The 144179-nt window shown below is 37.4% G+C and overlaps 1 protein-coding gene across 5 annotated transcripts; it reads right to left on the bottom strand.

Annotated features, from left to right (window-relative positions):
* Nucleotides 1–1006: 1006 nt before the first annotated feature.
* On the bottom strand, nucleotides 1007–119139 carry LOC5574190 (protein TIS11). 5 transcript variants are annotated; one of them, XM_021851793.1, is made up of 4 exons: nucleotides 119029–119139; nucleotides 117914–118412; nucleotides 17745–18451; nucleotides 1007–7053 (listed from the first exon to the last, which is right to left on the bottom strand). In XM_021851793.1, exons 2-4 carry the CDS (start codon nucleotides 117971–117973, stop codon nucleotides 6240–6242), a joined length of 1581 nt encoding a protein of 526 aa, XP_021707485.1. In that variant the 5' UTR covers nucleotides 117974–118412; nucleotides 119029–119139; the 3' UTR covers nucleotides 1007–6239. The 5 variants fall into 5 exon arrangements, with proteins under 5 accessions (XP_021707485.1, XP_021707486.1, XP_021707484.1 ...); XM_021851794.1 differs by having other exon boundaries at nucleotides 118955–119113; XM_021851792.1 differs by having other exon boundaries at nucleotides 118701–119113.
* Nucleotides 119140–144179: the final 25040 nt, after the last annotated feature.

The raw sequence follows: 144179 nt of genomic DNA on the forward strand, positions 1-144179 counted from the left end.
ATCGAGTTAGGGAGGTATCGAGTTATAGAACACAAAACTAGTGCAAATGCGATCCAAAGAACTGAAATTGGGCTTCAACCATTTGATTTTTTTCCTAAGTGAAGACTTTTTTTATATTTCTCCAATATAAGGATGGAAAAGTGTTTATTTTTTCATTAAATTTAAAAAACGTTTTTTTTTATGTTTCTATACGCTTTATTGCGGGATGAGTAAAAATCGAGTTCTGCAACATTTTTGCAATTTTGTTTGGAGCCACTTCTTAGCATAAAAAAACATATCGAGATGCGTTCACAATTATTTTGCAATTTGCAAAAATAATAACGATCCATAACTCAAACCAGTTGCATAACAAAAAAAAGCGTTGGTCATAATTCAGTGCAGGAAAGTAGGCCGTTCCATGACAGATTGGCGAGATGAAAAACAGCCTATTACGATGAGAAATTGCAAAAAAAAAAGAGTTTTCCATGTGGCCTCATCGCCCCCATACAATAATTGTTTTGAAGACGCATGGTTTGCTATGACCCTGGCGAAATGCAATCAATCTTGAACAACTTATTTCCTTGCATTGCATATTACCTACCTAGTTGAATTCCTTTTCTACAATTCCATAACGATGATGAACGTCCTAGTGATTCTACCGATTCTACTCAATCCATACTCACCATTTCGAAATTCCCTCAAGGTGATCCTTCGGCTGGCTAGCTGGCCGGACAAACAGACGAAAGCGAAACCTCATCGATCGACAACAGCACGCATTTAGCAAAACGATGCGATAACAGCCTCTACAGATAGAGAGTGGTAGCATATTTCTGCGCTCGCGGGAGATCGAATATCGCTTTTTAAAAGCGATTTTACCGTTCCAAGGTCACCGTGAGGTTTACACAATTCATCGTCGGACGAAAATAAATAACATGATTCAACGACGTGGTTTGGACTTTGGAGATCGATCAGAAAAAGGCATGGCACGTTCGGATCCAAGTACACTGAAACAAACCGGTTTGATTGATTTTTTTGAAAATTTCTACACCGACGCGCACGTCGATGATGTTTTTATTTGTTTACTTTTAAGGTAGCTGACGTTTTACAATATGTATATATATACTCAGTGTTGGTTTCTGTGTTCGTATTCACCATTAATATCGCTCATTGTCTTTATTGGCGCCAAAATTGTATAGAAACAAAAAAAATCGATAGTTAGTTTTTGTCGTTTAAATAAGAAAACAAATATATAATATAGGTTGCTTTTGCTTGTTTTTTTATTAAATGTATATAAAATAATAATAATTATTATGCAAGTAAAGAAGATTTTTTATTTCCGTGTTGACCTACTCTGCCTCTCTCTCTCCCTCCCCGCGCGGCGGATTTCCGGCTCAATGTACAGAGTGTATGTGTGTTACACATAAGAACGCAAAAAAAGAGAGAATAGTAGTAGGCATTTCCTTTTTTCATTATTTCGTTACTACTGTTTTATAACTCAGGATTGCATAGTAGATGGCCCCTTCGATGATTTGCGTGCTAATATTTGCATTTAAGTTCACAATATAATAACTTACAGTTGATGATTGATAATAGCTAATCGGGACAGTGGAACGAAAGGAAAAGAATCACTTTTTTTCGTGTGTGTAAATATAAATAAGATAAGAGTGTGTGGGTGTGTTTAAACACTGTTCCGACAACGACACTGACAGAAAATATGGAAGATTGAAAGGCTTTTTTTTTGTTTAAATATCAGTTTTTTTTTGTTGGCGCATGGTCATAAATAATTAAATAGGGTTCTACACGATAAGACACAGAACATATAGGTATGTATATGCGTTGTATAAAAAATATATATTATATTAGCATAATTGGTTTCGGGGTTTTGCATGTGTGCGCCTATTGGGATACTAGGATTAATCGTCTTTTTTCGCATCAGTGTAATTGTTTCTACATCAGACTCTAGAGTTTTTTTTTTCCTATCATCAGTTATCAGTGTTTGCGCTGCTAAGGGGGATTCCATTTCGGATTGACTGATAGGGGAAAGAGGGAAATATGGAGGACGAAATCCCATTATTCAAATCGATTCATCGCATTCGGTAGGTTCTTGTTCTGCTCCGTTGCCATTCATGATTTTTTTTTTCTTTCTAAAGACTATCTACTTTGCATGGAAGACTTGTTGATTGATTGTTGTTTCTCCGCCAAAAATGGGAGGGAGGTGCAGTTCGCGTTTTACATATAGTTAACATAAAACGGTGCGCGGACAGGAAATCTAAACGAATGAGGGGGTCAAGGGCTTTCGTACGACACGGGCAAGTACGGAGTGGGAGGTAATTGATTAACTTAACGTTTACGTATAATTTATTAAATAAGTTACATACACACAAATAATGCAATAAATAAGTAGAAGAAACAGTTGAGAGATCTCGTTCTTAATCCTTGTTGGCGCATTGCGTGCCCCGAGAAACGGGGAGGGTGCGCGGAGATTGAAGCGCGGTAAAATCATGGGCAACGTGACAGGAGATGTGATCGGTCGGAAGGAATCCTGTTCAAAGATGCGTCGACGAAGAGAAGATGAAAATTGTTCTGATTGTTTTTGGGTGAATTTGTTTTAGTGTACTCGTTGAACGTGGAACCTCGGTAATCTGACGGGTTTTGATCCGAACTCTTTTCAACATGATGTAAACAATCGTAGCATGCCATGAAGAGGGCATTTTACAAGATTGAATTCGTATTCATAAATATACGAGATTTGCGCCTAAGTATTTGGCTGTAATTGACGAGAAACAAGTGGAATTATTCTACTAGTAGGGTGAGATGAAATAGCTGAAGACACCATAGTGAGGTGAAAAAATGCCACTCGAATGAGAACTCAATTGTCTCAAAGCGGAAACTAGAAAGATGTTCTTCTTCACTTGTCACCCAAATGGTCTTCCTAGGTTTATTCTTCGAATGGTTTAAGGCGAGATATTGATGTTTGAGATGAGTAATCTCGTGTCATATAACAAGTGAGAAGACTCAATTTACATGGCGACTCAACTCATTCGAGTCGATTTTTCTCATTTCGTTAAACGAGACCGCGATTTCTCACTTCATACTATCTATAGAAAAACCTTGGTCATCTCTATTGAAAACACTACCATTTGCTCTTTTCTAAACACATCTTACGAATGAAGTTAGATGACATAATGTCCTCACATAGGGGTAATTCTACGTGTGGCGTGAAGTGAGAATTGTCGGTCTCGTTTAGCGAGTTGACAATTCTCGATTCGAGCGAAGTGACTCTCTATTTGATTTACATAGCGAATCACTTCACTCGAGTAGAGAATTGTCACCTCGCTATACGAGACCGACATTTCTCATCTAATGTTTGAGACGAGTAATCTAGTTTTGTACAACAAGTGAGAAGATTCGATTTAGATGACGACTCAACTCATTCGAGTCGATTTTTGTTTCATCTTGTTAAACGGGTGTCAGTTACTTGTCAGAACTCTTCAAGATTACCAGCAACGCTGAAATGGTTGCCAATTCGTCCAAAATGTGCTATTCAACAATTTTCTTCTTAAATTCACTTCAAAGCATCTTTGGAACGGAAAACTTTTAGTATACGAGGACACTGTACAGAAAGTTGAGAACCTACCGTCAGCTGGCATCACTGCACTCTCAGCAGCCATGAGACCACTTCAACCAAGACAAACTCACCTGCTTCGATTTGAATAACGTTTTCAGATTTCTAGAGGTTATGGGGACAGTAAAAAATAATTACATATTGCGCAAACATATCGGCTATCATCACTCCCAAAAGCTACTATCATCTCTGTCTTCATTTGTTATTTTTTTCTTCGTAAATCAGTTTCTCTGTCTATCCTAACTCTAATGGAAGATTTGTGTTGAGTGTTTTCTCCTCTCTATACAAATATATTCTCTTTTCAGCTGATCGACTCTCTCCCTCTTCTGTTCGTCACTGTCTTACAATCTAACCTCACAAGGGAAATTAAAGCAAGTATCCAAGAACGCACCGCACCCCGACGGCCCCCTTTCTCCGTGTTCCGTTCCTCGCCGGCATCCAGCCGTTCTTCTTTGTCTTTTTTCGTCGTTCGCATCTTCTTCCTGATTCTTACATTTCCCCCACTCTCTTCTTCCCCTAGTAACACAGATGGCAGTAGGCTTATCAAAAACAAACACGTATTTAAAAAAGTCATTACATACTATGATCACAATGAGACTGAAAACTCGCGCAACACTGCTGCTGGGTGGATGGTTGCCAGATGTGGGGGCCAATCGGGATCATATTGCGGTGGCTCTCATTTCCAATATAGTTTTTTTTTCTTAAAGAACATTAAAAAATCCTTAATCCTGCTTGGAAGAATCGTTGGAAGAGTTTCGGGGGAGAACCCTTTTTTTCTAAGAAAATCGAAGGATAACTTACATGCTAGCTTGTAGTTCCATTCTGTGGGCGTGTCACATTTCTATCTTTGTATTCGCGCTTACTACAGTGTAATAGAAAAAAAGAAGATTGTTTCGTTCAATGTACAAACCTGATTTGATAAAGTATGTATTTCTTATAAGAAAAAGAAGAAAATTAGGACATCCTGTACATGACTTAATTGGCGCTTTCGGACAGTGTGCATTGCTGCACCGAACCGCCGTGCGCTGTGTAAATTACTAACATAGAGATAAGGCACTATCTGGTGGTGACCAAAGGCGACTGACTGACTGAGTTGCTATCAGTAAAATTGTACAAGGCGATAGGAAGCCGACAAAATAAAAAAAAAACGTTGCTGCACTGAACGAAATTCCCGTGCAAAAATCATAAGGGGAGTCTTTCCAATTCGTAGCAAAAAATCCGTTTCCGTTTCCATACAAAATCGTGCTTTCTTTTCGCAATTAAAATAAGAAAGTAAAGCATACAGGGGTTGGAAATAAATAAAATAAATTAAAAATAATAAAGATAGCATGATAATATAATAATTAAATTAAATTAATAATCAATCTGTGAAACACACGAGGGCAGAATTTACGTCGTTGTTCGAACCGAGTCGAAAAGAAAAAAAAAATATGTTCAGCTTACTTGTGTGAAATCGAAATTCGTCCTGTTTTTTTTGTTCCTATAATCCTCTCACTGGAAGCTCTCTTCGTAACTTTTTTCTCTTCTTACCGCTGATCTTTTGAACCTAGCCAAAATATACATATCAAAAAATAACGGCTAAACGAGGGCTGCTCTTATAGTAGTTTCTTTTTTGTGCTTTTCCTCTAATTAGGTAGATCGGTTGATGCCAACAACACACAGGTACACACAAACACACCTTAACCGAGAAAAAATACACGGATGTGAAGCAAAACTCAACTCAATCTCTACACTGAACTAAATCATCGACTATTTTCGTTCTCTACAGAATTTTTCGTCCAACTACTTGCGAGCATTGAAACAAATCCGAAAAAACGCGCCTGCTGCTGCGTTGTACGTTTGTGTGAGTGATCCGTGCATCTATGCGTGTGCGTGTGTGTTCGCTTCTTCTCTCATCTTTTTTTGTTGTTGCAATAGTTTTTTTTTAAATAAAATTTTATAATTATAAAAATAAATAATTAAATAAGTGTATCGGGTGTTACAAATCCGCGTTGCTCCTCCAGCTTGTTATATCTTCCCCTCAAAAAGTTGTGCCATTGCATTACACATGATAGTGTGTGTGCTTTTTTTTTGTGGAAATAAATATTCGTTCGTTTGTTTGAGTGTGTTTCGTGCCCGTTTGAATAAATAGTTTGAAACTTTCCCGCAGCAAAAATAATAATAATAACTCCAGAAAAGAGAACCACAGTTCCCTAGTGGACTGCGCTTTCTCTTTCTCTCCCTAACAGTATTGTTTAAAGGTATATGTAAAAAAGGGTGTTATACATGTAAATAATATGCATATTTGTCCAAGTGTGTGTGCGTGTGCTGCGCTTTTGCGTGACTTTGTTTTTACAGCAGATCCGATCAGCTCCGAAATTCTGTAAGAAAACGAGAGAGTGTGTGTGTGCGCGTGCGTACAGAAAATAGAATAATCACAAGCCAATCCTCCCACTCTCTCACACACAACGTGCCTGTCCGATCTTCCACCTTTCAATACAAACCGCATTTCACCGGATACTCAAGTGTATAAAGCAAAACTCAAAAAAATACATATATCACAACGCACAACGCATGGCACACGCACACCATCATAATCATCATCATGCGCTTCTCGCACTCTTTCTCTCCCTATCTCTCATTTAGGTGCTAGGATCTAGATCATCAGGTTGTTGAAGGCATCTACAGCGGAACTGAGGCGGTTGAACACCGGAAGTCGGGCTTCAACCGAATCGACTCCTTGGGCACCCTTGCTGGGACAGGCGGACATCACCAACGATGGGGAAGGTGGCGGAGGAGTGGTCATTGGCGAGTGGCCACCATCGATGGGACTAGCCGGTGGCGATGCCGGGAAATTGAAGGCACCCTGCCCAGCGGCACCGGAAGCGGACGACGACGTCGGCGGGAATGTTGGGCTGCCCTGTTCGGGGAAGAAGCTGGCCATCGAGGTCGTTGGCGATAACGAAAGCGATCCAATCGGGGAAGCACGGTCCGATCCGGTGGACATCGACAGGGCCGGACTGAGTGGGAGTTGATGCTGTTGTTGTTGGTGCTGCTGCTGTTGCTGATGTTGTTGTTGCTTGTGTTGCTGAAGCAAGGCTGCTGCAGTCTGCTGAAGTTGAGCTTGTTGTAAGGCAGCTGCAGCGGCCGCGGCTGCTGCATTTGAAGACTGCTGCTGACTTTGGCCGTTGGAGTTTGCTGCAGCGGCAGCAGCGGCCGCAGCCAATTGAGCATGATAGGCGGCCACCGAACGGTTATGGTTTCGGGCCTCTTCGGCATTGTGCACAAAGTGGCACCGGGGTCCATACGGACAGAAGCCCACACTGTGGAACGTACGGCACAGCTCGGTCTTGTACTTTGGATGACGCTGGAGATTGCGCAGTTCCTGCATGCCGTGCGCGAACTGGCACTTGTCACCGTACTTACACTCACCCGCTTCCTCGAACGGTCGGCACAGCTCGGTTTTGTATCTGCGGATAGAGGGAGAGAAACGTGTGATCGTTCAGATTTATGATAAATGTGCTGATTACAGAAGATTTGAGCATTTATGAGAAAATAGACTGACGAATGGTTCGAGTTGTCTGACCATAGATGGTGAGCTCGTTTCATACTATTATTTTGTACATGTTTAGGAAGTTATAAAAGGGCCACCTTAACCTAGTGGTAACGAGTGTGGCTTTAACCTTTCAGTCGTCGCGCGAATTTTTGTAACGCGAGTAGTCGCGCGTTGTACTTTGTACAACACTCTTGGTTTTGCCAATATCCCAGGAGTCTGACCATTTAGAAAGATGGCGTCTTCGCCAAATTTTTCAGTAGCTCAAATTATTTCTTTGTTCAATCTTTGAAGTTCGAGATTAGGCCCTGAGCTTCTGAACAACTTTGCCGAAGGTGCCTGTCCAAAAAGTCAGGATCTTACTGTATCCGCTAAACAAAAATTTCATGCTCACTAACGCCGCCTGATGGCAAAATATCCTATTTATTGGCTCTTATAATAATAGCCCATGAGCTACTGAACTACTTTGCCGAAGACGCTATCTTTCTAAGTGGTCTGGCTCCTGAGATATCTGCAAAACAAAAGTTTCATGCTCACTAGCGCTGCCTAGTGATAAAATTTGAATCAACTAACTCGAACAATGATATTTCATAACATACTAAACAACTTTGCCGAAGACGTCATCCTTCTAAATGGTCAGGATCCTGAAATATCTGCAAAACAAAAATAAAAGTTCCATGCCTACTAGTGCCACCTAGCGGTCAAATTCCGAATTAAATGTCGTACAAACAGATAGCCCTTTACCTCCAGAACAACTTTACTGAAAATCCCAAGTTTCTAAATTATCTGGATTTTGAGGTATACCGATTTCAAACTGTGGTTTATACGAATCGTATATAGTGCGTTCATTATTATGTGACTTCCATGCACATTTTTTTTATTTTACCGCATCATGAAGGGCCATAGTGTAAATAAAAACTGTCGAGTATTGTTCTTAAGAAGATTCATGAGGAATACATTTTGGTTTGGTGTCGATAGATATCTTTATTGCAAAATGATAGCATATAAATCACAACAGTTGTACAAAGTACAACAGCGCGACAGCCCGAAGGTTAAATCAAAGGTTTCCCGATTGACTCAGGATCCTTTTGTAATCCAAATTTCCTTGGCTTCCTTTGGCATACAGTATCATCGTGTTTGCCACACGATATACGAATGCAAAAATGGCGACCTTAGATAAAAAGCTCTCAGTGCTCTCAGAACACTTATCTGAGAAGCAGGCTCTGTTCCAATGGGGGCGTAATGCCAAAAAGAAAATAGTTTTCTTCATTTAAGGTGAAACATCTCGAAATCTAAAGATGGCCGTCACAATGGCCGGCTTGTGCCCCAACTCACGTTTTCAAAGGCACTAAACTGGAAAAATAGTAGACAAACATTCCTGATCTTCTTATTTTAAGCTTTCTGTTAATGCACAAAGTCAAAACGTAAAGTACATTGTGGTTAGATGCTTCCTTCGCGAGATTAGTGCCTTTGAAGTTTTAGTGCAATCTTGGAAGTTGAATGCAAAATTGTTTCATCTTAACCCTCTAATACCCAAATTTTTATTTTCGATTTAAGTATTATTTTTCGTTATCTAAAATCGTTCTAAACACGTTTTGGGCAATTATTTATTTTTATTTGCAAATTTTTAAATTTTGGTTTTTGATTTTTATAATTTTTATTTTTGAACATCCCTAGTTTTTTTATTTTTTCTTGAAGCCTTTTCTAGTTGTTGATTTTTGGCAATAATAAAAATTTAAATTTTTACGGCGCTTTTGAAAACATTAAATTTTTATTTTTTTTTCGGAGCGTATTTTATTTTCCGTGTAACTAACGGAAAAACAGGTTTGAAATTATATTAATACCACCAGGCTCTTCTTTTATGATAGGTTGATCGTAGAAAAATATAAAAGGTACGATTTTTTATATTACACGTTAAATGAATTCCAGGCATTTGTAGGTTATATAAGAATGCAATTTTTCAAACAATTTTTAAAAATACAAAAAAGTTTCAAAAGTCATAAAAAACTTTTCTTATATGCGTGTTATGAGTCAAGGTATAAGCCAAAGATAAAATAATTTTGATTTCCGAGCTGCGAAAAAATACACAAAATTCCAAAGTGTACCCCGTCTAAAGGCGGGGTTGGGTATTAGAGGGTTAACCATTATGTCCAAAATTGATTTTCGTAGACAATCAAGAGAACGGTACTTTCGATACATTCATACGTGTGAACTGTATCGCTCCTTGATAGCATATTTTCCTTATCCCTTATTATCCAACTTTATCAATGATTCAAGTACAATGATTCAATATACAAGCTGGCTCACCACATCAAATTTTTTTCTAGATCGTCAACAAGAATACTATCACATCCGAATTCTATGTCTCCAACATTGAAACTTTGAACACATAGGGTGGCTGATCCCCTGGTATTATGTGTTCAATACTAGTGGTAGTGCAGTTTATAACGTGTTGTACACACTTTTCATTTTTGTGTGTGTTTTTATAACATGGCCCTTGTCAAAATGGCTTTCAATCGTCTGTACTACATCGAAGTACAATTTAACTTACTACTCCCGGAATGTATCGATGTACAAAACACTTAATTTGCAGAATCGAGATTATAAAGAAGTCGTTAAAATTGCAAATCGCTAAACTACATCTACGTATTTTATTCACAGGCGTTTTTCTTATTTTAAATCCATAAATTTCTTAAATATCAACAACAAATTTGCATCTAATAAGTATAAATTAGTTAGAAAGGATCATTCAAATCATTTATTGTTGCTTCAAATGATTTAATGTTTTACAAATTTAAAAACGTGAAGAACAAGCCATTTTTAGGTTTATAAAACAAGTAAAAAGTGAAAATACGAGTCATCACAGATTATACCGATAGAAAAGAAAATGACACTGAGAGGTATTTAATAGTAAACCGTCACTGTCGTTAATTGTCTACCCTATCAGTAATGCTCATTAATTGTAAAGCACTTTAGACCATCTCTCCTTCATCATGCCCTATACTTCATTCTCCATAGTTCTCGTCCAACGAAAGGGCTAACAAAAGATCTTTTGAAACGACGCTTTGATGAAACCGTAATAATTTCACTTCGAATCTGTCAAAAATCTGGAAACACTAACGTTCTTTGAAAAAAATGCCTAATATTTTTACTGAACAATTTACAATTAATTTCGGCGAAAATATTGTCTGAAATCATCATAATACACCGTGTCCAGTATATTCTCATACAAATTCGAGATAACATTACTTTGCGCTTGTTTAACTGACATCATTGGTGATAATATTTTTTGAAAAAAACCACTCTCCAACCAATACTCATTTTACAGGAAATATTTTGGAAATATTTCAATTATAAACTTATTTTATCAACTTAAGAATTAACGAAAAATATTTCCAGCGGCACGCTCATAGGCAGACCCCAATTTCAATCTGCAGTTATCGCACATATATTTATCAATTTTTATCAATATTTATCTATTCAAAACGCAATATGATTAACTTAAAGTTTCTGAAACTTTTTTGTGAATGCTCTGATTTTCTTTTTGTTAACCAGACCAATATGAACAAAAAATCATTTTAAGTGCAAAACACGACTTCAATGGATATTTCATCACTTATCCTAGCAATTATTGTTTCTTATTCATAAAACAAGCTATTCTACGTTAATATAATACTACCAGACTCCAATGAAATACTACAACATTGGATTATCCTACATTCAGTAAAGTTATACCAAAGAAAAAGTGTATGAGAATATATTGGACACGGTGTATGTTACGGCCTTCCTTAGCCTTTCATATTTTCTGGTGATGCTACCTTAAACAACTTGATCCTAATCTATTGGATAATCGAACACCCCTTTAATTGCAAACATAGCACAAAAAATGGAAAATATTCGCTTCTTTTGCTTCATCAGAATGAGAATGTATCAGCGAATATTACAAGTATTGACACACAGTGATCGGCGCCAAGCAGTGGGTGGTGCGTGTCTGCCTTTTTTCTGTCGTGGCTCGTTACTCGTTACCTTCCACGAACGATAAATGTCCTGCGTCTTATGTGAATGCAGGCGGATAAATGGGATGAAATTATGGCTCGTGTGTCAATGATCGATAAACTTTCCAAAGCCTGCACGCACACCAAAGATAAAATATCTAACAATTCACTGAATTCTCGGCAGTAGTGCACCAATGATTATGCTGCACAACTGCTACCAATGATCTACTAAAGATAATAGTTCAATTACGCAACTGTTTTGAGTTGAGATATGAATCATTACACATTTTTTCAGAAATTGTAAAATAATGGTGAATGCATTCCGATATAATTTCTGATACCCAGTCTACTAGTAGTGGTCAACTGAATTATGCAGTCTTCTAATAATCATTACGCAACGCTTTATCATTACGCAGCAGTTTAGGGTTGCGTAATGAATCATAATACAATAATTTGCGGAAATTGCAAAATAATGGTGAATTCATCTCGATATGATTTCTGATAAAGAGAGGGAGAAGGTTCGGTAAAAAGTTACTCATTGTTACATAGGGAGGGGAGGGGGTCAAAAATCTTGATTTTTAGCGTTACGTATTTTGTGTACCATGCCTCGTAATTATCCAACTCGGCAAACCTCGTTGGATAAATGTACGACTCTTGTTGCATAAACTACTATTTTAGCTATTTGTCAAAGTTCTTTGAAGAAGATTGTTAATCCTTTCTTTGTTCGTCAATTTAACTGTCGAAATGGCTTTTCTAAAAATAAGTGCTAGAACAAAAGTTGTTGCAAATAAGCTAAATTATTCAAAATCACTATACAAAAATTTGATGGTTTTTAAATTTGTTTGATCCTTATGTAACTAATTTCGATGTTTAATGAGAGAACTGAGCGCATAAACTTATTGCAATCATTATTGTGCTAATCGTACCAATTCGGTTTACTTAGCGTTCACCAAAATCGGTGGATCACCTGTGCTACCATGGGAAAGAGTCTATTGGTCGTCTATTGATCGTGACCTTTCGCCCATTGGTTTTAAAAAATGTATTTGATCTTATTTATATACAAAATCTCAGAGTTGTCTGTGTGTCAGGTACGCTTTGAAAAGTTTCATTGAACTCTACGACATAAATTATAGAGCACTACAACAGATATTCAACTGAATATTCGAGATTTTTCGTTATCATTCTTCTCTCAAGTCGTAGAATATTCTGGAACTTCTGAAATGTTTCATCTCAGAAGAAACACTACAACAGCATTGAAGTCTACACTGAACGAAAACTCCAGTCTTCTATTGAATGATTTGCAATTCACTTGGCTTCAAATCTTCATATTCCTTCTTTTGAAGGAATATAGAAGAATATGATGCGTCCACCAGCTAATGGAGAAGAATCATCCAATTCTGAAATTATTTTCAGTTTACATCCGTATGACAGTTAGTTGGTAGTTGAGTTATAATAACACATATGAACAACATGAAAGTATTGACAGATTTTATTATCTGTCATGTTCCAAACATAAAATCATTCAATTATCGTCTAAAGTGTAATTTGGAAAGCGAATGATTCATAGTTCCAAATCATTCCTGATAATCTTCTCTTAGTATAAATATGGCGGCAGTGGCGTGGTTAGTTCTCCCAGAGATTAGGCATTTCTTTGTGGTGTTTTCCTTGGATTATACAGTACAGGTAATTGCATTTGTGATAAAACAACCCGTTTTTACTGGTAGCAGATGTTTATTGTTTTAAAGGTTCCATAACGAAGGATTTTGATGCGGGGCACAGCAGTCTGCGGATGTTTGCTCCAGGCAGGCCTATTGCAGACAAATTGACATTTCCTTGTTGTAATGCTTGACTACAATAAACTAAATAAATTGATGAGTGAAATCATCAATAAACTGCACTTATTTCACAAAATTTGATTTTTTTTAAATTATAAATAATATGCAAGAGGGATTGTTTATATTGGTGTATGAGAATCATTCAATTTTATACATCTTTTAGAAGGATAGAAATCATTTCAAGACTGAATGATTTTCATTTGGTGTGATTTGTAAACAGATGATTTCAGCGCAGATGAAAATCATCTTGAATTTGTCTGAAAATCGGTATGGGGCTCGGATGAGGCAAAAGTCATTCCATTCATGTCGGGAGATTTTGTTCAGTGTATATGAGTGTAGATCAACATCATTAGGCAACGTGCTCAATGGGGAATAAGATTGCTCAAATATTACGAAACGTACCAGAGAGACATGTGTCGAAGTCGTTTTTGAACCTGGGTTGGAACTGGCGCAACCCTATTCTGAATCATAGTTTCAACTCCAACTCGATTCAGGTTCGACCAAACTACAATTTGCTTGACGTTGGTATGTTTACGTGTTGATCACCGATCCAGTTCCTAAAAACGAAAACGACAATAGTGTTACGGTCCACCCAAAAAATGAAAATTTTCCAAATTACAGCTGTAACAGTGGGAGGGAGGTTGGGTTTGAAATTAAAATAAAAATGCGTTACGTAATGTTTGAACATAAATTTAGTGCCATGTGTATTAGACTGATGCAAATTTTGAAGTTTTTGCTCCCCTATGCTTAAACGGTGTCAATTGTGATGAAAATCATCCTCCCAAAATTTGAGGTGATTTAAAAGAAATTTGGTTGTGCACACGCCATTTGAAGTTTATATGGAAATTACTATGGGAAAGCCAAACCTTTTGTGTTCAATCCTCTATCTGCTCGTCATAATAATATATGAAAATGCGAATACACTCTTCCCATGTAAAATTTTCCCAGCTACAACTTTGCCGAAGACCACATTTTGTTTGGACGTAAGGATAAATTGTTATTCTTGATTTCAAAGTCTAAACCATGCTGAGATGATCATTCAATTACCTTCAGAGCAACACTGCTTTTTTGCTGTAGAACATAGTAGCCTGGATTACTTTGATCTATTCTTCCCGCCAGGAGCATCACTGTTGCCTGCCGAATAGTTGGTGAAGCTTACTGAAGGCAAACCCACTTTATGATCATGAATAACAATTTTTCCTGACGTGCAATCAAAATGTGGTCTTCGGCAAAGTTGTAGCTGGAAGAATTTGACATGAGAAGAGTGTGTTCACTTTTCCATAAAATATTATGAGGAAGAGATAGAGGGCTGAACACAAAAGGTTGGCGTTTTCCATAGTAATCTCCATATAAACTTCAAATGGCGTGTGCACAGTCAAATTTCTTCCAAATCATTGCATAATTTGGGAGGATTCTTTTTACCATAATTTAAATCGTTTAAGCATAGGGGAGCAAAAATTTTGAAATTTGCATCACTCTAATGTGTATGCCAATTGAGGCCTTCCTTAGCCGAGTGGTTAGAGTCCGCGGCTACAAAGCAAAGCCATGCTGAAGGTGTCTGGGTTCGATTCCCGATCGGTCCAGGATATTTTCGTAATGGAAATTTCCTTGAATTCCCTGGGCATAGAGTATAATCGTATCTGTCACACAATATACGAATGCGAAAATGGCAACTAAGGCAATGAAAGCTCTCAGTTGATAACAGTGGAAGTGTTCATTAGAACACTACGCTGAGTAGCCGGCTCTGTCCCAGTGGGGGCGTTAATGCCAAGAAGAAGAAGAAGAAGTGTATGCCAATGTCGGATAACGTTAAGATCATAACCATTATCCGCTACTTTTTGACATTAGAGATGGTCGGGTCTCGAGTTTTAAAACCCGAAACCCGACGAGTTCGGGTCGGGTTCGGGTTTGAAAATTTAAAATATTTCGGGTTCGGGTCGGGTTTGAAGGCTACAAAGTAAACGGGTACGGGTTGGGTTCGGGCTTGAAAAAAGGCGGGTTTAGTCGAGTTTGATGAGAATTGTGAACAGAGTAACAACCTGAAAGTTTTCATATGCATCAGAAACGATGAATTTATCATATTTTCAAACTCGGGTCTCATTCGGGTTTTTCTTAGAAAACTTTTTCGGGTTTCGGGTCAGGTACGGTTTTGAACAGCAGGTTTTTCGGGTCGGATCCGGGTTTGAAAAAATAAAATAAGTCAGGAACGGGTCGGGTTCGGGTTTGAAAAATGTGAAACCCGACCATCTCTAATAATCATCTAGACAGATTCAGCAGTTATGTGTTCTTTGCTTAAGTTACCATTTTGCATTCTATCATTATCGATTTTAGAAAGGTCATAAATAGGATAGGATAAGCTAGTTAAATATTGTTTACTTTTGATTCTTATTATAGAGATTCGTGGAAACTGATATTACTGGACAAACATTTGAAAAGAAACGTTGCTGTTGAACACTTCTAAGCCCACGCAAACTAACTCCGCTATCAGAAAGATTGGAAAGTGACACGCGTTATGTTTGTTTTAAACTTTTCTAGTGGAGTAATCCGCTTGAAATTATTTTGGTAAAAGTTGTTTTGCGTAAAGAAAAATTATGAAATATTTTACTTTTCAAATTTTTGTTAATGCAATATTAAGTTGTTTATTTTTTTTCCACTGTTTATTAGTTTTGAAATAATATAAACGATCCCTACTATTTACTATTTAATTTGACCGAGATATTCCATATAGCTCGACATGAGATAAATACATAGCACGAATACACACATGCAGTACAGTGAAGAACCCTGTTAGGATTTCTTCAAGGAATTCACAATGGATCTGCCAAGAATATTATTACGAATTCAACAAGGATCTTGTTAAATGCCAAAGCAGGAATCCGCAAAGTATCTTTAGGGCCCTCTATATTCCACGAGGACAACTTTGCCGTTGGTAGGGGGTATCATAAAATCCACGATAGCCCAAGGAGAGGGGAATGGGGGTAAATTAAATATTCACGTGGACATTATTTCTCAATCATAAACGAAAAATTTAAGTCAATGATTCAATCTTTAAGAAGTCATTCTAATTTTGATTTATGCTTATTTGACTTTTAAATAGCTCTTCTAGGTTGCTTTTCAGCTAAGTGTTCTTATGAGCTCTTCTGCCCCGACAAGTCTGTGCTTCTACAGTTAATAACTGAGACCGTTCTTTACCAAAGTTGCTAATTTTACATTAGTATATCATGTGGCAAGTACGACGATACTCTCTGCCCAGGGTAGGGAATTTCCATCGCGAAAAAAAAAAACTAGTCCGACCGGAAATTGAACTTAGACACCTTCAACGTGGATTTCATTTATAGCTGAGGATATTGCCACGAGGCTAAGGAAGGCCCTAAATTTAAAAGAGAAATATTTTGTGAAGTATTAAAAAAATTAATTGTCAAAACTTTTGAAGTTTGGCGAAACTTCACTAAATTACGAAATATTTGCTTTTTGATACACTGTGCCATTTGTGAAAAATAGTCATTGAGAAAATGGCCGTAAAAGTTTCCGGATACGTATTCCATACACATATTTGAATAAAATCAGTGGATTAGACAATATTTGAATCTGTACGAAACTTTCACAATTTTCTTTCACTCGGGTATTAGGGTATTTGAGTAAAATTTTAAAGTAACCAAAATGGCTTACTTTTTTACTGATTTACATGTTACGCGATGAGAAAATTTTTAGTGGGAAGAGATTTGCGGCTATTTTTTATCATTGGAAAGTTCGATTAGGTGGGTTTTCTAAAATTTACCATTCAAATCGTGCTGTATCGTACGCGGTAAAAAATAAGCACCATCAATAGTTCTGCACTTGGATTTACACTACTATTTAATCTTCGCAGTACCAAAGAAACATCCCTTGAATTATTCAATGTTGCATGTTTTGATTTGAAATAAAAAAAAGGCAAAATGAACGTTTCTGCCTGACTCAGACTTAGACTTGAGACTTCAATATTCGGGATCCAAGTCCTATATTTTACCTCGACACCAACTTGCATTTTTTTGAAGTGGTTGAATTAGTTGCAATCACTTTCTACAGCTGATTGCTCTCATACAAAAGACAAGATGTTCAAAATCAAAGACTTCTCACTTCAGTCTAGTGCTAGAGACAGTAGAGCCAATCCCAAAGTTAGAACTCTTCAAATCATGGTTATTGGTGCTTTCAATTGAGTCAAGAGATCGATCCATTAAATCAAACGTGCTGATTTCATACTGTGTAAGTGCAGATAAAATATCCTAGGACGAGCTGCTGAAACTTCTATTAACTCAATTTTGACTATGGGATGGGATGGGACTTAATAACGATTAACGGCAGTCCAATTCGGGTTGCCTGCAGTTGAACAGGAGTGTCTTTTTTGCATTAAGACATTTCGTATTAGCGATATTTAGCATAAAACAGTTTCATACAAAAAATAGGGCGAGATGTCCTAACTTATTCAGGAGGAAGGGTAAGGGGATTCACAATTTTTTTTTTATGTCCACGTAAAGTTTGAAACCTATGCACTAGGGCAAAAGGATGATAATCACATGGTTATCCATATTCAGCTGAGGTATTTTAATATTGTAAAATCCCATGCAATTTCTGTCGCACTCTGTGTAACACGACATGCATTAATTGGTAGGAGCTACCTAACAAAATGATCATCCGATCTGATCTATTCGATACTAATTTGAAACATCACGAAATGAGCCATTTCCACAAAAGGATTCCTTTAAACAACACTCTATTCATAAAACCCGCCATCCACTCACCTCGAGGTATTGACCTGCTGCGGTAGCGGCTCCGACTGCGTACGTTCCAACTTTCGGTGGCCTCCGCCACCACCACCACCAGCACCACTACTGGCCACTCCACCCCCCGATGACGAAGTCACCAGGGCGGCCACTGCTGCCGCCGCAACATTATTGTTACTTCCGGCAACGGCCCTAGCATTTCCGCCGTTCGATTGCACCAGCGCGGCATTGGCTGCCGTGGACATTCGCAGCAGTTCCATCAACGATTCCATCGTTGCGGCGGCCGTGGCCGACGAAGCAGTGGCCGAAGCTCCCACCGGATGTGACGTTGTCCGGGTGAGGGCATTGTGCAGCAGTAGCTGCCTTGCATTGGCCTGCTGTTGCTGTGGGTGCTGTTGCTGGTGCTGGTGACTGTGGTGCTGCTGGTGCGAATGCGGATGATGATGCTGACTATGGTGGTTCTGCTGATGCTGATTGTGCTGATGATGCTGGTGGTGTTGCTGATGATGGTGTTGCTGTTGCTGTTGCTGCTGTTGATGCGCTACAGCCACACTGATGTTCTGCTGAAGTAGAATTTGACTGCTGGCAGCGAGATGGCCATTGCTACCAATCAGTGGACTGCTACTGCTGCTGTTGCTGGTGCTGGAGGCGTTACTGCTAGAGTTTGTGCTGTTGTTGTTTGTCGATATTGTCATTTGCGCGGTGCTCCTGGAATTTGTTTGATTCTGTAAGGAGAATGGAGAGGTAAAGATATATTTTTAGTTATTGTTAATTGGTGGAGGTGTTTAAGTCTTAAAAAGTACAGTTGTCTGTTTTATTTGAAATGTTCTACATCTTGATAGGCATTTTAGACCTAGTGTCTTTATTCAGCTTTAAGTGAAGAATGTTTCAGCAGAGTTACAAAACGATTGGCGAGTTAAATAAAATATATAACTCATCAGTGGCGATTCCTTATCTACCTGTTCCACGATTAGAAATTCTTGAATTTCAGCAACAAATTTGCATGTAATAAGTAGAGATTTGTTGGAAAGGATGATTCCATTAATTCACTTTTAGATTTATAATCTAAATTTGCCGAAATAGTCATTTTTAGAGTCGTAGAACAGGTAGAAAGTGAGGTTACGAGTCGCCACTGCTCATTATACGATTTATGCCGTTTCTGAAGACTCTATCATGCCCTATATGTTTTAATCTTGTGAAACTAGCTGATAATCAGTTTAAATCCATTGAACATTCAAATTAATTCTAAACGGAATGAATCAGAAGTCCTTAATATCAAAATTCTATAAAAAGAAACAATAAACGGCAGAAGATAATAAATCTTTGAACTGTTTAGTAGAATACCTATAAGTAAACGAAAAACCAAATTTAGTACTATACCATTTAATTCCACTAGAGTATGTATCCTTTGACAGATACGCGTATTTCAACCTCAACTGTAAGGCCGTCTTCAGTGTCATGTACTAGCCGGCCTTACAGTTTAGGTCGAAATACGCGTATCTGTGACAGGAGATACTTTTACAATCTTAAATCTTAAACAATCACCATCATAAACTATTTGGTGTGTAATATTTACTCAGGACTGCATACAAATTAAAAATTCTGCCAGTTACACTATGATGGATCACATTTCACATTATGGATCAAATTATGACATATTATGGCTTTTTAGAAACTTTATACTTATAAAAAAAAACTTGCTTTGACCATTCATTTGACATTCATGACATAGGGGTTTTAAAAAGACACCGACACGTTAATGCTTCCAGTGGGCATTTTATCCTTTGAAGGAAGTACCACACTAGACAACGGACTAGCATGCATCGCCCAGTGGTCCTCAAGAAAAGTTTTCCGCCCGAGGCGGGAATCGAACCCACACTCCATAGTACGATGTGGCTAAATGCACACGGCTACGAAGCTGCTTTGATTTTATATTCTTTAGAGATTTTGTTGTTGATACTGAAATGTAGTAACTAAAACTAGACCTGTTATTGTTCTACATAAAGCTTTTCAATGATTTATCTTTGTTTAAAAGTGATACTTTCAACTCTTGATGCTGTAAGTGTTTCAACTGCTTTTGTTTGAAGAGTTCAAGTTCAATGTTGAACCTACTGTGTTTGGAAGTGATCCATAATTGTGGAAAACCAACACTTCATGTTCCATATTATGAATCACTTTCTGTAGCTGCTAATATTCAGAATTTAGAATCATGACTCAAGAAAATTGTTGTTACAAGATAAAATCATACTGAATTTATGTGAACGAGCCGTTTTCATTCCATAGAAGTTCAGTTTTACCATCTGACAAAGCTGTGAAAGCTTACGTAAAGGTATGCGTGGCAATACGACCTTACGGAGCAATATGAGTCACACTTGATTTGAGCTTGAAATACGGATTTTGACCCCGATAACCTTATTACGTAACGCTAAAATTGGAAATTATCCAAAATATGTAAAAAATTGTTTGTACTACGTAAATCATATAAGATTTTTGGTTTTAAAATAAACTTTGCATAATGTGTTGTCTAAGACACTTTATTACGAAAATAGGCAATCGATACATTCCATTTCGGCAGTTTGATTGCAATTGCACCGCGTATAATCCTGAGCAATACCAGAATGTTATTACAGTTCAAAGTTATTTGAATGTAAATGTTCAAAAAGTGAAGCTCTTAGAGCTATAATTGTTGCCATATTGAATTGTCAGCAAAATGTACAATTTAATTATTCAAACCAGACACTAATTCAGTTTTGGTACAAAACTCTGACATATATATTGCTTTCTTCTAAATTATGCCTTGTAAAGTTTTTCCTGGAAAAATCATTAGATTCAATATGGTGGCTTACATTGCCCCGTAGAAAAGGCCATTTTGCCCCGTGTAGTGTAAAACTACACACAAATAATGTTTATTGAAGAAATTTTTCCAAGAAATTCAAAGTAACATTTTTTACAAAATACAACTGAGATATGAAAAGAGACACTTCACACTACAAATCAACCCTATGAGACGAATAATTTACGATGTGTTTCTATGTTTTACGAAACCTCTTCCTTAGGTGGCTCATATAGCTCTATGGTCCCATGGCCCTATCGATCCTATGTGACGTTATCACTACTTTTCGTGATTGTTTGAAAGTCTCATTGTAGTAAATAGAAATAGTGCCTCCTTAAAGCGTCTTTGCAAACCAGGAGTAGACCAATAACTCATGAATTAAAAAAAAATGCAATAAATTTTAGTATAGACTATATCAAACTTTGTTCAAAAGTGAAAATAATTTTCATTTCAGCTATAAACATTTTTCCTATCATAATTTGTTTTTAATCGAGTTACATAGTATACTGGACGTCAAAGGATCACAACTAAATTATATCAGAATAAGCTAAAGATATCAAAATGTGTTATTTTTCTGTTGGAATCCTCCAGTCGGTAAGTTACTATATTATTTCAAATATTTGAGAAGTAGTTCACGATTTTTAAGAATTTTACAACCGTCATTGACATTAATTTTTCATCAGGGCTTACTTGCAATAATTGATTTATCATCATCGTTGCTCTCTTCGCATTATTACAAAAAAATGATTCTTTTTTCGTATTTTTTTTTATAATATATATTTTAAACAAAACAAAAAAATAACTATGCCAAATATGTCAATAATTTCGGACCGCAGGCAAAATGAACATTCTGTTCAAAATAAAGATAAGTTTTAAATTATAAAACAACATTTTTTTTGTAACACTATGGTTCTGTCTAAGCATTTCTTTTTTTTTATTTTTGTTGTATTTAAATTTGTGTTATTTAAAAAAACTATTTTTCATTTCTTTCTTACTTTTTATGACTGGTGGCTAAAGTAACAATGTCAAACATAAGGATAATAAATAATTTCATTTTTTTTAAGTAGGACATGGCCGCATTTACGAGGGCGATGGGGCATGGCTCTCGGGCCTCCACAAATCTTGGCAAACACATATATATATAGCAAAACTTTTACGAATAATTAAAATCAGACGGGATTGGTGGTCTGATGGCTACCGCTTCTGCTTCATAAGCAGAAGGTCATGGGTTCAATCCCAGGCTCGTCCCTTTCCTCGTACTTTGTAATTGTATATCTCTTAATTGCTTCTATCTTCCATTCTAAATCTATCAAACTATTCGTTCATAGCAAACGCTAGAACCAGAGACGGACAAGAAACCGTTTCCCTAACGCTTCCATTCTTCCACGCGCATGCCTTTCCTTACGCCTGATTCATAGGCAGTCTGCTAACCACAAAAGCAAACCTCTTTGCCAAGCCTTTCCCCCAATCCAAACACTCCCGCATGAACTGGCGTAGATGCAGTGGTATATACGGTCTACGTGGGAGCCAGTATTATGCATCATCGATTCCTCCCTCTTCCCCAAATTGGTTTGCATTCTGACGTGGCAGTAGGGGCGTTCCGATACTTTCGATATATCGGAATATCGATATTTTACTTTCGATATTCGATATTTTAGTATCGATATTCCCAATTAATATATCGGTGATATCGATATTTCCTTCCGATATATCGTACACTAATATAAGGAAACAATTGTAGGAATTTCTCCATATAAAATTTATTTTTAGTATTTCAAAAAGCAGTTACCGTTCAAATTGTACTGTCATGTCCCTTAACAGAAAATGCTTAACCCCTCTACCGGACACTTCATTTTTTAGCGCTAAAAAAATATTCAAATCACGATAACTTTTTTGTTTCTCAATATGTTTGCACCATTCTTTCACAAGTTCTTGAAAAACTCTCCTAGTTTCAGAATAAGTGTCGATATTGATAATAGGTCATCTGGATTCAGAAATATTCAAAAATTTCTTCGCGTGGCCACGACTCACGTAAATATCTCAGGCAACAGAATTTTTAGCGTATTCGGATATTCACTCCTCAGAATGATACATTAATGCGAGTGTGTTGTGAAAAAATGAAGCAATTTGGTGCAGCCGTCTCTGAGTAATGAGCATTTATGTTTCTTGTACCACGCAGGACAAATAAAGATCCTGAAAACTTCAAAAAACCTCATATCGTAATTTTCAGATTTCTCCAAGAATATGATGATATGATGATTTTTTTCAGGGTAGCTCCTTATTACCTGGTATTGTATAGTACACGATTTATTTTATTTTTTGATAAATTGATCAAAACCAAAATGGACGCCAAAGACATTTTATATGGAGAATGTCGGTCCCTCAAGGAACATCGGAATATCTTCAAAACAAGACCACCAATTATTAATATCGACACGGACTCTCAAATTAGAAGAGTTCTTAAAGATCTTGTGAAAAATTGAGCAAAAATATTAAGTAACAAAAAAGTTATCGTGATTTGGATACTTTTTTGGCGGTAAAAAATGAAGCTGCCGATAGAGGCGTTAAGTCCAAAACGGTTAAAATACCAATAATCTTGAATATTTGAAGATTTTTATTTGAATCTTTGGAAACTAAACAACAGGTCACTAAGCGATAAAGGAAATTTTGCTCCATTCAAATATATCATATGATATTCCGATATATCGATATTTTGAATCAATATATCGGTGGTATCGATACTTTGATAATCGTATCGAATCAAATATCGATACTTCGCAATATCGGAACGTCGCTACGTGGCAGGCACTATTGTCGTCTAAAAATAGAAGATCACCAGCACTTATACACTGAGGATGCCTGTTAGTCGCAAGCAGTCATTCGGTTGGTTCCTTGTGTAAGTGCAGCTGATCTGGCGATACTGGAGTAGCATCCACGGGCGGCCAATCAAGCTCAAACTTTTACGAATAATTAAAATCAATGAAATAGTACATACTTTTTGGAATCGTATCATATGTTTCAAAAAATTAATTCATGTATTTAACAAATCCGGAATCATTAGCGAATTTTATGCAAATAGATTCATATAAAATTACAAAAACAAAATATTAGATCATTCTGAACATGCTTAGAACAAAATTCCAATTGACTTTACGAGAAACAAGAAGCTAAAGCAAGATTCATAAACTATTTGGATAAACAAGTAAAGTGCTATCCTGTTGCTTAAATTTATAACGATTTTCTAACGTTACTTTTCCAACTGTAACGAAAGCTTTCTCAACAAAGTTTAAGTCAATTCGAGTGCAATTTATGTATTTGCAAATCAAGTAATAGGACTTAACCATTTAAATATTTATTTTTAAAACGACTCTATCGATCACACTGTAAGGCTGATAGAGTTTAAGTGCCCTGAAAATAGGAGCTTTAGAGACCTCTAGTTTGAAAAAAGAGATCAAAAATAAATCAAATAGAAAACGGAAAAACCATCGTAACGTAAAAGGAACCAGAAGATAAGAGTTTGATTCATCATAGAATCAGGCCAGACTTTTCTCTTTTTTTTTTGTAATTCCTAGTGGCATTACGACAGTATTACTGCTCGTATGTATTTCTTCGTGATTTTCTCTAGGAGTTTCGTGAGAAATGAGGTATTTTCCCAAATATTCAGAGATTATTCCCAAGATTTCTCCAGGAGTCCATTATGTGATTACTTCCCTTGGAATTACTCCTAGAATTTTCCTAAGGATTTTTTTCAAGAATGTTGTTTTAGATATCTTAATAATATAACCAACATTTTACCAAGGATAATCAAGAAATAACCTAAGAAATTCCATTAGAAATTTCTCCAAAGATTCTTTCAGATAATTTTCAAGGAATTCCCAAATCATCCAGGATTTAATCCGGTGTTTCTTCGATCTATTTATTCAAGATTTGCGTTTAGAACATCATCAAAAAAATCTTTGAAAGATCTACTAGAGTGACGATTGAAGAATTGAAGCAACTGAGGCTGGTTTCAATTCATGAGACAAGTTCTTTTCGAGTTTAAGTGCTTATCTTGCGATATCTAGGAGGTAAACGATTCTGATTCCGTGTTGCAAGGAATCTAAATGTCTAATGTGAGGGTCCTGGGTTCAAAATCCAGCCAAGCACGTGGATTTTTTTTCATTTTTTTAAATTTCTTTATTAGTATTATTCCAAACATTACATTCATTTCTTATATGTTCTGTGTTATTAGACAACACTATCATCCTAATTTGGTAAAACGAATTTAAGATTTTATTAACATTTTGTTAACAACATATTACATTTCATTGGCCGTAGCAGTTCAGATTTTTTACATGTGAGTTGATTTCACCTGCTTATGAGAGAAAAAAAACATGTTTTCAATTTACTTAACCTAACTTAAGCTAAACAGTGGATTTTTTTTCATAATTTCACCTATAATATATCCATCTTTACCACGCGTAAAGAGTCAATTAATTCAAAGTTGAAAATAGTTTGATTTCTGATAATGAAAACCTTACAAAGAACGTCAAAACTATCTAATCTTTTCTAAAGAATCAACATATTTTCTGGAAAAAGGGCCGTGAAGTAAAACCTAATCAAACAGCCCTAAAGTAGAACCTAATCAAACTCATTCTAAAGGTGCTCATCTTGCCGCGTCTACCCCTTTACCGCATTCTGGATTGCGTCTCGCCGAGTATTCCTCTCACTCCTACTGAATTCTATTCCCTTCAACTGACTCTTGATTATCTTGATTCGTTATCAAGTCAATAATAAGTTGAGATTGACTCTAGTGTGCTCTGGTGCTTAGTGAAAGCCAGATCAAGCCTTAATAGAGAGAGACAAGATAACCAAGAGTCAGTCGAAGGGCATAGAATTGTCTAACTGCTATAGATTTATTCTCGACAATTTTTTTATTCGCCCTTGACGCATTCGCGATTCCTAATAAAACACTACTCAATAGAAGCTGAACGTTCGAAATTCGTTCTGATTGAGAATCTTTCTGGATCGGAACAAACTCGACTTCAATGTTTATAATTCTTAGGTTCAGTATCATAAGGACGCAATATTAGATTTTATGTTTAGCTAATAACTTGACTGAGCGACTGATTCTGACTGCTATTTTTGATTCAATAGAAAGATCTCTTCGTACTTCGTCATGTTGCATCGAAGAATGTTACCAAAATCGATACACGATATACGAAAAGGCAATACCATTACTAGTACTCCTACAATTTGCTCACTTTGTGTAAAATTTTTTGAAGACGATAAAAAATTGTCTTATTTCGTATGTGTAAAGAAATTGTTTGAAGAATATTTAAAGAAATTTATTGGAGAAATTCATAATGAGCCTTATTTTTTGGATCAATTCTTTTAGACCGTTTTCAGATAGTTAACTCAAGTTTTTCCGAAAGTATTCCGGGAATTCTGGATAACTTTCGGTAGAACTCCGTGTGAGAATATGTGAAGAAATCCATCACGGAAAACCTAAAGAAATGTCCGGAGATTTTCGTAGAGGAATTCCAGAACACTTATTCGAAATACGCGCATCTGTCAAACGGTACAAACTCTAGAGGAATTAAATAGTATAATACTAAATTCGGGTTTTCGGTTTTTTAAGAAGAACTGCCGAATTGTCGCTCGGAAAAAAACATCTGTAGAAATGTTTGATATGGAAATACTTTTTAGAGAATGTTCTTAGCAATATATTGACAATCGTAGAATTTCAGATCAGTTCTTGAACAGCTATCTCTAGAGCCACGCAATTTCCGCTACAAAGGACACACAACAGGGTTCAAAACTGGCTGAAAATCACTCCTTTTGTGCTCGTTTTTGCGTGAACTGCATCATTGCAAGGCAGTGCTCTAGAGAAATTTGGGGATGAATTTTTAGAATAATTCCCTAATAGTCGTTGGAAGCGATTTTAGAGAAACTTGGAAGTAATTCATGGAGAAATTTATGTAAGAATTTTTGGAAGAACAAGTTTTGTAGGAAATGCTAGAGAAATTTCAAGTAAAATCTGGAGAATTTAGAATACCTTTTTACTCCTATTTGTAAAGATGACAAATAAGATAATCTAGTGTGACAAGGAAACTTTTTCCATAACCCGAAGTTTTCCAACCCACAAGCGAGCAATTTGTATGGATAACCTAGTAAGAATAATAGCGAAACGCCTACCATTTCGAAACCCGATTCCGGAACAGCGCATTAGAAATTCAAATCAACCCGGCAACACACGCCCATCCTCCGAACGAATTTATGCATTCGGGACGCACCAGAAAGGATTTAAATTTGAAAACCAACGAAAGGTAGGTACTCACCGTTCCGTGTCGAATATAAAACAATGACCGGTCCCGGTTTGAGGAGACTACTTTGTATGCCTATGCGTTATCTTATCTCTATGTAGGCCAGGCCAAACCACAGGGCTTCATAAACCCGTCCGGACGCGGCCTGTTGGCACGAGAAGTTGACACATGACTAGAGGCTTCCGTTATCAGAAGATTGTTCATGTAATAATAACTGATAGGGAATGCGGCCGCCGCACAGATGTTCGGTTTTGTTTCCAAACAGTTGAAGAACAAAGTCAGATAGACAAAGTGAAATAGATAAGAACACATACGGAAATTTTAATACTTAATTGGCCATTTTTGACGTTATGAAATTTTTGAATGAACTCATTTGAAATCACCTTCCAATTTTATTTAAATTTTTGAAGGACCAATCTGGTAATGGGACACCTAAAAGGGCCTCCAAATTCGAATCAAAATCAGACTAACCCTTATTTATCATTATTCTTTTTTTTTCAAATCTTATCAATTATATTGTGTGTTTCTCACAAAATTATTTGCATTTTGATCAAGAATAATTATTATACAAATCACTTTAATGAAATTAACAAATTGCAAAAAAGCCAAATGTTCAAAGGGCCAAATTGGAAGAGCCGAGCTGGTTTAAGGACTCGTAAAAAAGGCCTATCTGCCGATGATGTTTGAATACAACCGTTTTCAATAGTTTTTGTGTTATTTGAGATTTAAAACGTTATGGGTGACAAAATAGACAAATAATGCACGTTGAAACTAGTAAATTATAAAACTACAGTCAACAATGTGTTAGAAATGAGATTCATCAATATGATACTGAATCTTCAATCAAGAATATTTCAATGCCCACGATTTGCAGCTAAACCCTTTTCAAATGTTTTGCTAGAATTATTACGAATGTGTAATTTTTGCAACGTTTTTTCTCAAATCTGATCCACTGTGCGCCGCTACTATCACCGGTCTTCGCACGGAAGACGGATCGAGAATCCGGAGACGAACTGGCCCGGGGTCGTTTACTGATAACAAGTGAGCCGTCTTGATTGTAAAAGAACCCAATCAGAAAAGCACTCACCTTTGGAATTTCCATTGCGACGAGAGAAATTTTACGAACGGCGAGATTTAAACCACTACGGAAACGGAGGATTTGGAAAAAGACTATGAGATGCCAAACGGAAGCAGAACCAAACTGGACGTGACCGGCCGGCGGAACAACGAAACACGCACTGCACTACTTGTCCCGTTACATTACTACTGGCGCGGGCGCGGGCTACTTTGGTTGTTGACGGCGGCGGTCGGTGACGCAAAAGGCGGTTGATTGGACTAGAATCAAAACAAAGCGGAGACTGGAAAGTGCGTCGAACTCGCACTCATGGGTCATCCGCAAATAACGTACCATACTTCCAGTCGGATTGACTGCACATGCTAAAATTTTTGCAGTCAAAGTTAATTCAATAAACATTAATGAATTAAATATATCTCGCATAACTTCTGATCTCGCCCTAAAAGCCATTGGTAACCATGTGTGTAGCTCGTTGATTCTGAGCATTTGTAAGGATTTTCATGTTATTTAACAACGCTATGAGGAAGAATGGATCAATATCTACCTGCCCGTGATGTTGGTTTGGATGCTATTTCTTTCATTTGCTCAGAAACAACGAGCTACGCAAGTGGTTACCAATGGCTTTTAGGGCGTTATCTCAGAGTACGCGAGATATTTTGAATGAGGTACATGCATCGCCTAATTCGCTACTCATCACAAAGTAACGCACATGAGCTAGTGTCTATAGTAGAAGCATTAACCTTAGAATGCTAATGTCGCTACTGTTCTTGTTACCAACATCTAGTTTGCCACGCGCTGACAGCTTGAGTACCGGTCCTCAAAGTGTCAAATAAATTTTAAAATCATCCACTACAACATGGCATCGAGCAATCAATGAAAAGATAAAGTTAAAGGTGATAATAAACTAATTCAGTTTTGTGAGAACAGCGCCATTAGCGTTCTACTACTAATATATCTATTGTGTCTATGCACAAAAACCGCTGAAAGGTAACGCGGAAAATATTTGTATGACGAAATATGGTTATAAACTGTTGTCCAGCTACTAATGTTACTTGAGTAAAGCTTTCATTCGCAAGAATTTGAAAAATGGAGGAATAGATCTATTTTTAATGTATTCGAATTTCGAATCCTCTGAGCAGAATCTCAATAGAAAAACTAAAAGTAGATTGGAGTACCTGTCAAAGATAAACATTGAAGTTGGAATTAAAAGGTACAAGATACTTTAAGAGGAATAGATAATAATTTTAAGAACCCTGCTCAGGGTTCTGAATACATTCGAAAGTTCTGCTTATTCTGTATTAGAAATTGAAACTTCATAAGATTTTGGTCAGAAGATCTTTTTTTTCATGATGCCATCTAGTTTAATCTCCTTGATAGTTGAAGCTTTCTATCTAATAGCTTTTCGTCTGCCACCTACCGAAGGCTTTTAAGGTAGCGCACTCAATCTCCTTGCTATAACGAAATACAACTTATAAGATGTTCAAATGTTCATTGAGACTTAACAGACGAACCAGGTTATATGTAATTTCCAGATCGTTTTTCATGTACAAGTTATTTGCAAAACTATATAAATTTTTGCTATGTGGTTTCACGCATATATTTTATTTACAATAACAAGGATCGTTTATGCAGTGAGCTGTTCTATCGACATTCATGAAAGATGCAACGATTTTCTAAATAGGAACTTTATGTACCCTTTTAGCATAACTCCTCACTGTGTCATCTATAGGTGCGTGGAGTACGCACGGGCTTATCGATCTATAGGTTCTTGATTCCATTCCAGGTGACCGCCGAAACTTTTTGTGTTTTAAAATTTTAGTTTCTGAATTATATCTCAATTTATTATGCGAACTATCATAAGAGGTTTCTATTTATTTCAATAGTGATAGATTCGCATATTAATTTGTCGATACACATATAAAGAAGCATTACAAATTTTGTAATTAAGGATTCCGTCAAAATCTTGGTATGATCCAAGGTATGATTGACTTAATTTCTGTTGGAGATTATCTATTGTTCAGTGAATTTTAGTTAGATCAATTTAACTTTTCCGCAAAAACTTTTATGACAATCGTGATGGTTTTTTTTGCACTCCAAAAAAGCTAAGGATCAAGCTGATTCAAATTTCAGTATGTTTCATAAAAATTTTCAAAAAATAAAATTGAAAATTGTCGTCGAAATAGACGAAAAACAAACAGCAAGCGCGTTTCTAACTGTTAGTCCCTTTTTTAATTGGAATACCACAATAATATTATCAATTTACTCAACTCGTGATGAATCAGTTATCATATATATATAATCCCAGAGTTGTCTGTCTGTCATCAATTTCGTTGAGCACTACAAAAGCAATTTAGGAGCACTACAACGGTCAATTTTAATATTAGAACATTACAATTGCAAATTGTGGAGGACTACAATAGCTCTTTGATAGAATATTCTGGAGTTTCCTGGAACATTGATCATTCCAATTCGTAGAACCCGTCTGGTGAAGAATCAACTCCACGCAAATTGTAATTCGGTCGAACTTGAATCGGGTTAGAGTTGAAAATGTTAAACGGGTTTCTCCAGTTCCAACTCAGGTTCAAAAACGAGTTCGACATATGTAAAAGCAAGATAAACATGATAAGATGAATGTGCACCAAATATTCCAGTTTTATTAATTTACAGTGAATCTTCCATGAGTTGATGTTCAATGACTCAATATCGTCTCATGGATGCATATTTAGAACATTTTTTTTGCTTATCCCTTAAAACAGCTTTCCAAAACATTTGAATAAAATCAAATTTGTTTTATGTTTCATTATTGAAACACAAAGCCTAGAAAATAACTGCATACGCGGTAAGCGATCATTATCATATTCTGTTCAAGTTGTATTAAAAGGAAAAATACCATCATCATCTTACAAGTTTTCAAAACCAGTTTTTCTGTTCAAAATTGAAGTTATGTTCAAGAAAATCTATCATTGTATTGCAATTGCTAACTGGAATGTAGTGATAGATTTTATTGAGGTTTGCTTTAAATCTGAACATTTGATCTGGTTATTGAATTATGATGAAGGCCGATGATTGAATAATGGATTCTTGAGCCTTATATAACTGTTGCGTAATGAAATTGGTGCAACAGGAATAGGAGAGTGAATTGTCTTTGTAGCTGCGTGTTGATTGACAATTGATTCATAGATTTTGAATCATTCATTGAATCCAGTAAACTTTGAAAGATCTAAAATATTATGTTTTAAATTATGAACTGAAATATTAGCTACGAATCGTATCAGGAAAGTAGACTTGGTATGTTTCAATTCAAAAAAAAGATAGAGCAGTCCACGGGCCAGCCATATGAAATGTCTTAAAACTCTTTGCGGGCACGAAATGAAGCCGCGAGCTGGATGTGGCCCTAGGACCGTGTGTTGAACAGCCCTGATTTACACAGAAGGATGCACGGAAAAGGGCTAATAAAAATGTGATCTAAAACTCATTGTTTTTTTTTAATATGAATATTTTATATTTGAATATACGGGTCAATATGAGCCACCCATAATTTGAACTTAAACTATGTTTTAATGTTTAGTGACAATCAGGTCTTTTAGGGATAGCAACAATTAGCAACCACAATGAAAAAATGTCAAACAAATCAGTCGATTGCTGTAATTAGTAATTATCGTGGGATCTCGTCACTTTGTGCTATTTCAAAACTCTTTGAGTTAGTAGTAATGGAACCGCTAATAGCTCACTGTAAGCAGTTCATAAGTAATGAGCAACATGGTTTCATTCCTGGGAGATCTACTACCACCAATCTCTTGAGTCTTACATCCCACGTTTCTGATAGCTTCACTGAACGTGTCCAAACAGATGTTATTTATACGGATCTGACTGCTGCATTTGACAAGATCAACCATTCGATAACGATCGCAAAACTGGAAAGGCTCGGAATTTCCGGACTAATGCTACGTTGGTTTAAGTCCTACCTTACAGAGAGACAGCTGACGGTCGGACTGGAAGGACATTTTTCAGAAACATTCACGGCTACTTCTGGAATACCTCAAGGAAGTCATTTGGGTCCTGTGATCTTTTTATTGTACTTTAACGATGTGAACTACGTAATTAAAGGGCCACGATTAAGCTATGCCGACGATTTAAAAATGTATCTCCGTGTCCGTTCCATCTGTGATGCTATAACTTTACATAACGATTTGGATGCTTTTGCAGGATGGTGTAGTTTGAATCGCATGGTGGTGAATCCTGAAAAGTGTAATGTTATATCGTTCTCACGGAGAAAAGAGCCTGTCTATTTCAACTACCAGTTATTCGGAAAAATACTTCAACGAGTTGATCATGTGAAGGATTTAGTCATTCTGGATGCCCAACTAACGTTCAAGCACCATATGTCCTACGTCATCGCGAAAGCTTCTAGGACTTTAGGATTTATCTTCCGTATTGCTAAGGAATTCACCGACATATACTGCCTCAAGTCACTCTACTGTTCGCTTGAACGTGCGACTTTGGAATATTATTCGACGGTTTGGCACCTTCACTATCAGAACAGCGTTGAAAGGATTGAATCGGTTCAACGTCGTTTTATTCGTTTCGCACTCCGCCGACTTCCTTGGCGCGATCCACACCGATTACCAAGCTATCATAGTAGATGCCAATTGATCCATCTTGAGACGTTACAGTCACGCCGGGACATAAACAGAGCGATGATAGTTGCTGACCTGTTACAAGGGAGAATCGACTGCCCCGCTATTCTTGGACAGGTAGATATAAGTGCTCGCCACCGGAATTTGCGAGCTAATTCTATGTTACGACCACCTCTACGACGAACTAATTTTGGACAAAATGTAGCTATAAATGGGCTGCAACGCGTATTCAACAGAGTATCACCAGCGTTCGACTTTCATCTTCCAAGACATACAGTCCGCCGTAATTTTGCCGAAATACTTACTCGAAGAATTGTTTGATTTTTATTGTGTATTTGTTTTTATATATCTTGACCTATTTTGTCGTAAATTTAAGTAACCACACATCATTGGGACTAATTGTCTGTTGGTGTAAACAAATAAATAAATTTGTATGTATGACTCTGGTATTTTTTACGAATTCATTGGACTTCTGATATTTCTAAACAATCCATACGCAACGTTCAATTTGTTCGTTAACATATTTATAGGAAAACAGGTTGTTTTCCAAAAAATGTTGAGGTATTATCTTGCCTAATACCTTATCATATTTTTTCATCAGGGCCTACCTGATTCATGCATAAAAATAAAATATTCTCGACAATCTAAGCCGATGTCGCGTTTTTATTTTTTGTAATTTTCTCAGACATGAGCATACAAATTACGTGTTTGTCTGTTTACAGCGCATCTCAATCCTTTATCGATTCACATCGACAGACTTGAAAAAAGCTTTTTGGAAACGTTACTACATCGTTTCAAGCTTCTCATGTCAGTGTGACCATTGTCGGCAGTCTCGTTTTCTTCGGTAGTTTTCCCATAAGAACTGTAGGCAGATCTGTTCGGAAGCTCCAAATCAGCCGCATTTTAAGACGTATTAATTTGAATTGATGACATCTCTGGCGAAATTGTTTTTTTTTCAGTTTAAGAAATCTTGCCAGCTGACAGAACAAAGAATCATCTGAATGTTTTCATTGATGTTTTGTTCATTCAGGTCTGTATATTTATTAAAAACTATTTGACATTGGAAGTTACTTCGCTTATCAAATTTAATTATCCACCCTTCGACATCTTTTCGGTCTGGATCTGGATCATTGATGTGGTTTGATAGAAAAATACTGTAAATTTAATATTCTTATCTTGTGCCGATAATAGTCAAATGGTGCCGAAGCCGTAAATACTATGTTTTTACTTCAGTGCATAGTCATCTTGGTGTAGTATACAGTATATAAAATATTAGCACTTCTCTATATTGTTTTAAATAAAAACCGTTCGATATTCACCCCGGCTGATATTCACCCCCTCCTGTATACATTTCGACTCTTCCTCACATCGTTTTTGGTACTTCGCGTTTTGGTATCCACTTTCTGGTTGGTTTTCCCTAACTTGCTCCTGATTTTCGAGTATACGGCCCATGTGCTGCTAGTGCTAGTTTCTGGTAATTAAATATATTGCGTTGAATTGCCGTGTTTGATGACGCTTTTCCTCTTTTCAAAATTTTGTTGAATGTTTTACGTATCAGTGAGGTGTCCTTGATGTCTTCTATCCAAAAAATCATACGTTTTGTCAGTCCCAAAGAATCAAAACAAACACACTGGACGCCATGTTGAATAAATGTTGGGTAGCTTATTATTGGCTCATTGCACCCCTCTGCTGATATTGCCCATATGGTTGGTGAACACACGGAAAAACATGACATTGTTTAAAAACTTTGAAAAAGATATTAGCTATGAGAGACTCGCGAAGAGGAAAAATATCCACGTCATATGCAGCCCAGATTTCGCTGTCACGAAACGTCAAATGCAGCCCGCCGTTTTTGTGATTGATAAAGTGAAAAGACTGTTATTAAAAACCTCAGTTGGCGGAGCAGTTTTTTCCAAAGTTGCTGATAAATCTAAACACAAGATTAGTTATTTCTAATGTCCGCTACATTTGCGGGCATGAAATTTCACTCAAAAGGCTATTTATGATTCGGTGTGATGCAAACGCAATATTTTTTGCTGAGATGTTCATGTGAGAGTTTGAACGGCTTGCGCATGATTGGTATAAACACAAAGTGGAATAAGAAAAAATCTCAGCAATCACAGATAAAGAAGACCGCCTTCGCGAGTCTCGTCTCAGGATATTAGCATTAAATATCATAAGATGAAGGAAAACATTCTATAGTATATACAAGGCACTTGAATTTAAACGATAGTTTTTGCTGTTTTTCTATATGTACATTCCAGGACGTTTTCCTTTAGTGGTTCATATTGCCCCGATCACCCCTATATCTTATGGCCGCTAATCAAGCTCAAATCTTGAGTGAATAAGTTTTACTGTGAATCATTTGAATATCCTGGAAAGCACTCATGAGTGCAACACCCTCAGCATCAGGATGCACTGAACAAAAAAATCTTTCCAAAAACAATCATATCATGCGTGTGCTACAATAAGTGCGAATGCATTAAATAGTTGCTAATCTTTTTTGTATCTCTTCTTTCTTTTTTTAGTTGCAATCTTCATAAATTCGCATAATACACGATCTTTAAATATTTTGCGTTCTGAAATCTCTGCAACATAGCTTTTTACGATAGACTAGCACAATGTTTTGCTTCGCCTGGTACAAGCCCACGCTGCAGCGTGATTCAATCCAATCCATTCACGAACCAACCAGCCAACCACCCGGCAAACCATCATTATGCACTATGAAACCCCCTCAGTGATAAACTCTTTCATTCAGCTCACTTCCTCCACGTCGCCGCGTCGCATCGATTAACGAAGCGACGCGTATTTATTTATTTGCGAGCTGTGCTTTAATTGCACCGCCTGCTGCCGCGCCGCGATCGGTTTCGCGTATTTCTCGCGCTGCATCCCTCCCCCACCTCAAGGAACCTAAGTGAGTGCGATCGACATTTTTTTTTTTCGTTTAATTCATTCATTAAACGATGTCACGCGCTGCGGGGGTCGACTAGGAAACAATTATGTATCTCCCCCTTTTACACAGTTAATGTCAAAATAGTAAGACCATCTCGGTAAAAAAATAAATCGTCGATTTTTGGTTATCTTTCTAATGAACTCTGCTTTTTATTTGATAACACGAAAGTTGCGTTCTTGAAACTAGCCATCTTTTCCTCTCAAATAACAGCTGAAGCCCTGTTCCAATTTTAGTACCAAACGCCTAAGATTAAGCTAGAATACATGTTTACTCAATTATTTTCCATAAAAAATCAAAACATTTTTCCTCGGCTTTTGAGATTTTGTCACACCTCTTGGTTTGAGCTTAAATTTGGGTGTATTTTATTTTCCGTGTCCCCTTCGAAATGTCAGATAGGCCTATTCACAAGACGTTCCAAATAAGTTGAACGAGAAGCTCTTTGACAGTTTTTCTATGGAGATGACAGTCCCGTGTTAGCATCGATCCTCCACCTATGTAAACAAATACATGAACTAATCTACAATGACGTCACGCCGCAACTTCCAGCGGGAAGAAAACCTTTACTGCGGGCCGTGTTTACAAAAAATGAACAATTTCGCTGCGCATTCATCTTTTCAATGTTCATCCGGTGAACATTGATTCATCCGGATGCCATTTTATGTAAACACGGCCCGCATTTACTATGGAAAAGAATAAAAAAGTCAAAAATAAAAGAAGACCGTTGATAAGTCCATAGACGGACCTGTCACATAAAAAGACATATAGAACTAACCTCAGTGTTAAAAAATGAAACCCCCGTGGCGTTTTTGTCGACTGAGTGAAGGTCAAACGTTAATGCCTATTTATATATGATATAGCCCTTATTTGAGCTGGAAAACTTGCTAAAATAGTAGCAAGAACAAACTCTATCTTTTTATTCATTCAAAAGAACATTTTATCAAAAATTTTCAAAGTTTGTAATACTAAAATTGTCTAATACTAAAAATAACTAACAAAAATCAAGAAGTCAAAATTTTTTTGTTGAGATGGTTTTATTGCTTTGTCCGTAACTGTAGGCGTCCTCAGAAGTGTGCGGAAGGCGCGCCTACTTCGTCTGTCACGCTACTCGATCAGTGGCGAGGGTGGAGGGGCGTTGACGCCAAGGGGTAATTAAATGCTAAACAAGCGCTTAGTTAGTGCATTAAGCGACATTCATTGATCAGATGAAAAAACGAAACGATCATCCGTCGAACGGTTTCGATGTTTACTGTGTTGGGGGAGTTGTCTCGAAATCGGATGAACGGAGTGAAAGATGAGATTACCAAATGGGGATTTCGTTGACAACCCGGATTCAAAAACTGTTGGCAACGTGTTGGTAATGTCAACATTTTTATTTTTTCGGCAAAAAAATTGCGTGGTGCCGGCGAGCTCAACCGGAACTTCGAACGGAGATTACATCATTCTCTCGGTAAATTTAAATGCCACACTTTATGGAGTGTGGCAATTTGAAAGGTTACAACGTGACAGTCTCGATTGGTAATTGTTGCAGTTGACATTTTCGTAAGGTGTTTATGAATAATATGCACGAGATGACATCTTCGAATATATGAATATCAGCATCGTCGCTCTAAGTAAATTGGAATAGTTTCTGTCGTTCTGATTGTTTGATATTTACCGCTGACATCATCATGGGAAGCCGTGAGGAGAATTAAAAAAGTAATACACTTTATGCATTTGATAAAGTTGTAAGTGCAAAATAACCAATCTTATGTATTTGATATCCAATAGATTTAACAATTCTCTTTGACTATAATTTTCAGTTTTGTTTACAGAGATGTATTATATAGTATAGTATCAATAAAAGAAATAACTTTTTTTTCATACGTTTTTCATTATCATTATTATCATTATTCAGATGCAGTTTTACCTTCAAATGGTTGTATCACATAAAGCGGTCACTAACTTACAATCAGTCGAGGTAGTTTCAACACATTCATACTTTATTGTCAACAAATAGCTGTTCAACATAGGACATTTGTGTATAGACAACAACAAGTACATGTACCAACTTCTCTTTACTTGTTCCCTCAATCCTAAGGTCAATGTATGCTGTCGACCCTATCAAGTAAGTGACAAAGGTAGTTTCAGTGCATGGCTTCAGCGTTAAACTGAAGAGCATTCTGTCAGAGTCTCGGCATCTACTATACTAGTAGGGTCCTAAAACTTCTGTGAAACCTTTGAGTATAAATACAGCATTAAGTCAGAAAATTAATTTCTAGATATGTCTAATAAGCATCATTTTCAAGAAAGAGTTGTAACGTAAATTAGAACAGGACAACTTATAAATAAATATCACTTTGCGTACCGAAACGTTAAAAATGATTTAAGTGCAAATGATCTTCCTTTTTTTAAACAAAAACATAAAATATGGAGGAAGAACCGACGGGTACGATCGATTTCTGAATTTCTCCACGAATTTATCGTTGGGCAGACCTTCTGAAACTTTTCAAAATTAACACCAGCTACTAGAACAAGAATGGGTCAAGGTCATCAGAATTCCTTCAGGTAATCATTTAAGATTTTCTTCAAAATACAAGGATTATTTTTAAAGTTCCCCAAAAACAGTAATTTTTGCAAGAGTTCTTCTCAAGCATAACTAAAACGGTTGCACCATAAAATTTAACATGAACTTTTCGACAATTTCTCCAGGAATTTCTTTTAGAATTATTAAAAAAACTTCCAGAATTCATCCATAAATTGTCGTTTTCTTATATTTGTCCAAATTTTGTTCTAAGTTCTCTTGCAGTAATTTGAGAAATCCAAGAAATTGTAACATAGAAACATAGAGACTTGTTAGGGAAACCATAAAATCAATTGCTAAAAATTACATTTGTGATAAACAATTTTATTATTCCTGGAGAAAATCAATATATAGCCAGGACTAATTCCTTCAGATGAATTTCTGTTTGTATTCCATTTTCCGGAAGAACTGTTTAAATTGGTGAAATCTCTGTAAGAATTGCGAAAGAAAAAATTTCAATAGTTGTATATTATGTTAGTACAATGAAACACCTACCCTTAATAGTAAATAAGCCAGAGAAATGGGATTTCATCGCTCCCTTTTTGGGGTTCTCGTTCGCTTCTGTTATTTATCAAGCTTGTTAATACAACTTACGAAACATTGCCGATCATGCACACTTAAATTATTTTACCGATTCCTGTGAAATCTCAACAGCTGAACGGTTCGGTAAAATAAATTACCGGAGTACGGTAAATTTTCACAGTATTCGATAAAAAATACCGAAATCCGTAAAATTCCGACGAAATTACGGTGTTTTATTTCACCGAACTGTTCAGCTGTTGAGATTACGGTGAAATTCACCGTAAGAGCTTAGTGTGTGGACCGATACAAATGGGATGTATTTCTTCGCTTGCTTTGATCGTTCTTCGATATCAAATCAGAGCAAATTGTGACACTAGTGGCTTCGTGGACCCTCTGAGATATTTTTATGGGCTTAGGGGTCCACGAACCCTTATATATAATGGTTGACGCACTTTAAAATGGCTCTAATTTAAATTTTGAAAGTAAATGTAAGATGGAGAAGGTTTTTAATAGATGTTACTGAAAGCAAAACGAAACGATCAGCTCTAAAAATCAATATTGAATATCCATTAAACAAAGAGATTAAGCATGGTCTGGATACTGGAAATGTGTGGCCTTGTTAAGATAATCCATTTATTTCGTTACGCATATTTAATTTACAAACATGATTTGCTAATCACCAAACCAGTCCCAAAAATCTCCCACGTCCAAAAAGTCGATAAGCGAAACAACCGATCAAAACGAGATAATGCGTCAAGGTCTTCGTCCGCCGATGACCGCGAATGCCAGCCAGCCGAATTATTCAATTATACAATTTTCCACCTCAATAACTGGGTCACTAGTGGCAAATACCACCGCGCCACCAGAAAATCGAAAGAGTACGAAAAGAAAAAAAAAACGCGTCTTGATCGTAATCACGCCGTGTTCCACATTCCCCGAGAGCTCACTCACAAAACAAAAAATCGCACCACGTCTTGGAATCGATCATAACTGACCAGCGGCCAGCGACCGGACCCACTCTCACTTTCGTCGTTCGAGATCGTCGGAGATCGAGTGTGCCACTTTTTCAGGATTATGTCATATCTCGCGGGCCCCCGAAAACGTAAATACCCCCCTCGCGATCGCGCAGGGGGCCTCCTAGTTGCCTAGTGCCCGATCCGATGCTGCTGCATGGCCAACGGCCATTGGACCAACCTTGCTGAAGGACGCTCACGCTTGGTCTCGCGCAACGCACACTAGGGTGTGCCGGAAAAAAATCAATGTTCCGATAGGCATTGGGTGATCATGATCAACCCTAGAATGGAAGAAATCATCATAGCATTTTTGGAGAACGAATCTACTTTCTAAAGTATCATTTAGAGGTTGTACCAGATCGATTTGTTACTCTTATTTTTTCATGAGTATTTTTGGGCGTTTCTGTGATTCCACGAACAAAAACAAAACTGAACAGTGCTACTTTTCACCACTGTCTCATAACGAGGCTGAAAAGTAGTACTTTCCATAAATTGAACGATTTTTTAGAAAGTTTATTTTGGAAAAATGCTATAAACAAGCATATGTATCATTCTAGGGTTGAGTGCTAGGATTTTTTGAACTTTACTTATCTCTGGGACACCCTAACGTTCACACGCAACACACAAAGAGCCATCAAAAGCCCTGCGCGCAGCGAACGACGATCGAGTCGAGACGACTAGCAGCGAGTGAAAGTGTCCTAGATTCGCTCGGTACGATGAGTGCTCTCCGATCCGAAAATTGTATAATCGTGTCCCCCTTTTTCGGACCCTTGGACCAGGGGCTAACCGGTTCCCTCTGATCGCGAGAGAGAATGTCTCTTACTTGCAGTGGAAGCGTTTTCCGGTTCAGTGGACCACCGATCGGAGGGGTTTCGTCGTAGCAAAACGATCTGGTGACTGATCAACGGCATAGCACCCAATTGCATGGGCGTAGCCTTAAGAGGGCAGGAGGAGGGGGTCATCCTTCTCCACCTAGCCGATAGGAAATACTTTCAAAATAAACTAATTGTTACAAAAGCCGATATTAATATTTGAAAAAAAAAAAAGCAGAATTCTGCCAAATTGTCCTAACAGATCTATTAGTTTCCTTTAAACGGAATATCTATGATAACGCGGAGGTTTTGATAGTATGAGTCGCATACAAGATTGTAGTATCCGGAACTATTCAGGCACTCACTTTCGGCTGGTTCCGCCGTCGGCCGAACAAATGGATGCTGGGTACAAACCAGCACAACCGTTCGCCACAAAATCTTTCACTAAACTGACTCTCGACCACGCGATGAAGTTCAAATCAGTTTTCGCGCTCTTTCTCTTTCGAGCTGTCAATTGTGGAGAACACGTTCAAAAGATTCTTATCAGATGAAATATATTGTACACTGACAAACGAATCTTACACACTGAAATAAATGCATGACGTAATATAATCTTCACTGACATAAATTATTCAACATATAAACTATAGCTACCACAAAGATTTCATGAAAAAACTCACCTTTCATTCAAAAGTAAAAACGAATATGTACATTTGTAAATACTTTCAGCATTTCACTGAAGCAAACCACTGAATTAGTTACAGTAGAACATGAAATTAGCATTGGTTACTTAACATGTAGCAGTTTTACGCTCATCATTGAGATTGAGTGCAATTAGTTCCATATACCGTAATTTCGGGTGAAATTATCATTTCTCACGGTTTTTTTCTAAAGTGTTAACTATAATGTTTCCAATGTCAAACAACTAAATGCAAAAAAAAAAGTACGACGGTGGTCCTCATTGACTCATATACTAAAATTTTCTGACAAATGTGATCGTATTGTTAAAAATTGAAAATTCGGGAGATCCAATTTCAAGGTGAAATTGATCACTTGTCAATGCGATTACACAGCGCAACAAAAATGACATTTTTGCGTGTCTCAAGGACCAAATTATGTGTCTCTAGTAGATTTGGAGTTACTGAATCTGATTCCGTTCTCAGAAATTTTCCAGCACGTCACAATTTTTAGCTACAATGGTTTCATTGATGTTTACCTCAAATTTGAAGTATATTTTATCAAACTCTTTTGTGATCTTATCCACCAAACATGCAAAAGAGGACTTAAACTTTCATTTTAGATACATTTTGGTTGAAATTTTACGATTAAATTGAGATTAAACCGATTTTTTCAACATGCTTGCAGTCTCCATACAAAAATCCTTGCTTCTATTATATGGCAAAATACAATACTTTTCTAAACCATCGAAAAATAACTTTTCCGCATAAAAAGTATTATAAACTTTGATGATAAGTATTTTTATGCACATAAAGTTTGAATTCTGTGGCAAATTAATCCAATATAATAGCTTGTAAGGTAGCTGGAAAACTTGCATGCAAGTTGGCTGAAATAGTCAATTTTTGCATTTTCAACAACTAATATCTAGACGCGCTAGGATATTTCTGTAAACGGCAATGGATTCAGCAACCCTTAATTAAGTTAATAGAGGTATTTCGATGCTGGAGACAAAAACGTGTTCCGCAGTGTTATTGTTAGTTTTATAAACATTTCTATTTACTTATTGCGAGCTCCCTGAATGCGAATTTGCTTGCCAAATTCATAACAATACAATATTTATGGAAATATTATATACTTAAATTTAAAGAATACCGCGCATAACGCCTTAAGCAGGCAATTTTCAAAGGAATTTTAAACTACCTGACAGAAATTCAATTATTTTAATGAAATGAGCGAATTGGTACGAATTTTAATGATCAAATCTGTTTTGGGGATATATTTTCTCACAAACTTTCAGGCTGACACCATGTGTGCCGAAATTTCTTAATTTAATTTGCCATAATAATCGGTAAGTAATTATTTTTTCCGAATTTCGGCAAAGCACATCTGTCAATATCGAAAACAACGCTTCCACACAAGTTTAATGTGCAAATGAAGAGCTTCTGAGTTTGGAGGATGTCAACAAGTAAGTAATTTAGGGTAACGGTCGTATTTTGGACCCCCTAAGGAAGTGATTTTAGTTTTGTTGCCCAATTAATTAATTGCACAGCGTAACAAAGTCAAAGAACATGGCAAAATGTAGAGGAAAACTTCCTCTACGAGATAAAAATGCCCAAACGGTCATGTAGGATCCAAAAACGTCAAAAATAATTGAATTGTGAAGCACTGTTTTTCATTATTTTGGACACACCAATACATTTTGGACCCTCAAAGTATATATTTTGGACCCCCGGCATTTTTTTTATCATTTGGCGACAAAATCCATGACACTGGATGTATAATATACTTTCCCATAGTCTAATCAATCGATCGACAATGAAAAACCGAAGAAATTCTACGGTTTCTGTCCACAAATTTGAAAAAAGTTTTTGTTTACATTTGAAAAATTTCTGACGGCTTCAATTTCTGTGTGTAACGTGTTGTAACGGTTGCATGGATGCACCGATTAAATTAAATTAATTTCAGATAAAATAAACACATTTTCTTTGTACAAACGGTTGATGAAAGTGCGGAATAGTCATATCTTCCTAAATGGCATGCAAATTGAGTTGGTCTTTTGATTTAAACTGGGAAATTTGCAGGAAAATGGCCAATGGGGGTCCAAAATATATAGGGGTCCAAAATATATTGGTAACCCTACTTCTCATTTGATAATGAGCATAACCAATCGTGCGTATACATGATCTATTCAGTTTTTTACACATTCATGGCATTATTTTAGCTACAGGCAATATTTTGGAACATATCTTTAGGGAAGAATGACAACGATGACGACATGACAATTCCGTTGATTGATTGTTCCCTAAAACCTACACGGCAACGCAGATCTACTCACACCTAAGTGATTTCCACCCAAAACCGTAGTTGACCCCAATAACTCGAATTTGGCTAAATATCCAAGGCTTCCATTAGGTACTTTGCCTTTAAAGCCATTAGAAACATTTACTTAATTTTGGTTTGATTCAACGCAAAATTGAGCCCATTCAACCCAAGCTTGAGAATAAAGCATTTATTGCTGTGTGCGTTTGAAACGCAAATATCAAATGCGGGAACATCAAATGCGGTAAGAATTTCCACAAGTAATGCGCTGTCAAAGATAGCTGTTCTTTGCTAGGTTGGCGGTGATATTGATGATCGTTGCTAGATGTCATTTGATTGTTTTGTTTGGCCGCACTTGAAGCATAGTTAGTCAAGATTTGCACCTCAAACGCATACGTTGGGCAGTTGGCGATCAAATGTGAGGTTATGTTGCGAAAGTTTTGCAAATTCAAATGCACATTTACGCTTCCCTGTGCTTTAAATTGCCAGCTTCTTATCAGTTAAATGATTGTGGTGATTTTTCTTCCAAAGTTATCACAAGTCACTTAGACTACACACTTAAACGGTTTTGCGGGGAACCCAACAGCTGACATCTCGGTAATAATTTGACGATTCTCGGTAAAAGTTTTACCGAGATCTCGGTAAACGTTTACCGAATCTCGGTAACGTTCGCCGAGATCTCGGCAAAAAATTGGATTGCCGGACTCTCGGTAGAATAAGTACCGAGATTCGGCATTGAAAATTACCGAATTCTCAGCTGTTGGGTTCTCGGCGAAAAGTTTCACTGAGGTCGGTGAAATAATTTAAGTGTGTAGGATGCGCAAATCACCATTCTAGGACAGCGCCATTTTCACCAATACCCAAATTGGGCCATACCCCTTGGGTAGATGCAGCTCTCTCTCTATTTTTGACAACATTAGTGGGGAAGAAAGAGAGAATACCGAGGGATTTTAGGTTGAGAGAATAATCGATATACATAACTTTGGGTAAAATCGACTTAAAAAATAGGTAAAATGTTTTTTCTGTGTAGGGTAGGACGTGACTGCTCAACTTAGAATGTCCAGTTGTTTTTCAGTCGATAACCTTGACGATACATAAGCCAGTGCTACCAGTATTCTTTTTATGCAAATCTTATGAACAAACTCAAATATCATGGCTCATAATTTGAGTTTCCCTTGCACGCATCATTCATTTAGTGCAATGGAGGATGCTCTAATTTCTAAAAATCAGGTTTATATTAAAAACCGGCGATATTTGTAGAGATAATTGACACAATTTCCATAATATTGCTCTCAATTAAGCGTACTTGTTTTTTTTTAGTATTGTAATAATAATTTTATGGCTTTTTCACAAAATTTGAAATTTTCAATAATTTAAAAGTTTGAATTTCAAACGTTGTGATTTTTCAGTTCAGTAAACTTCATGTTATGTCTGGGCTACGATGAACATTTCAGAACTATTGGACCACAAGAAGCCAAGATCCAGATCTCCAAACCGTTTTATATGAAAAACTGTCAATACATACTTTATTCCGTCCAGTACTGTAGAAGTGGTACTGGCATTATCCGATGATTTTTCCACTCGAAATCCACAATCGTTACATTTAGTTTTACTTCTTTTTTTTGCATCGATAAAACATAAAATCCTTCGCTAAATTCCGGCAATCATTGTCGAGATTTTCGGCAACGGAATATTGATCTCTTCGTAAAATTTTGATAATTTAACTGGTCTTCTAATTATGCAGTAAAGCCGGCACTTCGAACTTTTACCAAACATTTTGACGATATCTCTGTTGGTTTCTCGGCAATTTATTTCGCCTAAATAGATATAACTTAAATTTTGTTGTGCAGGTTATACTTTTTGAACCTCAAACATGAATTTCTCTATTTTTCATATCTTGGTAAATATTCTGTTCTTTAAATCTGTGGAATGATATGAAGAGTTATACCACTGGCATTATCCGATGATGTACTGGCATTATCCGATGATTTTTCCACTCGAAATCCACAATCGTTACATTTAGTTTTACTTCTTTTTTTTGCATCGATAAAACATAAAATCCTTCGCTAAATTCCGGCAATCATTGTCGAGATTTTCGGCAACGGAATATTGATCTCTTCGTAAAATTTTGATAATTTAACTGGTCTTCTAATTATGCAGTAAAGCCGGCACTTCGAACTTTTACCAAACATTTTGACGATATCTCTGTTGGTTTCTCGGCAATTTATTTCGCCTAAATAGATATAACTTAAATTTTGTTGTGCAGGTTATACTTTTTGAACCTCAAACATGAATTTCTCTATTTTTCATATCTTGGTAAATATTCTGTTCTTTAAATCTGTGGAATGATATGAAGAGTTATACCATGAATAATGAATACTTTTTTTTATCTAGATTTAGTACGTCCTGCCGGAAGTCCTATATAGACTTTATATGAAAAATAATCACAGAGTTGCTTATTTTCTCCCCACGTCATATTTAAAGCACAAAATAGGCAATAAAATAATTATTTTCAGAATATCTCTCAGTATACAATGAGAATCATCAAAATTGTCAACACAGCTGTAATAAAATCGAATTTATTTTTCAGGTATTATTCAAAATATTTATTCTGAAATTACCGATCAAAATATTTATAAAGAAAAAAGTTTTCGAATTGCTGTACCGTATTGATTCATATTACGGACAGCTTCAAATTCCGGACACTCTCGTTTGTATGGGAAACATTTCACACGAAATGTTTCAATTTTCGCCGTCCTAAAGTTGTCATTTTCAAGGCTCGTTTTATTAGGTTTTTTCCATAAATATCATTGCAAATTTATAATGCCCAACTACCTTAGACGTCTCTTAAGTGGTTGAACGATTTCAATTGATGATTTGACTGTTCCATTAATGATTATCATGAGCTGGCCGTAATTCGAATCAAAGCGTCCGGAATATGAGGCAAAAGTGAGAGAGCGTCCGGAATAAGAATCATGAAAAGGCCACACGTTTTGATTTATTTAAAATTATTCAAGTTGCGGACGCGTATTCTTTACCCACCATTCGAAAGTTAAGGGCTTCCGATGCTCGAGAACGCTAAAAAATCATACAGAATGATTTATTTTGTATGGTCCAAGCTGGGTTATACTTCACTGAGGCCTTAAGTGTCCGTAATATGAATCAAAACGGTATATCGGTAAACATGCGTAAGTGTTTTGAAAAGTATGAGATTTTTCAATAAAAATGAGTCTAAAGACCATAAAATCATAGAGAGTAAAATTTATACTTTAGAATGTATTAAAAATAATAATATAATCCAATTTTAAACACGCTTTTTGCTTAACCTTAATTTTTAATAATGAATGGATAGATCACCAGAGTTACCCAGTTACAAAATGGTGGTTTTAAAGCTCTACATTCAATAGAATAGTAGAGGATACCATTATAAGATTTGTTTATAACTCCTCATTTTATTATGCGAAAAATAATGTTTAACTTTGCAGAACAGCTTTTATTAGGCGTTTGTGGGAAAACGATACAGTTCTTCAGCAGAAGCGTTTTGTTAGATCTTTTATGTTAATAACATCATTCTTGTGTATCTTTTCAAAAGGACCTTTCAAACATTGAGAGGCTTTCTTTGTTTACTCTCTTTTTAATCAGTAACTGAGCCATATTAGTCTCTTCTGTTGGTTTTTATATGAAACGCTAGCCAAGGACATTGTCTTTCGATCGATAGTGAAAAACTTCACAAAAGTTTTAGTACACTGTTGTAATCGAAAGAGAGTAGAAAATATCTCATTGTTACTTAGGTCCTTTTGAAAAGATATGCGAAATATAATAGTAGGCAAACGATGCACCGAAAACTGATTATGATTTTATTTATAAATAGAAAAGATATAGCATAAACAAGCAGTCCACTTTATAAAATGAACAGTCCTTATTGGGAAGTTTCTGAACGAATCATTATTTACGTGTATTATCCAAACTTTCGAAAACTCCTCGAAAAACCCTTGATGTATTTAATGGGATGATTCTATCGCTGAAAACATTGACGTCCTGTTAGGGACAATAGGGTCGTAAAGGCCTGTCCCAATTTCAATGCCAAACGCTTAAGTTTAGGTCAAAAACACATGTTTACTCAATTTTTTAATGTTTTTCTTTTGTTTAAGTTCAAAAAACATTTGTTTTTGATTTTGTCACACTCCTTGGCTTAAACTCAAATTTTGGGTGTATTTTGCTTTCCGTGTCCCTTCCGAAATGTCAGATAGAAACTAAAGAAACTATAAGCAAAGAAGCGAAATGTTCCGATTGGAATTCCAAGTTTACTGTCAATGTCATTCCAATCGAGCAGGAGACTTGTCAAGCACTTTTTCACACAAGCTGAAAATGGCTCACACAAAAATGTAACCGCCCACGAAAATTTTGCTTCTTCTGAAGTAGCATATTTTCTGAATACATGAGTGTCGGTTGCAATTTTCATGCTTTGCATAAAGAATGCTCTACTCATTACATTGGTTTTCCACACATTTAGTCAATTTTTCATTCGTTACCCTAACCTGTGAAAAAAAGTGTCAAGGTTCATTTATGGACCCAATTTTTAAATTAAAGTTTAAATATGATGCTCAAATAATGGCTTTGAGCGGAAAAAATGCTAAAATAGTTGCAATAACATGCGCTTTCGTGTCAAGATTTCATTAAACATTTTAGAACCTAATTATTCGTAAAACTTTATCTTAATACTTATAGTATTGCAACTTTTTCGGTTTTCCATACAAAATGACCAATTTTGGTGAGCTAGATCTCAGTTATTTATGGACCAATTCGAATGAAATTTTTACAGAAGATCAGACATTACATGAATTTTAACCAATTGAAAAATGAACAATTTTTCCAACCACTAGTTTAAATGTAATAACTAATGTATCATTTTCGATGAAAAATTCAAAACTATTTATCTCAAAATCTGATAGCCATACACAAAAACTGTTTTCAGCAAACTTGTTTATCTCGTCAAAATCTACAACTGAACTGAAGATACCCTGAAGCTATTCCTCCAATGTACTTAGTTAAGTGAATTATACAAAATCGTCAAAATATTGACTTTAGTCAAACCGTTACTACTTTTACTGTCAAAATCCAAGTTATGTCCGATGTTCTGTGAAAATTTCATTCAAATCGGGTCATAAATAACTGAGATCTAGCTCACCAAAGGTGATCATTTTGATTATGAATCGAAAACCCACCGTTTTTATGGCTGAAAAAGTGAAAAGTATTGTGTTCAAAGTAAACTGTTATTAAAAACCTCAATCGGTGGAGTAGTTTTTTCCAAAGTTGCTGATAAATCTAAGCAGAAGATTAATTATTTCTAATGTCTACTACGTTTGCTGGCATGAAATTTCACTCAAACGGCTATTTATGATTCGATGTGATGCAAACTCAATCATTTTTTGCTGAGAGCTTCATGTGAGGGTTTGAACGGCTTGCGCATAATTGGTATAAACACAAAGAGGAATAAGAAAAAAAACTCAGCAATCACAGAAAAAGAAGACCGTCTTCGCGAGTCTCGTCTCAGCTTTTAAAGCATAAGCGTCAGAAAGGTAGAAGGTCATCTTGAAGGGATGTACGCAACAATTCATCGAGAAATCTCTATAGGATTATCGAGTGGAAGTTTTGTAGAATTATCTGAAGAACTCATTGCAGCAGGTCGGCATTTGTTGGGTGAAATACCAGGAATTGATTTCTAACCGCTTCAGTCACTGATCAAACCTTCAGACTTCTACCGATCCGTCGAAAATTGGGTTGTATAGTGAGTTAGTTTTTCTAAGTATGACACAATTTTCTTACGTTTCGATGTTTTAATTTCGAAAATGATTTAAAAAATCAATGTATAGGCACAATAGCATCTGGATTTGCAAAATGACAGCTAATCCAATACTTAAACTGGGAAAGAAAAATTGGGTTGTTTAGGGGTACATTTTTACACATATTCTGAATGTACGTAGCAGCTCTGGAATTATTTTTAAAACGCGTTCAAAGTTAATATGGAAATCTCGCGTAACTTTTCAAAACGTCCTAAGTAACAAATGTAAACAAATCGAGATTATCATTGCAAATCATTTGCGTTGCACCACTTAGCAGCACACTAGAACACTCGTCATGATATATTAACAACAAATTAATCTATTCAAAGCTTAACAAAATGACCAATGTTCAAAACTGCATCGCTTTTAATCAATTGTTACATTGGACCTTTAATCAGAGAACCAACCACATGTCCTATGTAACATTTATGAATGAACACGATTCTAATGTTACATTGGACATTCCTGAATAAAGCTTTGGAATGGAGTTTAAAAGGTAGAATGATTTGTAGAAGCGTGTCTGAGACACTACTTAGATGTATAGAATGCCATAATAACTGCTTCACAATCATTTCAGTCGATATTTTCAGAGTCGCACTGCCTCGCAAAATTAAAAACGCTCAAGTGACAAAAATAGAATGAGTTACACAAAACTGTATTTTGGACTTTTTGCCAAACCATGTTCTACCGTTTCGCTGGATTGGATCAGCTGCAACATCTCTTTTCATATTATTAGCGCATTGCGTGCATATAGGGGAATGATATTGAGCACAAGATTGAGCATCATGATGTCATTGTATCAATCTGATTCAGATGCATGGTCGATCAAGCATATAAATATGCTTCCCGGCAGCAACACGAGCAACGTACATGCGCGACTTGCTCGCACATATTTGCTGAGTGATCAATCACCGAAGAGAGGAGAAGCTGTATGTATTTGTTAGACGTGGGCTCCTTTCTCGAGTTCCTACAACAAGATGGACGGCGTCGTTATCGTCATCATTCCCCACCGCAATTTCTTGTTTCAACCGACGGCTGGTGCTGATTGCAACACAGCCGTCACCACCACCACGTCATGCAGTGGGAAACTCTCACATGATCATGTGGGCGAAACCGTCATAGAAACGGGGGGAAAATTGAGGGAGAATCAGTGAGAGAGCAAAATGTCCTACATACAGCTCAACGTTTCCCCTCCTTCTGTTGTTACATAGGACACATAGACGGATGGGAAGAAGTGACGTCGTGGGATTGAATGAATCAAAACAAAGCACAGCTGGTGTCTCCGATTAGCACACCGCAACAAAATGTCGATTATCAGCGTATTGAGTGCATGTAGGGAAATGATATTCAGCATCATGATCTTATTGTATCAATCCGATTCAGATCCATGGTCGATGAAGCATATAAATATGCTTCACGGCAGCAACACGAGCAACGTGCATGCGCGACTTGCGCACAAATATTTGCAGAGCAATCATTCACCGAAGAGCGGAGAAGCTGTATGTATTTGTTTGGCATTGGTTTCCTACAACACAATCGACGGCGCCGTCATCGTCATCATTTCCCACCGCTATTTCTTGTTTGCGCCGACGGCTGGTGCCGAATGCAACACAGTCGTCACCACCCGTCGTGCAGTGGGTAACTCACACATGAACAAGTGTGGGCGAAACCAGCATTGAAACGGGGGGAATATTGAGAGAGAAACAGTGAGAAAGCAAAAAGTCCCAAATACAGCTCAACGTTTCCCCTCCTTCTGTTGTTACATAGGACACATAGACGGGGGGAAAAAGTGACGTCGTGACATTGAATGAATCAAAACAAAGTACAGCTGGTGCCTGCGATTATCACACCGCAACAAAATGAGCAGTTCAACTTGAATGTTGAAGCAGTTGACCGCACGTGGATACAAAATGAAATAAAACATGCTTGCTGTGTGCTCAAATCAAAATGTCCGATGTTACTATAACTGAAACAAAATGACCGAAGTGAATGTCCAATGTAACAATTGTTGAAACAGAACGACCTATGTGATTTATCCTATGTACATATTTTTGGTCAAAACGTCATATCTGATGTTTTTATGGATTTCAGTGTAATTTCCAAATAAATTGCCAAAATTTCATGTCTTACGTTGAACTCTATTACACTGCTTCCCTCTACAAGCAACACAGTGGGGAAAAATTGTTCCATTTTGATACAGTTTCAAAATATATTTTCACAACCTTCAAGCTCGATTTACTCGAAATGTGTGAATTGTTAGATAGGCCGTTTTGAAAAGTTACGCGAGAAATCATTGTTGCAAATTTTACTTTAGAATAAGCTGATATTAAGTGAATCGAATTGTTTTTGTGCCCATCGATTCATTTTTTTTAATCATTGATAATATGATACTTAATATATTGAAGCATAATAAAATAGTGTCAAAAATGAGTTCTTTCGAGAAAGCTACAAAACACAGTACAAAACTCTCAATTGGTGAATGATTTGAACCCCCAAATTAGAATTCCTGGCTACGCCCATGTCCAATCGGTGCACGGTAGCGCCTGAAGATGCCAGATGATGGACATGAGATAATCGCAGAGCAAAACGCTGCCGTTGCGCCGTTGGGAAAAACCAGTCAAGTGACAAACGGGCTCTCTCGAAGACCTTGGGAATGGTTATGCAAGGCCCGAGGATGAGGAGGCGCTCTACGCAAGACTTTACTCGCGGTGACAAGAGCTATTACAGCAGAAGAGTAGTAGTAGAAGAAGGGGCGTGACACTTTAACCCGTTTGGGCAATCGACCGATTGCCGAGGAGAGACAGGTTATGGGCCCAAGCAGCGTTGAGGCAATAGATGAAACACATGTGTGTGCGATGCGCGGTGAGGCGGTGTTTAAAGATCATGTAAACAATCCTGACATGCGAAGCTTACAAAGCCAAAGTGTTGTGGCAGTAAGGGAGTGTGGAAAAGTGGATGATATCATCAATCCGTGTGAAGAGATATGTACCTAGTACTCGATACACGATAGCGTGCATTGAGGCGACTAAACACAATGGATCCATACGGGGCGATGAGGGAGGCAGGCGTTGGGAAGAGCTCGGCTAGGAATTACGTAAATCCAGTGACTGAGTGCTGAAAGAAAGGTTCGACTACTGTATTTCGAGACTGCCGGTTAACACGTGAGGCGCGTAAGCTGCCTGACCCGGCAACAATGGCAGCTGTTGGGAAAAAAAAGTCTAGATAAGTAGCGTCATCATCGTCCACGGGTATGCACATGCATGCAATGGTTTGCATTACTCGCGATTTGGATGCATTCGGTTTCGCACAGTGATTGCTATCGGAGGGAATTGGATTTTTATTGCTCTCAATTAGAGCATTTTGCATGTGCGTGATGGTAACCAATACGATCGATAAACGATCCACTTAGGTTTGAAATTGAGAGTAAATGAAATTAGAGTTTGTATCTTTTGACAGATACGCGTATTTCGGCGTCAACTGTAAGGCCGTCTCCTGTATTATTAAACATGATTATCAACTTATCATTTTAATTTGAATTAAGTTCCAATTACGTTCAAGAAGATGACGAACTTATCAGTTATGAACCAATTATTAACTTCAATGATACAAGTTAATATGTTTGGTTATTTTACATGATACTTAAATTATAGTCTGATACGAATCAGTAATGCGTATAGTTTTGAAGTTCTTTGAATACTCATGATGTCACTATTAATTCCAGGCACCTATTAGGAATCTTTAAGATCCACTTAAGTATCCCTTGGAACCAGCAAGGTACCCAAAGGATTTCGCTTGATGACCCCAGGATCTCGCTGAGAATCGTGAGGACTGAGAAATGCTCAGAATATTGCAGAGAACTTCATGATTTGGCAGGAATCTGGATGAAAATGCTCAAAAGTTACTTAGAAATCTTCAGGATCCTGCTAGAAATCCTAAAATCCTCAGGATATCTTTAAGAACCAACACGTTTCCGCAAAGTATCCACTGAACTCGCCAAGAATCCACAAATCAACAGATTCTCATCAGAATTCTCAACAATCAATTTGCTGCTATTATTTTTCATCAAACATGTTATTGAGCATTTTGCACCTACTACTTACAGACTACTAGGCAAAAAAAAATGCACAGTGAACATTCTCACACCTCACACATCCACTTGCATAACATAACGTTTTTCGTCTCTGTTATGATTTTTCTTTGTGCGACCGATTATTATTGCATAAATAACACATTGGTTTTTGCAACAACTAGACTAGACAGAGTGCAATCATTAAAACTCCCATTTTTTGCATTAAATTCATGTTTATTTTATGTTTGATTTCGTTGGTAAAACTTTCCTTACATCTAATATGGTCGGCCAATTGCCTTTGGTTGTCTTTTGATAATTTTTTGATATTGAGATTAATATGATTTGCATTACTTTACAGTTTGACTCTTTGAAGCGCCGGTAATTAGGCTGAGGGGTCTATTTTATATTCCTACAGGTACTTGTGGTTCCAATGGTATGCCATTCCCAGCATTTACCAACCGCAATACTGAATACCTTCTTTAAGAAACAAAAAACATGCCGAAGTGAAAACGTGCGCGAAAATAAACAAGTCCCAATAACACCTATCTTACTGCTTTGACAAATTTTGAATCGTCTTTTGAAACATACGTCCAAGGGTGGAAATTCAATCTGTCAGATTTCTCATTCCGCAATTTTTATAAAAAGCAAATGATAGCTAGCGACTTTGTTTTGATTGAAGAGACCACACGATACTAAAAACAACGTCCCATAAGCATTCACTCTCTACTTCATGATTCACTTTTCAGTCAAATAGGGAACTGTTTTTTCATTTCATTTCACTAATTCATTTCAAGGATCACATATTTTAGATGCAGGGCATCGTAATGCATCAAAAGTGCATCTTCTATACTGATATGATGCGTATTTGAAGTTGAAGATGGAATCGCGACAAGAAAGCTCATATATGTGCGAGAAAATTTTCACTCAACTGCTGTTACTTGCAGTAAATAACCCCTGACTACCCCATAGAAACGGTAGATCGCAAAATAGTGTACACAAACCTGCCAGCTAGCCAGCTCGCCGGCTATCACTTCCATCTTCCCCGCAGCTGACGTCACAGACTACTTAGATTAGATTGATCAACCTCCCTTCAACAAATCTTGCATACGCCTACTGGTGTAAGTGAGTGTGCAAATTGTAGCTAGCAAATGAACAGTTTTACTAGAATCTAAATAAGCGTGCAAGGGTCGATACAACTTGCGATACATTGCCGATCATGGACCGCTACAGATATGATGTTTTCCTTCACTTGCTTTGATGGTGCTTCAAAATCAAATGAGGACGAATTCTACAATGCCTGGCCCTGACAGTCCAGAGTTTCGAGTTTCTGAGAATATCTCCAAGAATTCGTTCTGGAATTTACATGGAAATTCTTCCATACATATCTACGAATCTGTATTCACATCTTATAGGAATATTTTCTCAGATTCTACCAGGATTTTCATCGGAATTATTCTCGGAACTTTTCCGTAGGCTTTTTCAAGAAAAGGAATTTGACAATAGGTTCATTCAGGAATTGTTATCTTTTTTTTAGGAAAATTTCTACCGATATCTTCAGATATTCCTCCATGAATTGTTCCAAAGAGTAGCTCACGAAAATATCCAATAATTTTGACAGAAAAACCTTCATTATGCAATAAGCGAAACCTAATATGAATTTCTGCAAATTTTTGAAAATTACCACAGAGGTTTCCTTGAGGTAAGATTGGAATGTTTTTTAAGGTTTTGAAGAATTGTTGCAGAAATAATCATTTAATAAATTCATACTAAATCCCTGCAGAAATCTCTGTAGAATTCCTGGTGGAAGTCTTGCAGGAATATCCGTAAGAATGGTTCTGCAACCCGACCGTAAGTTTGATTCCAAAATTTTTGAATGTCCAAGGAAACATATCGACAATACGACCTATTGAGAACATTGGAACATCCCTATCGTTTTCTTTTCTCAGCTTTGATCGAATCTGCATCGACGACTGATTTGTTTATTGACAGATTATTGATCTATTAAATGCGTTGCAAAAACGGCTTAAATCAAGCCAAAGTATTAAATTATCATTAATTAGAGCAAGATGGTGCAGCGTATGAATAGATTTAAGGAGGTATCTGATGCTTGCTGGTGACGGATTCCATGTCAAATCGGTCAGTCACAAAACTCGACCATCTTCGATTTGGATTGAATTTTGCACATGTTTTTGGTATGGTAGAATAAGTGTTTTCCGTAGAAAAATTGATCATTTTGACTCAAGTGTAACTTTTGAAAATGGCCTATAAATTTTTGCATGCAACTTATTTGAAAAATTCTAACTCCGAAACTGTTGATTTTAGAGAAAAATGTTCTATGGAGAAGTTGTAGTGAACCGTTTCGACTATAAGAGAAAAATATACACTGAAAAAATATTTTATTTATTTTCATAAAAAATTCAAAAATAAAATTTGAATTTTAAATTACACAAAAACCTTATTTTTAATATTTTTTAAATTTTCACCATATAATCTTGATAGTAAAAAGAGGTTTGGGACAAAGTTTTATGATGGAGAAATTTTTAATAAAAAAGTTATTCAAAGAACAACTTTCGGTCGATTTCCAAAATTTTGATTTTTTGTCAAAATAAAAACGTTCTGATGATACAGTTAGCATCTTGAAATAATTCTAAGCCATAATGGTTATATGGATAATTTCTCTAGAAGTAGCCATTTTCGAATTATATAGAGTTTAATGCAAAAAATATTATTTTAATATTAAAATAGGCCATTTCCATAAGTTATTCGCGTTTCTCCATTAATAATAATACGTTTTCGAGAGTAAAGACCATATTTCTTTCCATTTACTTATTTTCCTTGGTGGAGAATCACGAATAACTTATGGAAATGGCCTATTTTAATATTAAAATAATATTTTTTGCATTAAACTCGATATAATTCAAAAATGGCTACTTCTAGAGACATTATTCATATAATCATTATGGCCTTGAATCATTTCAAGATGCTTACTGTATCATCAGAACGTATTTATTTTGACAAAAAATCAAAATTTTGAAAATCGACCGAAAGTTGTTCTTTGAAAAACTTTTTTATTAAAAATTTTTCCATCATGAAACTTTGTCCCAAACCTCTTTCTACTATCAAGATTATATGGTGAAAATTTAAAAAAAATATTTAAAATGGGGTTTTTGTGTAATTTAAAATTCAAATTTTATTTTTGATTTTTTTATGAAAATAAATAAAATATTTTTTCAGTGTATATTTTTTTCTTATAGTCCAAACGGTTCACTACAACTTCTTCATAGAAGATTTTTCTCTAAAATCAACAGTTTCGAAGTTAGAATTTTTCAAATAAGTTGCATGCAAAAATTCATAGGCCATTTTCAAAAGTTACACTTGAGTCAAAATGATAATTTTTTCTACGGAAAACACTTATTCTACCATACCAAAAATATGTGCAAAATGAAATCCAAATCGAAGACTATCGAGCACGATTTTTATTTTTTTCGACTCATTCTGGATGGAATTCGTCTGGTGTAAAAAGCTTATTTTGAGGTCTGTGTTTGATACGGATTCACTGAAAGCTATTAACATCTGTAATAATTCTCTGTTACAGTTGAAAATGAAGACACCATAGTACCTAGTACTATTAATGATATTATACTACCACTGGAGTGATTTTAAGCATTTCCAACCCGGCGAGTACCGTAAATGTTGTTTATTTCATTAAATTGTAAACTGGTTTTTTTTTACGCCAAGAGTGTACTTTGGACCACTTGGCCCTACCATCCATCTCATAGATGCGAGTTGATGTCGCGGCAAGATACAAGACATGCATACTCCTAAGATGAAGGTTCAAATCTGGGTCGGACGGGGAAAAGTTTATCTCGTTTTTAAATCAAAACGTATGTATAGATCTTTGTCCAACAATGGCGATCTGTTTATATTGTCAAGATTCAAAAGAAAACTATTGATATCAACATGTTGCTGTTCAACAGTTTGCTCATTTTTTGTGCACGTTTGTGAGAGAGTGACAATGCATGAAAATGTCAAACGTAAGATTCGTGAGTACCACCTCACGCAATTTGACTTTCACAGAAAATCTCAATGATTGAAATTTGAGAATAAATTTATACCAACACTTTTCATTATCCAATAGTTGTTTTTTAAAATTGCTTTTCGTTATGCATTGTGCATAAAATCCAACTGATAGAAATGGTCAATCATCTACTACAGTTCTGACCTACTAACGTCATTAAAGAATAGATCGAACAACAATCAGTATAATGTAATTGTATCATAACTTCTAACAATTTAAAACAATCAATAATAAAGCTTGTTGTTCAAAAGAATTATGAATTCATTAACAAACTTGTCAAAACGGTTTACTTACGTATAGAACATTTGGTCTACGGTCTGGATCATGAGTTTTATGGAAGAAACCCGATTATTAATATTGATCATACCTGTAAAGATAAGGAAAGAAAAAGGATTAGTATAAATCGCAGCGTATTAAATACTATAAGGAAAAAGGTTGATGGAATTAAAAAACAATTGAGGATTATTAAACTATTATAAGGTACGCATCATCAGACACGACAGCCACAGTTATTATCAAAAAAAATTCTCGCGTAACTTTCCAAAAGGACCTACGTAACAGGACCTATAAGCAAAGATAGTCTCTCAAAGTTAGATAGGTTCTTTTGCAAAGTTATGCGAGAATTGCTTGGGATATCTTTAGAGAAGTATATGGAAAATATTCTGGTGCAAAAAAAAAAAAAAATGCAAAAATGTATGCAGAATGATCTGTTTTTTTAGATATCTTAGTGCAATTCCACGAGAAACCCCTAAGGAAATTCATCTTAGTATTTTGGTACAATTTGTAAAGAAAACCTATAATAAAAACTTGAATCTATCTCTGAAGGACTTTTGGTGATGTGGAACTAATTTATTTGGATTCATTAGTGGAATTCTTAAATAAATACTTAGAGGAATGTTCGGAAAATTCATTGAAAAAATAGTGAACTAATATATTGTGTATGTAAGCAAAATCTTTCATTGAATACTTTGAGGAATTTTTGGATGAATTCCCAGAAGCGTATGAAAAAGCTTTTAGAATACCTGAAACATTTTTTGTAGAAATATCTGCAAAATCCCGAGATGGAGAAAGAAAACCTGTTGGATTCATTCGAGCGATAATTGCAGAATCGTAGAGAAATTTGCACTGTGCACTGTGACGTAGAGAAATTTTGTATTGGTTTCTCCCTCCTAGGTCCAAACCTGGGAGGGAGAAACCGATACGAAATTTATGTACGTCAAAGTGAGCCAAGATTCTGCTGTCACGAATTGTTACTGTGAGCCCAGATCTTAAATAATGGACAAACATGATAGAAGCGCGTAATTGATCAACTCATATTTTTGCATTTTATTAAAAGGAACAAAAAAACGGTTGAAAAGCTATTCATGCTTATTCAAAAGTAAATTGCTATCGTGACCTTTTACTCTGATGAAATATTAAGTATATTCAAATACGTATCATTTTACTTTTTCCAATAAAAACGAAAATTAAATGCATACAAAACTTTGACCCTTTTTCCATGCTTGTCCAGAACGAACGAAGGTACACAACAAAAGAAAACTAGCGATTTTCATCAAGTCTGCCTTGATTGTCGTTGGCAAGCTGGAGTTTTCTTGCAGTTTGAAATGACTTTGTGCCATATTTCGTTTGTAATATCTGTGCCTCCCTCCCAGGTCCAAACTATTTAGTGGACCTGTTACTCAGCTAAAAAATCGAACAAATATGTTTGTCCAATGTGAGTGAAAGTGGAGGGTTGATATTCCACGAAGAATTCTTAAATATATTTCTTTTAGTATTTTGGTAGATTTTGAATAAATCTTCTAATGAATTCTGTAGAAATTTTGGTAATCTGGAACCAATTCTTAGATTTTCAGGTATATTTGAAAAGGGATTGTGATCCTGAAAGAATTCTAGAAGAAATGTCTAGAAGATTTTTTTAGAAGCATTGAAAGAGGTATCTCTGGAAGAATTTTTGGAAAATCCATCGTTGCATTTCATTAAGCTAAACCAAAAACAATCTTTCGAGATTCATGCAGAAATTTTTGATTAATTTCAGTGAACTATTACAGAATTGTACAAGCATTAACAGGAGTAATATCTTAAGGATATCGCAAGAATTGAATTGGATAAATTTTGAGAGGAGCTCTTGAACAAAATCTTCGGAAAATCCCCAAAGGATATCCGGATGTAATTCATAGAAAAGTTCGATAGGAAATATATGAAGGAATTTGTTGAAAACGTTTGAACGAGTCTTGAGTGAAATTATTGAATGAATACTACGTGAAATGATTAGGAAAATAATTGCTGAAATTTTAGATAAAACTAGTGAAACAATATTTTGTGCGTTCAAGCAATATGAACATTTTAAGATTTTCTGGAAATTCCTAAAAGAGCATCAAGTACCTTTTGAAATATCTGAAAGAACTCCTGTAAACATATCTACAGAAAGCCCGAGCTGAATTTCTACAGGAAATCGCAACAAATTCATTGTAGCGAAATCTACAGTACTTTTAGAGTTATTTTTGGGACATAAGCTATAGGAATTTAATCTTGATAATTCTTGGAGCAATTGTGGGATATACTCATTTTATACAGCATTGATGATTTCAGGATTCTAAATGACAGGTTTTTCCAATTTGGAACGGTCCAAACCCTTGATTGGACCGATTACTCAGCCAAGAAAGTCTCTTTGTCTACTGTGAGTGAAAAGAGAGGATAGATGTTCTTCATGGCGTAACGTTTTATGAAAATATTTAGAATAATTATACAAAAAAGGGTCCCTAGAATGTTAAAAATAAATATTTTCACATGAAATTAGTGAATGAACTTTTAGAACCACGTAACATTTTAAACTTTATCATGATTATAAATTGAACTTCAAGACCACAATAAAACCAAAAATGTTAGTATGGACCCTCCCTGATACAACGCTTTGGGCAAAAATATACTTAGATGCTGAAAAATGACAAAATTGCAGTAAAAAATATCCAGCGCTACGTATGAAGCACGATCCAGTAGAGCTTGGGAAGGTCTTATGAAGGTTACAAAATCGTCGCTAAAACCACATCCAGAACTTCCCAGTATGTCTTCCATCGCGTTACCACTTTGGATCCAAGTCCAAGCAAAGGTTATCTACCTACCAAACAAACTGCCCCCTAAACCGGTGCGTCCAAACTCCAAAACAACCATCGGACGGATCATTACCTCCGAAGTTGACTCACAACACAACTCAAATGGGAACCACCAGGCAGAGCTGGCCGCGCACGCGTTGTAAATTTAAATTAATTCATTCGAATTATGACCAACTCCCGAAACGGGCACTACCTAGTTGTTGTATATAGCTAAATCAACGTGTCCATAATTAGCCTAGTCACGCAACAGTTGAGACACCTCGCTCATTGTTGCGGGTAATGGCTCTACTGTGGTTAGTGGATTGCCATTTCTAAGCTCTAAGTCCATCTATTTCGTTACTATTGTGGCCATGGAGAAAAAGCGTTATTGTCATTACCGCACGGCTGTACAGCGATGACAGTCGGCGGGCGGTGGTGGAATTGGCTAAGTGCCATTGTTGCGGTGTGTCTCCATCCAATTCAATCCCCGCAATGGTTTCTGTGAGCTCTGAGAGCCGCATATCGAAAACGAATTTTCCTCCTACGTTGAAAACTCTTTTTACGTAGATTTCTACCATGAAATTTTCGAAATTGCTGTCCAAAATTTGAAATGAAACCTGCTTAAATTCCTTCTTTTGCTTCTCAGCTCAGTATTCAATGAGCACTTCCTCAGTTATTAACTGAGAGCTTTCTTTGACAAAGTTGCCATTTTCACATTCGTATATCGTGTGGCAGGTACGGTGATACTCTATTACGAAAATATCCTGGACGACCGGGAATCGAACCCAGACACCTTCAGCATGGCTTTGCTTTGTAGCCGCGGACTCTATCCACTCGGTTAAGGAAGGTCCCCTAAATTCTTATACGAAGTTCATTACAGAGGCTACGCAATACAATCTAATATTCTGTGAGAATCCTGCCTAAATTTTTCAATAATGTATCCAGAATTCTTTTAGAATCCTGTCCAGGATTCTGTGAAAGTCTGCCATAAAGCTTTCATAGGATATGCAGGTAACCTAAAGCCGTGCAACAAAACACTTGTTGCACTAAAAACTTATCAGAATACAATCGAGAGAGTCCGTTTGGGTATCAAGATCGTTCATTATACTCCGAAAGGTATCTGATTACGCTTGTAAATCTTGCGTAAACGTAAAAGTTCTTGTATAACCTTTGAAATTCTGCTCACGTACTCGAAGGCACTTCGTAAATGGAGGTTTCAGTGTACCTACTGCTTCGCCTAAGAGTTCTTCTCAATTCTATGAAAAAAACGCCCTCTTTGATTTCGATTTAACCCGGTCGGTGGGGCGTACAAGATTCACACGTGCCAAGCGCAGAATTCCAAAGCTAGCCTACTGAGTGATTCACCAAGGATTCACTCGCTGAGATGCATCCATCTATGAAGGCTCCACCACGGCGGCTCTCTGTCGCAATTTTCGCGCATTTTTCCTCCATCAAGCGTAGGCCGAAAAATTTCCTCATGCATTTGCGCGGCCTTTGTTCCAATGTTCCAAATTCCACATGCCAAAATGCCGCACAATTATTGTATGGCTCTCCACTCGACCCGCAGCACAAGAAGCAGCTGAAAACTTGCGTTACGCCATTGCGCTGCGTCGTTGTCGTCGATTGATGGGTGGACGCGCCCGCCGTCAAGAAGGGGGTTTAAGAAGGGGGTCTAGTAATGAAGCGCTGGGGGGTTGGAGAGTTAGGGGGGCATGTGTGACCTTGAACAAAAAGCACCCCGCACGCTACAACGTTGTCGCACAGCGGTCGAAAATAGAATATAGTTTGGTCAAAACTAGGTTTATCACCGCAATCGAAAAAAGAAAAAAAAATCTCAGTATGACTTTTAATATTTTTTTTAAGTCAGAGTATTTATATTACATAACCACAAAACCGTACATTTAAGTACATCATTTCAATAGATATGCAGTCCAATTAGATTTTATATTATATTTCTCAATTTGTTGGCTTTTACCAATTTTCCGACGAAAAAGCCAAAGAAAGTCGTGTCTGAAGACCGCTTTACAGTTGAGGTTGGGTATCTGTCAAAGGATACAAAACCTAGTGGAATTAAATAGTATAGTACTAAATTCGGGTTTTCGTTTACTTAAATCAATTTTAGTACAATTTCAATTAAGATAGAAAAGGATGTGTTTAAAATAATGAAACAGTTTTGGCCGGCTATTTTTATATAATCCGACCCAGTGTGTGTCGGTCGTCTCGTATAAAAAAGTGTGTCTGTTTTTGCCATACGTATTTCTTCGTTTTCTTTACCCGAGGAGTGAAGTTTGTTTTGTACGGAGCTTGTTATTTCTTTTTGGGTAATAGCCCGCGTCTTTGGCGCGGGCTAAGGGAGGTGCGACGCGGCGGGCAATAGAGCGCAAAGAGCTCCACTCGCACTCGCCGCTTCGTTGGCCGTCGTTTGTTGGTTGAGCCAAAGTTAATTTCTTTGTTTCGCGAGGCGGATTGGCTGAGTGCGATTGACGAAGTGAACTATACCATGGGAAATGAGCATATTCAGGGGGCCCGGGTGGGGTCCTTTGATCCCCTCCTCCTCTAGCCGATTTAAAAAATTCAGCTGGTTTTCTACTAAGCTTAAAATTTCATTAGAATTTTCAAAGATTGTCTTCCATCATGATGAATAGGGTCCTAAAATGTTTAATGAAATCTTGCTTTTATTTAATAACACGAAAGAACATGTTACTGCAACTATTTTAGCAATTTTTCCCGCTCAAATAACGGATATATCATATTAAAACTTTAATTTAAAAATTGGATCCATAAATGAATCTTGACACTTGAGATCATGTTTGACGTTCGCTTAGTCGACAAAAATACCACAGGGGTTTTAGTTTTAACACTGGGGTTGTTCCTATCTGACATTTCGGAAGGGACACGGAAAACAAAATACACCCAAAATTTGAGTTTAAACCAAGGGGTGTGACAAAATCTATAGAAACATAAAAAAAATGTTTTTTTGTACTTAAACAAATGAAAAACATTAAAAAATTGAGAAACCATGTGTTTTTGGCCTAAACGTAAGCGTTTGGCACTAAAATAAGGACAGGGCTTTAGGACCTATTACTAGATAATTTTGGGAGTCCAACTAAAAATCAAACTTCTATTAAATATTTTATCAGAAATCATTGGAAGGTTTTATATACATTCCGCAATAGATCTTGCGAAGATTCTTCCAAAAATTTATTATGGAACTTAGAAGGTTTTTGCAAGCAATTCTTAAGTTATCTTATCATGAGTTCATCTGAATATTCTTCGAAGAACTCGTCAAGGAACCCAATAGGGAATAATTATTCCCTTCCTCTTTAATTTCTAGATTTTTTGGATCCTTCAAGGATTTTTTTTTTCAATAATCATTTTAGGTCTTTTGCGCATTCGAAACCTCTGAGAAGAATCTTTGTAATATTGCACTTTTTAATACCGCCCTAATAGGGTCATAAAATGTTTAATGAAATCTTGTTTTTATTTAATAACACAAAAGTGCATGTTACTGCAACTGCTTTAGCAATAACGGCTTTATCATATTCAATCTTTATTTTAAAAATTGGGTCCATAAATGAACCTTGACACTTTTGATCATGTTTGACGTTCGCTTAGTCGACAAAAACACCATAGAGGTTTTAGTTTTAACAATGGGGTTGTTCCTATCTGACATTTCGAAAGAGACACGGAAAACAAAATACACCCAAAATTTGAGTTTAAAACAAAGGTATGACAAAATCTTAAACAAAAGACAAAAAAAAATGTTTTTTGGACTTAAACAAACGTAAAACATTGAAAATTGAGTAAAGTGTGTTTTTACCCTAAACTGTAACATTTGACACTAAAATTGGGACAGGGCTTTAGGACCCCATTGCCCATTTTTTGACAGATACGTATATTTCGACTACCTGAAGATTGCTAGTGGTAGAAATGTTCGCAATCACGAAGCACCCCACAAGTGTAAATCAACGCAACACAAACATGACAGATTCGCATACAGGCTTGGTGTGAGTAAGTTAACAAACGGCCGACTCGGAAGGCCATACCAAAAGAAATAGCAGAAAGCTCGCGAACATTTACTCGAGAACAAGGCGTGTTTTTTATGGTTTTGACAGACAAATCAGTTGTATATGATGGATACTGATCGGCAGTAAACTACCAGTTTGTAAACTACCCGATTGAAAACCCTTGAAAACCAGAAATCTCGTAGGGGATATTGCATTTTCCCAAGAGCGCAGCAGACACTGAATAGCTCCGAACACGTTCACGAATCCCTTTGGTTTAGTTTACTCGCGAGCACAACAGATGCGAGTCATTTTGCTCGCGAGCATTTTGTTTTGTATTTGTTCCGGTTAAGCAGACATGTTCGTCACTTTCCATACTGGTGTGGAATGATCTAATCCAGGATATTTTTTTATACCTAATGGCTCTTGGGAGTCAATCGAATTTCTCGAATAAGTCTTCAGCAATATATTAAGACTCTCAAAATTTTTTTTCAGGAGTTCATATATGAATTCCATAGAAAATTTTAGTGAAATCTCTACCAAACATTCACAAAGAATTTCTCAAAAACACTACTAAGAATCAGTGCTGTTAAATATCAAAATTTTGGGAAAAATGAAATGCTAATATCATGTTTGCAAGTAAAATATGCCATCTGTTAATATGATCAATTGGTAGCAATTCAGAAATGATTACGGAAATAGCCATTTTTCCTATGACATTTTACACGGGGAACAGAGATATTAGCTATATTCAAATGTCAAAGTCACGTGATATTCATGACATTTAAAAGCTCTTCTATGAATTTATCTGTGGAATTCTCACAGAACTTTCTTTAAAACATAGGGAATCACCTATTAACCTGTTTAAGTAAGTGTAGCAACGCACATATTAGGAAATGTATATGGATACCTCCAAGAAGAGGAGAATTCTACATATATTTTTCGAAATTTCAACATTCTTTCAGGAGTTGATCCCGTTAACCCTCTTGAAATTCTTCCATGAAGCCCTTTGAAGATTCCTTCAAGAATCCATTGTCACTTTTCTGAATATCTTCAATGCAATGAAACCTGAGACTAATTTAAAAGTAACCTGTGAGAAATCCTCCACGAACTGCTCGAAGAATTCTTCTACACATTCCAATAATTTTTCTCCTGGAGTTTTTACCAGTTCCCAAACCAGGAATGTCATTGAGAGCACCTCGAAGCATTGCCTTTGGCAGAGAATCCCCAAGAAATTACTCCAGGAATTTTTGAGCAAATTCATCTCAGGTAGCTTATAGATATATTCCTAGAAGGTAGATATTTTCCTTGAAATTACTCCAGGAATGCCTATCAAGATTTTTTAAGTAAATTTTCTGAACACCTCTGATAATGGCAATTTGATTATAAAGTACAAGCATTGATTCTCAGACTATTTTAAGAATTACTGCAGCAATTACATGAAAAAAAGGTTCTATAACGATTCCTGCAAAAAATTATCCGGACAGATATCCCAGAAAAAGGTAAAATATACAGAAAAGTGGAAGAAGGGGGCGTTTCAGCTGCTCGGAGTGCGTTTAAAGACTAGATCAAAAATATCTCAAATATTCTCATATGTAAGAGGTTTAGGAAATTTCTGAGAGTCCAAAGAATTTGACTTCAAGCGTTGTATTATGATTCCCTCCATGAATATATCCTGCGATTCAGCTAGGAACCGCCAAATTCACCCCCAAATTTTTCAAAGTTATATTTATAAATTAATTCCGATTAGCTTATCCAACGAGGCTAGCAACGTATTAACAGAATTGTAAAACGTACCAATATACATGACCAATCAAGGGTTGATCATTCCCAATATGTTACTTAGATAAAGATTACTAAGAAGAAAAAAGTCCCGGTATCGTCCAGTAGGTGAGTTCCGGCGAACAATTTCTTCGAAGAGAAGAAATTTTCTTCCATTACTCACCAGCAAGAAAATTTTCTTTTCTTCGAAGAAAATACGCGCCGGAATTTGCCTACAGGACTTTTCATCCTCTTGATTTTCTTGACTTCCTTGAGCATACAGTATCATAGGGCAAAAGCCTATTCGTTACATATGCATTTACTACTCAGGCTTGACAGAAACTCCTCTACGATGCAAAAATGAGGCGACTTCGAGGTTTTTCTGAGGACTAAAAATTGAACTAAAAATTTACAATACTAATCCTCTAACGGTTCGAGTGAGAGTGCATTAAAATGCGAGAATTTTTTCTGGTACTTTTTCTGTTGCTTCTATGCTCATCCTTACTCACACTTTGAAAGAACTCTTGAGTGACCCGTTCGAACAAAACAGGGCTCGCGGAGTTGTGATGGCACTCTTTTCGATGTAATTTTCTTCCGTTGTGTTTTGTGTCGCATCTATTCGCCTTTTCTCAAGACGTTTCAAACCAGCTTATTTTGAAGCACTTTGGCAGTATTTCTATAAAGATGACAGTTCAGTATTAGCACCGATCCTCCACCGATGTAAACAAATGCAAAAAGCTCTTGCACCATTCTTTTTCAGCAACAATTCAATGGGATTTTTTGTTTGTTGTTTTCATACGGAAACGGTTTCCGTATGAAAACAATCCATACGCATTCTGCTTAAATGCTTCTGTAGTATATATCTTCAAAGCATTCTTTAAAACGTTGTACTGTTATACTGTTCCATAATTTTGACAGCTGTTGAAATGTTTCTACGTTTGAGAAATATTTCAGAGGACGACACATGAGAAGGGCGTATTCAAGATATTTACATAAAAGAGCTTGATCACATTTTTTGCAATTTTAAGCAGATAAATCAATTCTAACAACCACACTAATTCAAGACATAATAGATCATTGAAAATTGAAGATCTTCAAGGAATTTTTTCCTCGATTTCTCAATGCTTGTTTCGTCCCTTTGAAAAAAGTGCACAGATATATTATATTTTTTTAGTACTTCATCCAATGCTTTCTTTGTTTCTACTATAAATTAGTGACAAACTCACTAAGTCAAGGACTAAGAAGCACTATAATACAGGCGATAAAGCAAATATTGTTGATTTAATATAACTCATCTACAAACATCTTCAAGAATGCGGAAAAAGACATCTAAAGAATCCAAAGGAAATTTCTCAAAATCTTGTAAGTAGTTTTGGATATTAAAACAAAAATTCTGAACAAATCATTAGAGGAATTACTAAAAAGGTTTTCGAATTCATGGTAAGGAAATTCCAAAAAACACTCTTAGGTAAATTTTCAAGGAATTTTCGAGAAATTTGTAGGAATCCTCTTGATTGTGCTCAAAGAAATTCACAGAACAACACTCGAGAACATAATTGTTAGTCATTTAGAGGAGTTCCTCAAGAGATCTGCGGAAAAACTCATATCTGAATATCTGTAGTAATTTCCAAAGCAATCTATGAGTAATTCTCACTTTCTTGAACTAATTGTTAGCGTTAATTCTGAAAGAATCCTAGAAAGTATGCCAGGATGAATGTTTGGAGGAAATATCACAATAAATAACTCATGAACCCAAGCCGTGTGTATTTAAAGTGGTACATTTGATAGAAAAAATTGAGGAGTTTCTGAAAGGAAGTCCTGGCTACGCCCATGCCACCAGGCCGCATCGTAAAATAAACCACTCTGGGTTTGCTTTGTGTCGACGACGAAGGCTTGGTGACAACGGAGAGAGGACGGAAACCCGTCCTCGCGCGCGCCATTATGGCCCTTTCTTAGTGCTCCATAGCGCAATTGCAGTGATCTTTCTTCGGTCGAGTTCCGGGTGCCGCCGTTGACTTGGCTCGGCTGTAAATCAATCTCTTTCACGGGGAAAAACGGTGTGGTGCCCTAAGACCTCTACCATAGACCGTAGAGGTGCATACCACGCCAGCTTGAAGGACGTCCGCTTGTCAGAGTATGGGGAAAATACGCGTGGAAAAGCGCTTGAGTGACAGCCTTAGCAGACGGTGGAGGAACATTATGGGAACGGAGTAGGCGAGGTGCGCGACCGATCGCTTGTCTTCGTTCCGTTCGAACAGAGATCAATGCACTCTAGCAGTGATGCCAAATTTACGGGGTAAGGATTCCGTATATTATGGGGCCTTCCTAAGCCGAGTGGTTAGAGTCCGCGGCTACAAAGCAAAGTTATGTTGAAGGTGTCTGGGTTCGATGCCCTGCCGGTCCAGGATCTTTTCGTTATGGAAATTTCTCTGACTTCCTGTCACACGAGATACGAATGCGAAAATGACAACTTTGTCTAAGAAAGCTCTCAGTTAATAACTGTGGAAGTGCTCATTGAAGACGCACGCTATATCTGAACCAACATATTATGTAAATCGAATGTACCCCGGACTTTTTTCCGCTAGAGTTCAGTATAATCGGAAGGTTTTAAAATATTCCATCAGTGAAATATTGATTTTCACCACTTTTTAGCTATTTTTCCATATACAACCTATGAAAATCACATTTTCCTACACATTTCAGCCCATACAAAATTTGTGGGGAAAATTTCACCGATAGAATATTTTGAAACCTCCCGATTATGAAATTATAGACCAAATGCTGATATCTAGCGGGAAAGTACATTCGATCTTTATAATCTGCTGGTTTAGACATAGCGTAAGACGAAGCAGACTCTGTCCCAAAAGATCGAAAGGACAAAAGGTCAGTGAGCTTTTAAGACCTTTTGCCCTTTCGATCGCGACCCGTCGTCCCATGAGACCACTCCCCGTGATAGTCAATTTGACAAAAATCCATGATTTAGCTTTAATTCTTCAATTTATATCATTAAAACTAACAGACAAGGAGAAAAATCACCTTCTGTACTTTTGGAAGGAAACATCAAAGGAGTCAAGAAAAAATATATATGTTGGATACAGTGTTGCCTAAAACAAAACTTATTTTCAATTCTAAAACTTCAAATCAATTGTTTGACCAACAAGTAGTTTCATATTTTCAAAATTATGATTTCATCGTGTTTATAACATATTTTACAGTCGAAACACTAAACTCCCCGAAGTGTTTTGAGCCAATCTTGGCAAATTCAACAAAGGACACTTAGTATGGAATGGCCCATATTTTAGGGTAGTATTTTAATAAAAAATAGACCTTTTTTGGCATTATCTTTTCAATACGATCAAAATATGTATTTATTAATCGTTGTTTTTTTTCGAATCCATGTGTTCGAAAACTTTCACGAAAACATGCATCTCTAAATGCATCTCTACCGGATTTTCAACATTGTATCTCAGACATTTACACTTAGTGTGCCGGTAGTGGAATTTTGATACAACTGTAAAACACAAAAAAAAACTTATATTCAAAACCTGCTAATGCCTGTCATAATGCACAATTTTGATTGTGGATTTCGATAAGTATTCTGCAGTATAGATATCAAACTTCCGGGAAATCCAACTGCAAGTTGCATCTGGTTGGTATGGATTTATCTGATGTCCTGATCTCAGAGTAGCCATTTCAGATTGCCCGAGGGTCTATGATTGCCAAAAGCACTTTATCGGTACGACCTCAACAGAATTGGTTTCAAATTATCGAAGAAGTTTAGGTTTGGTCTATGAGAGGCACCACAAATGTTAAACGATTTCGGATCTGTGAGAAATTTTCAGACAAGTTGACCGACCCTAAAGTAATCATTCTGAAATTGTTTCTCATAGGACCATGAGGGCTAAAAGTTTGTTACAGAAATATTTGTGGGCTTACCAGACAAGTTGATTTTACTAGATATTTCTTAAAAACAAATTGCTAAAGGATATATCTTGGGAGTATTAAAAGTATTCCTAGTATCAGTATCAAGATATCTAAATATTTCACTACTAATCAGGATACTTACGGCAATTTTGATACCCGTTCGAACCTGCCGTGTAATGCTGCTTTTGAAGGAGTCGTTCTAGGAGCTGACGAAAGGAGGAAGTACCATCGAAAGAAGGAGCACCATCGTCAAATTTCTAGTTTGCACATTATATCCATGTTACCTAACTATCATGTTTGCTGAATAATTTCTCCAGATATTGTTTCTAGGAATATTCAACATATGCTTCCAGCCAATGCCTAATCATGGAATTCATAGGAAAAAATTCAAAAAAATTAGAGAATTTCTCGAAAAAAAATCTTCTTAGAAATTGGAGAAACATCAAAAGTTTTTGAAGAATCTTGAACAGAATTTCGAGAAGAAAGGCATTTTTATTGAATTTCAGTAGATTTTTTTTTATAGAGATTGTTGTAATACTTAGGAGGAAATCTTGACGAAATTCTCAGAGCAAACGCCATAAAATTAGTGGAAACAGAGGACAGTATTTGCGGAAATAGTAAAAGTTTGAAAGATCTTCCAAAAATCAAACTCCCTAGAGGAACTTGTGGGGCAATTTATATAAGAGTCTGTAAAAGAATTCCTGGGTGAATTCATAGAGGTATTGCTATATAAATCTGCGAAGAAAGGAGGAATCCTTCGATGTATCGCTGGAGGAATTCCTATAGCATTTCTCTTCTGATCTTTATTGAAAAGGAGCAAATTGTATCAATCTTATATATCTTGGATCAACACTGAAATGTTTTGAATGACTCATTTACGGAAACCAGATTTTTAGTTGGAAATGTTCAATTTTCGAGGAATAAACTAAATAGACAGAAATTAGAGTACGACAATTGATTATTGGCCACAATTGATACTGGCCATCTGAGAGACATGGACAATATTCTGGAGGCCAATATCACTGATCGTAGAATCACGAAGGAATCGATTCTTCAACAATCAGTAGCTGAAAATCAAGATATTTAAATTGTTGGTATTCCAGAGTGCAACGACATTGAAAATTTACAAGGAAAACCAATCCTTAAATTCATTCTACGAAATTAAAGACTCTTCCAGAAACATCGTTCGACTACCGAAATAATTGATTCCCTTTTCAAAATCGGTTGAATGAGAAGAACTATACATTTTTGGATTAATGCATAGAGAACTACGTAACTCAGTCATGGAAAAAATCTTTAAGAAATTCTCCGCGGTTTATAGAATTGAGAATATGTAAAACAGGTTGACGGTTAATGAATAATTCTTGGTAGTACCATTTCTTACTTGAACTGTTCGAATTCGTAGAAGAAATTCTTCAAATGATTTATAAATAAAGTTGTATATCTAACCGCATTATAGTAAGAAATTTTGAGATTATTTTTTAAAGATTTTCTGATGATTTCTCAAACTGTCACATTTTTGAAACAAATTGCTAAGATTATTAACAATTGTTTCGTTGTTTTTCTTCAAATGCTGGGTTAGAACATTTTCTTGACTTTTATTTTAAAGTTGCTTCGACATACTCTCACCTCAACAGATATTTATTTTTCACAAGTTTTACATGACATCGTTTTTGTTTTGAATTTATTCAGAATTTCCCCTATAAATTCTACAGATTTTAAGAAAACTAAGCCTGATATTAGATCGCGATACTCAAACTAAATTTCTACAATATTTATGCTTAAAATTTCACCCACTTTTTTTTATTCGTCTTTTGTCCCAGTGGTAATTTCAGGAAGAGGAAGAAATGACAAAATCACTTAAAAAATGCATATTATCTGTCCTGCCGAAATATTCTATAGAATTTATGTAATCTCAAGAGAATTCTCTGGAGAAATCTTTGTACGGAGAAAAATCTGGAATGGTATGTGCAGTAATTCCAGAAAGAAATCCTGGGCCAATTTAGTAGATATTGGGGAACTTTCTAAAACATCTTTGGAAACGTTCTTTAAAAAAATCTGGTGGAACTCTAATAAAAGTTCTACATGATTTTTGGATTTGAAAAATCTTTTCAACAATCTTTGAACTAATCAGAGTAAACATCTATTTTTCAAATCCTGAAACGCCATCTAGAGGGGTCTGAGAAAGTATTATTGAAGGAATCACTGAATTGTGGATTCCAGAGGTTTAGGTGATTCCATGCTTTTGGCGGTTAATTTTACTAGACATGAACTTTTCTTCCCAAAAATTGCCAACTTCATTACGACATCCTCAACTATTATGTATTGTACATATGCTGCATAGAAAAGTTAGGAGATTTTATCTAAAGAATCGTAGAAAGTCTCCAATCCCATAGATTTGGCACCGCTGGCGCGGCGGAGGCGTTCCGGCTTACTATGATGGTTTGCTCGCATGCCCAAGAGTGTCGTCTTGACGTTTGTTGCCATACGATGATGTATGATAATTATTCCGCACTCTTTGTGACGCTCTCGCTGCTCGCATATAGTTCTATAAATAGCCGCCCACACTCTCCGCGGTCAAACTGTGCGTCGTTTTTCTTTTTTTTTGCTTGGACGCTCACGCTTAGCGTTATTTACTGTGGTGACTGACCGCCACAAACGTCATCTGTCATTATTACAACGCGCAACGCTGCTGTAGCTGGACCATGTGGAGCTTGTCACTCGGCGTAATGTGCATGCGCATCGTAAATAAATGCATTTAAGCTTCATTTAGCGTGTGGCCGTTTCGACATACGAGCGTTGAACGCAACGTTCAGTGATGATAAGCAATCAATTTTCGCTTTGCTGTAAATTTCAATTTGCCCACACTGCTCTACGCCTACTGTGCTCGAAAAAGCTGAAAACGACCAGCAGCGTTATCATCGCCATTGTTCGGAAGCAGAGGCTGTCGGCCATTGTTGTCGCCGGTTGAGCTCTGGACGCTCCATTCTCTGTCCGTATCAGCCGATTTCCCGCCCATTCAACGGAGATTGTGTCACGTATGCACACAATACCTACCGTGAAGAACGAAGACTTTCTCTGGCTGATTGGAAGCGCGGCAATTACGTCACCTGTTTCTTCTACTCCGCACAATCGACACAACGAGATTCTATACTGAATACGGAAATGTCACGACGAAACCGAGACCAACAACCGGTAAACATCATGTCAAGCTCGGGTATAATTCCGCGTGACTCAGCAAATGATAACGTGCCCCGCCGGGAGCTGATAAGCTCCTCGATTCGTTCGGTGCAACGTTTTTTTTTGTTTTGCGAAGATCATAAAATCGTCAGCCGTTGTTACAAGTGCCCGCGAGGTTTTTGCGTCTTATTGCGAGCTGGGGCTTTATAGTCATTGCGGTGATTGATAGCAAGAGCATGCTGAAGGTGCTGGGTTCGAATCCCGCAGGTGGAGGCTCTTTTTGGGTTGGAGATTTCTCGACTTTCTAGGGTGAAAAGTACTTTCGCGCTTTTCTAATCGAAGCTACTTAACGGACTACAGACTAACCCTAATTAATTCGTCGAGTTTCATTTTCCGACAAATGATTGAAAATACGCCTTTGATGGATGGGCGTAACTTCAAGTTGCAAGTTTTCCCGCCCTTTTCACACGTTAGTCAAGAATTGACAAGATAAACTTTCAAATAACTAAGTAAAAGTGCTCAGAAAGGCACTTAACTGGGAAGCAGCCTTTCTCCCAGTAGGAACGGAACGCCAGAAAGAAGAAGATGTAACCGATGAGTCTAAGCGGCCAGCTCTCAGAAACAGAACGTGACGCAATGGGGCGGGATTCGATTTGGGGTCGGGATTGGTCATACCATGGTTGTAAATCAAGTGTAGGTACTTCCATGGAGTGGTTCCTCTAGAATGGGAGGCTACCGACACGTGAGCAACGAGTTCGCTGGAGATGAATCAGTGTCAATTCATTTCTTAGAACAGCAGTGAATCAATCTTGCTGGCGTAGTTTACATGAATCATTGCCGAAAAGACTATGGTTATCGAATTTCTTATCGTTTTGCATGAAAATCTGATTCAATTACTTGTTTCGCAGTGTTATACTACTAGAAAGTATTGATGTCGATTTCCTACAACAATTAACGATTTTTGCAAACTGTTTTCGATGCGTTAAGCCTTCTGCAATTTGAAAATACTAAACAATGTCAAGGGAATCAGAATAATTCTGCAGGAAGAATATCTGAAGAGAACGTCGAACGAATTCTTCGATCAATTAATGCAGTAATTTTTCGTGGTTTATAAAATTTACCACAAACAGTTACGATTCTCAAATATATCTGTTCATTTAATGGGACTTTTTACATTTCATAGCATCAGATTTAAGTAAAATTTAAAGTAACGAATCGATTCAAACGATGTTTTCAATTGTTTGCTCTTCGGTTTAAATCAGTGCTTCCCAAACTTGTTCAGACTTTCGCCCCCTTGTGACCTATGTTTTGTGGAATCGACCTCCTGGACAAAAAAATACCCTCATGTGTTGAATGCTACAATGTGCTGTGCTTCGACAAAAAATTTATGATTAGAAAATCTATAATAATAATTAGTTTACTGGTATACACATTTTATTTAGAATGCCAAATCTCGGTCAATTTTATTTGAACTTCGTCTTGCCATCAAGTAGGCTGTTGAAAAACGCAACGGATCGTCCCATACAAAATGACAGTTTCGTTCACGCTCGTTTTTCCAGCTTTCCCGGATAGTATCCTGGGATTTTTATACACACAAACACGTCGGAACCCTTGATAAACAAAATGAAGAAAGATTAATTCAAATCCGTGGACCCGTACTCAAGCCATTTCGTGACATACAAACACCACTCCATTTTTATTTATATATATATATATATAGATAGATTTGCGCAGCAGTGTTGTCGGGATATAAATTTGATGAGATCTCAGCAAATAAATGCCAATTATCTCCTCTATGTCGCCTTTTCTCCAGGAATTGATCCAGAGTTGATCTAGTAAATCTTATGGAATCCTCTGGAGTTCAACTAGGAATTTTGCAGGAGTTACTCCTGAAAATTCTATACATTTCCTCCGGGTAATCCGGCAGAGTTCTTTTGGAAATTTCTCGAGAGTTTCTCAGGAAATTCCTCTAGACGTCCTCAGGTGATTCCTCCAGAGTTCCTCGTGGAATTCCTCCGGAGTTCCCTCTGGATTATTTTGAGGTTCTTCCAGAAAATCTTGTGCATTTCATCCATCAATTCCTCGGAACTTCCTTCGGATTGCAACTGAAATTTTTTTCAGAAAATCCCTGGAGTTCTTACAGAAACTTCTCTGGAATTCTTCTAGCGATTCCTCTGGATTTCATCCGGTGATTCCGGGAAAATTTCTCTGGAGTTCCACCGGGAATTCTTTCGTATTTTGTCATTGTAATTTCTCCGGAGTTACTCTAGGAATAGCTTCAGAGTTTTTTTTAAGATTTTATCCAGAGTTCCTCCAGGTATTCCTCCGGAAATACCTTCAAAGCTCCTTTGATTCCTCCAAAGTTCCTCTGGAGCTCCACCGGGAATTTCTCAGCAGTTCTTCCGAAAAAGTCTCCGGAGCTCCACCTAGAATTCCTTCGGAGCTCCGGCGGGAATTATTTCGGAGTTCCGTCATGAAATCCTTCGGAATTCTTCCGGGAATTCCTTCGGGATTCATCCGGGTACTTCTTCGGAGTTCCTTCGGGAATTCCTTACGAATTTCAGCGGAAATTCATCAGGAGTTTTTTTTTCAGAATTCCTCCTGAATTTCTCCAGGAATTCTTACAAGAATCCCGCAGTTCCACCAGGAATCTCGCCAGGTGTTTCTGGAGAAATTCTCCCGGGAGATTCTTCAAAAATTCTGTCACAAACCCTTCAGGATTCCGTATAAACTGGATTCTGAGGACTCCGTCTAAAAACTTCCAATACACTGTAGTATTCTTCTGGTTCAATCCCCTATTTTTTTGGCTCCCATTGTTAAACAGTTCCTTTAGAAAAGTTCTGTGAGTATTTCGGCTCTCGAGAGCAAGTTTGATATGAAACTTTCCGGTCGAAACTATAGTGAGAAAGCTTTATAACGAAATAAAACAATATCTTTTCAAACATGTAGTAGATGGGACCTATCATTAGAATATGAGAAAAAGATTGTCTTGACTTTGTTTAGCGTGCCTAGCGTTGAATAAAATCATGCCATAAAAACGAGGATGCCGAAGTAGGCGCGCTAAACGATTATGATAGTGTTTTTCGGTTGAGATCGGTTCAAGATGATTTCGGGTTTGGAATTGTGTTCGGGTTGAAACGGATGGCATGATAAGTAGAGAGCGACAAGAGACTATCATGGGGCCTATATCTACTACAAAATATTTCACGTTTTTGATGACATGCCTTCAGAACCGTAGAGTTGTCGAACTTCCATTCCGATCCTTAGTCAAGTTTTGTTTCCATTAAATAAGTTTACGTTAATCATATCGAAAAAATCCAAAAAGTTAGTTTTTAATGGCGACTTGAATAAGAAGATGTCACCAAAATCTTCGCCAAAACATTTTTGAAAATAAGAATATATTGAATTATTGGTAAAACTACTGCAAAAAGCATAAATTTTAGGTTAGGTAAAACTGACTGATCATTATTGGACGTCATGAAAAGATGTTTCAAAAAACGCATCAAATTATAATTAAATTAATTAAAAAAGCTAGTTTCATCAATAAAACTTCCAATAATTAAAATTTTCTTGAAAAAAATCACTTAAATTCATCCATACTTGTAATCAAATTGACAGAAATGTAAATATACTTTATATTTACATGACAAATTTAATAAACAGTATTAATTAAAGGCATTTTTTATTGTTCTTTTGCTGAAATCGACGAACAATATTATGTACTATAAAATTTTCTGAGATTCCTGCTCATGATTCTGAAACAATCAATCATAATTCTGTGAGATTTTTATAAATCAGAAAAAAAACACCAAGGATGATGTAAAACCCCTGTCCAGAATTTACTGTGTTCCATACTTGAAGAGTCGCACTACGGTACTGCATGCCTTAAATCTCAATTTCAAGGATAACCCCTAATTTTAATAATTCCGATGCATTAACCCAAAATAAACGACTAAGAAACACTACCTAACATAATAGGCTCCTAAAATTTTCGATAAAAACTTGTTTTTATGTAATTACACGACAATGCGAGTTCTTGCTGCTAATTTAACAAATTTTTCCGCTTAGACGACGGCTACATCATACTTAAACTTTAATTTAAAAAAATGGTTCAAATTTGAACCTTGACACTTTTGATCATGTTTGACGTTCAGTTTTTCGACAAAAAACGTCACAGAGGCCCAACTTTTTAACCCTGGGGTTTTTCCTATTCTCCGTGGATTTCGTCCAGGATTTGCATCAGGAATTCGTCAGAGGATTTCGGAAAGCAATTTCTGCGGGGATTTGGTCCAGGATTTTCTCTGGGGATTTCGTCCATAAATTTATTAAGGAATTTCTCTGAGGATTTTCTTCCGCGGATTTTTCCAGAGAATTTTTTAGGTGATTTCCTCCCGGAATTCCTCCAGGGTTTCCTTCGAGGATTTCAAGGATTCTTCCAGCGATATCCCTTGGAACTCCTCCGGAAATTTTCAATAGCTTCCAGGGATTTTATCCAGAAATTCCTTCAAGGGGATTTCCTCCCGAAACTTCTCCTGGGATTATCTGTAGATTTCATCCAGAAGTACCTCCAAAGAGATTTTCTCCAGGAATTCCTTCAGAGATTTCATCCAGAAATTCACTGAGAAATTCCTTTGAGGATTTTTCAGAGAATTTCTCCTGAGATTTCTTCTTGGAACTCCTCCAGGAATTCTTCCGGGGATTTCATCCAGCAATCTATCCGGGGAATTCCTCCAAGGCGGTTCGCTTTGGAAAATCTTCCGGAGATTTTTTGATAAAAATTCCTCCTGGGATTTTCTTCAAGAACTTCTCCGGGGATTTTCTCCAGAAATTCCTCTAGGGATCTAAAATAGCAATTGCTCCGGAGATTTACTCCAGAAATATATCCCCGGACGACCTGAAGTTCCTCCAAAGCTCCATCGGGAAGTACTTTGGATTTCCCTCATATGTAGCTTCTTTGGAATTGTTGAGCAGTTCTTTCAGGAATTCCTCTAGGATTTTTTTTCCGGATTTCCTTATGAATTCCTTTTCGAGTCCTCCCGAAATTCTTCCGAAATTCCTTCAGCAATTCCTCCGGAATTCCTCCTGGAGCTTTGAAGGAACTTCGGAGGATATGCTGGATAAAATCGAAAAGAATTGCTGAAAGAACTCCGGAGTAATTAACGGTGAAGCTCCGAGGGAATTCCAGAAGAAACTTTGGAAAAAATCCTAGAGAATATCCAATGGAAATCCTAGAGCAAATACGAAGCAATTCCTGGAGGGACTCAGGAGGCGTTCCTGGAGAAACTCCAGATGTGTTTCTGGAGGGATTCCGGAGGCGTTCCTAGAGCAACTCCGGGGAAATTGCTTGACGAACTCCGGAAAAATTCCTGGAGAAACTAAGGGGGAAATTTGAAGCAATTCCCGCTATTGGGAAGGAACACTGGAGGAACCTTCCAGGAATTATGGAGGAACTTTCGAGGGATTGCTGGAGGAGCTCCAGAGGATTTTCTGGATGAAATCTAGAAGAATTGCCTGTGGAAATCCGGAGGGAGGTTCCGAGAAATTGCTGGACAAATGCCAGAGAAAAGCTTAAATAATTTCTTGAAGGACTTAAAAAAATTTGGAGGAACTCTTGATAACTTCCTTGAGGAAGTCTAAAGAAATTCCCGGAGAAATGAAATTTCTTGAGGTACTCTGGACAAACTCCCAGAGGGAATGTAGTGATTTTTCCGAAGCAACTTCAGAAGAACTCCTAGAGGAGCTCTGGAGCATTTCTGAGGAATCTTAATGAAACCCCCATGAGTCGATGTTCCATTATTCGATATCGACACATGAAACCATACAAAAACCCAGTTCCTTTCCCAGGTCCTTTCAGATATCGACTCAGGGAGGCTGTACTTGAGGAACTCTGAAGAACTCTTGGAGATATAAACAAAAAATCCAGGACGAACCATGGAGGAAATCCGAAGGAATTCCCGGCGAAGCTCCAAAAGAATTCCTGGAGGAATTGTAGGGAAAAATCTCCGGAGAAATTACTGATGGAAATCCCCGGAAAAAAATCTGAAGGAAATCTCCGGAAAATTTTCTGGGGGAATACTTGAAGTAAATCTCCAGAGGAATTGCTATTGAGAATTCCCTGAGAAATTCCCGGAATAACTGTTGGGGGATATCCTCGGAGTTATCCTTGAAATCCCCGGAGGAATCCCTGCAGCAAATCTCCAAAGAACTTCCTGGAGGAAATCTTTTGAAAAATTCTCCGGAAAAATCGCCGAAACAATTTCTGGAGAAAATCCACGGAATGAATCATCTAGTAATTCGTACCCAGAGGAAACCCTGGACGAAATCTCCGGAGAAATTCATGTTGCAAATTCTAAGAGATATTCCTGGAAGAAATCTTCGGATAAATTCTCTGAAAAAGTATCCGACGGAATTCCTATAGAAAATCCTGGCAGGAACATCTTAATGAATTTCTAGACGAAATCTCCAGAGGGCTTCCTGGTCGTTATCCACTGAGGAAATCCCCGGAGCAGTTCTTGGAAAAATCATCGGAGAAATTTCTGGAAAATATACCCGGAGGAATTATTGGAACAAATTTCCGGAAAAATCCCCAAGGGAACTAAAACTCCGGAAAAAATCCTGGTGCAAATCCCCAGAGAAATTTCTGAAGAAAATCCTTAAAAGGATTCCTGGAGAAAATCCCCGAAGGAATTCCTGCAATAAACTCCCGGATAAATGCCTGAAATAAATCCCTAGAGGAGTTCCTTTGGATATTCGGTTGGACAAATCGGAGGAATTTCAATAGAAATCCTGGAAGAGCTTTTGGGGATATCAGTAGGCGGACTTCGTTGTGGAACTTCCTAAAGAACTTCCTAGAGAAATACCCTGATGATTCCTTGAGGTGTCCTGTATGAGTTCCTGAAGGATTCTCCAATATTTGCAACGCCAGTGCAAGCTCCAATTTATAACATTGTTCAGAAATTTGGACCACCGGTGAAGCTGGCCTAGGATTACCCATTATTGAAGGAATTATGGAGGAATTTCAGGAGAAACCAGTAAAAAACAAATTTTCACAGATATATCAAAGATCTCTGGGATAATTTCAGAAGCAACAATTGTAGCAAACTCAGGAAAAAAAAAATATAAGAATCCGTTTACTTTTTTATGAATTCGTAAAAAAAAATACACGAGAAACACTGAAACAGATTTTAATAATCCTTGTAGGAATTCCTGAAAAACTTTGATGATTCTATGGAATACTACTTAAATTCATTAATAGAATGCCTTGATAAATCTCTGCAAGAGTTCCTACAAGAAACTCTGGAAGAATCAATGTCAGAATGGATCATTCAAGGTAGTTTTTGTCAATGCTCACCGTATCAAAACTATGGCGCCACTGTGTATGGAATTTAACATTGTGACAGCATTGCTGTTCTGATAAACACACAAGGCTAGGGGTGGTCCATTAATTACGTAAGGGTTTATGGGGGGAGAGGAGGTTCAAGATGTCTTACGCGTCATACAAATTATTTTTGATTTTCATAAAAAAAAATCTTACCAGGGGGGGAGGGGGGTGGGGTTGAAAAACCGCCAAAATTGTCTTACATAATTAATGGACAGCCCCCTACGGTGGCGCTCTCTATGCTTTCCAATGAGAATATATACCAAGGTGTAGAAGAAGAAGTAATGGTAATGGATTAGTAAGGAGAAAAAACGTAAACTAAAATAACTACGTCACTAATTTACACGGCTTCTTATGGGAGCTCGCTCGCTTGTAGTTGTGAACATTTGCACCGTACACAGATGTCACGCACACTAAATGTGTTTTCTACACCTCGGTATATATTCTCATTGTATGCTTTCCATAGCGGTCGTTTTGGTTATTTTAATGATCCATTCTCAGATCAATATCTCAAGTAATCCTTGAAGAATTTTCAACGGAATTCGGAGAGCGATCGCTACAGTATGATTTAGACGTGCAAAAATATTTTAGAAGGGTTTCTGTAATTTCCAACTCATATGTTTTTTTTTTCCAAATCTAGGAATTCTGAAAATGCCGATAATTTAAAATTGTCTTCCAAATGTCTTCATAAATTCTGAAAGTCTTCCAAAAATCTTCCGTCTTCCAACTGTCTTCCACACTACTCAAATGTCTTCCAATGGAAGACATGTCTTCCAACCAGGCATCCCTGGATATAAGCAAATGCAAACACGGCGCTGTCATATGAAAAGACCAATTCTTGGTTGCTTCGTCTTTCGTTATTCATAATCGACCTAGAAATAACACTACGAAATCTCAAAACGGCTGATATGATTTGCACCGCTTTTGAAGTTTTCAACCGTATAAATAGATATAAATGGAATCTTTAATGAAACATCTTTAGCAGGGACAAATATCTTTAGCCAGTGAGATTCGTGCTTCCCAAGTTTTTGAGCAGTATTGATTTTGATCTAGCTATTCATCTAAAAACTAAAAATAAAATAATAAATCTTCTAGCTGTTTAGTGATATACCTATAAATAAATGGAAAACCTAATTTAGTACTATACAATTTAACTCCGCTAGAGATTGTATCCTTTGACAGATACGCGTATTTCGACCTCAACTGTAAGGCCGTCTTCGGTGTCGTGTAGTAGATTTGACATGCGATAAAAATAAAAGCTTTTACGAACAAGTATCTACCTAAAATCCAGCTTCACTTTGCAAATTGACTTCATTTCCGCTGTTTCCAGAAATTACTCTCAGTTTTCTATCTCTGAATCACCCATTTTTTCGTCTCAGAAGGCCATTCCCTTCGAACCTGTACTTCCATCTAAATCAATCAATGACACCTGTGACAGGTTCGCCACATATCATGGTGTGTCTGTTCCGCCTAAAAGCGGTTGACCTAGATCCGGGTAAGCGCCGCGCACTTAGCGACGGATCAAAACAAAACCCAAACGCCGGGTCAGTGTGTAGATATAATTTCGGCTGCCAAGGGGCAACAACCAAATCGCAGCCCCGATCGAATCGATTGAAAAGCCAGTTTTGGCACACTAGATGGCGGCGCCCTGCAGCCACGCGTGCCCGTCCGCGTGCTGGTTGGGACCAGTTACGCGATCAATCTGTCCCAATACGGGCGGATGGAAAACTTCAGGGCGGTGATGGAAGTGAATCCATCAGACAAATTAAATGGACGAAATGCGAGAGAATTGCGCACTTTGTCCGTTAATTTGATGGATTGGCGCCCAATTGCATCTCGACATTGAAACTGAATTGTGACCCACTTTTTGAGACCCAGCAAGCGTTGATGAGATGCTTTATTTGTCACCCTGACGACGACCACCATAATCAATTGCAAAGAAACCGAAAGCTACTTTGGCACAGACACACAGACGTAACACTGATGAAACTTTCAAGTGTCACAATCAGAGGCACGCCTTCTGTAGCACAAAACAGTGTTTAGGGATGATGCTGTGAATTGAGCGATGGATTTCGATGAAATTTGCTTGAAGTGTTACGTCTGTTTGTCTGTCGCTTTGGCGTATAAGAATGAGCGATGTATGGTTGTCATAAATGGCTGCTTTTCATAACTCGTTTCGTGGAGTTGATGCTCTTTTTGCAGTCGTCGTCAAGACGACCTACCAATGGTTGCTGCGGCAAAGCCATCGTTTAACAGTGTCATTAGGTAATAGCCATAGCAGGCGTTGCGAGATGCGGCAAAATAGACAGGGACGAACGAAGGCATGGACAGACGAAGAGAAGACTGTCCAGGTCTCAACTGCACCGGGCATAACGAGCAGAATGACAGTCTTGTCAGCTCGATAAAGTGGCGAGGTGTGGTCGAGGAGTGTTCTTCGCAAACTACGACGTCCACCCTGATTTCGTCGGTGGAACTGCATCGTCAACGTGCGCTCGCCCCTTCGCTCCAAACGCCGGCGCAATTGCATAATCTGAACAGCACAGTTTTTTTTTTCGGCTGCCTTGTTTTTAAACAACGCGGATACGAAAGTCCGCGCCAATTCGAAACAAAACTCCTGACTCATCCACTACGAGACGACGACGTTTTTTTTTACATAACAAGAGTACCACTTTTCGCCGGTTTAATATCTCGAGCTGACAGCCAACCGCCTGCGCCTCTCTCGTAGCGCAGTTGACAGTCCCCCAGCTGTCAGAAGAAACTTAATTCACTTAAGTCTCCTTTGAATTGATTTTGTTTATTGATACTTTTGCCTTCCGCGGAGTGCAGCGAGCGATCCGAGCGTACGATTGCGCGTAAATTCGCCATATTTTATCGATGTTATTACTCTCCTGGTTTGGGCGCTTACGGTCCGTTTCGCCTTCCTACGCGCGCAGTTACGTCCCCCCGTTCCTCCTTCATTCGACCCTGTTCAGTAACGGAGCAACACTGACAAACAATAAAATAATAAAATATAATTTTGCACGCACATCCGCTTCTCATCCCTTCTCTCGATGCGTGGCTACTTGGATGTGGATTAATTAAAATTAATGCTCCTTTATTCCACTACACGGATTGTGGTACCTCTCGCTCGCGGAACTGGACGCCATGCCCATTTGGGGACCCCTTGTGCTTGCCATGTGTCTCACCCCTTACCGGATTCGATTTACAGGCGAATTTGAACTGTAGCATTTCATTGCTCCGGTTAATAAGGTCCTAAAGCCATATCACAATTTTAGCGTCAAATGCTTAAGTTTTGGTCAGAAACACATTTGTTTAAGCCCATAAAACATGCTTTTTCCTATTTTTGTGGTTCTGTCAGACTTTTAGATTTAAACTCAAATTGTGGGTGTATTCTATTTTCCGTGTTCGTTCCGACGTGTCAGATTAGAACAAACCCAGTGGTAACAAGTCAGATAGGAACAAGTAATATGGCGTTTTTTATCTGCTACGCAAACTTCAAACATAATCAAAAGTGGTTCGAATTTGGACCTATTTTTTAAATTAAAGTTTGAATGTAATATAATCGTTATTTGCGCGGGGAAATAATCCAAAGTAGTAGCAAGAACACATATAACAGTGTTATTAAAAAAACTCACGATTTTATCAAAAGTTTGAGGACCCTTTTATGATAAGTCTGTATATATTGAGATTTTAAAAGAGTCCTACAAGAATGGGGTACTGAAGCCTTATCTCAATTTCCGTACTAATAGGTCCAAAAAGCAAATTACATGGTAGTGTTTTCCGATTTGGTCACACCCCCCCATTTTAATCAAAAGATTTGTGTGAATTTCGAGTACCTTCAGAAATATCGGACAGGAATATTTTATGTCGAAAAGTGAAATGTTAAGTGTCAAGACTGAAATTTCGACTTATTTTTCTTGAATTGAAATTTAATTAAGCATTCGTTGTTATTTGAGCAGGAAAATTTGCCAAAGGAGTCATAAGAACACGCTTCATCATATTATTTAACAAAAAAAAAAGTTTGCATAAAATTTTAGGACCCTATTGCCTAGAAAAGACTCCAAAAGCATTATTTCCTATAGTAACTTCCGAGGTATCCCGAAAAGAGTCCCAAAGTATTCTTCTAAGGAATTCGACTGAAATTCCACAGAAGTTTATCCTGAAATTTCTGTAGAGGATTCTCCAGGAATGGATACTTTGTATTCATCAAGGAGCAGTTCAAGTAAAGCTACATAAAAGAAAAAAAGCTTTAAAGCTACTGGATTCGGCACTGTAGTTTTGGGAGGAATCAAAACAAAGTTTCTAGATTTTTCCTCACGTTCCTACTTAGAATCGAGTCTTCTTCTTCGAATAATTAGAATTCTCCCCGGAAGAAGACTCAATTCTGAGTCGAAACGTCAGGAAAAATCTAGAAGCATCGTTTCGATACATCCCAAGACTGCAGTGGCGAATCCAGTAGCTTTAAAGCAACGTAGAAGTTGTCAACAGATACATTCATATATTTCCACTTGAATTGCTTCAGAAATTATACTCTGGGAGCGTAAAAGTGTCTTTGAAACATTCAAGCTCTGTACCTGACAGAAGAGAACAAACAGGATAAAGAAAGGAAACAAACAGGATCCCAGAAAACAAAAGGTAATCAAGGATTTAAAAGTTTCCGTAAGGAAATATCAGAGAATCCGGCCATGCATTTCACCAAAGACAGTTATGCTCGTATAATTGTATGAATTTTCTCATGTATTTCTCAAGGAAATCAGTCAAGGTTCTATCCCATTAGGCTGAATGCCGTTATGCCAAAAAGGTCGTTAGGCCAAAAGGGCCATTAAGCCAAATATGGTTGATATGTAGTTCTTATGGCTCGTAAGGCGGCATGAATTATGTGGCTGAATGAAGCCAACAATATCCTCTGTGAAAAAGGGGAACTTGTATTTTCGGCAGTTTTGTTCTCTTCGTCATGGGCGGATTCTGTTGGTCAAATCATCCAATATGCGACAGTAAGTTCATGCAAATATAAAGTTCTATATATTTTAGATAACCCCTCCCCGACCAAGCATTCCTTATATTTCTTTGCCCATTTATGGCGATCGCCAATGATTCAAAATGAATCGATATCGATCGCTGTCGTAAATCACTGACTGGTTGAACGGGTTGAAGAACAAAAAGCCGCCGAAAATACAACTAGTCATTTTATATACAGACAGAACAGTGTTTTTTAAAAGAATAAAAAACACTGATTAATGTGCTAGCTGTTTACAGTAGCTTGTATTTTTCACCCTAAATAATCAAATGTTATTTCGGCCTAACAGCATTCGGCATAACAATATTCAGCCTAACAGAATGCTCCCCGCCATTAAAAAATATTTCAGGTTTTTGTCCAAAGTTTCCTTCAGAAATTGTTCTGAAGGAGTTTGTTCAGTGATTTTTCCAGGGATCTTGTTAAGAAATCCTCCAGGAATTTCGTTCAGAATACCTTCAAGAATTCAACCTGGAATTTTCCAAGGGTAACGCCAAAAATTAAACCACAAAGATTTCATTAGGAACTCATCCAAAGATTTTTTTCAAACATTTCTCAAAAAAAGTTTTTGTCACTCAGGAGTTTATCCAGGAATAATCGATTTCCCTACGTTTCATTCCAAGGTTTAGAATTTTTTGGTTTCGTGTGAGATTCCTTCAAGGATACTTCTAATAATCGTTTGAAAAATAATTGATCAGAGATGTCGCCACGGAACTGTCGAGAGAATTTAAAAAATCATTAGAGAAATTCCTTGAAAAGTCTGGAAGATATTTCTGGAGGAAATCCTTGAGAAAACTTTAATGAAACTTCTGCGGAGTGGCCTGATAAACTCTTTCAAAGATCTCTGACAGAACTTCTGGACTATTGAGAAGGTCTTGAAGAGTTTTCCAAATGCAGATTTTTGGAGAAAGAAGAAATTCATGAGTATCAGAAGGTCGGCTCCGGAGGTAAGTTCCCCGGCGATTGGGAGATTCGTGCCATGAATTTGTGAAGGAATCACTGGTTCTCCTTCTTCTACTTGGTATAACGTCAACATAGTTATCAACTGGGAGCTTTCTTTGCTATTTAGGTATTCTAGGCATGGATACTTGATAACCAGAGAAATCAAGAAAATTTATAATACGAAAAGATTCTGGACCGTTCGTGAATTGACACCTTCAGCATGACTTTGTTTTGTTGCTGCGGACGTTACCGTTACCTCTGAATAACACACTGAAAACTACCAAGTGAAATTTCTTAACGCATTTTATGAGGAACTCCTGATGAAATTTATTGAGGAATACTTGGAAGGTTTCTTAATAGATTTTATGAAATTATCCCTAGAGGAATTTTTGGAGCAATTCCTGATAGAAACTATGGATGAATTCAGAATAAAACTAATATAAAAATGGCTGGAAGAATCGGCGAAGGGAATTCTTGTATGGAAAAATCCTTGAACGAATTTCTTCAAAAATTGTGGAATAAACATTTGTGGATTTTCTTGCAACAACTCGGGAAGATTTCCTAGAGTAACAACTAGAAAAATCAATGGATGAGTTAGTGGAAAATATTTGGAGGCAACGCTAGAATAATTTCTGGTAAACATTGTAGAATAATTCCCGTGGAAATTACTGGAGGTAGAAGTGCTCAACGGATTACTGGAGCAAATTCTGAAGAAATTAGTCCAATAATCCCTTATAATCAATCATTGGCTTTCGTTTCTTCAACTTAAACATCAAGAACATCCCTTTTCAGGAGACGTGTGATGTATGTAGAACTTCAAAAGGGTCACAGCTTCAAAAAGGTTGGGAACTACTGACTTAGAGACCTTGCATTAAAAGTAGAAACTTTTAACAGACTTCTATCAAAACATTTTCTAAAAACAGACCTGTTACCAGCTTGACACTTTAAAAAAAAGGTCGATCGAGAAGCTCTTTGACAGTTCTTCTAAGGAAATGACAGCCTCGTATTTGCACCGGTCCTCCACCAATGTAAACAAAGGCATATACGGATCTGTCACTTGAAAAAGCCTATTCTTTTTTTCGACGCTTTGTCACTTTGACGTTTTATCACCCAACCTCGAAATGACAAAAGGTCCAAAGACAAAGATCGAAAGGACAAAAGCTCGAAAAAACAAAAGGTCGAAAGGATTAAAAATTAAAAAGCCTAAACTGTTTTCAAAGAAGGTAAAAATCCTATCAAGCGAAACATTTTCTCTACTGTGCTACAACATTCAAAATCAATCCAAGGGAAGCCCCTTGTTTCAACTTCAGCGTCCGCGGCGCCAAGCGTCAAACGCGGAAAAGCAAAACCCGGAGCCCCGGTAATTTTCCGCTTTAGTGCGAAAGCTGTAAGCCCGGAAAATGGTTACGGTTTTCGATTTCGATCGGTGTGCGAGCGCCTGCCTGCCTTTGTTTTGATCCGGTTTTCCCTTTCGATTTCCTTCGGCTCTCGAACTATTATAGGGGAACTAGTTGTGAAATGCGTTGTCGGGGTGAAGCGATCCAAGATGGGAGGTATTTTAGTCAAATTCGATAATAGGATTCACAATTTTTTGATGAAATCTTTTTATTATTACATCACGCGGTAGATCGTGCTCTTGCTACTACTTTGGCAAATTTTTCTGCTCAAATAACAGTTATATCATATATGAACTTTAATTTAAAAAATGGGTTCAAAATTGAACCTTGACACTTTTGATCTTGTTTGGCGTTCACTTAGTCGACAAAAACGCCACAGGGGTTCAATTTTTTAACACTGGCGTTGATGTTCCTATCTGACATTTTGGAAGGGACACGGAACAAAAAATACACCCAAAATTTGTGTTTGAACCAAAAGGTGTTACAAAATATTTTTTGTAGGTTTTTTGTTCTTGAACAAACGAAAAACATTAAAAAAATTGAGTGAACATGTGTCACAGTTAAAATTGCTTTTTTCCTTAGAAGATGCATGTTACCCCGTCATCCCTTACAAAGGTACATGGGTAGGAGGGCAGGTAGATAGGCCCCGTCCACACAGACAGCGAGACGGCAGCGACGGCGGATTGCGCTGATGCAACTTTGGAGCGTGGGATGGATTCCGTGTGAAAGTTTCCCACTTCAGGAGACAGTGAGTCGCGATCAATAAATGGGGAAAAACTGACATTTCCTCTTTTGGGAAAAGGGAGAGGGGGAGGGAGGTTGTTTTGGATCTTCCTTCATACTGTGCCGCCGCGCGCTGAGCTGGCAAGGCCTACTGATTGGCGGCGTTCGAGGGGTGTTCCAATTAAAGCGATTTTACGCTCTTTCGCTTCTTTGGGGATTGCGCGCGAGCGTCACGTTTGATGCGCGGCAGTTCCGTGTTATTGGTTTGGGAAAGGGGGGATGGGAGGGCCGGAGGAGATCGATTTACGATCAGTGATTGTTAAGTTTGTGTGTTTGTTTTGAATAAGCTGAAGATCCCTTCGATTTTACTTCTGACTCCAGCAATCCAATCATGGTAACACACTAGGAAGCTATTATCATTTGAAATAGATCTTTTTCTTCTTTTTGGCATTACCTACTCATTGGGCCACAGCCTGCTTCTTAGCTTCGTGTTCAATGAGCACTTTCACAGTTATTAACTGAGAGCATCGTGGGGCACTCGGCTAAGGAAGGCCTTTTGAAATGGATCTACAATTTATATTTTAATCAATTGTTTGAAGCATATTAACAATTTTGCTCAAGACCAGATAATGGCGTTCATGTGCCGCAATAGGGTTCCAAAATCTTATCTCAATTTGTATACCAAACTTTATTTGCCTTCTTTGATAGAAGATTTTCGACCTTTTGTCCCTTCTTGTTTTCTCTTCATCCTTTTGTCCTCTCGACCATTTGTATTTCGATCTTCTGTCCTTTTGGCGTTTTGTCTTTTGCCCTTTTCTCGTAGATTCTACAAAACAGGTACCCAATCCAAACTGATTCTTCATTTCATGGTTTCATTATAGGGAGTAAGTAAGCTCAATAAATTGACAGAAAAAGAAGCAAGTTGTTGAAAATTGAACAAATTTACACAAGATTACATGAGTATTGTTTTGGAATATAGGTACAGACGCAGCATATCATTACGTAATATTCTTAATCCCGTTTTTAGCAAGCAATAAAATGCATTTAAGCAAACGGTATACTTCATGAATATCATAGAAGAAATAATAATCGCATTCAGATTGCTTTAAGGAGCAAGAACAAGAAGACGAAAAGTATCACTATCGTTATCGTCGGCCACGTTTATCTTTATCGTAGCTTAGAATTGAAGTATGAAATTTCGATGCAGCACATTTTAGCACGACAAAAAATATTGTGCCCAAACTGGAGATTTTAGATCTAAGGAACCATTACTTTAAGCATAGCAAAACTTGAATGATGTCTATGAGAGAGAAACAATATTGGAAAACAAGTATGTATGACATATTAACCAAAAGAAAACTTCGACTTTCCTCTTTAATTTGATGCTGAAGGGTAAATGCTCTATCAGAGGATTTGCAACGATTTGTTTAAAAAAATCCAAGAAATATCCAATTTCTGAATATTTTTTACACAAAATTTGTAAGGCAAAACCGATAGATCATTTTCATTCAAGCACCAAATACGAAGTAGGGGTCAAAACTATCGGTGGGTGTTTCGCAAATATTTATTTATCTGTTCAATGTTTTCAATCTTTTGACATGTTTTAGGCGATTTGGATGATCAAGTTTAGGTCTGACTTATATACATCTCCTAGAACTCTAATAAGTATCCCGGAAAGTACGCATCAATGATATCATCAGGCATTTTAAAAAGATTCTGCATGGAACATATTCAGAAGTTTAGATAAAGTTTACCGAAAATAGAAAGGACCAAAACAGGGGTATATATCGCTTTATGTAAAAAAAAACTGTTATGGTTAGCTGAAGTAGTCTTCCAGGAATTTCGCCAGATGACAAACAGCAATGTTTCCCTGAATCCGCGAAGGAAATTCCAAAAAAACAGCTTACCAAAATTCAACAAAAATCAGGGTTCCGGGAACATTCCAATAAAAACAATTCACAATGATTCTTAAGAGAACTTCCCAAGAATACAATGAAGGTTTTTTATCGAGAAAAAATCGACAAAGTTCTGGCCTAGAGATGTCCTCTGATATCCACATATTGCCGAGAATGCAGCATTTGAATATTAGGAATCTTTTCAAGTACCGTAAAACGGGGTAACTTTGATAGTTTTTTCGAAGAAAACTTGAATATTTAGGCATGCTGTTTCAAACAATTGTAATTTATATTTTTAAAACAAGTACTGGTATCCTAACTATCGATTGCATTTGACAGATTGCCAAAATATTTATTCTGAATGGATATATAATATTTCATATAATCGAAAGTCGGTTTCCTGTTTTGGGGTAACTTTGATAATGGAGTATAAATCGAACAAAATTGAATCAATTACGGAACATTTATAGGGCGTTGCAAACCTCTAGGCGTTTAACGCTATATGGAAATTTCTGACTTAGATTGCAAAAATGGTCCCAGTTTGTAAAAATGGTTTTCGCTAAGAGATTTGAGACCGAAATCATGTTCTACTATAACTAGGCTGTGAAGGATAAGCGTCGAATTGGGTCCTAAAATTTTTAATAAAATCTTGTTTTTATTTAATAACACGAAAGACCATGTTACTCTAACTACTTTAGCAATTTTTTCCGCTCAAATAATGGCTATATCATGTTTTAACTTTAATTTAAAAATTTGGTCCATAAATGAACCTTGACACTTTTGATCATGTTTGACGTTCGCTTCGTCGACAAAAACACCACAGGGGTTTTAGTTCGACCACTGGGGTTGTTCCTATCTGAAATTTCGTAAGGTACACGGAAAACAAAATACACCCAAAATTTGAGTTTAAGCCAAAGGATGTGACAAAATCTAAAAAAAAATACTTTTTGGGCTTAAACCAACAGAAAACATTAGAAAATTGAGTAAACATGTATTTTGGCCAAAACTTAAGCGTTTGGCACTAAAATTGGGACAGGGCTTTAGGACCCTATTCATTATGACTCATTATCAAATCGAATTCATTATGACTTATTATCATATAGTGATCGTAGAACAGATTGTTTGTAAGTGTTTCAAAAATGCTAAAATCTTCAACTTTTTTAATATTTGCATATAAATCCTCAAATGTACTTAATTCTAATGAAAATCGCTTTTCACATGAAGTGTCATACTAATACTCTTTACTTTTGCATTCGTTTTGCTTAACTGATTAACAGAAACTTTGTTATTTCGTTAAGTATGTCGTTGGTCTCGTGCTATCAAAGTTACCCCGTTTCAGGGAAAATATCAATTTTTAAATTTCCTGATACGATGCTTGAGATCCGTCTAGAATCTTCTCAGACATTTTTTTTATCATAGATCAACACAACAGGTATCTTTTAGAAACTATCACCAAAATTTTTTCCAAAATGGGGGTTCCAAGGTTTTCGTCAAGAAAGTAGGTAAAATATTAGTGAAATTGTGCTAAAAATATACACCAAAAATTCCTGGACATCGCTAGGAACGGTTTCAGTCCAATTTACACTTTATTCAGCCAAAAGACGCATAAACTGAACATTTGATAACGGAAACTTGCAACAACCAATGGGCTAGTGAAGAGTTTTTCGTTCGGCAATCCTGAATTCCTGCATGGGCTATTGATTAATGAATTCCAATTTTTCGAAGCTTTTGCATCTCCATATGGGTCAGTAACTTACTTACTAAAGCACCCGTCTAGTATGCAAGAGTCATGGGTTTAAATCACACCTGAGTTCCTCCACAACTTTGTTACGAATCTATGACGAACAATTCCTAATATTTTATTATTTTTGTTCATTTAATCTCGCAAAATCTCATCTTCTTTTTCCTTTCAATGGAATTGTTGAGGAAGTGATTCCTGGAATATCTGTTTCTTGGAGATTCTGATGATAACTGATATAAAAAATATAATCATTATCTTCAGAACCTCGTTCAATGATTTTCCCAGAAAACTCCTAAAATCCAGGACTCAGATGCAATTTGGACGAAGTAGGATGGCCTGGCTTGAGTTGTCGTTGAATAACCATTTCTGATGGTAAACTATGCTATCTCAGTCTGGTAGTCGAAAAACGATGTTTTTTACGTTCCCGACGTTTCGGCCGATGGGTTTTGGCCTTTTTCAAGGAGCGTAAGGTCTTTCGTGTCCCGTTTTAAAAAGGTTGTCGTCTGTTTGACGTCGGAGAGCCTGCGTTTTAGTTTTTAGATTCAACAACGGATACTATAGAAAACTGCAACGACCACCATTTCGAAAAAGACGTACGCCCTTTGAAAAGGACAAACCCCATCGGCCGAAACGTCGGGAACGCAAAAAACATCGGTTTTCGACTACCAGACTGTAGTTGTAGGAGATATTGCAATCAGAAGTAGCATCCAAGATCCTGTTGAAATTGCCATTACTCAGTTTGGTTTCTCTTTAGGTTGAATGCCACAAGCAAGCTTTCAAGCAAGATTAGATGTGAAATGACACAAACCAAATGTCAGATTGTATGATTCCTAGCAGAAAACAAACATAGATGTGTCGTTCATTTGGTGATATAACGCATTTGGTGATCTTACGCTAAAATGCGTAGATGGCGCTTTTCTAGAATAGGGATTAGTGCATCTTAATCAAAGTTTCTAGTGATAACTTTGGAAGAAAAATCACCACAATCGTTTATACGACAAGGTTTTTGCAATTTAAGGCACAGGAAACCTTAAATCTAATTTCAATTTGAACAATTTTCGCAATCTAACCTCACTTTTGATCGCCATTAGCGTAAGTTAGGAAATTTCAAAAGGTCTTTTCACGCGACGTTTCAAATCAGCTGATTTGGAAGCACTTTGACAATTCTTCTAAGGAAATGACAGTTCCGTGTTTGCACCGGTCCTTCACCGATGTAAACAAATGCAAGCATAATGTCATACGGAAAGGCCTATTCACGAATCATCACTGCACCTAATAGAACGCTATTCAAATTCTGAAAACCTTTCATTCACATAACTCTGCGTGATTTCCAATGTTTCAGAACTACAAAAATCATTTCAATCGCTCTAGATTGTTCTTACCGATACGCCATTTACTCAACCGCATGTAAAACCGTAAAATTACCTGCAAATAGAGAAAGAGAACATAAAACACGAATTAGTAAATCAGAAGCGGGCGCAATCATACACGGAAAGCCTAAAGCCCCAAAATTTCCTAACCCTCCGACCGCTCGTGTGTTCAAAACGCGAACAACCTGTCTCGACATTATGGGCGCAATCCAGCACACATTTCATATTTCACCGGTCGGTTTCCATTCTGAAATGCATGCCCGCCCGCCCGCCATATCGCCCATAATAATGGAAGACCACTGTTTTTCCACTGTTGCAGCAGTGATGCTCAACGATGCGAGAACAAAAACAAAATTAAGTATACCGCGCTAGAAGTTGCGGGCACAGTGCGAGCGGCAAGCGGCGAGATTGCGTAGTTGCGTTATGGCACGTTGAGTGTAATATCTTGGACGGTTTTATGGTTTCTATTCAGGCTTCTTACGAGCTCAAGCGCTAGCCGCTACAAACAGGCTCACGATCTTACATTTCTATCGTGTGATAGGTTATCGATAAAATCGATCAGCTGTCAAACGACGTTAGTCAAATGTCATGTCGTTTGAAAACTAGGTTTCTTGTGGCACTTAAAAAGCAGTATTAGGGGCATAGTGTTCTGGTTTCTGGAATGAAACGACGATTTTATCGTTTAACTGTCAGATCCAATTTGAACAATTTACATCCGGATTCTGAGTGTTTTTCGAGACAGAGTGCATATTGTTTTCCTCTAAGGTTCACAACTACATCTACACTAGGGCACCCATACTATTGGACGTGATAACCACTATGCAACGACTTCCAGGCTTATCGTTTATCGCCCTCAGTGTGTTTGGCCCTTCATACAGCGCTCGAAGTGCCATGACTCGTCTCATGCGGTGCGGTGCTGAATGGGCTCCTGTGTTCCGAGAGAGGCTTGATTTATGTTCTATGGACGAGTTGCACGCAGCAAAAGCAAAAACAGACGAATAAGTAAAACCCAACCGAGCAACAAACAGACACACACACGCTGTGAACATTAACAACAACTAGCCGGCCGCCCCTCTTCAGAACATCACCAGCAGCAACAACAGGTTGATTGACAGTGGGGTGCGGCGAGGGGAGGGGGCAGAACAATTAATTTATGCAATTTCGACTTCCTCTCTCGAGTGGGTTCGTTACCGGCAAGCCCCAGAAGCTTGGTGGGGAAAGGAGACGGAGAAGACGTGCGAGAACAACAAGGGGGGCCGGAGGCGTAATTAAACTCTTACTTTTTATGGAAGATGAGCTGTTTTGGTGGGGCGAAACGGGGATGAGAAGGCAGACAGAACTTGACCACAACAGGCGAAACAGGCAGTCGACCATTAACGCAATAATTTCGCTTTTGGTCGAGTAATTTCTGACCGGGGATGGGTTACAGTGGAATTGGGCTAGTCCGACAGAGATTCTTGAACAAAAAGCTCAAAACATAACAATGGGATAGCTGATTGTTTAGTGGCCGGCAATAGAAGATTCTATGCTTTTTCACTGTAAAATAGAATTTTATGGGCGCAGATCTAGATTTGAAAGTTGATCGATCTTTTCGATCAACTGTCAAACGGCAATGATTGTGTTAAGAACATCGCAATCGCCTCGTTCTTCGTATCTCAGTGGGTTCTCATGCAAACAAGTGTCGGATTACCGCGAAAACACTGTCCCAGCACCATGCGGTGAAATGATTTCAAGACAGTAGGTCGTTGAGGCCGAGAGTGGCACAATTTTCGAGACTCCGACGTTAATAGCCCTCGCAAGAGTCTCTCGAGCTGGAGTTTGGAAATTGCATAATGGACGAGCGCGCGCGTATAAATACACATATTGGCGAAGGCTTGCCGAGTGAAAATAACAAATATGGCAGCCTGATCGACGGTCCGAGATGACGGAGCGCTTTTAAAGGAGGCGTTTTGATGGCGCAGGAGAGCGTGAAAAATGGCAGCAACAACAACAACAACAGAAGGTAAAAACATCGCAGACCGGCCGAATCTAGGTCTGTTATCTAATCGCGCGCGGAATCGAGGTGGTTCGATCGCAGTCAGTACGGCAAAGGCCACGCTGACGTATGCGTCACCCAGTGCCAATAGTGTGCTGTTGCCATAGTAGTGAAAGTTATGCAACCCATAAACATCATAGCATGCCGTTCGTCGTCGGTTTCGTCTACTTGAGTCGGTTATTATTTATTGCTCTGGTCAAGTTTCGGTGTTTTGGAATTGAGCGCTCTCCGCGCGCCTACTGAGTCGAAACGAGGGCGATCGCCGTTCGATGGTGGGGCGTAACTGACGGGGCGGACAATCAACTAATTGGTTCAACTAGGTCAACTGGGAGTTGGTTTTGCTGCGGCACCTGTTTGTGCCGCTCTGAGAAACCAATTTCCATAAATCACCGAAATTTGACACTTTCCGTACCAGAGCACATGTGACAAAATGCGAACGATGATTGTTATTATTCAACAACAACAACATCAGTGTTCGAACGACCGTGGGAACGAAACGCCCCTGCTTTTCGTGAACTGCTTTTCTCCCCTACTAGTTTTTCAACGCAGGGAAAATATGTTTTCACCAGATAGAGGCACCCGCATCGATGAATGGAAGATACACACACCCTAAACACCCGCATAATTTATCGCCCATTTCACGTCCTCCGTTCGGAAACAAGCCCAAATCGATCCACTTTTGGTGCAGGACTAGTGATTTCGAGCATGACATCAACTTGTCATATTTGACATGACATGACATAATTCTCAACTGAATTACACGTTTTCTGTGCTTAAAGAGTCATATTTCGAAGAAACGATCATATTTGATCGTTTAAATGTAAAACAAAAATGCGTGTTAATAATGATCGGATGGATTTGGTTTTGACCGTTTTTGATGTGTATTTATGTATCGAACAGTTAAACCAGTTTTCCTTACCATTAATCTGTCAAGCTCAAGCGCCATCGACAGCTTTACGAAGCCAAAATAGTTCCCACCAGCACTTAACCGCAACCTCTCACATTTTAGTTTCATTTTCTCCTACACTGAAATCAAATCTCCATTGTATTTTATGTGCGTAAAACAGATAAAACTGTTTCTGGACTTCATCGTCCGAATCTATGTGCACCATTTGAAATTTATTTTGTTTCCATTAAATTATATTGTAGTGCATTTGGTTTTTATGTGCACTGCAATACAATTGAAATGATAAATATTTGAAACTTATCAAAGTGGAATATAAATTTTAAATGTACCAACCCATAGTAAAGAATTATCAACTTCCGCACATAATTTTCAAGAGGTTACAAACATAGTAAAATATTAAAATGGCGGAGTAAACAAACAGAATTGTTTCGATTTGTATTCCCAATCTTGTAATCTTGAACGGCATCGAAAAGATATCGACAACGCTGAAGATCAATCCTTGCTGGTTATGCAAGAAAAAAAAACTGTAAGTAACATTCTCGGAGCTAATCTAATCATAATCAAATTTGTGCAACCAACTCATTGCTTTTGTTTAGGGAAATGTGGTTCTCCCGCGTTTGAACTAAATTCGAGATTCCACGGCAGATGACGACCTGGCTCATTTCATTCAACATCTGCATGCATGGGAGTAACCGAGGGAGTAACATAATCTTTCCAGGAAAAAGTCTTGTTCCACATGATCTGCATCATCCACAGGTGGAGATTAGGTAAATTTGCTCTAGGTCCGGATCGAACTATAAAAACTTAAAATGGCGACAAACCTGAAACCTTAAGTGAATTCATTCATCAAGTTTTCTTTCCAAATGATCATAATTTTAAATTCTTTTAAATAAACTTTTTGTAAACATGCAACGTCTTTAATTATTTATGCTCGCAAGTACAATGCATTAATAAGTCTAATAAAATACAGTTCGTAGGCATTTATTTTGTACGTGCGCTGCACATAAATTTCAAGAGGAACAACGTTCCCAAATTTATGTGCAAGACTAGTGAATTACAAGTGCGAAGCTTGATTGCAAAAATATATGTGCAATGCACATATATTCGACTATGAGATTAATCTCAGTGTATAGGCAAAGGGTGCAGGTCATTATCCCAGTTTTCTAATTGTATATCTGTTAAGCTCAAGCGTCATCGACAGCTTTACGAAGCCAAAATTGTTCCCACCGGAGCCTAACAGCAAGAAAGGTAAAAACCTCCCCCATTCCTGCGACATTTTCTCCCGTCAGCGGCGAAGGGTGAAGGTCGTTCCCGCTTTCGAATGCGGGTCGTCCCAGCCCAAGGGGGAAAATTCCTTGACTCCGGAGAAATTACGCCGGATCGCAAGGCGGTAAACCGTGCGGTGAGTCACTGCGCCGCGAGTTCACCACCTTGCGATTGCGGCTAACTACGGGGCACCTAACCCAGCTTAGCTAGCTTCCCATTTGCCTTTCGACTCGATGCTAAATAATGATAATGAGTAGTGAGTGTGTGTGCGCCCGATGTCAGCCGGGGCCAGTCAGTTAGTCAGTCAGTCAGCCGCGGCCGCACCGCGGTGGAATGTGTTCGGGGTTTTTATCGAGCAAACACACCGCCGCTCCAGCTGTGTGTCTGCGCCGCGGACAAACAGAACTTCCGCGTGCTTTTGCTGGTGACTGTTTTGTATTGTTATTTTATTTTATGTTTTTTTTTCGGTAGAAACTGGAAACGAGTTTCAAGGTTAGCGTCGTCGTTAGTTGGTTGGTTGGGGTCGAAAGGGCGCCCGAGCAGCGGGAAATTTAGGATTGGTCGAATTTGAAATGGGCCAGTGAAGTGGAACCGAACCGGTTGATTTGATTTGATGTGGAATCGAAAATTTTCGAAAAAATATCGTCAGGATTGACGAGATTAGAACTGCTTAGTAGGCTTGGTAGTCCAGAAAAGTTAGTTTGTTTACTTTTTCCAAGAATTTTTGACATATCGTTGACTGAACGTCAGTAAAAAATCGAGTAATGAATTACAAAGTCTATTCAGTGGTTCTAGTTTCTTCAGAAAGTTACCGAACTCTGTAATCCTAATTTATAAAATTATAAATTGGACCTTTTTGGAGGCCAAGAGCGCTCAAAAGCTAGATTTTGAGCGCTCTTGGCTACCACAAGCTAGCTTGCTTCGATCTGACATCTGACTTGTGTCATTTAACAGTTGATCTATCCAGCTTTTGACGAGCGCTAATGGCTGCTACGCATGAGCACACTTTCTGGTAGGGATCACATTATTTGACGCATGGCTTGGGTCGTTTAAGATCTGATCGATAAGTTTGATGATCGATTTTATCGGTTTACTATCCCCAAGTTAAACGTCAGAATGCTTGATCCCTACCAGAAAGCGAGCTTGCTTGTGGCGGTTATCAGCGCGTCAAAGGACATATACCAAACGTCCGATCGCATGATCCCTACCAGAAAGTGATCATACTTGTGGCGACTTCAGTGCTCGTCAACCGCTAGGACATCTGAATATTAAAACGTTTTTTTCCTTTTTCTGGTAGAGAGTAAATGATTTAACGTCTAGCTTGTATTTGAGTTGTGAACAGTCATCCTCATACGGTTCCTCTTTTAAAGCTACTAAAATGAGAGCAATATGTCCGTTGTGGAGTTCATTCCATACTATACTGTATTTATTATCTAAGTCGAACGAGTTATATGCTCTTTTCATTTGGAAGACGATTTGTAATGAGCACTCCTCGCGCCGATTAAAATCAAAGCTTCCTACTCTGTCTCGTCAAGAGTGACTCACTTGAACATCGTCTACTTTATATAGAATCATGTTCACACTGCTCCCACGTTTGAGCTACTCAATTGAGTACAATCTGTGCTTCATAGTTTGTCAGTTTAACGCTTTTTGCTTTCCAGAGTTACTGGAACATATAGTCTATAGTCTAAGCTGTCTTTTGCTTCGAAGCAACTCTCATGCGGTGATGAGCATTATCAGTTACTCAAATGAGTGGTACTATCTGTAATGTTCTTCTATCTAAATGTAATTCAAGAGAGCTCTGTAAGCAACGTCTAGGGTTAGATTTTCAGCGTCTCTGTGTAAAAAACAGTGTAATGGGCATCATCTGAGTTCTGCATAATATCCATAATAATTTTTCTACTGTTCTCTTTATGAAGCTATTCAAATGCTTTCACAGTGCCACCGTTGTTTGGATGCAGTGAGTGCTAAATGAGTTCCTTTTCCATGAACCATTCTTTTCATATCGCTCTTCTTTTGAAGCTACTCAAATGAGCACCAAACAATCTATATTCTATTAAGCATTAAAACCAATTACTTCAAATGGACACTACTCTCCTTTAATGGTTACTCAAATGAGTATATTTTCTTCCAATGAGAGCTGTCTGGGCCCATAACTCAATTCACGCGGTTCTCACCGAACAGCTAAGGCAGAACTTCGACAAGCACATAATAATTATGCAATTCGAAATAATCGAATCGTCATTGATCCATCAATTTAGTGAAAATCAATCCGCGGTCGGCCGATTGACGTCATCGCGAAGAGCTAGATCCATAATTAAGACAAAGAAGTGGCGCTTGTTATCTCCACAATGGTAGCAGCTTGAGCAAGTCATTGATGTTTTCCGACGATTGAATCGAATGATGGGACTCGATGTTCACTTTCGGCGATTGTCTGTTGTTTCTGAAGATGGACGAATTTGGAGTACAGTTCTGAATAGTCAAATATAGGCATCATTCAGGGGAATGACACCGCGATTTGGAGAAAAAATAAACAATCAAAACGGCCGTTATGAAAAGCATAGATAGCGCCACCGTAGTCTTGTGTGTTTGACAGAACAGCAATGCTGTCACAATGTTTAATGTCATATACGATGGCGATTTTGTTTTGATGCGGTGAGTGCCGAATGAATTACCTTCAATGATCCATTTCGTGGATATTTTAGATTTTCTAGCGATGGCGGTGATAAAAGTCAAACTAGTCTTCTGTAAACGATAAAGCGCCTGTCAAATAACACAACTTAGCTCGTTTGCTATTTCCAAAATGTAAGCGTGGTTATCCTGCAATCTAACGAGTACTAATGACGGCCACAAACAAGCTAGCTATCTATCGTTTCATTTGACAGTTAATCGATAAGTTCCATGATCCCTACTAGCGTTTGTCCCAACTAGAAAGCTAGTTTAACATTAGAGGCCAATTTTTTCTCACTTAATATATAAATTTTTATTAATTTCAAGACTTAAGCAGTCAGCTGACTGCATCCGTCACTTATTTTCGATAGTTCCACGAATATTTTTCCGAAAACAACCCAACGTAAATAATGCCATCACGTCAGGGGTCCGGCAATTTCCTGTCTCCCCGATATGATGGAAGACCAAACCCCCGAAAAATCGAAGAAACAGCAGACAATCCGCATGGGAAATGCGGAACCCCCTTGCCCTCCCCCTTCAGTAAACATTGTGATTTTGCTCCCACCTCAAGAAGGCACAACTGCAGAAGATCATCGCACGTCACAGAGTCTCAGCCGTCGAAATGTCATCCGTCGCCAGTTGACTGTTGTTGTTGTCATTGTCATTTCGGTGAAACCAAAAATAAACAACCGGTTACGCTGCACCGCGCTGTTACACGCGGACCAAAACCAAACATCACCGCCAAGCCAAGCGAGAGAGCGATATTTTGGGCGCAAAATTTGCATAATTTCTCCTGATGGTGGTTATTTAATTTTGTTTCCACCCCGAAAAAAAAATAGCAGGCCGGCTGTCCGGCAGATGACAACCGCAGCCAGCAAAGTGGATGAGCCTGATGCGACGATGACAGTGTATAACTTTCACTGCGGCTGAAAGTGCACGGCGGCGTTATGGACGATGCTTATGATGATGACAGCAGGCGGTGACAAGGACCGAAAGTATTGCTTAATCGGTCGTGCCGCTGTAAGATGTCCTTGAGAAAAGGGGGCCGGTTGGTAGGCATCCAAGAAGGCGAATAGACGTTTGCCGATGGGGTTTTGTAGATTTGAAGGCTTGGTTACACTCGATATTATTCCCATACTCTTGTTTTGACACATAAACGATCATCATTTCTCAACCGTCGAATCATAGCAAGCTTAATGACGACCAAATCATAGTTAAATTCACTTTCTGGTTGGGTTATTACAGTTTTGAACAGTAGGGAAGAAGCGCTACTAAAGATAGAACCTGATATAAAAAGCATTTGGTATCTACAGCATTAGGGATGGTACACAAATTATGTCACGGTAAATTTCAACTTTTTTTACCCCCTCCAACCTCCCCCCCTTTGTCACGTTTTTTGTATGAGTCCTCCGAAATTTTTGTAAGGCTTGTCACGCTTGGCTTGACCCCCTCCCCCCCCCCCTCGGAGCGTGACGTAATTTGTGCATGACCCCTTACAGGTGATGCTATGGAAGAAATAAACCGTGGCCTAATCACGGAATTTCCCTCTTATTACAGTTTGACATTTGAACAGCATCATTTTGAACATTAATCGATAAGATCTCGCATAACTTGTGACCTCGCCCTAAAAGCCATTGGTAACCGAGTGTGTAGCTCTTTGTTTCTAAGCAAATCAATAGACCTGGATGAAAGCTATTACCTTTGGGAGATAGAGGAGAATCATCTCTTCATCGTAGCATGGTTGAACAACGCGAAAATCCATTCGTTTGCTCGGTAGCTACAAGCTACACACTCGAAAACCAATGGTTTTTAGGGCGAGATCACAAGTTATGCGAGAGATAGATCAAATGTTTCGAACAGTAGGGAAGAAGCGCTACTGTAGAAACTGTCAGTTTGACAGATAAACGATCAAAATCAATCGGAAGCCACGAAAGAATTTCGTATCTACAACCTCACAGGCGATGCTACGGAACATCTAAACCGTAGAAACCGTGACCAAATCACGGAATTTCCCTCCCGATAGAAACCGACAGCATTACCCACTACCGCCACGCTGCGCCGGTACAACTTAATTACGATGGCTGTCACCTTCGCTTACCCAGCGCTTCCAACCGATTGACACCGGGGATGGTGTTGTAAGCGATTGACTAATAACAGGTTTTCTCTTTATCTCGAATGCTTCTGGTGATGCGGTTACACGATGTTGTTGTGGTTACTAGCGGCTCGACCACCCCATAACTCCCTTCCTGGCATGGCCTCTTCCAGTCGCATACCCACAAACCAGTCCCGGTGGGGTTTCGCATTACACACTTAGCATCTCCGTCATCCGATCCTCGTCCTCCGCTACGGCCAAGATTTGTGAGGACGGTTCGTCGTCGATTATGGACCGCTAAGACGATCTTTGTGACGGACGGAGTAGGCGGCGACGACTGTGGAGCTGTCAGAATTCCGCGGTATGCATCAAAAGGACGCTGTCAGTCTTTGTTAGTAATGTGAAGTCTTGTTCAAATTGTTCAATCATTTATGTGCCACAGAAATTATTGAGCATTTTCATATCCAAAATTTATGTTTATGGCTGGTACGCTGTTCATAAGGATAGGTCAAGAAACGATCAGGGAATGATTCCGTTACCAAAATTATTTGAGCTGTATGCTGCTGAGAAGTAGAGCTGATTTCATAACGTCAGTAAGGCCTGCCGTGCAAATCAAACGGAACTGTCACTTTTCCGTACGGAAAAATGTGCCGTTCAATTATTCCGCAAGTAAGAGTTACATTTCGCTCATACTGGATCAGCTGTCAAAATTACTTTGGTAAAAGGAGAAATTTTACTTGAGTGCTTTACTTTTCAAGTCCGTACTAGGCTTAATAGAATACTGCGCTAGTGGTGAGCGTTTCCAGTTCTATCTTTTTGCATAATAAAGCTCTCCATGTCCCTTGATTTTGTTCAAAATATTATGACACATAATGTGATAGAGTAAAATCTAGAATGCCGTGAAAAGTATACTGCGATCTGTCAAACTTGGGTACCTTTTGCAGTACCAAGGGACGAAATGCAGTACTAGAAGCGGTACCCAATCTGAACCCGAGTGGGACGCACCTGGTTCAGGATTTTTCTTCTTCTTCCTGGTCCTACGACTTCACTGGGAAAAGCCTGCTTTATAGCTTCGCATTCTTATGTCGTTTGGCAGCAAATCGATAAGATCGACAATCAAATTTATCGATCAGCTGTCAAACGACCAAAGCCAAATGTCAGATTAAATGATCCCTACTTGAATGCAAGCTTTCTTGTGGTGGCCATTAGTGCCTGTAAGAAGCTGGATAAACTAAAGGCTATGTGTTGCAAAACGTTCATATGTGACTAAAACATAAGTTTGAAATGGCTGCCGATATACAATAATGACTTTTGTTTCAAAGAGTTTAAATGAGTTGAAGACGAGACTCCACTGGGAAAAGCCTGCTATATAGCTTCGCATTCTTATGTCGTTTGGCAACAAATCGACAAAATCGATAACCAAACTTATCGATCAGCTGTCAAAAGACCCAAACCAATGTCAGATCGAATGATCCTCATCAGTAAGCAAGCTTTCTTAATGCGGCCTGTAGCGTCTGTAAGGAGCTGTATATACTAAATGGCTATCTGTTAACAATGCGTTAATATGTGACACTTAAACGATAAGTTTGAAATGATTGCCGCTATCCCTTTATGATTTATTTTCATAGAAATCAGATGAGTTGACCTATAAGCTAGATTGTCCTACTTAGTGTGTTGTTGGATTAACAATTGACCAAAACTCCCGTCTTACGAGCAATCCCCCAGTACCCTGTGACAAAACCACACGTGACGTCAATCCCTCCACGCTTGGGAGCCCGATTTCCGCGGAGCTCGGCGGAGAACTGCGCCACTGAACAACTGGCTGCAATTGAGCTTGATGAAGACAAGTGATGAAGAAAAAGCCCCTTTGGCCGGTTTTGATGTGCTCGTGAGATGCGGGGACCCAGTTCGAGAATTGAATTAAATGAGAAGAAATTGAGTCTTATTCAAAATCGCGCGCGCGCGTCCCTCTCCCTGTCGTCGTCGCAGTCAGTCATAAACGTCAACCATGTTTATAGTGTAAGTCAGTCGTTCGTTTGTTTCGTTTGCTGACTGAAAGAGAAGGGAGGCACCCGGAACTTGAAAATGCGCGCCCGCGCGCTAGTCACTCTCGCTCTGCGGTTGTGTGTGAAAATTTATTCAAAACAAGATCCTCAATAACTGCAGCTTTGATCGTCGCACGGAGGTCCGGTTTCTCATAATGCTGGCAAAAACACTGAAACCCAATAGCGATCCAAACTGTTTTGTTTTTCGAAATTACTGCCTGAATAGATCATGTGGTGGAGTTGCTCTCATTATTCATAGGCGTATAAAACATCATCTTTTTTCCTTTGAAACAAATGTTTTTGAAATTTTGGGTGTTCCTGTTGAATCACAGCTTGATAAATATATTTTCATAGCTACCTATTTGCCTTTTCAATGCACTGGGCAGCAAATTAATTTGCTTCAAAATGACTTGCGGATATTGCTCGCAATAAGTCAAAAAAATTTGTCATTGGTTACTTGAATGCCAAACATCGCTGATGGAACAATTCGCAAAGCAATTCCAACGACACAATTTTAGTTGATGAGTGCTCTTCAGGATTTTTCTCAATTCAATACTAGAAAGATTCGCGAATCAGGCGAAACTGACAAAATGTACACAATTTAAGAAAAGATAGCGTTGAAATTGTAGCTCGATTGTCTATTCACTGCACTTGGACATTGTCCCTATCGATAATTTAACTATTAAAAAAACGCAAATTTGTAGAAGACGAAACTTCACCTCATGCCAAACCACACACTTTATTGATTACGCCTGTGTTTTTGTTTATCAAAGTGATGGGCGCATCTGAAATCGAAATCAAAACACGGCGAGAGTAAACGGCAACACTGCAAACAAAAAATAAACAAGGCGTACATGGCGGGCTTAATTGAAACCAGAATGTAAACACGGCGCAAAAGTAAGTCGCCTATTACTGAAAATAATATCGATTACAGGCTCATAACATTGGGCGATACTGGCATCCTTGAGTGCGTTTAAGGCGAAACCTTATAATATTTTTTTAAGTACGAAATAGCTAGAGAAATTGTAGGAGATGTGTGTTGTATTGATGAGGATTTTAAAACTAGGTTTATGAAATGTGTATTAAAGTGGAAAGGTTAAAGTTTGAGTATATTTTCTTCAATTGGGATTAAAAATTGCACATGAGAATTTCATTGGTTATTTTCTCATTGTTATTGATTTGTCAGATAGGCCCTTATCGCGAATCCCTCTCGAATACCATGATAACCCTACTTATTTTTCCTCTTCTAGAAACCTACTACGAAAGATTTTAGTCACGCGACATTAGTCACCTTTGTAGCCATCTGGTTACTCAGGCTGATTTCGATTCTGATCATGTCCCTATTACAAGTCAAATACCAGGATTTTCCAAATCTGGACCACTATGCATCGTCTTCGTTGCTGCTGCTGCTGCTCATGGAATCATTGGGCGGACAAACCGCCAATGATGACGGTTTGCGCGCGCCCTCTCGAGTCCTCTCAGTCAATCGACCAGACCGACCGACAAAACAACCAATGATGTAGTTTTTATTATTAATTGCTTTTTATTCGAAAACGCTACAAATCACATTGAGCAACTGGCAATCGCGCAGCGCGCTGCTGGCGGCGACCGTTGGGCGCCATCGACTCCGGCTCGACGACACTTGCTCTCCGCAGCGGCGTTTATTTAAATTCGTACTCATTTATTACTTTAATGGCCATCAGCGCCCCTGCGGATGATTATTGCTCAAGTTTGTTGATGGGGGCAATTCTCGTCCCGTCCACCCTATTCGATGTTGCCAATTGGCGCCCCTCGACGAGACGTCGATGTTGCCCCTCCCAGGACAATTGGGGCTTATATAGTCAAGTGATACGGGTCCGGGATGAAAGTGAAATTGCGGTGACTTATTTGAGTGATCGTTAAGCCGAATGCGATACGGTTATGGGGAATCGCTGTGGAAACGTTAACGAAGATCTATTTTTTTAAAATGCTGAAATTTAGGGAAATGAAATTGGGTTCCTCAAGCCGAAGGTTAAACATTCACTCAGAAGCCTAGAAATCTGCAAGTTTTCAAAATGTTTGGCTCAGAAATCTCAACTCTCTCAATAATGCTCAAAAGTAAAAGATTGATTGTTTGCGTTTTGAAAACGTTTTTGTCGTTTCAACCCCAAAAGTTATAAGGGTCGTTCTAATAATTTGAACCCATTTGGATAAAGGAGATAATTAATTCAATCAGTTAAAGTGTTTTCGCGTGTATTAGAACTACGTTGATACTGTCAGATATATTCAACAGCACCAATCGTTTTAAAGTCGGTCGTCTCCGTAATTAGTAACCATGTCGAACAGTATCAACTTAGTACAAGGGCACAAGGAAAAACACTATAAGCCATCCGAATCGTAATCATCGAAACTTCAAAGCAGTTTTTCTATTTAAAACTAAACTTTATTCGACAAAAATGTGTTCACTGCGTTCTGGTTAGAGAATGAAACACAATGGACATGTTTTCATGTAAACTCTCTTCATTTTAGACAAAAAATAGCTTTTGAAAATGCTCAAATCAATGACGGATGCTGCCTCCTCATTTGAACAATCCTCATTCATTATGTTTTGTTTCTTGATGAGTATTTAAGTGACTGCGACTAGTTGTTCGTCACAATACTAAGCTGACCATGCGTACCGTATTAAATGGGACAGCGGTCCCTAGAAGACAAGGATATTGCCAATATTTTTATAGTCAATACTTTTTCTTAATATTTTCACCAAGTTTGTTTCGGGTTAGCCACGTGGGATGGCTCCGCACAAAACTCGTTTATTTTTTTATGCCAATTTAAACAAAACGCCCGATGAGCACAAAACATGCATCATTTCGGCTGCTATCGACTGCCGAGATCAAACTGAGAGGGGAAATATTGAAACGAAGATCAAACTATCCTGTTTGCACTTCAATGTATTGAGGAGTTACATCAATAAATCAATATACTGATGTCGTTTAGGGGCCGCTTAAGACCTTGATGGACTGTCCCGTCTTTTTAGAGAAAATTTTCAAATTGTCCCGTATTTTCGAAAATGATCGAATTTTAAATATTTCTACCGCTCGGAACGCTCGTTAAATGGCTAACTAGGGTGATCAAAGTAATTTGGACAGACCGTTACGCATATATTTGGCCATTTACAGCAAAATCAAATGGAGGTGACCAGATTATATACGCGTAACGCTCTGTTCAAAATACATAAAACACCCTAACTAACTTATTTAAGTTTTTCCTTTCAAAAATAAAAATTCATCTGTGAATAACTTGGCATATATACTTGGGATCGCTTACACACAGAAAAATGTTAATTATTGAATCCCAGGATCATTTCCTATATAAAATATTTAACCAACATTTAATTTTCACTGATACCTCTTAGATTGTTAAGAAGTGTTTGTAATTCTCCTAAAGATATCTACTAAATCTTCTTTCCCTACTCCTAGCTGTTTCAAGGAGTGATAAGGGTTTAAAGAATGCTTCAACTTTGTGTAAAAGCCTAAAATTAGTACCAAATATCTTTTTAGGTGACAGACAAGAGAAGTAATTTATATTCATGTTATAATACAATGCTCCTCAGCATTACTGATCATGAGGAACTTAGCTCGGGCTTCCATTCCTTACGTGGTTCCATTTGAACGGATCTAACATGATTGCTAATAATCCCTCTATGACGAATCTTCAAGAAATGAGTGTTTTGAGGCTTTAGAAACATTGGCACAAGAAAATTAATCATTTGTATTGTAATATTGTAATTAACAATTGTAATTATTTCGTCAAAATTTTATATACAAAAACAAACTTTCAATGTTTCAAAGCTAAACCAAAGTATTACTGAGAAAAAATATTGAGGTCTTTCCAAATCTTCTACTCAAACTGGACACCAATTCTTATAAAAAATAATCAAAGTGCTACTTCAACAGAGCTTAAACACTTTCAACTACTGATCTTTAAAATAGTCGAGCAGTGCAGAAATATTTAAGACATTGAGAAAATTTTGAAGCCATTATGCTTATCAAACATTCATTCTCGGATTCCAATAAACTTCAAGATTGGGTAACATCCTCGGCCAGATTCCAAAGCCAATCCCGGTCAACCAATCAGTGATTTTCGATAGCGATCGATACCGATGCGTTTTGAATCGTTGGCGATCGACATCGTTGGATAAAGATCTATAAAGAAATCGAAGGACTGGTTTGTCGGTATAGAACCCTGAAGCCCTATGTAAATTTTTGTGCCAAACACTTAACTGTTGTTCAGCATTGGTTCAATTAAAAAAAACATTGTTTTTTGTTCATGACATACCTTTTGATTTTAACTTCGATTTTGGATTAATTATGTTTTCAGCGTACCTTCCGAAATGTCAGATAGCTTAAACCCTAGTGGGTTTTTGTCGGTGACAAGATTTCATTGAAAATTTTAGATCCCTTCTCTCACATTTGACAATCGTTAAGCTGTTTAAATCTTTGGTTATAAAAATTTGGGAATATAAACTTTGTCATATTTAAATCACAACATCGGGCCACGTTACAATAATATTCAAAAATCATTTCGAGGGTCGCATGAAACCTTTTCTAGGGGCACATGAGGCCTATGAGCCGTCGATCACTGTTCTAGAAGAATCTGTAACACAATCCCAGTGTGTAGAGATTCTAATTATTTCAGAGAAAAAATATTATGGCTTTTCATAATACAGAAATACAGAACTATTAGAAAAAATACCTTATATTGGACTTTACAAAAATGTCCCGTTTTCGGACTTAATTTGCCGCGTTTTACGTTTAATACGTTATTGTCAGCCTGATTGTGACATGTGTCCTATTTTTATATAGCTTTGTCCAATTCACGTATCACTATTAGTATTGATAATCGTCGAGCTTTGACTATAAGCGTTATTCCAACACGGAAACAAGGTTCTGAAAAATTGTACCACTGTATTGGGGTTGGTTCTGCAGATTCCGAAGGGTTCTATCAGCCCTTTGTCAAAGAACCTTATTCTTTTAGTTATAATTGTCGTTACAATAAGTTCTTCATTCGAAGCTTTCCCATTAGCCCCAGATGATATTGACTCGGACAGAGGCCTGTGAGAAAACCAGTAAAATTACTTACACCTTTTTTGGACTTCATTCTGAGAGAACAATCAGATACACTACAAAATGGTTCTAGTCCAATGAATTGACGAGACGATCCAAGTTTTGCTAACATATCGGTTAGTTCGTTTCTTGGAACTCCTCAATGCCCTGGAGCCCAGAATGATTTTATTTGCTTTGGCAAGGCCAATTTTTGAAGTGGTTGAATGGATTGTAAACATGTTCAGAAGTGCATCTTGCTGATTCCAAATTGAACACTTGGAGCTGCTTGGATATCAGAAATTCTGCAAATATTTAATTGTCTGCACTTTCTGTGTAAGTAGATGTTAGAACATTCTAAAATAGCTTGAATTTTAGGTATTTTTCTGTTCGGATTGCGACCATTATTTAGATCTATTGCGACCATTATTTAGATCTATTGTGGCATTACCCGTATCCTCAGTGTATAGTGAATGTCGCATTACTATTCCATTTTCATTGATAGGTAATGAAGCATTGATTTCTGTATAGTTCTGTTTTAATTCCTCAGAGATTGATAGAAATCGAATGTGATGAAAAGGTCCTGCTATCTGCACCCCTCATTGAGACTTATATCTCCGCGAAGGCACGCCCCTCAGCAAAAATAATCGATTTAATTTCTGAAAAACCGAAACGGTACTACTTTGACCATGCCACGGAACTCTAGTCCTATCCTTGTTTCGCTTTTAGTTTAGTCCCAGAAAAATACTAGAAAATGAGGGGCTTTGCTCTAGCAACACTTGTTGAGGCAGTACTCATGATTGTTATCCTGGCTTTAAGTGTAGTCTCGGGACTGATCAACTCCGAGTCTTTAACCATCTGCTAGGTAAAATCTCGCGCAACGTTTCAATACGACCTATCGAACATTGAGAGACTCTCTTCGTTTACTTTCTCTTTCATCAATAACTGAGTCACATTAAACGCTTCTGTTGCGTTTTTTTTTGTATGAAACACTCGTCGAAGAAATTGTTTTTCGATCTATAGTGAAAAACTTCCCAAAAGCTCTAGTATTTAGTAGAGCGAGAGAGGAGAGAATCTCTCATATGAACATAGGTCCTTTAGTAATATTCAGTGAGAAATAGATTCAATTTCAGAAACTGTTGTTATTGGCAACAGTTTCTGAAATTGAATCTATTTCTCACTGAATATTACTAAAGGACCTATGTTCATATGAGAGATTCTCTCCTCTCTCGCTCTACTAAATACTAGAGCTTTTGGGAAGTTTTTCACTATAGATCGAAAAACTTTGTACCGCGAATTCTTGAATTACAAGAACATATTTCCCTAGCCCGACAACCAAGATGAGTCAAGGATTCAAGTTGGTAGATCTTACCCCGTAGCGCATCACGAAAAAGATGCTCTACCCGTTACGGGTGAAGAACGACATAAAAATATTCTTGTATTTAACATTGGTATCGAAACAAGATCTTCAACAACATTCCAGTATCTGCAAAACCAAAAATAACAATATAAAATCGTTAGTCTCTTAGCAACGAATCTTCTTAAAGCAGAAATTATTGATTCTGATGAAAAATTGCTTAAGTCCACTCCCTTCATCGATCCTCTCTTTCGCTAATAACTTCGCCAAAGTAAAGAAATTGCTTATATTTCTTGTTTGTGAAACAAGATGAATTGATTGTTTATCCTACATCATAAAAACTTGTACCGAAAAGCACCTGAATCAGTTTTCTGCTATAATGCAATAGAGAGCAACGATGAAGAGAAGTCGATCAATGCAGATAAGCCCTTACGAAAAATCAATGTCGAATTCAGAGTTGTAAGCAATCATGGAAGTCGACACGATTTCGCTGATATTCGGCAATGCTTCCCTTAACCCGTATAGGCCTGAGTGAAAGCAAAAATACTAAAACCTTTACCACTCAGCGAATACTTAACGGATTAAAATATTTATTTTTGTCAGTATACTGGCCCACATATCTAGTTTCTAGAAGTGGCCGGAGGAACTCCGAAATACTCCTGTAGCCGGAGTTATTGCGGTGGGTTACTGGGTCAAGTCGGGTAGAAAAAAGCGATTTTTTGGGACATGCCAAGTTATCTTTATTTATTTCCAATGGCAATCATTTTAATTTGCATAAACCATTAAGATCTGATATTCAACATTATAAATTAATAGTTTTTCACCATTTAGAGTGTACCAGATGCGGCAAATCGGACTTAATGTCCTTAAGAGCCGGCTCTAGATTTGTTAGATACTAAACCGTTTCAAATTTCAAAAATTAAAGATCGAACATAATAGTTCACTAAAATGCGTTCCCATAAGCTTGACACAGATGTAAAGATACAAATCGTGCATTTTATCATAAATGTTATCCCAGGGACCGGAAAATGGTCATTTGTATGATCAATCAAAAGCAGTTGACATAATTTTTCAATTTAATCGATTATCAGAAGGTTTACGCTGATGCGTTTTTCTTAAAACTCCTTGATATAGTGGCCACATTATAACCGACTCCGAAAATTATTTGTGACTTGAAATTCGCCTACCTCCAGGGGCACAGAAGCACAGAACCATTGTCATCCGACCTGACCCAGTGATCTACCGCAGTAACTCCGGCCACAGGAACATTCCCGCAATCCTTTGACCACTTTCAGAAACTAGATATGTGTACGAGTATACTGACAACAAATAATTGAAATCCCTCAAGTATTCGCTGAGCGGTGAGAGTTTTAGTAATTTTTCTTTCCCTCAGGCCTATACGGGTTAAACATGCACAACACGAGCGATCAAACGAATGTCGAAAAGAAAAATGTCAATTGAATGCCACTGACCACGATATTAGAAGAAGAAGAAGAATCATTACGGTTTTGTTTGTTTCTGTTCTGCTTTCACTGTATGTGTGTCACATTCAACATAACAGGCAAGATTAAACTATTCATGTTGTTGATGATCCGATGCATGGATTATATGCAAAACTTATGATTTATGCTAATGTCATCGTGTCACACGACATTAAATTTACATTTTTTTGTGTTTGTCGACGTTCATTCTACAGCTCGTGTCGTGATTGCTGACTATGGCATCGAAACGAATGTCACGCAAAGTGTCGAATGTTTACAGCACTGAGTCGAATTTTTCAAAATATATTGTTCGGAAATCACAACTCACTCAGTTTAAATTACGTGCAAAACTAAATGATAGATTGATTGATTGCGTTTAAGTTTTGTCGTAAGGATAGTTGTATGAGTAAACAAATTCTGAGGCTAAAACATTTTCATTCATTTTCAGTTGCCGTAAAATGGGGTATCATTGATCAGCGGGGTGATATTGATCGAAATGAACCTCCTAGTAACAAGCTCACATCAATTTTTTTTTTGATTAATTTGCAATGCATAAATGGTGCTTCTACTTAATATAACCATGAACTTATAAAAATTACTTAACTCCTGATGTTCAGTTAAAGTCTTGGTTTCTTTTGACTTATGGTAGTCGTCAGAATTGAACTTCCATAGTTTCGACGTTTCACCGAAAATGGGCATTCCCTAAGAAAAACGATACTTTCTCACATGAGAAGTCGTTGCGGCCCCCTAGGGGTTTTCTAAATATGCGTCTGTTCGTAATTTCAAACGAAACGGTACATTCAATTTTGTTCACGAAATTGCATAAAATAACGCGATTCTAAAGAACTCGAGCTCAACTGACAGCAATTGGCAGCTTTTTATGCATTAAATGAGATCGGATTAACTAATTTAAAGCCGTTTTAGAGCAGAGGGCATTATCGTTTTTTTCAGTCCAGATTTTTACGCTTACCATAAAAAATATGCTATAAAAATTTGACAAACGGTGACTACCACCACCGCACAGTGGTTTCAGCTACATAGGAGAGCGGTCTTAAATACGAAAGTCGGTAAATTGGTCATAAATTTATGCAATTTGATACGTATTCGTGTTCTACATGTAAATCATTTCTTCTGATAAAAGGGGCAGGTGCTATGGTTTTTACCCCCTTGAGTAATTTCAACATGATTTCAGCTTTATTACATGTACTACAAGAGTGAACGAATTCGCAGAAGCTGTACAATAAAGGTTATCTACGTGTATTGTAGAGCAGCCTACTATGATTTTAAAATTAAAACTCAAAATTAGGATATTTGACAGATATTATTTGTTGTTAATCAAGTTATGCTTTGGTAAACTGAACATACGATACAAAAACGATTACCAGTGATTATTAGTGAATGTTTCTAGAATTTCGAGTTTTTTTTTCAAATTTAGGCTGTATATCACCGATCTAGTTTGCAAACAAAATATGCAAACTTTATTTTTCATAGAGATCGGTTTAAACCTTATTGGGAACCCCAGTGCCACTGATAGCGTACTTGTAAAGTTTCGTTAAAATTTCTGACAACGTAATGAAAGTGTTAAAAATGTTTAGATTTCTATTCTTTATATCTCCACTTAACACATCTCACTTAAGAGAACCATATCAAAACGTAAATGCAAGAGTTCAGCTAAAACAATTATGGAACCTTGTTCTATAAGTATTTGACATGATATCATTGAAAACATATCACGATTTTATTGAAGTAAAATTTTTGGATTTATGACCTATGGGGGAACCACTGTGCACTGAACTGAAACATGGAAATATATCCTCAGCATGTTTTGACGAACCGTTAAATTTCATTTTTTCCTTTTTTCTGTCAATCAAATGAAAATTTTTGTTTGAATTTACGGGAATAATCTTAATTCGTTTTTGTTATATTTAATAATGAAGAACTCTTTATTTTATTGTAGGCATCAATCAGTTGGTTGACCGTACCTCCCAACAACTTGAAGGTTAAATTTCGCAAGACCAAGGCTTACAAATTTGCGAGAGAATTTCAAATGAATCTAACATATCCTCACTAAATCATAGATTGGAGTCTCACAGAATTATGTTAGAAGTTTTTTTAGATTTACCCAATCCTGCAAGAAATTTACGCAGTATGTCGTCGGGCCGTAATCCTCACAATGTTCAAAGCATGGTTTCCACATATTTCTGGGTGGGATTATGATGAAATTTTGGACACCCTTGCAGATTCTGTGGCAGGATTGTAAGTTAGAATTTTGGACGAGGTCCTGATGAAACTCTTAGCAAGGTTATTACAGATTCCACAAAATTCAGAACTTTATTTCAACAAGTTATTTGGCGAGACCCTAGGATTATTGCAAAATCGTGGACATCGTTCACACAGGTTTTATGGCAAGATTTTTTTTAGAATCTAGAGCTAAAGTTTGGCATGGTTTTAACTCTGTGTAATGTTATCACAAAATCCTGGGAGATGTTTTCACAAAATCTTGTACAAATTGCACAGTAGCAGAGATCTCAATTTTCACCAAAATATCATTCAATTTTCAAGACAACAATCCCTTGACTGATTTTCATAAATTTCCGGAAGGGTTGTACCGTACTATATGGTTTCAATAATTTGGCCTGCTGCTCAAAAAAGTATTGCGGTAAAGTTAAAGTAACCATGATTACACTATCTAAAATATTACCACACTTCTAAATACCGATGATTTTTTTGGAGAACATTCATTGTTTGGAATATATTTTCAGTTTTCAATAACAATCTCAACAAGACAAAGACAATTTAGGAAAATCCTTAATAGCAATGTTAATTTCACCCCGTCCAAATCAAGTATGCAACGAGCAAGCATTTACGAATCAAGATCTGGTTGTTGCTTTTACATTTTGAAAAAATAGCTAATCAGTTTGAGATTTTCTACTGGAATTGAGTATAACTGCTACCGCAACCTAAAAATGTTCTCTTTAATCCTAGATTTTCTAGTAGAATTTCTCCACTGTAATGTGAAATTTTGAAGCGTTTCGAAACTCTCATTAAACTTATATATTACCAGTGAGGGTTCAGAGTATCTATCGGAATTCTATAGATATTTGTATTTTTTTTTTGATGACACTAAGAATCTTACCTAGAATGGATTGATCATTGTGTAGAAAAACTAATTTTTCGAACCACCAGAGTGTTCATCTGAAATGATGTTAACATTTTGTGCTATGATCACTTCTGTAAATAAGCAATATTTGTTTTTTGCAGTGGCGACTCGTAACCTCACTTTCTACCTGTTCTACGACTCTAAAAATGACTATTTCGACAAATTTAGATTATAAATCAAAAAGTTTATGATTAAAATCGTGCTTTCTAACAAATCTCTACTGATTAGATACAAATTTGTTGCTGAAGTTCAAGAATTTCTAATCGTGGAACAGGTAGATTTGAGGTTAGGGAATCGCCACTGGTTTTTTGTAATACTATGGAACATAGTTTTTGACAACATGTTAAAAAAGAGCTCGAAAAATCTTGTCATTTTTACTAACAATCAATATTTTCATTTTCATGTTTTTCCACTTTCATTGTATATTCCAATTCTTAGTTGACTCTCATATAATAAGTTGACTAAAGTTCACTGAATAAGAAAGTTTTTGAATAGATATCGAGTTTTTAAAATAAATTCACCTTAAACGTGGCATCGACTAGAGTAAGCATCGAGTTATAGAACTAGCGACTTATGCAGAGCACAATGTATGAAAATTTGAACGGACCGAATAATCCATCGAGTTAGAATAATCCATAGAATAGAATATCGAGTCGTGAAGCCTCGACTGCATTTCGATAGTACATGTCCTGAAGCTGCACCTGATGTAGTTTCTGAAGATTTGTTTTAGATATTCGCCCCCTTTGCAAAGCTTAAGATATTCATAGTAAACAAAGGGGTTTCGCGAAGTAATTATGAATTTTCAGAAAAAAGCGCAAAAAAACCTTTCGTTGCGATGCTGTCATATCATCAGAAAAAAAGATAATCGGATCATAAACTAGCACACTGTCCATAGAAGCTCTCGATTAAAAATTGCAGAACATGATGTGACTTTCAGTTGTCCAACATCTTCTCATGGAGACATAAGTCTGTTCTTGAATGCATTCTGACCTACTTTCGAATATAAAGAACTTTCAATAGTGTTGTGCAAATTTAAAATAAATCAAAAGATAACAATATTTGATTATGTTGAAGCACATCAAATAGTCCCATTGTCTGATGACAGCTGTGCCCAGCTCCAGGTAGAACGACGCAATTCACCATCCAGAGAGTGTTATCTAACACGTTATTGTTTGCCAAAATGATTGACCCCCTCTAGCAAATTGCCGTCACCCGAAATGAGTAATAATTCCCCACACTGGCGCTGATAACACAACCGATGAGATTATTGCGTGTTTGCAAATAATTCTCCAACACCAACTCAATCTTCGAGTCTACATGGTCATTTGGTTGGTATCGAGCAAGTCCCACTCAAATCCAGTCAGTGCTGCTAATTCAATTCCTGGAAAGTCCACAAAAAGCCGGACACTTCACTGGCTTTGAGTGCCTTCAGGTTATCATCACCCACAAACGAGCGAACGAACGAAACGAACAATCTTTTGTTCGAATGATAGTCTAAAAATATCTCGCTTGTTGACTCGCTCTTGAGTCTTGAACATACTCATTCGTCATGAACGTCATCCAGAATTATTTCGATTACTGGTGGTCGGTGAAGTGTTTCGGGAAGGCGGAACGAGGAGGACGGGAAAACCAACTCGAGAGAATATCACTTGAAGGGCAACTGACAGGAATTTCAAGCCGGAGGATAATACCCAACTGCTACCTAGAGTCAGTGGATCACTCACTTCGGTAGAATCCCAACATCATCCCATCAGTACAGGCAGCGAGTGCCAATCTGATCGAAAGATTTCAACGGTTCTCGAAGGCAACAGGTTGCAGAAATTCTATCGCCGATCATGCGCAGTGTGCCGTGAGTTTCACGCCCTCGTAATCAAAATCGGATTTTGATTGGGCGATTTAAACGCTCGAATCACAGAAGGCGACGACACCCGATTCTACAGTCCTCACCTACTAGATTGACTTTCATTCGAAGTGAACTTACCTTCAATGTAAAATCACCAAAGTCGTAGAACGCCCCGGTGTGCATTATCGCGGTAGACATTCTCCGTGGATTTCTAGCTATCGTGGCGGCAGTTTCTATCTTCTGTTCAACGCCTGCTAGGATTCAGATGTTTATTTTTTTGCAAAGGGGGCGATATCACGAATGACGGTCGGTCAATTCTCGCTTCGTTTTGTTTTTCGAAACGTCGAAAAAAAGGACAGGAAGCACCGTTTCACTTGTCGTACGCAATTTCTTCTCCGTTTTTTTTTTTTATTTATTCACTGGTCGATCACTTCTTTTTCCAAACGCTTGCTTTGTATTGCTTTGTTATCTCGATGTTGAAAATGCACTATCTGTTGCCAAGCTGCAAAGAACGATTTTCGATTCACACTGCGTTGGTACTATTATAACACTGCTATTGCTCTAAATTTCTTCTTTCGATTTTATGCTTCGATCTTCTCTTCTATTTTCGCATACCAAAACCACTCTTCTTCTTTTTCTGCAAAGAAAAAAAGAAAGAAATCAGTAATCACTTTCAATTTCAATTCGATTCGATCACTCAGCGCACAAACAACAAAAATTTCACTTGGTCCTAATTCGCGACTTGAAAATTCTCTTGCCTTCACGTTCTTAGGCGGGGAAAGTTTGTTCTATCGGTGAACTCTTGAACCGACTCACTAAAATCCAGAACAAACTTTCGTTTTCAACGCTCACTCTAGGCAAACAACAAAACTCTACGTACGTTTTCAACGAATGTGGATGCTCGATGTGCGTTTCTGTGTGATACCTCTGGGGTTGGGGTTTCGAATCTCGCGGAGGCGGAACGGATTAGCCAGGTAAGCTCAACAAGCGAATCACGAACGTTACAAAAAACAAACTATCGCAATACTTCAACGCGCGAAATCAACGATTCTGTTTGTCAGTCTCTGAGATCCCAAAACGGTTCAGTCAGTTTCAGTGTTCTACCGCGAGAACTTTCGCGTTTCACAAAAAACAGACTGATTCCTTTTTTATTTGGTTGGGACTGGAAGAGCTTCTCACAACACTATTCTTGTTGGTTGGTTTCTGCTACAGTACAGTATATGACGACGGGGGGTGATTCAAAGTTAGGCTACCTCTACTCTGTACGCCGCTCGTTTCAAAACTGAATCGAGTCTGCCTGGAACGATGCGTCGATATGCCAAAGCAAGCGCTGACTTTGTTGAGCTCAGCGCGGACTTCGTTTGTCTACCCGAATGCGGACCGCCGCGAGAGTTTCGGGCATTGGCTCTCGCTCTCTTGTCGTTTTAGTTGGCTCTCTCTGACAAAATCGCTCAGGAGCGCGGGTCATCCGATCCGGACCGGAGTAGGGATGCCTAACTATTTTCCCCTCACACACGCTGTCAAAGTGCGAACGAATGGATTTTTGCCGTTTTTCCTGTTCAACTAGATTTTGCTGAAAGGCTTTAGATTCTCTAATTCTCTTATCATTGTAGGTACATATGGCGATCCAAATTCTGAGCTTCATTCGCCTTGATTTGAACATACATCAATTTCTATCAATATTAAGTTTAAAATGCATAAAAACCGTAACAAATTGATTTTTTCCTGAGTCTTAACTGTTCGAAGCACATTTGTAAATAACGAAAGTTTTGAAAAATGTTGATGATAACAAGTTAAAGTAAAATGGCACGCACGTGAAATGGTTTCGGCTCCGTAATGCCTCTTTGTGCCTAAGCCTTCCAATTAAACGCGATAAAATATATCAACTAGCGTGACAAAACTATTGTAATTTAAGTAAAATTGGTCACGGGAACAGATATTAACGATGACATTTTCATGCGGAAGAGTGATATTAGCGATATTCAAATGTCAAAGTATCGTGATATCCATGACATTTAACAGCACTGGTTATAACTTCGTCAAAATGATAGTAAAAATAAAATATATTCTCAAATAATCAAATTCTGACTGTTTGGTGGATTATCCCAAGCTTTTTTTTCTGCATAAAGTTCTGCCGCTTTGTGATCTGTTGATATGGAGTTTTATTTGGTGTTGATGTTTTTTTTTTCTGCTACTCGCCTCACATACCCATCATATGTGCGATTGCACTTGTGTGAGTGAGTTGATTGTTGTTTTTCCTACATTCTGAAGAATCTCTCGCTCTCTCACGACGGACGATCACGATCGCGATCGGCTCTCTCTCTGCGGGACTCGCTCGCGAAACGTTTTGTTGTGTTTTGATTGGGTGTGATTGTCGTTCTGTGGGGAAGATGCTGATTCTAGGTCTCTGGTCCTCTAGGTAGGGTAGGGTTTGCGATACGGTCGGGTTTCGATGGCGAAGCACGTGGTTGTGAGAAACAGGTATAGGAATTAAAATTTTGTTGACGTCAAATTATGCCAAATCACAATGATTTATGCTTCTGGATTTTAAGTTTCCTTGGGATTGATATAGGTTCACTATAATGGGCTTTTAAGATAAGATTATAAGTTTCGACTTAATACTTTTTTTGAAATTTTTCACCATTTCTTCTCTGCAATAATAAAAATCAAAGATTGATTGAAAACAATACATTTTTAGTTGCGAAACATGGGTTGTTACTCATCCTAGTTTTAAATGCATATTTGATTGGTAAAAACTCAAACTAAGCTTGATTTGCTCAACACTATTTCGTCGGAAAAAGTGTACAATTTTTTATCAGCTTGTGGAAATAACCTTCGGTTCTTACCGTTGATTTTGTAATAAAAATAACTTGAGGGTTAACGACTAATGAGCTTTATTGACTTCCTTATTGGCAGAGTTGCTTAATATCAATCATATCAGCTGATGGCTGATGGTCTAAAACTATCACTATCACTTGCGAGCTATCAATATCACTTTGATTTGACAACCAACAGCAGTGATGCGACATCGCACTCAAGATCATAATCACTGCGGAATGAGTGATCACGTAGTAATTATCCATGCTATTACTGTTTTTCGATGACCAACAAATAGTTTCAACCTATCTGCAACACTGTCAAAAATATCGTACTGATAAATTGCCACTTAAACTGCTTAATTTAAGGCTAAATTTAACCCATCACTGATATCCTTAGTCTATCGCCATAAATGCACTTGTGATGGAGTAGACAGCATGATATTGATATGAGTAGATTGATCCCAATAGTATCGCAGTCGGCCTGTAGAAATCAGCAAATTTTAAGCGTTGATAGTGACAGCGAGCAACTCTGCTTATTGGTTGAGAGTCAGAGAACGAATAATAAGAAAAAGTAGTTGTAAGGGTTGTGTCAGTTTTTCGCCGATTACTATGATTACCAACACCCCCTCTTAATCAGCCAATCCTAAACGGGACCTCAGAATCTTGAAGCGTCCAGCATCCAAACCTTTAGTGAAGATATCTGCTAATTGATCGGTGGTCCCAATAGGTTCAACCTTCAGTGTACCGTTGTTTATATGATCTCTAATAAAATGGTGCTTAATGTCTATATGCTTGACACGTTTGCACTCGGTATTCTTGGACATTGCTATACAACCTTGATTGTCTTCAAAAATAACAAACGAATCTTTTTCATCGATCTCCTTTAAATCTTCCAAAATTCCCTTCAGCCACAGGCCTTCAGATGTAGCAGCACTTAAAGCTATATACTCAGCTTCACTCGATGATGTTGCAACGGTCTGCTGCTTTTTGCTGCTCCAGGACACTACAGAACCGTATACTTCAAATACATAACCGCTTACAGATTTTCGATCTGTTTTATCCGACGCCCAATCAGCATCAGCGTAACCTGTTAATGGAACTTCATTGTTTCTTGGCTTGAATTTGAGTACTAGAGCTTTTGTTCCCTTCAAATAACGAACAATTCTTTTTAGCATCTGCCAATGTACGTCTTGTGGTTTCTGCTGGAATCTGCCCAGGTAACCAACTGCATAACAAATGTCAGGTCTTACGCAAAGCATCAAGTACATTAAACTTCCCAACAGTTCGCGATATGGATGACCAGGACAATCTCTTGATTCAGTTACCAGAGTAGTATCCTTCTCAATTGGATTCTTGACGGGATTGCAATCCTTCAGTCCAAATTTCTCCAGCACTCGATTGATTCCTGCTACTTGCGATAACTCCATAGTGCGGTCTTCTCTCTTGTAAGATATCTTGATTCCGAGAAAATGTTTGATTTCACCACAGTCCGACAATTCAAATTTCTGCGATAAAATTTTCTTGATTTCATCAAATTGCAAAAGATCGTTTCCTCCCGCATAGAAAAATACAACTTGGCTTTCAGTTCAAACAGTATGTATTCTGTAACTGATATAGTTAATATATCACAAACTGTTGTTTATATGTTGAACAATATCAAATCTGCAACTTAACACTATAAAAAATCGTTAAATTAATCTATCCCAAATAGTTACAATAACCTACAGTGTCCAGAAGTTGTTAAACTGTATCAGGTGAGAAACAGTGAAAACGTAAAATAACATTCTGTGTAACAGTTTTTGCAACACAACATACATATCTGCATTTCACTATATATTACTTGGAGAATTTTTATGCACGCTACAAAAAAATGTACTCTGTATCTATGTACATACGAACACAGAGCAAAAAACATTGTACCACGTTTTACACAACTCCACACAAATAATGGAAATAATACAATTTTTCTTCTCCAAAATGAAACATAAAATATGTGCGGTCAACATAAATTCTTTTTCTGTACGAAAAAGTGTCAAAGTCTTTGATAGTTTTTTTTAGCGTGTATACTTTGCCGACCTCTCTGATGGATCAAAACATTGTAGTGAAAAAAAGGAAAAAAAATCGCTTCATCACAAATGTTGGCGGTTTCATTGAAAATTTAAAAAAACACCAGGAAAATGACGGAGATTCTCGGTTTTCTTCAAAATTGTCAACATTCCACCGTGCAGTGCATTGAAGGTGAGTTATATTTTATCAAACCGACTTGTGGTGCGTGACCTAATAAAGGCTTTCTCCCAAAGGAAGTGTGATATGGAGATGGTCACCGACTTAGGCTGCCACAAAATTAAACGATCCCAGCGCCGCTGACTGACCTTTACTCGGGTTTTGGAAGAGAAAAGACCAGACAGCAGAGAAACGAGTGTCCCAACCGCAAGAGGAAAGTCATCTTCGAGGATAACATGGTGCTGCCTAATTGCTTCAGTCTTGGGCTTAGTTTTGGCTCGGGAATGGAAGCAACCAATTTCCTGATAATGAAAGATCCACCGGAGCAGGAGTGTCATGAAAATTGTTAGAAACAAAAATTGTGATTTTATTTGCTAAACAAGTTAAAGTGTAAAATTTTAATGTTCATTAAAAATTAAAAAAAAATCAAATCCATATAAGACGCAATGAAACAAAAAAATACGTGTAATTTTATAGCCCTTCAAATAGAAATTGTGCAGGTAGTTATTTAATTTAATTAACTATCATTAACTGACTAAGTTATACTTGTACATGTTTTCAATTGAAGCGCAATTTATGTGCACTTATTTTCTTGTATCATTGTTTTTTTCATTTTGTATGGTATTAGCATGAATGAACAATATAGTGTTGGGTAAAAATACCATATCGCACAATAAAACAATTATTACGTATTCATTCTTCAGTTTTATGGGTGAACTGTTTTGAAACAATTTCCCTAACAGTTAATTGGTCAAAAAATGGATGATAAAGCTACCAATTGGCAAACTGTCAACGAAAAATTTTGTTCGTGAAAATCGACGATTTTTTATGGTTACATAACTTAACCGCCTATTCCCCATATTGTTATTTGTCCAGTTACAATTCACCAAACTGTCAAAATCGCTTGTGGTACTGTTGATTTATTGTTAGTTTGGACGTTATACAAAATTCTTCAGATACTGTTGCAAGTGGTTGTGGATAATCTGGGGAATGGTGCTAATATGGTTTACATTTATGCGGGCTACCAACAACAAATCGTCAACATATATAATTACGTAAATTCTTCGATTGCTTGTGCTTCTAGTGTAGAGGCAATGGACCGATGCACGAGTTCCCTTGTTGACGTTTGAGCGGTGCCGTGTTATTTACGTGACCATGGAAACGAGTGAATTCGGCACCGCTCAAACATCAAATTAGTGAACTCATGCATCGGTCCATAGTCATGTCTTGATCGAGTGAACCCATTTTTGATTAGTATTTCATTCAGTTTTTCATTCCAGCATCTTGGGCTTTGTTTTAATCCATATAATGACTTCTCCAACTTGCAGACTACATTTGAATTGGCTAACACACCGTCAGGAACTGCTAGATATACGTCTTCTTTCAGGTCACCATATAGAAACGCTGTTTTTACATCAAGCTGGTGGATGTGCATTTTCCTATAAACTGCAACTGCCAACACTTGCACTGTACGGATGGTAGCCAATTTCGCGACTGGTGCATAAGTTTCTCCATAATCAACGCCAGCCTGCTGTAGAAATCCTTTTGCAACTAAGCGGGCTTTATAACGAACGGGTTTTCCATTTGCATCCTCTTTTACACGAAAGAGAAACTTCGACTTCAACGGAGTAACGTTACTGGGACATTTCACAAATTTCCAAACGTTGTTCGTACGGAGCGACATCAATTCTTCTTGAATCGCTTTCATCCATTGTTCCTCATCGGGGCGCCCAGATACATCTCGAAACGTCTCAGGTGGATCAGGCAACAAGTTATAATCTAAAGAATATTGCACGGCAGTAAAGATTCTCCCAACAAGATAGTCTTTCCACTTACCCGGAGGTCTGCGCTCCCGTTCGCTACGCCTCACGGATTCTTCATCATGATTGGAACCGTGTTCTAAATGCGAAGGGAGCTGTGATGCTGCTTTCAATTTCTAAAGGTATCTCATTTTCTTGAACAGGTTCGACGTCACTAGTTTGATCTTCCCCCTCTTGTTCGATACATTGGAGAACACGATTTTCTTTAGTTTCTGAATTGACTTCAAGATCGTAAGGTACTAAAACCAATGGAACTGCCGACTGGACATCTTGTACTTCAGCAAACGGAAAACAGTTTTCATTAAACTTGACATCTCTTGCGATAAATAGTTGCCTTGTCTCGATATCCCACAACCGGTAACCACTTGGTGCATATCCGATCATTATTGCCATTCTACTTTTGGAATCTAATTTCTTCCTCAGCTGAGACGGAATCCAGGCGAACGCTTTACTTCCAAATACTCGCAACTTCGATATATTGGGCTTCTGATTTGTCCATAACTCCACCGGAGTAACCTGGTCCTTTAAGGCACTGGTCGGGCTTCTATTCAATAAATATGTCGCGGACAGAACAGCTTCATTCCACAGGTATCTTGGTACATGAGACTCCGTCAACATGGCACGGACCTTCTCGATTATTGTTCTGTTGAATCTTTCCGAGACCCCGTTTTGTTGTGGAGTACAGGCTACCGTTGGTTCCACTTGAATTCCTTTGGACGCATAAAATTCTTCTTGAAGCTTTGAACAATACTCACGACCTTTGATATTTTCAACCCTGTTGCAGCTGTTGCCATTGCTTCATAGTTTCTGAATTTTTCGAAAACTTCAGATTTCTTTTTCAGCACGTATACTACAGCAAAATGCGAATAATCATCTATAAAAGAAACAAAATAGCGCGAACCATCCCATGCAGCCGGTGTTATTGGGCCGCAAACATCTGAATGGATGAGTTCCAACGGTCTTGCTGCTCGAACACGTGTACCTTTGAACGGCTCTCGGCATTGTTTGGCAAATATGCAAGGTTCACAGAAGGCTATATCTTCAGATTGTTTCGTCATCCCAATTACCATACCCGCCAGGGTCTTCAAATTTGCGCTTCCCAGATGCCCCAGTCTACGGTGCCAGAGATTTGTGTCTTCCACTTGACAAGCGTACACGGATGTTTGTTCATAGTAGACATCTAGCTCATAGAAATCGCCTCGTATTGGACAGACAGCAATCACTTCAGCTTCATATTCCAATTTCGCCGCTGTTCTTCCAAATGTTACCTTGATATCCGCTCTAGCTAGTTTCTTCACAGAAAGAAGGTTTGCTCTCAGATCTGGTACGTACAGCACATCATTGATGGTAACTTGAACTTCCAAGCTGTTGACTCCAGTGATGCTACCTTTATGCCGAGCTTGAATTGATTCATTTCCCAGACAACCAGAAGTCGCATACCAGTATACGACGAAAGTCATTTATTTGTACAAACTGCATCACTCCCGCACTAAATGGTGGGTGAAATCGTTTGATCGATGAGTTTCCTCGCATAAAACGCTATTTTATGAGCTCATATGTACATTTCGTTTCGTTCCGCATAGTTTTACAAAGTAAGTCGGATCAATCCGTAGCAGCTGTCAAATAAACTTTGTTATCATAAATAAAGTCGCATAAGAGTATAGACCAATTCGCAAGAAAATCTTCACTCTCGCATTGCATGCTATGTTTCATCATATAAAATATGTACGTAAATCGCCTCCACTTTTGTACGCATAAGGCCTTTTCGTGACATCTTATACGTGAAACTTTGCACATATAAGCATCGCATAAAACAAAAGGTGATTTGGTTATATGTACATTTTGGTTGTCTGGGTTTCCTTCGCAACGTTAATTACAATCGGCTGACCTAATTTCACGAGTTTCTTGAAGCAATTCTTTTCATTGACGAGGTGATCACTGGCTCCCGAATCAAGTTTGAACACAACTTTTCTTCGAACAGCTTCTGTTGAAACATTCCGACCGACCATGAAGGCCACAGCTTTACCTCCACTGGCTACATTGGCTTCAGCTTGAATCTTCACTCGACAATCTTTAGCCATGTGTCCTTTCTTGTGGCAACGGTTGCATTTACCAGTAAACCTTCGTATCTTCTGTTTATTACCAGAGAACGCTGCAGGTTTCTCCTTGTGAGTATCCATCATTCGATCGCTTTTCTTCAATTCCTCAGCCAAGAGACGTTCACGTACTAGGTCCAACGTTAACTTGCCATCACCGAAATTCTCCAATGCGTTTACTAGCGGATCATACGATTCAGGAAGTGTGACAAATAACTGGGAAACCAAGTCACACTCGTCTAGTTTCGCTCCGGCAGATTTCAACTGTCGGATCAAATCATCAAAGACCTTGCTCCCTAACAGACGTTCCTTCAGACATCTTCAGCTTCGCGAGCTGCTTCCTGACCAGTGTTTGGGACGATACTGACTTCTTGGCATATACGTTTTCGAGAGTGCTCCAAATATCTTTTGCTGTATCTTTCTCCCGGATTAGGTCCAGCATGTCGTCGTGAAGAAATGCGATGATTAGATTCGTTGCCTTGCAGTCCTGTTCATTGAACTTTGCCAATTCTGCTGCAGTTGTTGGGGCTTCCTTGCTGAGGACTTCCAACAGACCGACGGACTTCAAATACTTCTCAACCCGGAATTTCCAATTCTCATAGCCGGTGCCAGTAAACTGGGGAATTCCATAAACCGCTTCTTTACGTGTGTCGCCCATAACCTTTTGTAATAAAAATAACTTGAGGGTTAACGACTAATGAGCTTTATTGACTTCCTTATTGGTTGAGAGTCAGAGAACGAATAATAAGAAAAAGTAGTTGTAAGGGTTGTGTCAGTTTTTCGCCGATTACTATGATTACCCACAGTTGCCGTTCCGGTTCTGCTGCTTTCTTCGCAAATGTTCAACATGAGAAATTGTAAGTACGCACTCGAGAAAATACCTTTCAATCGAATGGATATTGTATTGCAGTAAACTACATCAACCAGTATCGACCTCACTCTCATAAGGAAATCAACCAAATTGGCGGTCATGTTCTGTTCAGTTTTACATTTTCAATGAGACATTGATCATATACCGGGTACCCCCGTTGGTTTGACCACATTTAATCTGAACACTTTTTAATCTATACCCCGCTAATTTGCACATCGTTCAGATTAAAAATGGTTCAAACGTCATTTAGCTCATGGAACGGAGTAAAGTGAAATGGAACGCTGTGGAACGGAGCGCATAGTCAAAACAAAACAGTGAAAGAGGTAACCAGAAACACGTTTCTAGAGTGACTAGATGTTCAAATTAAAAATGAACCCCGATGATGGTACCATTCAAATTAGCGGGGGTACACGGTATTCTGTTTTGCAATCTATTTCGCAGTTTAATTTCGGTCACAAATCAAATAAAAACAGTTCCTAATCAATTTGAGTTCAAGTAAACCAGCTTCAATAGAGTTTCGCTGAGTATTTATGTTATGTTTTATGTTTAGTTATACTAAAAGATGGTAGGGTGCCGGTACCAATGGTTGTAATGTACCAGTAGATTGGACTATGGAATAAAACGTACATTTTTCGATAAAAACGACATGTGCTATTTTTGGTGGATAGATCGCCTCTAGTTTAGTCGATTTGCCAAATTTCAGCTTTTTATTTCATCAAAAAGTCATATAAATAATTAAGTTTACGCAAAAAATTTGCTCCCTTGCACCAATAGTTGCCGTCGTGTTCCAGTAGTGGATCAACGGATGGAAGCAGATTTTAAAATGGATGTATAAAAATGAAGAAAAGTCCCAGAGATGTTCTTAATGCTTCATTCGAAAGATATTAGTTGCTGTTTGAATGGAAAAATGTTAAACCTGTGTAAAAATTTGCCTTTTTGTTTAAAATTCCTTGTATAATTCCCAAACGTCCACTACTGGAGCACTAGCGCAACTACTGGAACACGTGTACCAATAGTGGCTCAAGCGATTTTATGTTGAAAAATTAGTTTTATCACTCTTTTTATATTTTTCCCATATAGTAGAGGTTGAAATCTTTCTGTTGACGCCAAAAGATCTCTGCTAAGGCTTTTCGTTATTTTGTTATGATTTTTTATAGCTTAGGTAGTCCACTAATGGCACCAGCACCCTATATACACTAGAGTGGTTCAAAAAATCGTTTTTCGATCGCTCATTCGATTCTAGATCAAATTCTGAGCGTCCTCCCAAAATTTGAGCTCATTCAGATGAAAACTGAGACTGCACAAGCCCTTAAAAGTTTATATGGGAATTACTATAGGAAAAGCAAGCAACTCGTTTCATCGGTCATAGTGTTTGCCCATGTGATCTTGGGGGTTAGAACTACGTTGATACTGTGAGATACAATAGTCAGCTACAACTTTGCCGAATACCGTTTTTAAATCGGACGCCCCAGTAATTAGTTATTGATTTTTGAATGAGTTGTGAAACTTTGGCTATAATTATTGGGCTGTTCTTTAGGCATCACTGGATATATGCAGTAAAACATAGTAGCCATGATTTGTGCGTGCGATCTTTCGCGCCAGGTGCAACAATGTTGCCTGTTCAGAAGTTAAATGAGCACTGCTGAAGAATTTGTGACTGGATATAAATCAATAACTAATTACTGAGGCGTCCGATTTGAAAACGGTCTTCGGCAAAGTTGTAGCTGATGAATGTATCTCACATTATCAACGTAGCTCTAATCCCCAAGAGCACATGGGCAAACACTATGACCGATTAAATGAATTCGTTGCTTTTCTCATAGTAATTCCCATATAAACTTTAAAGGGCTTGTGCAGTCTCAGTTTTCATCCAAATGAACTCAAATTTTGGGAGGACACCCAGAATTTGATCTAGAATCGAATGAGTGGTGTGGAGCAAAAAAGATTTTTTGAACCACTCTAATATACACACAGTCTGAACTCATCCAGGTGAATTGTGATTTAGAACCGTCAAGCAGGACTTCTTTCGATACAACAGAAATCGCCAAACATGAATCAAGAAAACAAAACGAAACCTACCACGAACTAGGAGAAACAGTTCGATTTTTCATAGAATTAGACCAGACATTTCTCTAGGAATATTTATATGACCTTTTTAGAATTCCTCGCGACACATCCTAAGATTTCTGCAAGAATTTATTTTGTTATTCTTTCCTATTAAAATGCATCCAAGAATTTTCACAAGGAATTTCTTCAAACATTTCTCGCGAAACATTACCAAAGGACCTATGAACAAATGAGAAGCTCTCTTTGTTTACTTTCTCTTTGATCAATAACTGAGTCACATTAACCTCTTCTGTTGCGTTTTTTGTATGAAATGTATGTATGTCTGTATGTATATGTAAGCTCTCAGTTAATAACTGTGGAAGTGCTCATAAGAATACTAAGCTGAGAAGCAGGCTCTGTCCCAGTGGGGACGTAACGCCAGGAAGAAGAAGAAGACGAAGAAGTATGTATGTCTTTCGATCTGTAGTGAAAAACTTCCCAAAAGCTTTAGTATTCCACTGTTATAATCGAAAGAGAGCGAGAGAGGAGAGAATCTCTCATTTGTACATAGGTCCTTTAGTGATTTTTTGCGAGATTTTGTTTTGAATATTTTAAGAATATAATCTTAATTTTTCCAAGGATACCCCAGAGATTCCATCGGTAGTTCATTCAACGATTCTTTTAGATATTTTGCAAGAAAATTATAAGCCTTTCAGAATTTTCCCCGGTGATTATTCCATGGATTTTTCATGGAGACATCCTCCAAGACTCTCGTTTGTCCTTCAGGATTTTTCTTGAAGGTTTCAACCAGGAATTTCTCTAAGAATATCTTTAGGAATTAATTCAGAGATTTGTATAGCATTTTCTGGAAAAACTGCTGCAGTGTTAACTGATGTGGATCCTTAAATAAACGCTTAGGATTCAATGGGGATTTTCTCGAGGATTTCATTGATAGTTGTTTGGAAGAACTACAGTTACAGTTCTCGAATAAGATGCTGGAAAAGTTCGCTGAAAAAATCTAGAGGTACTCAATTATGAATCGGTCGAATTTATTGACGAGTTCTTCGAGCATTTTTTCGAGCAATTTCTTTGAGTAACCGTGGACGAAAAGGCGTAGGAGCTCTATCTTGGATGAAAACCACTGAATGAATTTGTTCAAGAACTCTGAAATAATCTTTTGTGGATTTTCTTGGAAGTATTTCTTAAGGAATCTCTGGAAGGTTTCATAGTGAGCTCTAGGGCATTTGGTCGAAAGCAAATTTTATAGAAAGCTTATTTTGAGTTTATTGAAGGATCATCAAATAAAATAGACATGCTGCCGAAATGCAACTTTTGCGCAAATAAATGCAGGGTTTGAACTTTATAACATTTGTTCAAAAGTTTATTCTGAAAAATCTGAATTATCAATTGTTATTAGTTGAAACTCGGATTGGCTGACTTCATACATCTTTTTGTTTGTGATTAGAAGTTATGCAAATATCTAGAATTTCGAAGATCATCTAAACTTCTAAACGAACTTTATGATGTACTTTATATGTACATTATTATTCTTTGAATATATCCTCTTCTTAAAAAACTGGTTAACAAGTTATTTTGTTACTCGACGATGTGAATATAACGATTTTTTTTTAATTTTATTATTATCTTAAAAAATGATCGATCTTCATCGGATAGAAGCATTTGGAGAGAGCAGCTGAGATTTTTTTTTGAATTCCAGATCATGAAGCTTACAGTCGTGGGTAAGATTTTGGAAAGCGCATCCCTCAAGCAAATATACGCAGCAAAAAATGAATTGTAATATCACGTCATTTTAGCTACACATCAGCCCCGTGGCAAACATGGTGTAAAATTACATATTTTAAACGTACAAAACTTGGTTGTTTGCTGAAAATCGGGATCTAGCAATCGATAGAATCTGGTTGAGAAGTTAACAAAATAGATGTAAAAGTTTGCCCAGGGCTCAAACCCTGATCTAGCGAGTGAGAGTCGCGACCGATTCTTCTCGGTCATCTCACCACGCTGATGAAAGTGAGTTCAATCTACTACACTACCCATAAAAGCATAACTGTCCCACAGACAAACAGACGTCATACTCTCATCGATGTAGATCGACTAACTTTTTAACGGCCGATTTAAATATATGGTAGGTGGCCAATCCACCACTCGCAGCGCTCACATCGTTTTTGTTCGCTTTTGACGTTAGCACACTACCGTCATCTGTTGGTCCATCGGCCAAACACACCGATTTTAGCATTGGGCGTACATGTCCTCGTGACTATGATTTTTATCGCGATTTGTTCTAAGTGTTACGTCTGTTTGTCTGTGACTGTCCCATATGGATTTTCGAACCAACACCTTTTTTAGTCGCAACATACATATTTTTATATATGTTTTACTATGCATATAAAAACTAACACACTTTGTTCGGAAAAGTTGCGAAAAAATATTAAGCTGTTGTAGTCACATATTGAAAAATAAAGGCATAACAGTCTCTTTATGAACTCTCAACCCGAATAACAATTGAAAAACGTGAGTTGTATTCAGGATTATATTTTTGCTGATCAATAGAAGCGAAATGAGTTATCTGTGCGGTTGTGCTAAATAAATATGCCATTCAGAAAAGTACTAGAAAATTATGAACATTTGTATGAGAAGATAAATCTCAAACTTTGAGCGCAATTTTCTCAATGCTTACTATTTCCATATGGGACAGTTATGCCTTTATGGGCAGTACAGATTGTGTGTTAATACTCGAAATAAATTTTTTGGCATTTACGTCGATCGAATTAAATTAAATAATAATTAATTGCTTGACCACTTTTATTAAAACAAATAGAGAATAAAATGTCAAAAATAAAATATAATTCTATGAGTTTTTATTTTGAATTCTATTTTAAACAATGATGAAGAAGTAACGTTATTCTCTACAAGCAGGAATTGCAGAATTCGCTTTCATTTGATTTTGAAGCACGATCAAAGCAAACGAAGAAAAACATCCCATCAGTAGCGGTTCACGATCGGCAATGTACCGCAAATTATAAAAATGTTGAAAAATGAGTGCAGCGAACGAGAGCCCCAAAGAGAGAACGATGATAACATCCATTTTTCTCGCTTGTTTACCATTGGGGGTGTTTTATATCACTGGCACGACAAAAAATCTCCTAACATCCTACAGCAATAGTGTCGTTTGGAGCTTATTTAGAGGGGTTTTATCATGCACTGCTATCCCCCACATATAATCAGAGCTGTAACAGTATACGATGTAGCAGTCCCTCATAATGTGCTGCATATTCTAATTGTTAGACAGAGAGCGTTAAGTGGGAGATTCTCTCAATTTTCTCAGGATTCAATCTCTGTCTACAAGTCATCATTTTGTTTCGTCTTCTGGATTATCGTTCTTCTGGATTTTTTAGACATTTAAACTTCAAATACCTAACAAGGCTAAAAAATAATAGATCTTTTCTCTTTCCTTCGGTATTTTCGATTTTTTGAAGGGGGTGCGGCAAACAAATATAATTTATGGTATCAGCCTAACAGGAGAAGAGTATTTCAAAGTTTCAAACATATTTACATGACACCTACAATTATTTTTACGTAGAGAAAACAACATGTCCTAGCTTGTAATTTAAATTTACTTGCAAAGTATCGCCAGATCAACTGCACTTACACATGGAACCAACCAGACGACTGTTTGGGACTAACAGACACCCTCATTGTATAAGTGCTGGTGATCTTCTATTTTAAGACAACAATGGCGCCTGCCACGTCAGAATGCAGACCAATGTGGGGAAGGGGAGGAATTGATGTCGCACTTATACTAGCCCACTGTAGACCGAGGAGTCCGACTGCATCCACGCTAGTTAATATATGTTATATTATTGGCATGGATTAGGGGAAAGGCATGGCAGAGAGGTTTGCTTTTGTGGTTAGCAGACTGCCTATGTATCAGGCGTAAGAAAAGGCGTGCTATAATGATGGAAGAATGAAAGCGTTAGGGAAACGTTTTCTTGCCCGTCTCTGGTTCTAGCAAACGCTAGCTATGAACGATTAGTTTGAGTGTGATAGATTAAGAATGGAAGATAGAAGCAAGTGAGAGGAGATACAACTACATGTTACGAGGAAAAGGACGGGCCTGGGATTGAATCCATGACCTTCTGCTTATGAAGCAGAAGCGTTAGCCAATAAACCAGCTGGATAAGAGCCAGCAGCTCCCTGAACTGAACCTGAATTCGAACGAGCCAGTATGTCGGGTGAAATTGATCACCGTGCACACGATTTAATTTATAACAAAGAGAGCACCAATTCCAATGCAACATGTAGTAAATAATTGTTTTGTCTGAACTATTGTCAAATTGTGCTATTTTTGGTAAATTGTTCGGTATGGTAATTACAATCATTCAGAAACAAGTGATACAAACAAGGATTCAAACAAGGTGACTGCTTGACAGTTTGTGACGGTGTTCAAAATGTATTCCCAAATCCCAAAATTTAATTATACATTATTTCCATAAATTTTATATTGGTAAGAATTTAGCAAGCATATTTGAATTTAGAGCTGGGGAGGTTAAGTTTACAGAGTAGTTTTTGAACCAAACTAAAACACTTCTAAATGGGATATACCAATTCCTAATTTTATAGATATATTTTTGCATTAGAATAACTTCCGATAGAGGATTTCGATGTATGTGTCAATATTATTGAATAATATTGACTGCTTTTTCATTTGCTGCTAAAAACAAAATAATCCATCGGCGGGTCTAGTGCAACATTCTTTTGAAACTTTGTTGCCTGTAATACTATTTCAAATGCTTCATATATCAAGCAATTAAGGCGAGGAAACGTATTTAAGCTAACGTTGGGTAAAAATAATCTATGAAAAAAGTCGAAAAACAAAAGGTTGAAAGACAAAAGGTCGAAAAGACAGAAGGCCATAACAAAAAAGGTCGAAATGACAAAAGGTCGAAGATCAAAAGAAAAGGGAAGACGATGGAACAAAAATTCAGTAAAAGGAAAAAAATCCTACGGTGCAAATCATTTTAGAAGTTTTGCCCTTTCGACCTTTGGCGTTTGGGTTTGTTTTTCGACCTTTTGTCCATAAACCATACAAAAAAAAAAAAAAAAAGGTGTCAGAATCATGTAGTTTATTATCTTGATCCAAAATTCACAGTTTTGGTTTCATAGGTTTTACGATTATGTACATTAAATCATATTTATTTTTTCATTGATTGGTTTGTAACTCAGGAACAACACAATATTTAAAAAATCCAATAGATCAATCGAATTGTCTGTATAGGGTAACGGTCGTATTTTGAACCCCCTAAGGAAGTGATTTTAGTTTTTTATCCCAATTAATTAATTGCACAGCGTAATCAAGTCAAATAACATGCCAAAATGTAGAGAAAAACTTCCTCTACGAGATAAAAATGCCCATACGGTAATTCAAAAAACGTTGAAAATAATTGAATTATGAAGCACTGTTTTTCATTATTTTGGACACACCAATACATTTTGGACCCCCGGCATTTTTTATCGTTTGGCAACAAAGTCCACGACACTGGTTGTAAAATATGCTTGCCCATAGTCTAATCAATCGATTGACAATGGAAAACCGAAGAAATTCTACGCTACTAGTACAGAAATTTGAAAAAAGTTTTTGTTTACATTTTAAAAATTTCTGACGGCTTCAATTTCTGTGTGTAACGTGTTGCAACGGTTGCATGGATGAACCGATTAAATTAAATTAATTTCAGATAAAATAAACACATTTTCTATGTACAAACGGTTGATGCAAGTGCGGAGTTGTCCTATCTATCCAAATGGCATGCAAATTGAGTTGGTCTTTCGATTTAAACTGGGAAATTTGCTGGAAAATTGGCCAGGGGGTCCAAAATATATAGAGATTCAAAATATAGTGGTTACCCTATTTTTTATTAAGACAATGGACAACATAACGGCCTACTTTTCCTACCTAAAGAAACAGTGCTATATTTCAGCACTAATATCAGTATCGAAAAGTAGCACATTTCAGTACGGTTTTGGGAGATATCGTGATGTCAACTAGGTTCAGATTCTACATCTGTTTGACAAACCGAATTGAGTCGGATTAGAATTATAGATTCGTTTGTATAATCAGGAGCTACTTTGGACACTTTTAGAAATTAATGCAATTTGATAATAAAATGATTTATTTCCACAAAACATTTGAAATAATTCTATAGATTATTATCCTTGAGGATGCTTTTGATTAACCCCTCTACCGGCAGCTTCATTTTTTACCGCAAAATAAATATTCAAATCGTTATAACTTTTTTGTTTTTCAATATTTTTGCACTATTTTTTCACAAGTTCTCAAACAACTCTTCTAGTTTTGGAATCCGTGTCGATATTTATTATTAGTGATCTGGTTTTAAAGATATTTCGATGTTCCTTGGGGGACCGACATTTTCCATATGAAATGTCTTTGGTGGCCATTTTGTTTTTGATCAATTTATCAAAAAAATAACATGTGGGCTATATAATGCCAGGTAATAAGGAGCTTCTCTGAAAAAATCATACAAATCGGTTCAGTATTCTTGGAGATATCTGAAAATTACGATATGATGTTTTTTGAAGTTTTTAAGATCTTTATTTGGCCAGCGTGGTTCAAGAAACCTAAATGGTCATTACTTAAAGACGACTGCACCAAATTGCTTCATTTTTTTACATCATACTCTCATTAATATATTGTTCCGAAAAGTGAATATCCGAATACGACTAAAATTCTGTAGCCTGAGAAATTAACGGGGGGTTCTAGTTACGGGTCGGTCCCCCAAGGAATTTTGGAATATCTTCAAAACCAGATGACCATTGATCAATATCGACACAGATCCTAAAACTAGAAGAGTTTTTTGAGACCTTGTGAAAAAATGGTGCAAAAATATTGAAAAACAAAAAAGTTATAACGATTTGAATTTGAATTTTGGGGTAAAAAATGAAGCTGCCGGTAGAGGGGTTAATACAGTTGATTGATTAATACAATTTAGAAAATTGTAAAGCTCGAAAAAATACACATACCTATAAAAGAATTTTAGGCAAACGAACTATTCATAGTTTTTTGTTTGCAGTACGAAACTTAAAACTATACTTCCTTTTAAATAAAACTGTAAGCTACAAATGCTTGAATGATGTAACTGCTATGATTGTTTGGTTCTGATTCTTGATGATTAACATTGGTTATGATTTTTAATGTTATATGAATGATATGTAGAAGGATCTCATTGATTGCTGTAACTAAACGAAAATCCTATTCAAAGTGAAATCCATGAACTACAAAAATAAGATCGTAAACAATTGAAGTTTCACTTTTGAGGACGCATTTTGGTTCTCAACAGTTTTGAGATTACGCAAAGGTAGTCTATTTTTTTTTGCAAATGAAGTATGCAATTGATTTGTACTGCAGATTAATGTAAAAAATGACGGATTTTTTTAAAAGGTTTTGTTGCTAGGTTACGATTTATGCGTATTAAAATACTGTCAACTCTCCACATCTCGATATTGAAAGGACCATCGAGTTAGGGAGATATCTAGTTACAGAACACAAAACCATTGCAACTTCGATCCAAGGGACCACCATGTATGGTTCTCTAACTCGATATCAAGATAAGTGTATGTGTAGTAAAATGAACAAACCAACATTTTGAAATAAAAATGTAGAGTATATATCTATATAAATAAAAATGGAATGGTTTTTGTATGTCTCGAAATGGCTTACGAACGGGTCAATAGAATAGAATGGTTCTTTCTTCGCTTTGTTCGTCAAGGGTTCCGAAGTGTTTGTGTGAATAAAAATCTCAGGATATTCACTAGGAAAATTGGATAAACGAGAGTGAGCGGAACTGTCATTTTGTATGGGACGATCCATAGCGTTTTTCAACAGACAACTTGATGGCAAGACGGAGTTTGCCAGGACCACTAGTTGGTTAATAAAAGTTCTGAAGACACAAAATGACTTAGATTAATATTTATGCGGCAATTAAATCCAAAACGTGAGTGCCCCGGATTTAAAAGGAATCTGACGGGTCTGTTAATTTTTCATGAAATAATCCAACTGTAACGGCATTTTCGCAGAGCCGTAGCGTGGTCTTATGGCGATCTACAATTTGAGCGCCCTTTATTCAAAGCTCTTTCTTTTTTGTAGGTTAACGTACAATTTAAGAAAATTTTCAAAGATTATTTTCAAAATTCTATAGTGTTTGCTGTTAACATTGTTCATCAAAATTCTAAAAAAAACATTACATAATAAAGCTCCAGTAATACTTAAATATTAGCTTACACTGATAAGGCTTGTGCAAAAAGACATAACTCGATATTCAAGAAACAATCGACACATAGAATTATCGAGTTATAAACAAAAAAAAATCCAAAAATCGAAGGAACAAATTCATGTTTTTCCAATACTTATATGTCAACTACTGTAAGAAAGCATTTTTATTTTGTTGATAGTATTTTATAAACTATTCTTTGGAAACTTTTTACCGAAATGCTCAAAAAATCCGTTTATTATTACCAACAATTATTTTTATAAAGTATATCGAATTATAGAATATCGAGTTGTAGAGAGTCGACTGTATTTCAAATGTCTTTTGAAGGTTCTTGAAGATTCTCATATTGTTTTACTAAAATTACTGTTTATATGGCCAGAACCGAATTTGAAGAAACCACTGGATTCGCCCAGAACATCGCGTCGCGTCTTGTATGTGCCTCTGTTTCAATGAAATGCATACTCCTGAATATATTATTGTAGACATTGCTGATACATTTATTTCTCCATTAGTTTACAATATATTTGTCCAATGCTTGTTCTAAAAATCTCGTTAATGCCATTGATTAGTCATATTTAGTTGATTTAAAAACGAGGAGCAATCGCAAAACATATTCCCAAAAAACCCTGATCAATTCCTTTAATAATCAAGAATAGGGTCCTAAAGCCCTGTCCCAATATTAGTGCCAAACGCTTAAGTTTAGGACAAAAACACATGTTTACTCAATTTCATAATGTTTTTTCGTTTGTCTAAGCCCAAAAACATTTTCTTATGTTTTCAATAGATTTTGTCACACCCCTTGGCTTAAACTCAAATTTCGGGTGTATTTTGTTTTTCGTGTCCCCTCCGAAATGTCAGATAGGAACAACCCCAATGTTAAAACTAAAAGCCTGTGGTGTTTTTGTCGACTGAGCGAACGTCAAAGATGATCAAAAGTGTCAAGGTTCATTTATGGACCCAATTTTAAATTAAAGTTTAAATATGATATAGCCGTTATTTGAGCGGAAAAAATGCTAGGGTAGCTGCAGTAACATGCTCTTTCGTGTTATTAAATAAAAACAAGATTTTATTAACCATTTTAGGACCCTATTTATGCCTCGAACCATACAAGATAGTTTTTAAAGAATTTACGTCGAAACAGCGCATTGGATTTGTATAAACAAGTTTCAAAGTTTACGCAATGAATTTGTGTTAAATAGCTTAAGATTTAATATTAATGAAATAAATCAAAAGAAGATTTCTAAGGAAATCCTACCAAGATATTCTATGAAAGTTTCATTGAATAAATACCAAATGTTGTCAATCAATGAAATTGATGTTATGACAAGTTCTGTACAGATTCAAGCGTCTATCAGTCAGTTCGGAGAATTATTTTCAAGAAATATAAAAAAATCTGTTGTTTTAACAATACTCTATTAAATTTCTTTTATTCTGTGATAATTTCTTAGGATTGAATTTTTTTTCGTTAAGATGCTTAAGGTTCTGTGACTACAAGATTAACTAATACCAAAGAATCCTGCTCAGAGCTCTCTCTGAATTCGTCTATGAGAATCCCGAGTTGTGTGAGAATCCATCCAGAAATTTTACTTATCAGATGTTATCTACATATTCATTTTGAGAATGTTTTGAAGATATTTTAAAATAGGCACCGTGCATAAGCATATTTATTATTGCTATGGAGAACTGTTATCGAAATTATGGAACGAATTTTATATACTAAATATGTCATAAATTTCCTATTTACGCACCAATGAACACTTTCTGAGATGCTTCGAAAATGTTTTGTTCAAATCCTTTCAGAAATAGTTCAAATCTATCATGTTTATGAATTAAGCTTATGAAATATATAGTAATAATGGCGCAACTTTGTCAGTGACGCAGCATTAGTTCACTATCGCTTTTTGTTTATATCTATGATTGTTTTTCTAGATTCTGTGGCTGCAGAAATGCTTTTACTAAATGTGTCTTAAAAAAATTCCCAGGTGCCTCGAGCATTCTGGCGCCCTTGGCGAGTGCCAACCTGGCCAACCGCACGCTACGGCGCTGCATTTTCGTAATTGCAAAAAATGTTGTATGCAACTCGTTGCAAAACTCGATTTTTCAGCACTAGTCATATTTATCCAACTAGGCAAGCTTTGTTGTATAAATGTACGACTCTTGCTGAAAAAAATCATCGTTTTGCAACTTGTTTCATAAATAACTATTTCAAACTTTACAGTTCTGGAAGCTGAAAAAATATCTAAAAAAAAATGTCCCCAATAAGGCAATCCATGAGACAGCTGCGATCAGCTGCACGGAGAAAACAAACTACCCAAAAAATAAGTTCTTTTTACGCAAATTTGGGTAAACTGCATTTAGTTTTTACCCACTGTTGGATTGTTTTGCCTCTCCCGCAACAGCAATGTTGACAACAGAGAGAGACGCACCGACCCAGCGTCGAAGTTCAATGGAATAAGCCAAATTTGGGTTATTTCGAGTTTACCTAACGTTAAGTTGTTTTAACCAATCACGAAGATTTCGAAAGCTAACGCTGAGTATATTTTTTTTTGCACTGGGTTGTTATTTTGCCGCTGTCAAATAAAAACAACCTAATGATAGGTATATCAGTTAACCCAAATTTGGGTTATCCCACGGAAGAGCAGAATTGCGTCAAAAGAAGTCAAAGTTGGGTTGATTTGCGGCTCCGTGTGGTTTTTTGTTTACCATGAGCTTTTAACGTTTCGCGATAGGAGTGACCGTTCGATTACAAAGGAAAATGTTAAGCTCTGGTAACACTCGCATGCTTTGTTTACCCTTCTGTTTCGGTTACATGCACACTTTTGGCTGTCAGTCCTTACGTGGAAAGTACTCATGGATAGCGTTGTCACACAAAAAGCGACTGAAAACAGCGAATTATAGTGAAATCAAACTTGTTTGTCATATATAATACAGAACTCAACTACTAGGATTCGTAGAGCTATGTTGTATTGCCCTACAAAAACGTCAACTTGAAAGACTTTTGATGGAAATTTGTCCTTATTGAAAACAAATCTAAATCAAATTTTGAACAAAGACATCACGAGGAAAATAGAAATATAAGGTACACCGAGGAAAGTTGAAATGCGTGGGACAAAGTCAATTGCAGTGATTTCGAATTTATAGTAATACATTTAAGACAACTTTTTGTGCTCGAAGTTGGTTTAAATTATAAAGTGCATTCTCCAGTTGAAAAATTGTCTACCGGGTACCCCCGTTGGTTGGACCACATTTAATCTGAACACTTTTTAATCTGTACCCCGCTAATTTGCACATCGTTCAGATTAAAAATGGTTCAAACGTCATTTATCTAATGGAACGGAGTAAAGTGAAATGGAACGCTGTGGAACAAAACGCAGAATCAAAACAAAACAGTGAAAGAGCTAACCAGAAACACGTTTCTAGGGTGACTAGATGTTCAAATTAAAAATGAACCCCGATGGTTTGCATGAGGTATCGTTCAAATTAGCGGGGGTTCATGGTATCGAATTTAGATTACACTATGAAATTTGCTGCTTCACCGTGCCTCGGTGTGTCGAATTACGTTGAATGGTAATAAAAATAGGAACAAACTCTGCACAAGTTGAATAATAAAACCACATTGAAATTTTATTCCAAAGTTTGCGTTTCATGCTATTTACAAAAATCCGCAAAAAAATATAAAAAAAATTGCTTCAGACCCCCCGACCGATTTTTTTTTCCTTTGGTTGCAATTAAAAGAGGGCAATCTTGGCTTTCTTGTGTCAAAATTTCAGACACGCCGATTTTTTTTTTATTTAAAAGTTGTTCTACGCAACACATATACTGTTCATACCCATGGACATTCCGGGATTGAAAAATTGAGCAACCGCTGCCTACTACGATCGTTGAAAAAATATGTACATGATTCTCTGTCCATAACTGCATATTTGTCGCATTCGACATTTTTGACAATTTCGAGTTAATACCATGGAGAGTCATCGAACGATAAACACTTTCGATCAACTTTCTAAAATATGTGAGATTGTTCTAAAAAATTCGAAAAAATACAAGTGGGTTTGTCACATTGGTAACTGTAAACGCATAACAGTCACATTGAGATTATGCATGAGCCTCGTAATGTAGTAGCAATGAAATTTACATCAGAATTATTTACTGAATATTCAAACAATATATGCAATATAAGCTGTACACAATCAAATATACCTCAAATAAGCACTCTTGAGCTCTTGATAATTTTCAGAAATTTTAGTTTCTTCCCCTTACTTCCATAAGATACTCCATACTCAATGCCCACTTTTGTCGAATGTTACAAATATGCAGTTATAGGCTGTTCTGTATCTGTACAATATTTAAATAAGAGTGACTGCATGAACAAGAACTCAACTTCCTGCTTATATGATTGGCAGTAAAAGTTTCCTATCTCATCAAATGTGGGACATGGTGAGATTAACTATTAGAATATCGACAATCAACACATTGAGTTTGCTCACATTCGAGCCATTGATCACTGTTAAACAGAAACACAATATTTGCATAACATAGCACGACGCACCAAAAATAAAACTCATTCCATTTTCGTAGTTCTGCTCGTCCTTATCAGCTAAGAAAAATAAAACAACCTCTTCGTTGTCTTGCCATATCACGACCATCATCCGATCCTTCGTTTGCGTTCGGTCTGTTTGGTTTAATCCAACTCGCTTATTTTCACTGCCACAACACGCAACGGGGAAAGCAGTGTCTATATACACTCACAAAATTTAAACATATTTGCCATACAAACACGAAACCAAAAGATATTATATCCATTCCTTCGTGTTCTAGACCCGGTCGTAAAAAATAAGTAAATATGTTTCGAAAAGGAACCTTTTTCTCCTCTTCTCCTTTTTTTGCCTTGCTCCATTCTAGTGTCGGTTCGAGACCTCTTACATTCAAGGCACGGAAAAATTGGGATATATCCTCTTCTTTTGCCGAGTTGTCCTTTTGTTCCCTTTTTACTGCCAGAAAACTCTGTTAGCATATAATTCTGGACCTTAAGGCAATGATGCAAGAGAAGCATCAATGCTAGTTACGTTATTTACGGTGCTATGACTCCTTGCCTATAATATGACAAGAATTTAAAATGAATTTACTCGAAATCTAAATGAAGATTTTTCAACAAACTAATGTTTGACTGCAAGTTGATTTTCATCCATAACTTCAATGAAATTTATTAAAATTACTTTGGCAACACTGCTGTCAAACCTTATCTTTGACATTTTATAATACACTGAAGAAAATATCAAGTCGCTTCCCAATCATTTAATTTAGTAATTTCATTGCACAAACAATAGTCAAACCTTGCATCTATTCAGTTATACAACTCAAACTGTGAAGCTGAAATTCTTTAGAAAATAAAAACTAAAAATTCGTCGTAGACTCCAGAAAGAACAACTTGGCCATCAAGAAGATGAGAGAGAGAGGAACACGACAGCAAAAAAAGGATCCCTTTTCTACCTGCTCTCGAGATGTGGTTTGGCCACATCGACCATGATCCAACGATCGTCGCCGTTCCGATTGTTGATAGGAAGAGAAGAAAAAACGTGAAAATAAAATACGATGTTTTATATATTTTTCGGGCTTCTTAATCGTCCTCTTGCCCCTCGTAGAGTTCTCGCTGTACAGTTTTCGGTGTGCACTTGGCTTCTTGCGTATATCCTTACCGAAGTCGTCCTCCCTCGATCGTTCTACCGGTTGCGGTTGGCCGTTGTGTGTCTTGATCAATCAGCATGAATCGTGATTTCGTTCAGATTTTTTTTTTACATTTATTTCTTTTATCCACAGGAGGGTAATCTCCCCCTTGGTTCTAGCTGGTGCTCTTTGTCTGTCGTGATCGGACGAGGGTGGATTTTGGGATTTAAATTGAGGGGATTTGTTTTTCGATCTCGGTTGGGTTGTAATTTTCGGCTTCTCATCACGATCGTATACCTCGATCAGATGATTATAAGGGCAGCAGGTCAGGTTTGAATCCGTAGAACGGCAGGCAACGCAGTGTTAGATGATAGATTTTATGGTACATTTTGGAAAAAAAAATGTGAGAATCCCTGAAAAAAATCTTGAAAGAAAGAATTTTGTAAGAATCTCTTTAATGTTTCTTGATAGAATCGTTGGAAGGATTCCTGGAAGAATCCTTGAAATGAATTTAGAATGAAAGGAATTTACTTTTGGTAGAATACCTGTAAAAGTAGCTCGAAAG

The sequence above is a fragment of the Aedes aegypti genome, chromosome 3 (assembly GCF_002204515.2).
Source record: "Aedes aegypti strain LVP_AGWG chromosome 3, AaegL5.0 Primary Assembly, whole genome shotgun sequence".
Classification (NCBI taxonomy): Eukaryota; Metazoa; Arthropoda; class Insecta; order Diptera; family Culicidae; genus Aedes; species Aedes aegypti.

Bases quoted from the DNA above. Each gene is read 5' to 3' on its own strand.
- LOC5574190 (XM_021851793.1), bottom strand. From the start codon at position 117,973: ATGTCTACCGCGATAATGCACACCGGGGCGTTCTACGACTTTGGTGAT. The intron at 18,452-117,913 runs GTAAGTTCACTT...TTCTCCTTACAG, and splicing joins TTGGTGATTTTACATTGAAG to AATCAAACAAATTCCAGGAG. The intron at 7,054-17,744 runs GTGAGTGGATGG...CTCTATCCGCAG, and splicing joins CAGCAGGTCAATACCTCGAG to ATACAAAACCGAGCTGTGCC.